Here is a 139,231-nt window from a genome sequence, read left to right as displayed (position 1 = left end):
AGATCAAAGAACTAGATCTAAAATTTCTAGTTACTTTTTGGATATCTAAACTGATTTAAATAGAAAAGTATTCAACTGCAAGGTTATATATATTATCGATAGTTACAATTTTTATATAAAGATTATCTCTATCTGAGAGCATAAACAAAGCTATTATTTTTTCTTTAAATATCATCTATAGGACACAAGTCATGTTAGCAGTTGGTGTGCCGACAAGCCTCCACGTGTGTGCCAAACGGGATGTCGGCACTCCATTTACTGATAGGTGGCTAGTCGGCAATTGAAGTGTCGATTGGCATCTATTTCTGTAAATTTCTCATTTTGAACAATATCTTTTTTAATTTTCCAATAAGATAACATTATTTCAAAAAATTCAAGTCATTTAGCGCTATTTTCACACCGAACAACACATTATAGTCTCTATGTATTTCCATGTATTATGTTCCGGAGTACAACTGTTGTCCATAGTTTTTTGCTAGAGTACAACTGTCGCTCATGATTTTTTATGGGAACACGCCTAGGTTTTTTATGGCAGAGAAGAAAAGCTGCTAAGCAATTATTATGTTCCGGAGTACAACAGTTGTCGCCCATGATTTTTGACGGAAAAATAGCTGGTTTCCGATGGTAGAGAAGGAAAGCTGCTAAGAAAGAGAGCAAAATGTACACATAGTATTGCATTGTATTGTTGGCAATCAAGCCGTATCGGCGCATTGTAAATTTGGTTGAAAGCCCACTGTCAGTGACACAATTGAAAACTATAGACATAGTATGTGAAATTTATTGGTACGCATAACAACCCCGCAAAGTGGTAACGGAAGCCACCCACCTCGCTCCAAGCTTCTTCCCACTTTAAAAACTTTCCAAAACCATAGACCAAAGCTCACAATGCTACAGCCTACCTTGCGACACACTCGGCACTCACCTGCTCCTCAAATCACATAGACGAGCACTATGGCTCCCATGGTCGCCGGAACCCTATCCCTAACCCTATCTACCGCAGTCGTCATCCTTGTGGCGGCGGTGGTGACGAACGAGGAAGAGGTGACATGCTGACAGCCCTACGGCAATGGCTTGAGGATCCCGATGGCGAGCTCAAGAGCTGGGAACCCAATCTGGTGAACCCAAGCACATGGTCCCACGTCACCTGCGACGACGGCACCAACCGCGTCGTTCGCCTGTGAGTGAGCTAGCCGCCTCTTCCTTCATGCGCTTCGCCATGTTTTTGTTTGATCGCCTGTTTGGTCTCTGTTGCTCGTGAGTTCGCACGTCGTCGACCGACAAAAGGCTGTAGCTTTCGTATGATCGGCGTGGAATGTTGCTAATTTTTTTTTAGAGAGAGAGAGAGAGAGAGTGACGGCTGCTACCTAAAATGGTTTTGCGAGGGAAAGATTGGGTTGGGCTTAATCCTTGAATGGATCGGGCCTCGCACAACACGCATGGGCTTGAGACATCGCACGGCCCATTCAGCCCAAAATCCGGGGGCGACGTGGTTGTAGAGCCAAGAGACAATGGCGCAATCGTTTTGCACCCAGTCGGAGTCGCCCTTGGGTGGGGAGCCATTGACGTGGTCCCCCAGGCCATACTGGCCAAACACGGCGGAGAACGCGCGTGCCCAGGCCATGTAGTTGTCGTCGTTGAGGTTCAAGACGATGGGGACCCTGGACTGGATGTTGATGGACTGGACCACCGTCGGAGGAGCGGGATCAGAGTGGAGTTGGGCGGTGTTGGGAAGACGCAGGCCGGAGTCGACTTCCGAGTCCGACGAGGAGGAGGAAGAAGAGCTCATGGCGGCGATGGGAAGAGCAGCGAAAGTTTAGGATCGGGAGATGTCTGATACCATGTAAGCATGAGAATGATTACAACCACGCCTTGTATTAATCAGTGTTACAGATACATGTACAAGTACATGAGCTAACTGCATAAGCTACAAACGAGGAGAACCACGGGACGTGGTCACCGCATGACTGCATGCTAACACCGAGATCTCACGGCTGGGCTGGGCTGGGCCAGTCGGCCGAATGTGACTGATTGGTCGGATACTTAGTTTGGGGATTTATCTGAGAGTAATATCTTTCTTAGAGTGGAATCTGGAATCGATATATATCTTCTTCATGTGTGCTCAGAAATTGTTTCTCCGACAGAGATCTTGCATATTTGAACTTATCCGGCCGTCTGGCGCCCGAGCTAGGGAAACTGGAGCAACTGAAATACATGTGAGCTCTTCTGACCCATCTGCTGTTATTCTTCGATTCTGAAAATCGCCTGTTCATTATTGATCTTCCGGCATCTGAGCAGGGAAATGTACGGGAACAATATCCAGGGGCCAATCCCATCAGAGTTCGGTGGCCTGACGAACCTGATCATCCTGGACCTGTACAACAACAGCATTTCAGGGGCCGTACCCCCAACGCTTGGGAACCTCAAGTCCCTGACGTTTTCCAAAAAAAATTACATAAATCCTATACTACAGTCGTCCACTACTTGTCTGAGCGCCGTCACGCCAGGAAAACGATTTTCAAAAGCTCGTCAAATTCAAACTCCATAAAACAAAAACATAAAATAGGTACCACTTCAAAAAATATATATACTATAAAATAGTCACGGAGGATAAGCACGCCATAAACACGACCGCCGCGCTTGTTGGGGACGGGACGGACACAGGCAAGAGGCGCGTGGGCGACGTCGGAGCTGGACACATGGGCGCCTTTATCGGCTTCCGCGGGCTCCTACGCCATCCTCGCACGATGCGCCGTCCCTTGCGTCGCCGCCGGCGCGGCCTGCTGCGCGGTCGCCGGCAGCGGCTTCTTGGCGCCCTTCGCGGTGCTGTGGTGAGGATGGCGGAGGAGGCCGTGGACACCACCGACGCGCCGGGAATCTTGCGTTCGGCGCGGACGCAGTGGTCGGCGAGGTGGCCGGCGTGGTGCGGCCGCGTGGTGGCGGTGCCCCTCCCTGCCGGTCCTCTTCTTCTTCCCGTCGGCTCACCCCGTCTAGACCTCCCGGTGTCGCATTGGCTCCTCTCCTTGCTGAATCTTCGTGGTGGCTCCGTGGACAGTGCGTTATACGATTTGGCTTTGTTTCACTCGATACATGCAATTTTTTCTTACATGGATCGGTAGTGCTCGTCTTTAGTTAAAAAAAAATCATCTACATGTTAACTATGTTTTATGTTTTGTCACGTTTCCAATCTTTCATCTCCAGTTGAGTTGTGCGAGCGTGGAATTGGATCGTTGGTTGCTCACACATGTGCCATCTTCAATCCTCATTAGTTGCTCACACAAGAATATCTTGACCTGACAAATACCTATAATATTAGTATATACATATTTAGTTACTCATATATATTGATCCAGTCTGATTTGACATACATAAATTCAATTCAATTCAAACTTTCCTCTGTAAACTAGCCTAATTGGTACAGGATCTGTATTCACTTATGCAGATAGATCTATTTATTAGTATAACAAAATTATTTTCATGCGAGTAACTAATTACAATCTTAACTCTTACATCTGTTCATATGGTCATAAATTTGGTCAACCAAGCAGAAACTTATCTCAATCTATCTAAACAAATACAACAAATCAAATACTATTCTTTTTAATAAATATAATTCTAAATAATCTACTTTCACTCAATCTATATATATAAAGATCCGTAAGAATAAAACCAAATGCCAACAATTCATCACACCCGAACAGATCGCTATGAAGATCGAGAAGGCTTTTTAGAATGTTATCCATCTGGCTCTTCGTGCTGCATGCGCCATGCAATCATCGATCGTTATCGATCTCGCTCAAACAGGGGCATCTTTCTTGACTGCACATCGTTACGCTAGCTGCTCAATGCATTTTCTAGTTACTTATTATTTCCTCCATTTATAAATCCTTATTGTTTTAATTAAAATCTAATCAAACTTTTAATACTTTAACCGTTAATAACTCTCAAAATATTTAATTTAGAAATATAAAAATAATACTTATAAATTTGTCTTAAAAAATGTTTTCATAATATTACATTTTTATTAGATATTATAATAATATTATATTATAATAAAAATAATGGTCAAAATCATACAAAGAATATTATAAAATTCAAAAACAATAAATATTTATGAATGAAGGAAGCAACTCTTTATTATTCAGACGATCACAGCTCGTTCGCATTAACCGTTAGGCAGCCGTATGAAACTCTAGCTTGCCAGGAAAGTCTGGCGGAAATTCTCCGCAACGTGCTAACTGACAATGCTGATCTTATCACCACAACCCAACCATTGTGAACTTCCAACACTACCTACCAGCGGCGGATCTTCGGGGAGGGGGCTCAAGCTCTTTATTTTTTGCAACAGAAGAAGAAAAGAAAATGTAATGGAAGAGCAAGAAGATCATCTCTCCGTAACTTCGCTGCATCGACCGCTGCCACCCAGTGTGACAAGCAGTTTTTTTCTTTCTTTTTTTTGGTGCAAGCCGCAGGTGAAGGATAAGAATATTCACGCACGCCGAAAACGTCGCAGAGCTTCTGACCATCTATGCGGCGACCTGCAAGCTTGCAAAGACCTGGTTCGGTACCACACGGCGACGCGTCGCAGAGGATCCGAAAAGCCGAGTGGATAAGCACGGCCCTACCTATCCGGTCTATCCGTTGCCGTCACCTGTCCCCCCTCCGGTTATTATTAGTAGCAGTGCCCTTTGTTTGCGACAGCTGATCCATTCGTTCCCTACTGAGCACTCATCTTTCTTTTGTTTTTGGTTCAGACTTTAGAGCACGAGGGGCCCCATTGCTAAATTGGATTTTTTTTTCTTTTATTTTTTTGTTGGATAGGGCCCTCTTTTCTTGATGTGGAGTTACCGTTCTGCCCTTGCTTTTCTTGATAGTGGTGCTTCCCTTCCCTTGCTCTTGAAGTTTCCATCATGGGATTTTTTTCCCGAGTGGTGTCCTAGGAGGAGCACGGTTCACAAATACGTCGATAACCGCTCAAAAATTGCGGTTATTGACTTTCTTGGTCCGTTTCAGTTTCAGAAACCGAACAGCAATTAAAATTTGAATTCAAAAATTTTGAAAAAATAAAAAAATTTAAAAAAAATCTTAAAAAGAACTAGACACAATTCTAAAACCTTCTGTGAAATTGTTTTTTCAAAAATAATGTCGTTTGCATCATATTCTATAGGAAGAAAGTTTAAAAAAAATGAAAAAAATTGAAGTGTGCGGCTCAGTTATCAACTCACGTTAAGGAAAAGTGTAACATGCAAACACATATTTTTCTTGTGTAAAACGTATTTTAAGAGAATCTTTAAAATTGATTTCACTTTATTTTAGTTTTATTAAATTCTCTATGATTTTTACAAAGTTCACAAGCATAAAGTGAATATGTTAAGAAACAGCACTGTAATCAACTTTTTCATGTCTACTATTATTTTTTCTACGTAAATCATAGTATAAATAAGCTAATGAAAGTGGTTTCACTAATTTTTGAGGTGTGATGGGTCAGTTATGAATTAATCTAGTCGCAACACATTTACACAATCATACATGTTACAATAACTAATTCATGAGTCCATGTATTTTTAAAAGACATAGGATCATGGAAGAAGACTAACAAAATTAGTTTCATGATTTTTGGATTAGCAAAGAGTAAATTATGCATTTAACTTGGTTTAACAAATACAATTTCTCACAGAAAAATTTGAACTTTTTTATGAGTATAAATACTTTTATCATGTAGATCATGTTACAAGGAAACAAAAAAATTTGTTTCATTTGATTTGAAGTTCAGATGAATTAGTTATTGATTTTACAAGGTTGAGCCATTTTTTGAGTTTTTTGTTGAACTGCGCTGAAATTCGATAAAACCGCTCGATAAATCAAGAAAATCGAGCGGTTACCGACCCAAACCGCTCGGTAACCGACCAATTCAAAAATGCGAGAAAATCGCTCGGTAACCGATCCAAACCGCTCGGTAACCGACCAAAACCGAGCGGTTACCGAACGGCTAAAATCGCGATTTTTTTTCCAAATTTCAATTTTTGCCAAATGAATTTTCTGCGATTTTTTTTGAATTTTTGACGGGTAACCGCGGTTATCGCGCATTTTCGGTTACCGCCGGAGCTCGGTAATCGAGCTCCGGTCGGTAACTTCAACCCTGAGGAGGAGACGATAATTTTAATTTCCATCTATAAGGGGAAAGAAGGGAGATGAAGATTTTCGAGTTAAGTTCAGTCGATAATTTGTGTACGCTTTTCTTTCACTTGTAATCAGATTTGCACTTAACCACTAGTTTTGCTAGTATACACTATAGCACTGACTGACAATTACTCGCATATCTTAGTCAATTAGTTGATGGACTTAGAAGGGATGGTTACAGTGCCTAACGTGCGCCTAACAAGAAATTAAAGCCTTTACAAATATTCCCAATGCCCACTATTTTTTGAAAGCTATTGTCATAGTTAATGCGAAGCTACCTTTAATACCTACCTAATAAAAATCAGCGAACATCCCAGTCTTTATAATAAATTGTAAACAGGAGGAATTGACGTAGTTTGAGCTTTGGGAACATACTATGCAGGGTACAAAGTTTAGATGATAAAAAGTCTCTTTTAAAGATAAGATAGATATGGCATGATTACAAATTTTAAACTACTAAATAGAGAGATATACTAATATATTCTAACATAAATATCAATGTAATAAGTAAGAGGTGCCCTACGTGGTAGGTTCTATACCGCTAAGTGTCCGCTAGTAGCAGGTATTGTCAAGATCACGACCGCATTGCGCGACCAGGGCGAGGCTCGTGCGATCAGTCCCCTAGTCGCAAAGTAAGACTCTACGACCAGTCAGAGCAGGTCCTCATATAACCAGTCAAGTTTTATTTAATGTAGCCTACTCGAGTGTTTTTTCCTTTCACATGCACTTGCTTTCAGCGAGGCATGATCGTGGGGGCGGTATGGAGTTGCAGTGACCCATCCCGTAGCATTTAATATCGCGGGATGATCTGACGGGTGAGCGTGATGACGCTCGGTCATGGTACAGGACGCGCAGGACAACCAGACTAGAGCAGACATGCATATCTAATGTCATGATGGGCCAAGGGTAGTTGGCTCCGTCAGGGATAAGTCTGCCATGGGGTTTGACACGATCCGTATATTTGTGAATCTTTGCCCCTGATATATAAAAGGGTGAAGACTTTGCTTGTAGGGAGAGGATATTCTGTAGTAGGCTCACTCAATTTATAAGATAATACATATGATATATGACTATTATCCCATGAAAGGCTCGAACCTAGATAAATTATTATGTTCTTAAGTCTAGTTTGATATACACATATAGGAAACACATATCAACATGTCCGTCGTCTGATATACCAAGGATTATTGTTAGGGATTATCCCCCGACAGTTGGCGCACAAGGTAGGGGTGCATTTGTTCGTGCTTCTACAAGTATTGATACTATAGTTGGGCTACTCATATTCGAATCCCCGACTGTTGCGGAGTCCCGTTTCGAGGACCGCGGTCGTCGTGAGGTCTTCGTCATGAGGTACGACCCAAATGAGCTTAGTGTGCTTCAAGCATGGGACACTGAACTGGAGTCCGAGGATTCCGAGCCCAAGCTGGGGGTTTGCATAGCAGCCCATCAGCAGGGGGCAACAGCAACACTCGTGTCGTGGGAACCGAGGTGAGTCCCGGGCAGTAGGCCAAGAGGGAAACCCCCTAATGCTAGGCATGGGGGAGGTTGTACTTTGCCCTAGTAACAACAATGATGCCCAGAGGAGCGCCCGTGTGAAGAGGAGACTATGGTGGCATCCTCTTAAAGGTTGTCACTCCGCACGAGAAGCACGAGCGTCGGAGGCTCCCCCCTCGTGATGTCTTGCCACTCCTCGGATAGCGGCTCGACTACGAGGCCATGACCCCAATGCAGAACCTACAGACTGTGTGGGTACTTCTTAGCCACCCACCGATGGTGGTACTGGAGGGTTCGCCGGTAGTGCCATGGCTACGCAATCTCGCCTTCTTGGTAGAGACCACCCGGGGCCAGACCATGGTAGCTACCACCCCGTCCACCGTAAGGAACGATCGGGATGGTGGTTGGCTGGGTTCACATTGGACTCCACGGCAGGAGGAAACAGGCGCTCCCTCAGCAATATGGAGCACGAGGAGACCGCCACCATGCCAGGGTTGTCCACCTGCTGACCTGGGTGACTCACTCTGCCACTACGACCTCCGACATGTAATCCAAGGCCAGAGGGCCACCATGAAATAGGAAGAGCATGCTCGATGAGAGGAGGAAAAGGGCAAGCGGCCCTACTACTCACCTTTCATTCGCCAGGAGGCATCGAACTCCTCCGTCCCCTCACTAGGGCCAGGAGACCATCGACTCTATCCCCGATCGCGCACTGTCTTGCGGCTAATGGCTCCCCGCTACGGGACGAAGTGCAATGCTTTCTGGGCCCAACTGCGAGAGGTGCGCTACCCGGACAAGTTCCAAATAGTCCTAGCCGGAAAATATGACAGCTCGACAACCCGGATGAGTTCCTGCATATCTACACCACCATGGTGCAGGCCACAGGAGGCGACGGGAAGGTCATGACAAACTATTTCCTAAACACACTGTCCGGTTCAGCATGGTCCTGGTTGATGAATCTCCTCCGCGGGTCAGGTCGGTCATAGGAAGACTTGTGTGACCAGTTTATCGCCATCTTTTAGGGGACCTACGCCTGACCAAGGGTCAATGATGACATGTATCAGGTCAGGTAGCAGCATGGTGAGCCATTGCGAGACTACATCTGATGTTTCACTGAAAGCCAAAATACTATTCCAAAGATCACGGGCAAGTTCGTGGTCATAGTGTTCCAGAGGGGGGGGGGTCAGAGACCAGAAGATGGTTAAAAAGCTGGCCACTAAGGAGGTTCGAAGCACCACCGAGCTCTTCAAGCTCGCAGATAAATGTGCACAAGTCGCTGAGACCCAGAAACGCTAGTCAGCGTGAAGCCACAGATAACCTCCGACCAGCCGACTTCTTCCAAAGGAGTCGATCAGAAGGAGAATAAGGAAAACAAGCACAAGGCTGGACCACCCGATGTCATGGCTGTCGAGCAAACCAGCCAACTACGCTGACGCTTCGAGAAGAAGGACGGGAAGAAGGGCAGAGGCTAGTGTCCAATCCACCGTACTGACGCCCATGACTTGATCGAATGCAAGGTTGTGCAAGGAATCATCGACTAGGAGGTGGGGGGACACAAGTGTAACATCCTGAGTTTAAGCATGCCCATTAATAACAAAATTCGCTTCAAATTAAAACTTTTTAGGATTAATTAAGCTAGCTAAGGATTAAGAAAATAGGTATGTGGATGTATATATATCAGTATACACACACACACACATTTATGTTTATGAGTGGTGCTAAGTTGCATAAGTATTTCAAGGTGCACTAGAATCAATTTCAAAGTAGTCTATGCATTAAGTAGGTTCATATGCTTTAGTTTGAGATTTCTATGGTTCTTTGTGTGGAGATTCAAAATTGAATGTCTCTCCAAATCACTTTGCACCGCGAGTAGTTCCTCTTGACAAGCTGGTCGAAAACAAGTCGCAGAGCATGTAAAAGTCAGCTGATCGGGTATTACTCGGCTAGCCTAAGACTAGATGTGGCTTAGTCTGTGGAAAGACTGGCGCACCTCGAACATCACTCTGAAGGATCTCTCGCTCATCCTCAAACCTAAGCTCACACTTGGCCATCACCTCCCGACTTGCTGGTCGTTGTTGTCATCTATGGTGGTGGCCGGGGGCTCGGAGTGAACAAGTGATTCAGCTATTTTGGGGAATTTATGACAACAATAGCGACACAAGCCCATCAAAGAAATGCAGAAGGTCGATTAGGTATCATACTGTAAGACCCCCTTACCGGGATCTCTTGTGCCTCCTATATCAGTCCCTGGATTACGTAGCTGATACGCACAGTATAACAGTTGTAGTATCACAGTCAAACCTTGTATGCAAATAGTGAGGTTCTGGGTACAAAAGGCTTACAATCCATACCGAATATTATAAGTCTGGCCTAGCGGCCATCAAAACATATAACGGAAGCAAAATCCCAAACCACAAGCAGCGAGAGTGCGAACGCGACTTCAGAGACTACTCTTCATCCCTGGCTTCACCTCCGACGAAGTCGGCATTGGCTTCTTCATCCTAATGACAATAAGAGTGAGTACAGAAGGTACTCAGCAAGCCCTATACTACTTCAAGGTGTTGATAGATGCATAAAGAGTTTATTCAAGGATAAAGCTTTACGGTTTAGATTTAAGCATAAAGCAGTTTATACAGATATCCAATTGTATCAACTATGATCGACTTCAAAATATTTTAAGTAGTTTAAAAACCAGTGACGAGCTGTATCTGGGGTTTCTCGGTCCTGGAAGGGGCTACACCTCACTCCGCAGTCCCTATTATCACATCTGGTGTACCTCTAGTACCACACAGCTTCTGGCGAATTGAGCCAGAAACCTCATCATACGGACATCTAATCCACACACTCACTCATCAAGACGCATGCACCCGAAGTCTAGTCAAAAAGGTTCTGCCTTCGCATGTCCATGATCGCGAACACGGCTATTCAAAATAGATTTATACTCTGCAGAGGTTGTACAACTTTACCCACGTGATATACTCAACCTCCAACCGTAGCTAGTAGAGGAGCAAATCATACCGAGACTCTCCCAAACACCTTTCCTGCCGGGCTTTTCCACGAGACACGCCAAGTCCCAGAGCTGCATGTTTCGAAGGCCAGCATCCCTTTTTAAGCCTAAGCCAATCCCTGAAACCTCCAAACAGCGGGACAAATGGACCCTTGGCTGCTCGTCGCTCTCAGCCTCCTGGTATGATGCCTAACTCAGTCCGGTGAAGAAAAGTCAAGTCCTACCCATACAGGACACATAGTTGCACGGGGTCGTTAAGGCATGGCTGCGAAATGACTCGGTTCTTAAATGGCCGGGCCAGGCATCTTCATGGGCAATGAATACCATCATGTAACTCAAACCCCAAGAGCATCCTCCCTGAAGGACCACTCTACCTGCCCGCACCAATACAATTTTCACCCATTTTTGTACATCACCCTCCATATCCCACATGACATCAAGGATTTCACAACCATTACATAATTCAAAACCATCAGGGATTCATGGTATATGAGTTGTTATTGATAACAGTAAATCTTGTCTCCGAGGGGAGGTGTTTTTAAAAGCGACATCTCCTAGAGACGTATTCAATCCTAAGCATGCTAGATATCATGGCGTCGTCCGACGTTAATATAGATAACGATATGTAATCATAGGGTGATATGTATTCTGAATGATAATATTCAAGACATGGCATGTGTTTGATAGGATTAACTATTACAATTAGTTTTGTAAAAGCGTAATACATAGCACATGCGATAAATAGTCCGGTTTTAATTGATCATGTATATTATTTGAAAACATAGGTTCAATATGATCAAGGAGTAGGACTTGCCTTCTCCGAAATTTTCTTCGAAGTCTTGATTGTAATTGGGATCCTCCTCACTCCTGATGCTTCCTGCGCAGCACTCGCAGAACTCTGGTTGCCCTAAAATCGCTACTATGATTAATAACAACAATGCTAAAGAAAAATCAATTAAAATCAAATAGAAAGTTAAATGAGCCCTAATGGATACCATTATGTGACAGATGAGTAGATCTCGATTTGAGATGAATTTCGGAGAAAGAATCACCGAAATCAAAGCCAGAACGGAGAAGTTATGGCTCCCAGAAGATTTAATCAGAATTTAAATCGGAAAAATAAGAAATGTCACTGTTCATAGATGGGGCCCACAAGTGGGGCCACTGAACAGTAACCTGGCCCCCACATAAATAGTGACCGGTGGGACCCACATGAACAATACGGGTTTGGACCGAGTGGGCTTGGATGGGCCAAATCTGGACCTAAATGGGCCTAGGCTGGGCTTGGTATACACAATACTGGGCCACACAGTGCTAGCCCACTCGGGTCTTGGGCTGGTGGTTACTGGGCTAAGGAAGCTGGGTCGGCCCATGGGGCGCGCCAGGCCGAGCTACGACCCGTTTGCCGGTTTGCGCGAGCGCGCGGGCGCGCCGCCGCAGCGCGAGCGGCGGAGGGGAGGGGAAGGAACGGCCAGCGGTGAGAAATTTATGGCGGCGCGCACGGGGAAGCTCGACGGTGTTGGGATTCCGACATGGTTTCGTGACAGGAAGTTGACGCTGGGCTTGTACGCGGTACGTCGGATGCGGTGGGGAGCATGTCGACGACGGCCAGCGGCGAGAGCGCTACTAGACGGCGGCCGAAGAGGGGAAACGACACGGCCAGAACTGGGCAGCACCTCCCCTACATGGGGAGGGGCCAACCTGCACAGAAGAGAGGCCTAGCGCTTCCTGGCATCACGGCACGATGGCTGGGTCACAACACAGGGTAGAAACACGCCGGCGGCGAGAGCAACTACGGCGGCGGAAATCCAAAACACGGTGGCGCACGGTAATAGGCTAAGAGGAAGCCCAGGGAATGCCTACATGCCATCTAGGTGGGCGTAAGAGGGAACTGGGAGGCTCACTGAGCGCAGGAACGACGACGGGCGGGGCGACGACTAGCGATTTGTCGAAGAGGCAGTGACGACGCTACTTGGCTATTGGCTCGGGCGAGCTCCCATCGGGCTTCCAGCGATTGGACGGCGGCACAAGGATGGCGGCAAGGTCCTGAAGCTCCTCGGCAGCACATGGTCAGCGGATTGATGACGGTGAGGTCACGACAGCGGTAATGGCGACAGCGGGAGCGCAGTGGCGAAGCAAAATAGGGAAGAAGGGCGAGAGAAGGGCTGGTTGTGCTATTTATAGACGGGTGAGGGAGCACGGGGAGGCAGTGCACGTGCTGGCGTCACGAGGACGGCGGCGGCGAGGTGGCGGCCAGCTGTTGGGCCAAAAGAGAGAAGAAGGAGAATTTGGCCTGAGAAGAGGAAAAAGAATTAATTGGGATAAGAATAAAGTTTAAATTCAAATTAAGGTATTTGAATTTGGATTTGATTTTGAATTTAGATCAACTTCATTTAGAATATATGATCTTTGGATCTCGAGACTTTTTGAAGATGATTTGAATCCAAGAATTTGAATTTGAATTGGATTTGAGCTGAGCTGAGTCTAAGAATAGGTTTTGAAATTGAGAGAGATTCCATTTCAAACCACCACAAAAAGAACCATAAGAATCTCAACCAAACCATATGAACCAACCTAATGCAGAGATTACTTGGAATTGACTCTAGTGCTATTTGGAACACTTATTCAACTTAGCACATCTAATGTACATGAAGGTATATATATACATCCACATACTTATCTTATTAACCTTAGTTAGATTAATAAACCCTATTTTTTTAATTTGGAGCTAAATTTGTAACTAAATAAACATGTTCAATTCAGGATGTTACACATACGAACTTAAAATACAAAGTGATGTTTACTCTTCCTCAGTCTCCACCCTTGGCACTCCGCCTCCAACTTTGTCTCGACTTCAGGGCCGGCAGTCACGACCCCCTCCTGGACGATATCAAGATTGAAGTCGAGGTCATGACAGTGATAGGATCAGAGAACAAACCCTGTCACAGTCTTAGCCGCCTTCGCCACATCCTCCGTTGTTCTTGCCGCCAGGATGCACGGGAGCTGGGTGAACTTCTTTGCCAGGACGTTGATAGAGTAGGCCCAGCCCTGTGTGGACTCTTCCTTTGGCTCATTCGCTTCCAGCCTGATGCTCCGCAAGGGCCTCACAACGCCATAAAGGCAGTCCAAAGAAAGCCACGAGTCGTCTGCTCATCCTCCATCAGCTTGGAATGTTGAGCGACGAGCACATCTGTCGGTGTATCAGGAACCGGGGGTCCCCGAATCCCGAGGCCAAGCCAGCCATCCGCCACATGGCGCCATCCCGCGGGGTCTCTCCTGTAGGATGAGAAAAGATCAAGTCACAGGAGAAGGCGCTCGGGGCCACAGTCGGTGGCCCCTGAGTACCCCAGTTCCCCGATGATCCACGGAATCCAAGTACCGAGAAGAAAGTGCTCGGGGAGGTGTACAGTCACCCCCGAGCACCCTAGTCCCCCGACGACCAGGAGAGCTAAGTTCCGGGAGAGAGTGCTCGGGGCTGCGTGCGGCAGCCCCCGAACACTCGGTTCCCCGAGGATCCGTACAAGAGTGTTTGTGAGAGAGTGCTCGGGGCGGTGGACAGTACCCCCGAGCACTCGGTACCCCGAGGACAAGGAAAGGCATTCCCGGGAGAGAGTGCTCGGGGAGGTGAACAGTGCCCCCGAGCACTCGGTACCCCGTGGACAAGGAAAGGCATTCCCGGGAGAGAGTGCTCGGGGGAGGTGAACAGTACCCCCGAGCACTCGGTACCCCGACGACCCAGAAAGGCCCCCGAGGGGCCCACCGATGAGGTGTCAACCAGTCAAAGGCTCGAGGCCGCATTTAATGAGCGTGCGTGGCCTGTCACCTCCAACTGCTCCCGCCGCGCTCAGCGTCAGTTCCTGCCATGTTCTGGCAAAGAGGCGTGGGGTTATTAATTGCACAGGCCCTGTCCCGTGCCATCTGGCCTATCTCAGATAACGACGTAAGGACCAAGGCGTTCCGTCTGTCGCGCTGCTGTGGCAGGGGAACAAGACAGGGCGGGCATGCTGGGCTGCTCTGCGGCTGCTCGGTGGGCCCTCTCCACGGCGTCCGTTGCCAGGGCATTTATTGTGACGGATGACCGGGCGTGCGACGCATTTTCCACCCCCGGTCACTTCGCCCAGAGGAAATGATGACGCCCTTTCCATTTATGGCGTCTCGGAAATCATGCCCCTCCTCCCGTTCAGGGCACGTTGCTGCCGGCGGGTACTTAAAGCAGCCGGCGGCACAGAAGCAAGAGACGAAGGATGAGATAGCGGAATAGGATACGAAAAACAGGAGACAAGAAAGAGAGCTAAAGAAGACGGTTAGAGGCAACGATAGACAAGAACACAGCGCAAGAGAAACACTGTAAGGAAGGCTGAGCCCAGTCCCGGCCGAAGAACAAGGAGCCCCAAGCTCTTAGATGGACCGACATTCTTGTAACCAGCAACATCCTTGAGGGACTTCCTCAGGACAGTTATAGTATCCATACAGAAGTAGGGTATTACGCCCCCGTGCGGCACGAACCTGTCTAAATTCCAGTGCATTTACTTCTTCTTGCACTAGATCAACATCCCCCACCACCGGCCGTTGCATTCATTCCCCTTTATTTCTCCGACGAACGTATTCAGGATCATCCCCCCGGCCGAATCTCTAAAAAGGGGTCTCTCGGGATCCCTGCGACTGGAGTTAATCCTCCGACAGCTGGCGCGCCAGGTAGGGGGGAAGCATCCCTGAATCTGTTTGTTTGTTTTCCTCCGCAGAAAAAATGGCCGGTGGTCATCGCCTCCAGCGTTCCGGCTCCAGTTCCAGCGGGGAAATGCAGCCCCTCGCACAGGAGGCCCCAGCCGCTGCTGCGTCCCAGCAGCAGCCGCGATCTGCACGCGCGGCGTTCCCCTCCCAAGGGGACCTGGGCGCTGGGCCTAGTAGGGCCGCCGCCGCCGTCGCCGGTGCACCATCCGACCCCCAGCCGGTGGTCGGAACTCCTGCCGCCAGGTCCGCATCTGGACAGCGCCGGGCGCCTCTCCGGCGTAGGCTCGCCTTCGGCGAGGCCAGCCCCGGGAGCGCGCTGCTTACAGCACATGCTCTCCTCAGGCATCCGCCTGTCCAGGCGACGGCGGAAACCCCGGAGGGCCGCTGGCTCCAGGAAGTCGCTGCCCTGGTCGGAACTGCTCGCCTCCAGGTGCTGGCCGAGAGTTCTCGCGCCACCACCCAGCGTGGCGTCGCCAGAACTGGCCCATCGTCTGGCAACGTTCGCACTGGCCGGGGGGCCTCCAGGCGGAGTGACGCCCCCCTGGTCGCGTCCGGAACCCAGGACCTCCGCTTGCGTCTCAACGAGCGAAGGGGCCTCGAAGACGCGCGTGTCACTCTCGAGTGCCAGCAGGAGACCCAACAGGAGGCCGAAGCTGAGGACCAGGCCTCCTCTTTGCCGGCCTATGATCGCCAGGGCTCCCCGGCTCGCCGGCGTTCACTGCCCAAGAACACCACCCGCGCCACAGGGTACGGCACCGGCTACCGTGCCTTCACTAGCAAGCTCCGCCGGGTCAAATGGCCCTCCAAGTTCCACCCCGAGCTGCCGAAGAAGTACGACGGGTCCATCGACCCCGTTGAGTTCCTCCAGATATACACCACCGCTGTCCAGGCGGCTGGTGGCAGCGAAAAGATGATGGCTAATTATTTTTATGTTGCCTTGAGGGGCTCTGCCCTTTCTTGGCTCATGAACTTACCCCCAGGGTCTATTAGCTCCTAGGATGATCTTTGCCACCAGTTCCTGGCTAATTTTCAGGGCACGTTCACGCGCCCCGGCTTGGAGTGCGACCTCCACGCTGTCAAGCAGCAGGAGGGGGAGACGCTGTGGCGCTTTATTCAGCGCTTCAGCCAGGTCCGCAACACTATCCCGCGGATAACCCCCCACGCTATCATCGTTGCTTTCCGGCAAGGCGTCCGCGACGTGCGGATGCTCGAGAAGCTAGGTACGCACGAGGTCGAGACCACTGCGGAACTCTTCGCGCTGGCCGACAAGTGCGCCAAGGTGGCGGAGGCGCGGGCTTGGCACGCTCCGCGCCCTGAGCGCCCCGCCGCCGATCAACCAAGTTCTTCCCGCTCCGACAGGTGGGAAAAGAAAAAGAGAAGGAGGCGCGAGGTTGTCCCCGTCGAGCCGGCCCAGAGCCCCGCCCATAGGCCAGCGCAAGAGCCCGACAGACGGCCTGCGCCCGTAAGAGCCCCGGCCCGGGCCCCTCCTAGGGCTCCGGCTCCCGCGAGAGCTCCGGCTCCCGCAAGGGCTCCGGCCCCCGCCCGGGCTCCCGCTCCAGCAAGGGCCCCCGCTCCTGCGGGGCCCGAGCCAGGCAAATGGTGCCCAATCCACCAGACCAGATGGCATGACCTCACGGAGAGCCATACGGTCAAGGGCCTCGTCGAGCAGCGCCAAAGGGAGCACGACGAGTCCCGCGGGGGAGGCGACGCTGAGGCCGCCCCCGACAACACAGAGCTCGGCTTTCAGGAGCCCGAGCACACCGTCGCCTTCATCGACGGAGAAGCCTATACGCCATCCTCACGGCGCGGCATCAAGACCATGCGGCGCGAGGTATGCTCGGTAACCCCGAGCGAGGAGGCCACTAGGCCCCTGAAATGGTCGGACGCCCCGATCACGTTCAGTATAGCCGATCACCCCGCTAGTACTGCAGGCGTGGGGCGACTATCCTTGGTAGTGTCCCCCACCATCTGCAATGTAAGGGTTGGCAGGGTGCTGATCGACGGGGGCGCATGCCTCAACCTCCTTTCCAAGGAGGCCTTCGAGAAGCTACAGGTGCCCTCCAGGCGACTAAAGCCGTCGCTTCTGTTCTGCGGGGTGACACCCGGGCACTCCCTGCCCCTCGGGCAGGTTGAGCTGCCCGTGACTTTCAGGAGTCAGGATAACTTCCGCACGTCGTGGAGCTCCCCCTCCCCTACAACGCCATCCTCGGGCGCCCGGCACTCGCTAGGTTCATGATGGCTGCGCACTATGCGTATCTCACGGTCAAGATGCCGGGCCCAGCAGGCCCCATCTCCGTGACCGCCGACTCCGGCGGTGCCGTCTCCTACGCCGAACAGTCATACCTGGCCTTGGTCTCAGCTCAGAACGAGGTCGAAGGATGTCCAGGGGGCCCGGGACCCTCTTCATCCAAACCCCGACTCGCCCCCGATGCCTCCGTTCCTACAAAGGAGGTCATGGTGGGCGAAGACGCCTCCCAGGTCATCTGAATCGGCGGTGACCTGGACGGCAAATAGGAAAGCGCGCTCATCACCTTCCTCCGGGCTAACGCCGACGTGTTTGCATGGCAGTCGTCCGACATGCCCGGGATCCCTAGGGAGGTGATCGAGCACCACTTGGCTGTGCGTCCGGACGCACACCCGGTGAAGCAGAAGGTCCGGCGGCAGGCGCCAGGAATTCATCCAGGAGCAGGTCAGCAAGCTCCTTGACGCCGGATTTATCCGAGAAGTCCTCCACCCCGAGTGGCTGGCGAACCCAGTTATCGTCCCGAAGGCCAACAGCAAGCTCCGCATGTGCGCGGACTACACCGATCTAAACAAGGCTTGCCCTAAAGATCCTTTTCCTTTGCCCCGCATAGATCAGATTGTAGATGCAACCGCGGGATATGATCTTTTGTGTTTTTTAATGCAAACTCTGGTTATCACCAGATTCGCATGGCCGTAGAGGATGAAGAAAAAACTGCTTTCACCACCCCGGTGGGGACTTATTGCTATATGTCAGTGCCTTTTGGTTTGCACAACGCTGGGTCTTCTTTCCAGCGCGCTATCCGCATCACCCTTGATTCGCAGGTTGGCCGCAACGTCGAAGCCTACATCGATGATCTCGTGGTCAAATCCCAAGACCGCGCCACTTTGCTCGAAGACCTTGCCGAGACTTTCAATAGTCTCCGCACCACCCGCCTGAAGCTCAACCTCGAGAAGTGTGTCTTTGGGGTACCTGCGGGCAAGCTCCTCGATTTTTTGGTTTCCAGCCGAGGGATCGAGGCCAATCCAGAGAAGATCCAGGCCATCGAGCAGATGCGACCCCCGGCTCGACTCAAGGAGGTTCAGCATCTCGCCGGCTGCATGGCGGCCCTCGGGCGCTTCATCTCCAAACTTGGGGAGCGGGGGCTCCCCCTCTTCAAGCTTCTGAAGAAGACATGTCATTTCGACTGGACGTCGGAGGCCGAGCAGGCCTTCCGCGATCTGAAGAAGTATCTCACCTCACCACCCGTGCTAGTGGCACCGTCCGAAGGAGAGCCACTGTTACTCTACGTATCGGCCACTCCTCAGGTCGTAAGCATGGTGCTGGTGGTGGAGCGCGACGAGTGCACGGGGTCAGGTGCTGGGTCCCAGCTCTCGGCCGCCCCCGGGCACTCCCCCGTCCTCGCGGCTCCCCCCGAGCAGGGGGTCGAGCCCGAGCACTCGGCTCCTCCCGAGAAGGGGGTCGAGCCCGAGCACTCGGCTCCTCCCGAGCAAGGGGTCGAGTTCGAGCACTTGGCTCCTCCCGACCAGGGAGTAGAGACCGAGCACCCGGTCGGCCCCAACCACGTCGCCGAGCCCCTGGGGGGCTGTAACAGGCCCTCGGGTGAGGCCGCAGTCCGGGCCCGTCGGGTACAGCGACCGGTGTACTTCATCAGTGAAGTCCTCCGAGAGGCAAAAACAAGGTACCCCCAAGCTTAGAAGCTGCTCTATATCGTGCTCATCGCTTCCCGGAAGCTACGCCACTACTTCCAAGCGCACAAGGTCTCGGTGGTTACCACGTACCCACTGGGACCCATCCTCCGGAACCGAGAAGGCACTGGGCGTGTAGCCAAGTGGGCGGTGGAGCTGGCGGAGTTCGACCTGCACTTTGTCAGCCACCAGGCGATCAAGAGCCAGGCACTCTCTGACTTCGTGGCAGAGTGGACGCCCGTCCCTGAGGTCGTCCCAGAAGAGATCTCTGCATATCCCGGGCATGATGCGCCCGGGTACTGGATCATGCATTTCGACGGTTCCCTCACGCTGAAAGGTGCGGGGGCCGGAGCGGTTCTCACCTCCCCAACGGGTGAAGAACTCCGGTATGTCGTGCAGCTGCAGTTCCGCGCATCCAACAACATGGCGGAATATGAAGTTCTCATCGCTGGCCTCCGAGCCGCGGTGGGCCTCGGGATTCGTCGCCTCCTGGTCAAGGGAGATTCCCAGCTGGTGGTCAACCAGGTATCCAAAGAGTACCAGTGCACGGATCCTCAAATGGCGGCGTACGTGGCGGCAGTCAGGAAGCTGGAGAAGCGCTTCGACGGCCTGGAGCTGCGGTACATCCCTCGCCGCGACAACGATCTGGCCGATGACCTCTCCCGCCTAGCCTCCTCCCGTGCGCGCGTCCCTGCCGAAGTCTTTGAAGAAAGACTCACACGGCCTTCCGTCCTGCCTGCCAACCAAGACGAAGGGGAAACCTCGAACTCAATTCAGCGGACCCCGGCGGCGCCCTTAGTGGGAAGCCCCGTCAGGGTGCCGCCGTCCGACGAGTGCGCTGCACTTGCTGAATGTTCTCAAGATGCCTCGTGGATGGACGACATCCGAGGGTACTTGAAGGAAAAGTTCCTCCCCGGGGATGAGGCTTCTGCCGAAAGAGTTTCTCGGCAGTTCAAACGCTATGCTATAGTAGATGGGGATCTCTACCGGCGTAGCGCAGGCGGTATTCTCCTGAAATGCATCTCCCGGGCAGAAGGCGGCGAGCTTCTCGCTGAGATCCACGAGGGCGAGTGCGGTGGCCATGCATCATTCCGCACGCTAGTCGGGAAGGCCTTTCGGTAAGGTTTCTACTGGCCTACAGCCCTCCAGGATGCTTCCGAGCTGGTTTGGCGCTGCAGAGCGTGCCAGTTCCACGCAAAGCAGATTCACCAGCCAACTCAGGCTCTTCACACCATCCCCCTATCATGGCCTTTCGCGGTCTGGGGGCTGGACATTCTGGGTCCATTCCCCCGAGCAATCGGGGGCTATGAGTACCTCTACGTCGCCATCGACAAGTTCACCAAGTGGCCGGAGGCGGTCCCAGTCATCAAGGTGACCAAGAACACGGCGCTCCAGTTCATCCACGGCATCACCAGTCGCTTTGGTGTCCCGAACCGGATCATCACCGACAACGGTACGCAGTTCACAAGTGCCCTGTTCGGGGATTACTGCGAAGACCTCGGCATCAAGCTCTGCTTCGCCTCCGTCGCTCATCCTCGGAGCAACGGGCAGATCGAGCGCGCCAACGCAGAGATACTGAAGGGGCTCAAAACCCGGACCTACAACGTGCTCGCAAAGCACGAAAAGGGGTGGGTCGACGAGCTACCTGCCATGCTATGAGCCAACCGGACCACACCAAGCCGCGCTACCGAGGAGACTCCTTTCTTCCTCATGTACGGCGCTGAGGCGGTCCTCCCCTCCGAGCTCACTCTAGGCTCCCCTCGGGTGCATGCCTACTCTGAAGGCGAACAGGAGCAGCAGAGGCGCGACGACATCGACTATTTGGAGGAGCGTCGGCGGCGGGCCGCCGTCCGGGCAGCCCGCTACCAGCAAAGCCCGCGGCGCTACCATCAGCGCCACGTCCGGGCCCGGTCTCTCGAGGTGGGGGATCTAGTTCTCCGACGCGTCCAGTCACGCGAAGGAAGGAATAAGATGTCCCCTATGTGGGAAGGCCCCTTCACCGTGATCGGCGTCCCGCGAGAAGGCTCTTTCCGGTTGGCAGCAGAAGATGGGCAACCGCTCCCCAACCCATGGAACATCGAGCACCTGCACAAGTTCTACCCGTAGATGGCCATGCTCGCGGCTCATGTCAACTAGGCCGGGGGCTTCCCCCCCACCCAAGTTGACCGGGGGCTACCACTAACTGGGTAAGTCACCCAACCTTGTAAAAAAAATTGTCAATACAGTATGAATATCATTGTGCAATCATATGTCAATTTCGTTTTTCTGGATTCCATATGTTTAATCTGTCTGGTGAGATGCTTGATTGTGCGAGAAAAGTTCGCTCTCTCTTTTTCCCCGCTGATAAAAGAATCCCGATTGGTATGCGTGCGGGCAGTTGCTGCTGGCTTACGTCTGCTGTGGTAGGCTGTGGTGTTCGGTGTCGTGGCAGGCTCCCGGGCACTACCGAGTCCCTGGGGTTCTTGGGTAATCTTATCGCTCGAGCCGCTCGAGTAGTCCGGAGCCTAGGCCCCAGGGGCGGGCTGTCGGTGCTCGGTCTGGTCTGTCATACCCGGGCGCCACCGAACCATAGGACCTCTGGATTATGCCTCTGTATGCTCTTGTCCGCCGGTCTGGGTATTCGAGAGGTCTCGGGTCAAAAACGAGAGCAGTCTATAATGAGTACCGCACTAACAGAGCGCACCAAGCAAAGAATTTCTCCATTTTTTTCTCAAGTCACAGATCGACAATCAAAAGCAAAAGCAGCTCGACCGTGAGGGCCTCAGTGCCTAGGTCGCTGCTCGGCCCCAAGGGTCCTCGGGTGGTCCTACCGCTCAAGCGTGAGTGGTCGAGATCGCCTGACCCCGGGCTCCTCATGCGCCCCCTGGTGCTCGGGCGCCCCAGCCGTGGGAACCAAGTTCCCGGGCACCCCGAGCTCAGAGGGCATGCCCCTCCTGGATCGGTTGGTCGAAAGGCTGACAACTGTCCGGTGAGTGGTTAAATTCAGACGAATTTACATTCAATAATATCTTGTTCCCGAGTCATCCTCGGGGGCCCTTGTACTCTAATCTGCTCGGTGAGATGGTCTCCTCGCGCACAAAACCCTACCGTGTGTCCGCTTTTTTCTAGAACGACAGAACGGTCCGTAGAAAGGTGTACCGTACGTGCGGTAATGTCCGATCGAAATCTTTCATGGTGGTCGTGGTGTTCGGTTTGCTTTTAGGGCCCCGAGCACTATCGAGTCCCTAGGCACCCTGGGTAATCCTATCGCTCGAGCCGCTCGAGTAGTCCGGAGCCTAGGCCCCAGGGACGGGCTGTCGGTGCTAGGTCCGGTCCGTCCTAAGCCCGGGCACCACCGAACCATGGGGACTCTTGGTCGCATTCCCGCCCGCGTGTGTCTCCAGTCTGCTCACTGAGTTGTCGCAAGGTGGAAAAGTGTTCACCGGTCATGGCGTGCTCCGTGCTGGATCGATCTATCTCCCGACCAAAGAAGTTCATGCCTTTGTCTTTTGACTTAGCCAATAAGGACTCGCGAGGGCTCGGGGGCTGAACGCACCGAGAAGGACGGTCGGGGCAACTTCGTTCTCGGGGAAGGAAAGGTCGGGGTCGGTCCGACTGAGTACTCCTCGGGGCATCAAGTGAAAACAGAGGAAACTACACTAAGCACTCAGAAGAATACTAGAGTTGCGACCCCAAAGAAAGGCTTCCATTATATTCAAAAAAAGGATAGTTGTTCTGAAGGATCACTCCCATATTTACATCAAGTCAAAAAGAAAAGAAGAAGAAAAAATTACTACAAAAGCCTAGTCGGAGTCGGAGTCGGAGCCTTCGTTGCCGCTCCTCGGGACTGGGGGCGGCGGTGCCTCCCACTTGAAACCGGCCGCCACCGCGGCGGCGGAGCTCCGAACTGCCTCCCGGGCGCCCTCCTCCTCGGCTTCAACCACCCCTTCCTGAGCTGGCTCCAGCGGAAAGCTCGGGTCCCGGCTCCGGTAGCAAGCTAGGACTTGTTCGGCCACTGCTTGGGCCAAGCCACGCCCCTCCCGGGCGGCGAGTTCCTGGACGGCCCAGGGCAGTGCCTCGAGGCGCTCGCAGACCTTCTGGAAGCCTAGGACGTACCGGCCAGGGCCTCCCCCCTTCTTCTCCACGAGAAGTTGCCCGAGTCCGACCACCATCACGGACCACTGCATCCGCTGGAGGGTGTCCTCTAACATCAGCTGCAGGCTGGCCCGTTCGACCGAGGCGGCCTCGAGCTCCTCCGTCGCAGTCCGCAGCCGCTCCTCGAGCCCCTGTCCCCTGGCTGCACCGGCAGAGCAAGCGCCGTGTGCCTGGCCCGCAGCCAGCTTCACCTGCCCCGCCAGGACAGACAGGGCCTGCTCGCGGGCAGCCAGCTCCGCCTCGGACTTGGCGACCCGCTCCTCCCTAGCAGCAGCGGCCGCCGCCGCCTCGGCAGCCTCTGCCTCCCGGTGGGCCAGCAAATCCTCCTAGGCGCCCAAGTCTGCCGCCGTTATCCTGGCGTCGATCTCCCGGATCGCGACGTGCTGGAGTTCCTCCGCCCAGTATTGGAGCTCGCCGCGGGTTCGGTCGACTTCGCCTTTCTGGCGAGCTAGGTCGGCTTGGAAGGCCTCTACTGCCCTCTCGCGGTTCGCCACCGCCTCCTCCCGCTCCTGCGCCTGCCTCTCCCTGGCAAGGGCCTCGGCAGCCTGCTGCCGAGATGCCTGGGCCAGGCGGGCAGCGTCTTCCCGCTCCCGCGCGACCTCCGCGCTGGTGTCCTCCAGACTCTTCCGCTCCTGCGCGACCTCCGCACGGGCCTCCTCCAAGGCCTTCCGGCCCTCCTCCATGGCGCGATGCTCGTCCTCGTTGGCGGCGCGCGCCGCGGCAAGGCGGGAGTCAAAAACGCACCAAGCCGCAGTGAGATGCGCTCTCTCCGTGGCCAGAGTGGCGCGCTCTGCCTCTCGCTGCGCCATCTCCTCCGCTACGGTCGCCTCCAGCCGCCCGGTCACCTCCCGGGCGCTCCCAAGCACGACCGGGAGAGGTTCGGCGGGTTGGCTGGGCGGCGGCTGGGCGCTGGGTCCCCTGCGAGCCTCCCCCGGGGGGCTCGGGATCCCCGAAAACTGCCACGCGATCACCTGCCCCGCGCTCAGCGCGCTCAGGGCGGGCTCGGACGGCGCCGAACGCTCGGGCGGCGGCTGCGTCTCTGTCTCGACCGCCGCATCCGCTGGCCCCGGCTCCGCCGCCGCGTCCGCCGCAGGAGAAGAATGAGACCAAAATTCAAAACTTAGTCCAGGCAAAGCACGCCCAAGAAAGAATGGAGGACGAAACTTACGTGGTTGTGGGTCTTCGGTACTGCCACCTTGCTGCCGGAATCCTGAATAACGGGCTCGATGGTGTTGGCCCGGAGTCCTCCCTCCTTCCCTTCCGCCGGGGGTTCTGCGGGGCCGCCGCGTGGTCTCTGGGCGCCGAGTCGGGCCCAAGCAGACCAAGGTGCGGTTCCAGAACCGCAGATGCCGCCCCCGCCAACGGCCCCGCGCTGGACGACTGGCCGTCCCGGCTTCCCCCCTCGCCTGGCAACGGCGACGGCGGGGACTCCGGCATAGGAATAAAGAGCCGGGGGTGCTTCCCCCGGTCCTCTGGCGCCGGCGCCGCCCCGCTGCTAGCGGTGCCTCCTCCTCCGGTGCGGCGGCTGCTCCACCCTACTGCTGGCCTGTGGCTCACCGCTCGCGGCGCCCGGGCCACCAGTCTGCGCCGGACCACTTGCGGCCTCCTCGCCGGCCGCCTCATCCACCCCGGGGATCTCGGTGGCCTCGGGACTCCGGCGCCTCGGCCGGTCGACCAACCCCTGCGCGTCGAACTCCGGCAGCTTCGCCTGAATCGCCACCCAGTCAGGATTGGCGCAGAGCGCCATCTCTTTCCACAGGAGCTCCGCCCAGCTCAGCTCGTCCACCCCGGTCACCACCCGGAGCATGCCCCTCAACTCCGGCATGCCCAGGTCCCAGTCCTCGCTGATCTAGGTCTGGGTGATGTCCTCAGGTCCGGTGTAGAGCCAGCAAGGCCGGGCCCGCTCCCGCAGGGGCACCAAGCGGCGGCGCAGGAAGTCCGCCACCACCATCACCGAGGTGAGCCCGGCGTCGCGCAGGAACCCGATGCGCTCCAAGACCGGCTCCAGCCGCGCGTCCGTCGGCGGCGATACCTCCCAGGTCGCCTTCTGGGGCTCCGCCGCCACCACCGGCAGGGTAAGACGGTCGTGGGGGTCGACGTCGACGTAGAACCAATCGCGCCGCCATTCCTCCCACTTGCTTCGCAGCACCTGGGGAATGTATCGCTCCCCCAGGCCGTCCCGCAGCCGGAAGCTGCAGCAGCCAGCGATGTCCGTGGTGGAGAAGCCCCTCTTCTTCCCGGCAGACCGCAGCGTGAAGAAATGCCGGAAGAGTGTCACCGATGGCGGCACCCCCACGAACATCTCGTAGAAGTGGGCAAAGACCGCCAGGATGACGACCGAGTTGGGGCTCAGGTGCACCAGCTGGATCCCGTAGGTGTCGAGGATTTGAAGGAAGAACGTGGAGAACGGCGGCACCAGCCCGGCAGCCACAAAGGAGGTGAAGAGGATGATGCGCCCCGGGCGGGTCGTCACCGGCGGGAAGCTCGCCGGCGTCACCACCAGGGCCCCCTGCTGGCCCTCGGGGACCAACAACTTCCGAATCTTCCCCGCCGCCTCCTCGTTCGACAGGTGGGACTCCGGCAGAACACCGTCGGGAGTCCTGTCGCGGCGGCTTCCTCCTACTCTTGGCATTTCGTCGGGGCGGGAGATGATCTGGACGGTGAAGAAGGGAAGGTGCTCTGATCGCCTAAGGAGAGTCTAAGGGCTCAAGAGCGTAAAGAAAGCAGGGGCTGGATCACGAGATGGCGTAAAGAGGAGGGCGGTTTGCTCCCCTCCTCCTTTTATACCCCAGGGAATTCAAACGTCTCCTGCCACAGCACACTCGGCGGGATGGTTTCCTCGATCGACGCAACCGCCAGGCGATCCCACAGGTCGTGCGGTGTCAGCGGTTACCGGGCTTTCCTCGATTTACATGGCTGCCGCGCGTGCCGCCTGCTCTGTCATCATGCACCGCCCGTCCCGTTGTCATACCCTTCGGGAGTTGTGTGGACGCGCGTCCATTCGGCTCCCCGTTGGGCCGTACCAAAGGCCCAGACCGAAGGGACCACCTTCTAAAAGCTCACCACGTGGCGTCCGCGCCGGCTTTGGCCTCGTTCGCGATGAAGGGCTCATCCGCAGTCTCTGGGCCATTGCCTGCCGATGGGCCCGGGGGCTACTATCGGTGTATCAGGAACCGGGGGTCCCCGAATCCCGAGGCCAGGCCAGCCATCCGCCACATGGCGTCATCCCGCGGGGTCTCTCCTGTAGGATGAGAAAAGATCAAGTCACGGGAGAAGGCGCTCGGGGCCACAGTCGGTGGCCCCCGAGTACCCCAGTTCCCTGATGATCCACGGAATCCAAGTACCGGGAAGAAAGTGCTCGAAGAGGTGTACGGTCACCCCCAAGCACCCTAGTCCCCCGACGACCAGAAGAGCTAAGTTCCGGGAGAGAGTGCTCGGGGCTGCGTGCGGCAGCCCCCGAGCACTCGGTTCCCCGAGGATCCGTACAAGAGTGCTCGGGAGAGAGTGCTCGGGGAGGTGAACAGTACCCCTGAGCACTCGGTACCCCGAGGACAAGGAAAGGCATTCTCAGGAGAGAGTGCTCAGTGAGGTGAACAGTGTCCCCGAGCACTCGGTACCCCGAGGACAAGGAAAGGCATTCTCGGGAGAGAGTGCTCGGGGAGGTGAACAGTGCCCCCCGAGCACTCGGTACCCCAAGGACAAGGAAAGGCATTCCCGGGAGAGAGTGCTCGGGGGAGGTGAACAGTACCCCCTAGCACTCGGTACCCCGACGATCCAGAAAGGCCCCCGAGGGGTCCACCGATGAGGTGTCAACCAGTCAAAGGCCCGAGGCCGCATTTAATGAGAGTGCGTGGCCTGTCACCTCCAACTGCTCCCGCCGCGCTTAGTGTCAGTTCCTGCCATGTTCTGGCAGAGAGGCGTGGGGTTATTAATTGCATGGGTCCCGTCCCGTGCCATCCGGCCTGTCTCAGATAACGACGTAAGGACCAAGACGTTTCGTCTGCCGCGCTGCTGTGGCAGGGGAACAAGACAGGGCGGGCACGCCGGGCTACTCTGCGGCTGCTCGGTGGGCCCTCTCCACGGCGCCCGTTGCCAGGGCATTTATTGTGACGGATGACCGGGCGTGCGACGCATTTTCCACCCCCGGTCACTTCGCCCAGAGGAAATGATGACGCCCTTTCCATTTATGGCGTCTCGGAACTCGTGCCCCTCCTCCCGTTCGGGGCACGTTGCTGCCTGCGGGTACTTAAAGCAGCCGGCAGCACAAAAGCAAGAGACGAAGGATGAGATAGCGGAATAGGATACGAAAAATAGGAGACAAGAAAGAGAGCTAAAGAAGACGGTTAGAGGCAACGATAGACAAGAACACAGTGCAAGAGAAACACTGTAAGGAAGGCTGAGCCCAGTCCCGGCCGAAGAACAAGGAGCCCCAAGCTCTTAGATAGACCGACATTCTTGTAACCAGCAACATCCTTGAGGGACTTCTTAAGGACAGTTATAGTATCCATAAAGGAGTAGGGTATTACGCCCCCGTGCGGCCCGAACCTGTCTAAATTCCGATGCATTTACTTCTTCTTGCACTAGGTCAACATTCCCCACCACCGGCCGTTGCATTCATTCCCATTTATTTCTCCGACGAACATATTCAGGATCATCCCCCCGGCCGAATCTCTAAAAAGGGGTCTCTCGGGATCCTTGCGACTGGAGTTAATCCTCCGACAACATCCCTCTCCCCTTGAAATGTGTTTTTCTCCTGTTGAAGTGCGGCGTTCTCCCCCTGAAGCGCGCACCTCGCCTCCTTTTCCTCAGCCACTAGCCTCTCCAACTTGGTGAATCTACGGATTGCCACCTCCTTCTCAGCGATCAGCTGGCTGATGGAGGCATAGAGGTTGGTGACCAGGGAGAGCATGTCGGAGGCTGGAGCAGGCCCCCCGATAAGCTTTGAAGGCGTGGGGGTCACAGTGAGCACTTCAAGCGGCATCAGGACCATAGTTGGCTTGAGGGATAGAATGTCTGGCTGAGGCACCGGAGGAGTTTCTACCAGAGTCGTTGATGGGGTGGAGGACCTGTAGTGACAACAAGTTGTGGAGTCAAGAAAAGAACTCGAAATGTCTATGCCTAACCGGGGGACTTACCGTGTGGTCGGAGGGGTGAGCACAACTTTCGACCTCGAGAAACCACTGAGTTGACCCGATGGGGTGGCCACATCCACCGTCATGCCGTGGGTAGACGTCATCCCACAGGCGCATTTGGACACTCCTATGAAAGTCAAATCCTCCACCAGCCTTTTTCTCCCCTTGTACAGAGACTCGATGAGTGGACTGGTTGGACCTAGCTGGCTCGGGGAGTGACTGATCACTCCCCTGGTGGTCGTCACTGCTCGCCGTACCTCCGCCCGTGATAGACTTTTGACTGCGAGCAGTTTGGTCCCCGGTTAGCTCAAGGAGAGGCTGGTCGCTCCTCGGCTGACCAATATTGCGTGCAAGATCTCAACTTGTGGTCGACGTCCAGCCTGGGGCTGTTTGGCTGCCTTCGTGACCAAAAGTGCAGAGGCGTGACTAGATCGATCAGGAGGAGACGGGGCCACACCCTTTTGGGTGCTCGGGTGGAGATCACGATGAACTCCACTCCCTGGGGCGGCCTGACCGGAGGCCTTCATAACCCCGTCGATGACCAGGCGCAAAACTTCGACCCTAGGAAAACCCTGCAAATAGCATCAACTATGAAAATCCAGATCATAAGAAGTCTCGGGGGCGGTAATTTTGGAAATGTCAATCTTACCCTCATGCGTTATGCTCTCTCTAGAGGGGTGATATCATATAGTGGAAGGGTGCCGACCGGAGGACCATCTTTCCTTGGGGAGCCCGGCATTAAGATTCAAACATGCGAGTTAACAGCATCGTTAGTAAGATCTAAATAATAAAGAGGTGTGAGAGGCCGCACACTTTTGGAAGAAAGGGTGGTACCAGGGAGTCGACGACAGGGTAATCTGTGAAGCTCAACTAGGTCTCGTCATTTAGTTCAGAGTACATAAATGTTGGGTGCACTCGCCTCCACAGGGGACACAATCGGCGCTTGATGCAGTTGCGAACGACGTCCAACCCCGTCAGCCCATTCTTTCAAAGCTTGCCAACCTGTTTGGCCAAGGTCAGTAGATCTGGGGTGGTCGCAGGCGAATTCCCCCGGTTCTCTGTGACCTATGTTGGCACGCTCAGCATGTGAAGGTTGTCCAAGGAATTATCAGCCACGAGGTAAAACCAATCCTCCCTCCAGCCCGACCACGATGACTTGAGGCCCACCTCGATGTAGGAGTCCGTGGAGCCATCATGAAGGTGGAACCCGCAGCTCCCGGTGGCCAGCCCGGTCACGAACCGAGCTGTGTAGAAGAACCAAAAGAGGTCGAGGCATGGCTCAACCCCGAGTAAGTTCTCACACAGATGAGCAAAAATGCTCAGCATGAGAATAGAGTTTGGGTTGAGATGGAGGTGGTAGATGTCATAGAAAGAGATGACGGTGGTGAAGAACTCGGAGAAGGAAGGCATGAGGGCTGCTAAGAAGAACAAGACAAACAACACAATCTCCCCTTGGAAAGGGGCGGGCATGCCCTCCCCAACGCGGTACCCTATGGAAAGGCGACGGGTGAGCAGGACAGCCTTGTGCAATGCCTTTAGCCTTGTCATGTTGTACTTGGATCTGGGGAAGGCGGAATCGCTACCGGTGCACGCCATCAGATTACAGTGGAAGATGCTACAAGCGCAAGGACAGAGAAAGACATAAAGAGCTCTGAGCGCAAAGAGGCTTGGGGGCAATGGAAGACGGCGAAAGGATTCATGGGGAGCCATGGGTACTCCAATTTAAAGGGCCAATGCAGTGTCTCAATCATCGCGGGGTCAGCTTCACGCGAAATTCAAAAGGACACGCGTGGGAAACTGAAATTCCCTCGGGCCTGGTGATAATTAATGCTTCACTCTCCCATGTCTTTTCTCTCTCTCCCATGTTTATCTCTCTCTCCGAATGTTTAACCTCCCCTCGAGATACGATTTCCTAAGTTGATCATTAATGTGGGCTGCATTGACGACCACTCTCCGAGCAAACTTACAACCACCTGGGGCCCAGGTGGTGTGACCAGACCTCCCCTGACCACAACTATGTGGCATGCAACAACCACTCCCTAGGTAAACTTATGATCACCTGAGGCCTATGGAGTACGACCATACCCGTCCACGATCATGTGACGTGCAGTGAGCACAGACCCCCGTGGTGAAACACTCAGTCCTCCTTATCCACGAGGGAGTTTAGGGGCTACTGTCGGTGTAATAGGTAACGGGTGCCCCCATGTGGTAGGTCCCATGTCGCCAAGTGTTAGCCAGCAGCAAGCATTATCAAGACCACGTTCACATCGTGCGACCAGGGCGAGGCTCGTGCGACCAGCCCTCTGCTCGCAAAGCAAGATCCTACGACCAGCCCTTGCTGGTCGCAGAGCAAATCCTTACCTAACCAATCAAGTATCATTTAATGCTTCCTACTTGAGTGTTTTTTCTTCCCCAGGCGCTTGCTTTCGGTGAGGCATGGTCATGGGGCGGTGTGGAGTTGTAGTGACATGTCCCGTAGCATTTAATGTCTCAGGATGGTCTGACGGGTGAGCGTGACGACGTTTGGTGATGGTATAGGATGCGCAAGACGACCAGAGGGCCTTTCTCGCTGGGCGTCTGGCGGATCAAGTATGCCTATCCGACGTCATAATGGGTTAGGGGTAGTTGGCTCCGTCAAGGGTAGGTCTGTCACAGGGTTTGGTACGGTCTGTTTATTTGTGCATCTTTGCCCCTGATATATAAAGGGGTGAAGATATTGCTTATAGGGAGAGGATATTATGTAATAAGTTCACCTAATTCATAAAATAATATACAGGACATAGGGCTATTATCCCAGGAGAGGTCCAAACCTAAATAAATCTCAGTGCTTTTGAATCTAGTTTGATATACACATATAGGAAACGCAGATCAACACATCTACCTTCCGATATACTAGAATTATTGTTATGGATTACCCCCGACAATAAACATTGCCTTTTCAAATATATTATTTTAGAAACCCATAGAGAAAATAAGATATACGAGTACATTAGAGCTTTAAGTAATTTTTATTCGTTAAGAATTTTCTCTCGATCAGGAGTGGATTTATGCCTAGGGGCAACCCTAGGTGTAGGCCTAAATACTCTCTCACTTTATTTATGTAAGGTGTATTTTTATTTATAAAAATCAAATTTTATAAGTTTTAATCAACAATTAGTCAAATTATATATCTGTTTAGTTTATAAAAGTTGTATCAATATACTTGTATTGATGTTTTAATATGATGTTAATTTTGTAGCAATTGGTAATATATCGTAAAAGAAATTAAATGTCAAAAATTATTTTTGATGACTTTTTAATTCTAAATATGTCTTACTTAGATAGACAGAGGGAATACCTATGAGAGCTCCAATAAAACTTGTGAAAAAGTATATAGTCTAGCCACACCATATTAATCCAACCATGAACGTAGTATAATCCTTTGACTTTCATCTTGCTCCACCCTACTCGCGGTTAATATGTAACATTTCACTCTAGATAGGTATCAAGACCTAGAAAAAAAATGTCGCTTTATAGGTCCAAAATGTTGACTTCTTGTACCCTTCTCTAAACCAACTTTAGCAAAAGCTTTCTTAGTCAAAGGTATATTTGTTTTAGTTTAAGATTTTAAAAAATTTCTTTTTAAAATTGAAGCTAAAATAAATTAGTAGATTGTACAACTTGCTTTTCAAAATCAAACCTTATTTTTTATCACAATCTACACATCGCCCCTCATCAGCTTTTTACATATTGTGATTATAAAAAAATAGAAATACCAATAAAGATTAAGATAATTACTCACTAATGTAATTACTCTTCTCAAACCGTCCCTTTTTTCCCTTCCTTCTATTCTATTTGGCCCCCTCCCCGACGCCGCATGTGTCCCCTCCAAGTAGGGATGAAAACGGAACGGGAAAATCCCGTTTCGTCCCGGTGTCGTATCCTGTTTTTTTCAGTCCGTTTTCGTTTTTTCACGTTCCCGTCTATCCTGTTTTCGTTTCCGTTCGGCTGAGAAAATGTGAAAGTGAAAACGGCAGGGGGGTTTTCCGACCGTTTTCGTCCTTTTCACCCCTACGCTCACTTATATCTTTGGTTGAGACTTATCATTTATGTTTATTATATACTCGAGTATCGAGTTAAAGTTTATGTAGTTTTTTTTTCAGAGGGGTACAAAACATGACGTACATAACTCACTTACATCACACTCACGCCTAACGCACGCACACACGTGCATGTCCTAAGCATACACGTTACAGATATATTCTCGCTAAATGGGCACGTGTGTGCATACCCCTAACTACTAAGGAAAAACCTCCGATGAGGCTCGTAGGTCGATCCTAGAGATCAAACTCACGACTGATCGTCCCTGTCAGTCTGCCACTGGAGCGAACCAACCGAGCTACTGCTCAGTCCTAAGGTTTATGTTGTTGTATCTTCATATCTTATATTGTTTGAGTCAAATATTAATAAAAAATGATATGTCATGTGAATCGAAAAATCATATGACATTTTTTACTTTAATGAGACTTGCTGATTAGATTGATTCATTAAATTTATTAATTCAGTGTTATCTGGAGATAATGTTAAACTTATACATGTTGATATGTCTTGATGGTTCTGTAGGTCGGTGTTTCCATTTTGTGTTTTCGAATCCCGACCGATACCGGTATTTTTCCGATTGGATTGGTTCGTTTTCGACCCTCCGATTATGTCCGATCGTTTTTGTTTTTTCCCGTTCTCGCCTATCCCGTTTTCGTTTCCGTCCGGCAAAAAAAATATGAAAGTAAAAATGGTTAGAGAATTTTCTCGACTATTTTTGTCCGTTTTCATCCCTATCTTCAAGAGCCGCAAGATGGTGCGCAGCGGCATCGAGCGGTCGCTCAACTTCAAGAGCTGGGAGGCACAAGCGGTGGACGAGCCGGAGACCACCAGCCGGTGCGGCGGCATCACCGACGCGCGGCTCGGGACCCTCGCGCTGCGTCAGCAGCAGCAGAGCCCCAGAAGCAGCAGGCATGGCGACGGCGTATGAAGTAGCGGTGTCCATTTTACAGAGATCGACCGACTGATCTGACTTGTTACTTCAACCCCAAAACGAGAGAACGACGTATGAAGTTGTTGCGGAGGAAAGGAGGTTACTCTATAAGCAAACTAGAACTTTTGCGAAGGCGAAGGCGTCTTCGGGGCCGACCACGCGTCGTGACGGGCTGTCCCGCGTCCACCCGTCGATGAGCGACTCGTGCCCGATCATCGGCCTGCGGCCGTTCGGCCAGAAATCCACCACCGACTGGCGCAGTATCCTCGACGCGTCGCCCAACACTGTAGGCAGCGCGGGGCTCGGCCAGCAGTACGCGAACGTGATCGCCTGTGCTAAGGAGCTGCTGCGGATGGAGGCTGAGGGATACTATTACCCATTTAAAATCCAAGATGCTATATAATTCTTAGCTTTTAGACTTTCAAATTTTTACAATCCAGTTTATTTAAGAGTTTGTTAGTTTGGTATTCTGCTTCTATCTTTTCTGCTACCAGAAGCTACAAGTCAAAAGTCCAAACTAGAAGCTAGAAGTCCGAAGTCCAAATAAACAGGATTGTTGAAAAATAGATTTTAAATAAGTCAAAAGACGGTTTTAAAAAAATTAATTAGAAGCTGAGAAGGTAACTAAGGGTAGCTTTTCTGATTTTTATATACTGTGAAGCTAAAAATTTATTAAAAAATCAACAGCTAAAATCTAAAATTAACTTTTAAAAAAATCAATAACACAATTTTTTTTAAAAAATAAATACAGAAACACAAACAAATAGACGCTAAATCCCCAATCTAAAAAGCTGTAACACGCCCTAAATCCAAGGCCAGGGGCACTCCGGTAATTACCCCCAACGATACATGCATGCATGGACGATCTGGGCGGCCGAGATGGCCCGACCCGTCGGATCCAACGGCGGAGAAAAATCCAAGAACAAATCCTTAAACACGCGTGAGACGGCGTGCGGGTCACGTGCGTCGCCATCTTCTATTTCTTCCCCCTCCGCCGGCGCGCGCCATCTCTGGGCAACTCCGAGCGCCGGTGGCTCGCCTGCGTAAATTAACCCAACCCACGTAGCATTCTCTCGCGGGCCATGGCCTCCTGCTCCTCCGCTTAGTTGCTTGTTTTTCCATAACTCTTGCTTAATTAGCGCGGTGTTCCAAGAAGTGGGAGTTCTACTACTCGAGGGCTTGATTAGCGGAGGTGGGGGCTGGGAGTAGCTTCGGCGGCGGCGATCCGGGCATGGGGAACGCGAGCGCCAAGGAGGAGGGGAACGGCCACATGGCAGCGTCGCCGGAGCCGGTGTCTGCCGACGGCGGCACGAGCTCGGTGGAGGCCGCCGCCGCGCAACCGCCGCCGTTGTCGCCGCCGGACGCCGTGATGCTGGAGCAGCCTCCGCCCGTGCCCTACCTCTTCGCGCCGCAGGTGATGATTTCTTACTCGAAAAGGCAACAAAAAAAGTACAGAGAGAGGAAACCCTCTTGTGAAGTTCGTGATGGTTTCGCGTGATAAAAATTGCTTTGCCTCGTTTGTTGGTTGTTTGTGTGAACTGTACGTGGTTCGATTATATGCAGATCAGCAATTTCGCAAAAATAAAATTCGTGCTCGATTGTTTCGTGCTCCTCCTTGGCGGTCAAAATTGGTTTTGCTCGCTGTGGAGTTGCTTCTTTTTGTTCGTGATAGAAACTGAACGCCTTTCATGTGGATCCTTTGCTGTCGCTCAGCCATCAGATAGATCCACATGATGTTTACTGTAGGAGCAATGCATGGCACACGCTGCAATTTACAGATCTAGTAAACTTCATGTTCAGGATATAGATGGAACTTACCAGTGCACTGCACCACGCAAAAGAAAAGAGAAGGAAAGGAAGGAAAGGAAGGAAAGAAAAAGAGCTTGGCAGTGCAACAAAAAGGCTTCGGTAAAGACGAGTTGATAGATTTGACTGCACCTGGTTTCTGCAAACGGGTTTGGTAGTTCCGAATCTTGGATTGGGTCGGTTGTAGTGGACAAGTTGGCCCTTGGTTCTCAAATCGCACACATAAAACGTTTTTAATCCTTCGGTCAGATATTTAGCTGTGGGGCACAAATTACTAGATGATGCAAGTATTGTCGATTCTTTCATTTTTCTTCCTCGGTGATTACACACACGTTGCTAAAAAATTGTTACTGTCTGATCTTGTTTCGAGGGCATATGGTCTCTTTGAGAACATACTGTGTGCTAAGAGTTCGCTAGTTTGGTGCACATCTTGGAGGGTTCCCCATTCTAGGAAAACAATGTTAGGTGTCATGTTCTAGAAGTGTGATTCACGATTGGAACAGTTCTTGAAAATAATCTTGTCATTGAACACTAATTAGACATGCAATGGCACATGTAGTATTTTACTGCGGTCAGTTGATTATCCCTTCACCTGCATTTTATATAGAGACAAAATGGCTGGCTCTTGGAGCATTTAGGCTAGTACTTCAAATAGCATAAAGTTTTTGAGTTAGGTATTTGCTGATATTGATATTGTAGATGTGTCATAAAGCAGAGGTTATTAAATAAACATGAACATCAGATTTGATCTGGCAACGTGTTCTTGAAAAAAAGATTTGATCTGACAACAGTAACAACAGTGCTGTCATGCATTTGCTCCTTGTGTTTTAGTAACTTTGAAGCCATGTTATTACGAGTGTATATATGCCTCCTGTTAATGTGCACTAGAGTCATCTTATTATGATGTTTCGTTTTCCCCTACCAATGGACATAGGCATAACCACTTGACTTTCTTCTCGCCAATTCTATTTTAACCTATGAAAAGTTTTGTACATTGTTAACCCTTTCCTTTTAAAAAAAATCGTTACTATTTACTGACTATTTCAGATCCTGTAATACTAGAGGATATATGCTTGGGCTCATGCTTCAGATTGCTCTGAAATCTGCATATCATGACAAGTTGGAATATATTACCTCTAACTAAGCATATTTGGTCACAGGATGCTGCTTAACTCATTTTCATTTGGGATAAGTCACATTTATTGGCACTATTGCTGGTCCTGCTTCAAGTGACAGGTAATTGCATCTTGCAGGTTCCAGTGACTCCACTGCAGAGACCTACTGAATTTTCTCCCGTTTTTAACCATTCACCGATAAATGGCTCAGACGAACCCAACAACAGTAACCCCCAGGAGAAGGGGATTCCAACTTTGATTGCATGGAATCAAGGAGGAACTGAGGTGTTTCTGGAAGGATCATGGGATAACTGGACATCAAGGTATATGCTTTCCCTAAAATCAGAATTTGCATCTTCAAAAACCTTTTTTAATCCCAGTTTGAGAATTAGATACTAAACTCGGTATATTAATCTCAGAAGGGCATTCGAGAGGTCTGGCAAAGATCACACCATCTTGTTAGTTCTGCCATCCGGAGTATATCATTACCGGATCATTGTGGACGGGGAACTGAGATATGTCCCTGAACTACCTCATGTAACTGATGAGAGAGGGCAAGTGGCCAACCTCCTCGATGTCCATGTCAGTACGGATGATATATTTCTGTTTCAGCATTCAAACTTGTGAGAACCTAAACAGCAAAAACAAGCAAATTACTGGGGTACTTTGCTCTATGCTGTCTAAAAGGTGCTCCAGAATGGTGGTCTCCATTTCATCTGAAAACATCTTTGTTTTGAACAGGATTATGTTCCAGAAAGTCTCGACAGCGTAGCAGAATTTGAGGCGCCTCCTTCACCCGAACACAGCTACGACCTGCAATTCCTGGGAGACGAGGAATTCGCCAAGGAGCCACCCACCCTCCCGCCCCAGCTTCTCACGTCTGTCCTTTGTGATACTGATAACACTAACGAACAAACTCCAAAGCCACAGCATGTCGTCCTCGACCATCTGTTCATCGAGAAAGGGTGGGGATCGCAGTCGCTGCTCGCCCTCGGTGTCACTCACCGGTTTCAATCCAAGTATGTGAGTTTTGTGCTCTACAAACCACTGAGGAGGTGACAATGCTGTGAATGGAAGAAGATGAAAGGAACGGTGGCTAGGGACTGATGGAAGTGAATAAGGGGGTGTCGCTGACATTGTAGTATTGTACAAAAGGGAAATGCAGGAGCCCCTAGCTGTTCTTTCTTTTCCCTTTCGAAGGTAATAAACTGGTTCTTGTTGCCTGAGTTCTTTGAGAAAATGGAACAAGAGAGCTGTAAACTTTCTCCATGCGTGCGTCATGTAGTGTGGAAATTTGTGTGGTGTGAAAGTAGTCAGGCATGGAATTGTGCAAATATATGGTCTTTTTCTGTGATGTGGAGATGCTGAAAGAAAGCAAATGCTGAGACCAGCGACCAGTTAGCAACTCAATTGTTTGGTATGGATAAAGTTGAATTGTCGATTTGCTGGAGACGTAGATAACCAGGACAAGGAAATTTAAGGATCGAGGTTGTGATGTTGATGCTCACAATACAAGGACGATAACATTGTGCGATCACAAGCTACCTGGATTTGTAAAAAAGCCTCAACAGCGACAGCGAGAAAGAGAAGTGAAATCCCAGCTGTTCTTCTGAAACCAAGACAGACTAAGAGCTGCTTGTCAGGAGCCGTGGATCTAAGTGTTCCATTATGGTAGCAATTTACTCAGAAAACAGTAAAATGATATTTTATTAGCAATTTTTAAAAAAAAAACAGTATTTTTGGGTTTCTTCCAGGCTTCAGGCCTAACCTTATTGGACTGTGCTGGATCTGGCCATAGCTTTCCAAGAACAAAAATTTCAGGTTTCTGGCTCGTCCAAAGCCCGTGCCGGCCCAGACCAACGTGACAAATCAGTGGGTAATACACACCATGTCGATGTGCAACCCAATCTGTTTTGTAAAAGGCGGAACAAAAGTGTCCAGGACAATTCAAGAAACGAGTTCGTCTTTTTATGTGATGCTTTCGGATGTCCTCTTGTGTCTTTGTTAGTGTTCGCGTTGTTGTTGTATGTGTCGTGCTTGTGTTGCTCTTGTAATCTGTGGTTTGCCACCCTTTATTAATGAAAAATTCAGGTGTCTTCCGATGGCCATAAAAAAAATCAAGAAATGAGTCCTATATCATTACAGCAAACTTTTCAAATTTACATATTGACCCCAACATTTTTTAGATTCAGCATCAGGCTCTCGATTTCAGAAATATTGTATTCTTGCAAGGTACAATGTCTAAACTTGAAATTTGAAAATAGAACCTACTCGTGCAGAAATTTATTTGGCGGTTCAGGACTCTGGAGTCCCATGCATTCAGTGTAGTTGTGATTAACACAAAGCGTACTTGTTCTGGACTATAACATGCATATCTATCCAATTCTATGTAGAAAAAATGGTGCTAATTTCTCGTTCTTAAGGTCAACAGGACTGTAGGCTGGTTCCAATTTCCCTTTCGTACAGGTAGAAGATACTATTGACAGAACATCAGAATACTATCAGTCGTTAATTCTTTGAAGCCAATTAATCGGAAGCAGCAGTAACGGGTAAGAGTCCAATCTTATTGCAGCAAACTTCAAATTATACATATCGCCGCCAACAGCGTCTGAGATATAGAGAACCGGGCTCTCAATTTGAGAAATGCCGGCCTCTTGCAAGCAACAATGTCTAAACTTGCAGCTTGCAAGCAGCATCTACTTGTAAAAATGAATTTTGGAGGTTCAGGAGTAACTCGAACAAAAGTACTCCTACATCATCTGGACTGGACCATGTATATCCAGTTGTTTGCGTAGACGGTTGTCTAGCGTGTCTAGACGAGGACTATACGCTAGTCGAGGGCTTGGCCGTCCAGTTTAGTCGAGGGCTTGGCGTCGCATCTAGACGACGACTAGACGTTAGTCACCGGTGATCGCCTATCTACGTCTAGAGTCTAGTGAACATTGTGTATATCTGTACAATTTGTATTTACCTGGATTAAAAAGGTGCACATTTTACGTTCTTGAGATCGACAGGACTCCATGCACGCTTCATCATTTGTTTTCGTACAGGCAAAAGAAACTAGAGACAGCGCCTGAAAGTCCTTGGACTCGTTAATCCTTCCAACGCAGATTAATCAGAAGCAGCAGTAAAGGATATATAGAAGTCCAATCTCGATCTCATTACAGGAAGTTTGAATTCTTTATCTCGCGCCATAAGCACTATAAATATTGAGAACCAACCCACGTCGCCCTCCACGCAAATCAGCCAAAGCGCGATACCATCCTAGTTCCTAGACCTCCAATTCCAACGTAGGAGATGGCGTTGTCCAAGTTCTTCGCCCTGTTCATCGCCTTCGCCGTGGCGACGTCGGCGACGCTGCCGCTCTCGGAAGCTACGAGGGTCCAAGGATTCAAGCCCACGGCAGCAAACCAAGGAGCACCAGAAGTGGCCGAGTCATTGTCGTCCAATGGCGCCCCAGCAGGCGGAGACGTGCAGCATCCATCGACATCGCCGGGCTTACCGGGCGCTCCGCCGATGCCCGGCCTCCTAGGCTTAATCCTATCGTTCTTGTTCCCACCAATCGCCGGCGTCCCCGGCTTGTTCCCACCATTGCCGCCGCTGCCGGGGTCTCCACCTCGCCATGGCGGCATGCTGGGCGGCAGCTCGTCGCCTCCGCCGCCCCAGCCGACGGAGTGCATGACGCCGCTGATGGGAATGGTGCCGTCCATGGACTACCTCACCAACCTCACCGTGTGCTGACGCCCCCGGGCGAGCGCTGCGACGGGCTCAAGTCGATCGTCAGCGACGCTCCCATCTGCCTCTGCCACGGCATGAATGGCGACATGAACAGCTTCACGCCCAAGCCCATCGACCCGATCCGCATGACGATCCTCCCGCTCGCGTGCGGCACCGTGCTGCCGATGCAAACGCTCTTCATGTGCTCCAGTAAGTTGCAGCTTTCTCATGTGTACATCTATTTCCACAGATTTCGTTCTTGCAAGGAGATTAATGAACCTGTTTATGTTGTTGACAGCGCGATCAGTTCCGCCGATCATGCCTCCCTAGCCCTGCTGAGCCGCCAACGACGCCTGCTGCACCTCCAGTGTCACCATAGTATCAAGCGGATGAATGGTTTCTTTAAGATTAGTTGTTGACAGTGGCCAGGGCCGGTCCGGAGGGGGTCGAGCGGTGCGACCGCCCCGGGCTCCAAAATCCAAAGGCCCCATATATATATGTATACTGTGTATATCGGTCCAAAAGTAAATTAAAAAAATTAGATCTGAATGATTTATATTTAATAATGAGGTCTCATTTTTAATTTCGCCCTGGGCCACCAAAATATCAGAACCGGGCCTAACAGTGGAAGGGATTACATTAGGACAAGGGTGTATATTTGTATACCTATTTTTTTTGCAAAAAGTTGATTATATATCAACAGACCTTTCATGCTCTCTCATGCCCTTTTTACACTAGTCACTATCGTACTCCAAATTTAGTTATGTCTTGAAAAATTAGCCGGTTAAAACTTTTCTATAGCGTTTTTGAGTAAATCTCAGACGGCTAAATCGTCCGTCAAAATTTTTAACTAACCAAATTTTAGTTTAGTCTTAAACCAAATGTCATTTTAACTGCCAAAATTTAGCATTATCTAATTTAACCTCTGACTAAATTTTAGCTCTACACTCCAATGCTCTATGAAGAGGAATGATAGACACAAGGGAAAAGAAGAGATAAGAGGGGGGAATGAATTCTCTAGCTGTCCATCCTATGTCCGCCATTGGACCCAACGACCTCTTGTCTTTTATCCCTGCATGCATATATACGAGGACATGTCCGGCTCATGCGTGTGTGGTGACGGGACATGGCGATGCGAGTACACGTACGTCTAAGCTTAGCTCACTTCATCGCTGGACTTCTTTTGTCGCTCCTTGCAAAGCTTAAGATGCCGCATCACGCCGTAGAAACTGAAAACCACGAACATTTTGTGCGTAAAAAACGGGTGACAATTCGGAGAAAAAGCTTGGACTTGGTAGGTTTGAGCTAAGGAGTGCTAGAGCACATGTACTACTACCATGCGTGGCTCAGCAGCTAGGAAACATTTTGTCGCGTAAGTCCAGTTTTGAAAATTGGCAAGGCGTACCCGGGGGTGGATCCATCCTAGGGTAAGCATGGGCGGTCACCCTGAGTCCCTAGGCTGAACCTAGAGTACCATGTTTATTGTCCTGGTCTAATCTGTTCCTTATAGGTTTTAGTTGTTCAGTCTAGACATCTAATCTTTTGTTTCTCAAGCGGTCCGCGCTGCAGCATGCTCCTGAGGCGAGGCCCAATTAGCTTGCCGACTCTCGAGTGGTCTGCGTGCGACTGCAGCATGCTCTCGAGACAGAGTTGGACAGCTGTTAGTAGGTGGCAACGTGACATGGCATGTTGGCATCCATCCGCCCATGCGTCCATTCTCCCGTGAGGTGGTGAGGGCGTGACTCATGTGAGGTCGTGATCCTGTCCGCTCGAGACCCGAGTAGGTGACGTTGGTGTGGCAACGAGCCACTGATTGCCCGACAGTAGTGGAGAAGAGCTCAGACACTACGCTGCCTAATGCCGCCCGATCCCCTACACTCAATGTCTCATCCTCCCCCACCAATGTCGGAATGGTAAGTTTCTCTAAATCACAATCGACGTAGTGCAATACCAATTGTCTAATCTAGAGTTCTAGACATCTAGTCATCTATGATAGTATTGATGTATGAGTATTGTATTGATGTGTTATTCTATAACTGTATATGTTTGATTTCTTATATTATCTTATTTATTGTAGGTACTATTTATGACTAACATCCGAATTCATACATTCTTGTTCTTGTAAGGTACCTGTTGTATTCTCTAAAATTTTTGGAGCATCTAATAAGTGGTTCAAGTATTGGGGTCCATGTTAGTAAAATGTATTGCCTTTATATCATGTTCTATATTTTTGGCATTTTTTTACATAGTTACTATGAAATTGAATGTGATTTGAAGAATTACTTGTATTGAAAGTCAAGTGCATCGTGCCCCTTTTATTTCTAGGTAAAAGTTTGCCCCTACTACCATACCATCCCTAGGTCCGCCACTAGGCGTACCCGTTATGATTTGTTAGTTTTCTCTTATTTTTTTGCATGGTTAGTATGTGTTAATATTCATACTACACAACATATGAAAAGTTTTACCTTGATTAGTGAATGTTATAACAATTTCTTTCTAGGCCGCATGAAAAAATAAATGAAATACTTGAACCATTGAAAATATAACATCTTTGATTTTTTTGGGTGGGCGAAGTGGTTTTCCATATTTTTTTTTCAAATGTAGAAAACACAATATCAAGATATATAAATATATGTCTAAACTAGTATTATAAAAAGATATTATAACAGCCTGCGAAGTAATCGACTTTAAAGAAAGAACAGAAGAAAATGATATAGCAAAAGGTACTGCATTTTTCTATATATTCGGTCCTCTTAGAAACACATACACATATATACTGCCACAATTTCAAATTGATAGTTACTTACTTTCAAATATGTTGGGTCTTTATTCTCATCTCACCGGCTTCCTATGCTATGCCCTTTACCATAGTAATCGTCGGTCATCATCTCGCCTTAGTCTACCATCATTTTACCTTCCCTGACACCAAAAATAGCTTATGATACATCTTTGTTATCCAAAATAGTCTATCTCAATAACTTACAATAAATCTGCTCATCTATCAAATGACTGACTTACTCTCGTCACCTATAGTGGTGCAAATTAATTAACTTAGTAGTATCCACCGATCATTTTTAGTTTAATCAATTATACTATTTTTTGAATTTTTGATCAATTTGATAAAAATAATGTTATTAATTGAACTAAAACTGACGGTGAGAACACTTAGGCTCACTAACTTGCACTCCTATCTATCAATGCCATTCTTCGTCCCATCACTTTGTTATGAACTGTCTTTCTAGCTTTTGGTTAGTCCTATATCAATATGGTTATAAAAAATCTATACGAAGAAAAAAAAAACAATACACCTCTACTCCAGCAATCTAGAAACAATGTCAAACTCAGAAGCACAAGATAGAACATGGAATCGTTGATTGCCAAAAGCCGGAGAAAGGAGAAAAGAAAGAAAGAAAGAAAAGAATAAAGAGGAAAAGCAAAGGAGAACCGGATACAAAAACCGCAGTTGGAGCAATCGTGCCCTCGCCTCACCGCTGCCTATAAAACCGGCCCACGGACCGGCCACCTCATTCCCCATCCGCGCAGGCGAACGAGCGACGAGCACGAGCTCCCCGTCCTCCTCCTCGTCGCGTCTCCTAGCCTAGCAACCCCCTCCCATGGCGGACCAGCTCACCGACGAGCAGATCGCGGAGTTCAAGGAGGCCTTCAGCCTCTTCGACAAGGATGGCGACGGTACCCCCCTCCTCCCCTCCCGTTCCCTCCCCCGTTAGGTTCCCCGATCTCTCGCTGCCGGATCGGGATCGAGCTCCGTCCCGCTCGATCCGGCCGAATTCTAGAGTTTCGGTAGGAGCAGTTGCCGGTAGGGTTTCAGATCCGGTCGGCCGCGTGCTGTGGTGCTTAGGGTTTGATGATCTGTGAGGCAATTCGGTGGTATTTTAGGCGTGGTGTTTGCGCGCAGCGACTTGAGGCATCTATCTAGTGATGGGGACGGTTGCAGCGATCAGTTGCTTGCTACTTCAGATTTTTCCTTTGAAGTCGTCGGAACTGCAGAATGATGGGTTTTGGGGTGTGATCTGTTTATGATCTTGCGGTGCTCTCTTGGGGAGAACGATTTGGGGATATGGAATTGGTGCCTTTTGGAGCTAGGGTTTGGAATTCGAATGTCTTGTGCAATATTCCAGTGGAATGGACAATGAACATAGGATGATCCCTGGATCAAATTTTGCGAGTCAGGTTGTTAGTGGGGTGTGAACATATGGTCGCATGCTTTATGCTTCAAGTACCCGGGATGTCTTAGGGAGACACTGAGGTTGTTTGATTTTGAAGAAAGGGTGTGGATTCAACTAATAGTTGGGCTATGCCTAGAAATTGAGGTGTGAATCTGGCTGTGGTATAGTAGATTAGTAGTATGATGTCAAGGAGTAGTCATTTTGGTTTAGGGGGGAAATGTGTTGTATATGTTTTTTTTACTTTCTGTGAAATTTGGGTTCTTCTTTGTATAACATCGTATTGAAAAACCTTTGTGATATTACAGTAGTATGTTTGATCTATGATAGCCTACCACTCGCATAAAATGTTTATTGTGAAGTCTTAGACCAGCACATAGTTGTAGAGCACTCTTTTCCAGTCAGTTCCCATTGCAGCTCATTTCTAAAATCCCTTTCCTCTTCTGTTGAATAGTTACTTGTATTTTGATGCTACAGATGCTTTATTTTTCAACAGGTCATACATGCAAACTGAACTGGTATACGATTTTTGTCATACCTAGTACACATGATGATTCTTGATATATTTGTTTTGGATTACATACATTGACAGCCAGCAAGAATGGTATTTTATTAAAGTGGCAGGAAGCCGACTAAGTGACTATTAAAGCCTCTGCATTCATGTCTCCATGCCACCTTTTCTGACTGTGGGTGGATTACGCTTTTTGCTATATTGTTCTTTCCACTATTCATAATATTATGTGAAACAGATCCATAAATTGACCTGATGACCTGTGCGTTGGCATTTTGCGAAAGCGACGGGCAGTCTACTACGTCCTGTCATGTTACTTGTTCTATATATAACGTTTATCCTTACTTCTATCATGGTGCAATACTACGCTTGTTCATGTGACTTTTATTCCAAGCAATGTTTGTATACCAATTCTGCCTGCTACTGTAAGTTCTTGTAGTTTGATAGGTGAATGGAAGTGCTTGGCATGCTGACGTGTTCCTTAGGCAGCTGAAAGTGGTCTTGTGTTATCATGATGTATCCTGCGCAGGACAATAATGGTTATACACACAAAAATGTGTATTTTATGAGCTGATAACTGTCTTAATAACTCTATTACTTGATTTGGCCTGTCCAAAAATACCACCTATATTGACAGGCTGTTTTAATTTATAAAAAACCCTGGATGTGAAAGCTGTATGTTATCTAATATTACTGTCATAGCTGTATGTAAAATACGACCTATACTTTCCAAAAATACCCTGGATCTAATATTATTGTATTTTTTCCTTTGTAGGTTGCATCACTACAAAGGAGCTTGGAACTGTGATGCGGTCCCTTGGCCAGAACCCTACTGAGGCAGAGCTGCAGGACATGATCAACGAGGTTGATGCTGATGGCAACGGAACCATCGACTTCCCAGAGTTCCTGAACCTGATGGCGAGGAAGATGAAGGATACTGACTCGGAGGAGGAGCTCAAGGAGGCTTTCCGTGTCTTCGACAAGGACCAGAACGGTTTCATCTCAGCTGCTGAGCTCCGCCATGTCATGACCAACCTCGGGGAGAAACTGACTGATGAGGAAGTCGACGAGATGATCCGTGAGGCTGATGTGGATGGCGACGGCCAGATAAACTACGACGAATTTGTCAAGGTCATGATGGCCAAGTGAGGAGTGGCCCCATGAAATAAGTTTCTCTGAAGCGAACTGAATTATCAGGCATACAGGTTGTACTTTGTGATGTTCATTGAGTACTTGTTATCACGCAGGCGATAATGTTCGGTAGTGATCAGGTTGGGTTAGGTGGTGTAGTCATGGGAAGCGACATCAGATACTGGTTTCTTTTGATTGTGATGTTATCTTGCATTGCGCCTGTTGGAGCTTTTAGGATTTGTTGAAGTTCCACATTTTTCTGGGTTTTGGATCCTTTGTGCAAACCGTGTCGTTCATCTCCTGCCGAATTTGCATTGCCTTGGTAGTTTCTGCTGGCATGTTACCTTTTCGTTAAGTGTTTGTTATATCGAGTGGATGCAGTTTTAGGTTGGTTTAGACTTGTCGCGTTTCCTTAACCAGGCCATGTCTGGAATCTGAGAAAATCGACTGATGAGTAATTGAGGCTGCGTACTGATTCCTGTGGGAGACTCGTGAAATTCTTGTGTTTCAAGCAAGATGCAAAGCTGCAGCTGCAATGTATGTGTGGTTTTCCCAAATACAGATGTACAGATCCTATGCACATGACTATGATGCAAATGGAAGTTCGGTAAGTTTAGCAGGCTGCTCAGCCAAGCTGGCCCTGGCTCAGGATTCAAGACGTGAGATGTGACAGTTTCCATTGCCACTTGTATTGCTGCTAGTATCACTTACATATGGGGGAAAAGAACAAGATGTGAAAATAGAAGTGCTAAGCTTCGAATTCAGATCCTCATACCATGATGCACCTTTGCCCCATCTTTCAGCTTCTCTAATTCTGGTGGATTCCTTTTAAATACTGCTTTGTCAGCCGCTGGCTGGATCGTGATGATTATCGCAAGTTGTGACGGTTAGGTGAGGATCATGGCGGCATGGCCTATCTTTACACCCAGACTATACTGGATCATACCCAAGGTGGTTGAAATGTCGCTTTATGACTACTAGGTTCCGCCACTGAATTGTTCGAGTGCGTTGTATCGATGACAGGTCATGGTTTTGTTATTTTCTGACCAAGAAAAGGTGGTTTGCCAGATAGGAAAATTATTGGACAGAGATTGTTTTTTTTTCTTCTTTTGACCTGTCAAAATAGAATCATTGTAGAAGACTGCACTTCCTCCAGAGAAGAGAATTATAGTGATCCATTTCAAGCAGAAGGGGTTGAGGTGCGGGTAGAGTAACCAGGGTAAGCATGGCGGAGAAGCTGACGCCAGAGCAGCTCGACGAGTGCAAGGAAATCTTCGACCTGTTCGACGCCGACGAGGACGGCAAGACACCGCCCAGTTCACGCTCCTCGCGCGCCAAATCTCCCAGCCTCAACCTCGACTAATCCTTATTGGCTTCCTGCTACCGCAGATCACATCGCCACCGGCGAGCTCGTGACGGCGCTGCGCTCCCTGGGCCAGAACGTCGACGAGGCCGAGGCGCGGCGCTTCCTCGAGGACGCGGGCGTCCCCGGAGGCGCCGGAACCATCGACCTCGCGGCGTTCCTGGCCGTCGCGGCGCGCAAGATGGGCGCCAAGCAGTCGGAGGAGCGCCTCGCGGAGTGCTTCGACGTGTTCGACGACGCGCGGAGCGGATCGATCCCCGCGGAGCAGCTGCGGCAGGCGATGGTGAGCCACGGCGACCGGCTGACGGAGGAGGAGGCCGACGCGATGGTCCGCGAGGCGGACCCGCGCGGCGAGGGCCGCGTCGACTACAGGGAGTACGTCAAGGTGCTGATGAAGAACAAGTGATCCGATTCGTCACCAGGATGGAGCCTTCTCCATGAATTATGTGTCGCGTCACAGGGTCAGTGTGGCTGAATTTTGACAGCATCAGTTTTCAGTGTCTACCATTTCCTCCGGATCAAAAGCCTCAAGATCAATTTAGTTCACGACATAAATTGGCACCAGTGTAGTGTCAAAGGCGCACAAGTACATCCTGGCGCCGACGAGCCGCCTTCCTGGGCGCGCCACGACGGCGAGGGTGCTTCTGGGGTACGCATGCTCTAGGAAGCGACGGCCGCGCGCGGTGGTGTCCACGGTCGTCGGCGCCAGCGCCGGCCTCCGCCACGGCGTGTTCCGTGCGAAGGCGGCTGCAGGAGGGAGAGTCAGAGTTCACGGGCTTGAATGAGGCCTGATGGCTACTCTTAATACGGACCTCTGGACTTGGCACCAAAAGCCCATCAGAGCCACGCCGGCCGGCCAGCCCGGTCACGAATAATAGCCACGATCAAATTTTCGGTTCGTTGGAAGGATCGCGATTAGTGAGCTTTTTTATTTTTATATTTCGAAAATAAAAAATTACAAAATCAGATGTCCATTTAATTTTTTTGCAAAAATAGGGGCGACAGCAAAGAGAGTATCGCCTTTTCAACGGACGATAGGTTAAAAATAAAAAAAAACACTCTGTTTCATTGCTCTTAAAATTCAAAACATTATCGAAATAGTTATGAAATTTTTTAAAAAATATATTGTAGAGAATACTATAATCTATCTCTCTAATAAATTTCAACTCAAATAATTACTTACAATAAAAACAAAAAAGATAAATTTTATTGTACACAGTCTGTCATTGTACACAGTCTGACAATGAAATTTATCTTTTTTGTTTCTCATTGTACATATCATATTTTTATATGAATTTTTTTTAGAGATAGATCACAGTATCCTCTATAACATATATTTTTTATAACTATTTCGATAGTGTTATGAATTTCGAGAGCAATAAATGCAATAGTTTTCTGATTTTTTAACCTATCGGCCATTGCAAGAGCGACATTTTATTTTTTAAAACCTTCCAACATGTGATAGTAGAATTTTTTTGCATTTTTTTTAAACGGACGCTTAGTTTTGCAATTTTTTATTTTCAAACGCTTAGTTGTCATCCAATTAGGGTTTGTTTGATTGGAGGATAAAGTTAGATGAGATATGGTCGTCTATATTTTGTTGGATGAGGTGATCTGATTTCTTGTTTGATAGTATGGATGTGGTGATCTAATTTCTTATTTGGTTGGATGGATAGAACTTGGATGGGATTAGCTAAAATTTTGTGGAACTCACTTATCATATATTTAATTTTTCATCAAAATATATTTAGTAGGTAGGCTAAAACTCGTGGTCCAACTCTTGCATGGGCCGAACAAGTCGTGGTTAATACTCGCAGTCCAATTTTTTAGTGGGCTTGAGACCCACCAACAACTAATCACACATACTGCTTAAATTTCAACATAATAATCACTCCTGGGCTCTAGGGTTCTATTCCTCTAGAAGGTGATCTTCGTCTTTGGTAGTTCGTGATCGCGACTTTGATCATGTAACCATGCCTACTCTCTTCTTCATTCGGGTGGCAATTTCTGCGCATTGTGAGTGGCCGCCCATGATCCATGGATCCTGGTGAACGGAAGGAGGATGGCGATGGCACTAGAGGCAAAGATCCATATCGGATTGATGCGCTCCTAGAACGACAGGGATGATGAGGTTGACAAGATTGTTGATATGTGGGATGATGAAGCTGACAAGATTGTTCTTGAAGAAGATGTGGATGAATTCTAAGAGGAGGCGAAGTGGATGGTAGCATGCTATGTCTTCATCACTAAGACATTCAGTCATGTTGCTTTATATAACTAGATGTGGTATGCATATAGTCATGTTGCTTTATATAACCAGATGCGGTATCCATCGTGCAAGACAGTCCTAAGCTGATACTATGATTTAATGGCTTGTAACTTCAGAGTAACTTGTTTAGATCTTTTTTTTATCTTTGTTTTTGGTTTGTAATGTTTTCTTTGTATTGTTGCCTTTTTTATTAATACATAATCAGTAGGGAATTATCCTATTGTTTCATTAAAAAGATGTCACATTCAAGGAGATGGGGGGCAATCTCTTTGTCATGCAATTTGCGTGTCAAGGAGATTGGCTTAAGGTAATGGAGGCAGGACCATGGATTTTCTGTGGTAATGTTTTTCTGATAGAGGAATATGATGATCTTTCAAAGGCATCTACAATCAACTTTAACCGGATGCCAGTGTGGGTCCCGATATATGATCTCCCACCTACATTCATGAATAAGAAGGTTGGAAACCAGCTTGCTAGGTGTATTGAAGGGTGCTGATAGTGGAAGTGGATGCAGACCAATGTGGATGGGGAAATTATCTTCATATTTAGGTGAACATGGATGTTAGGAAGCCCCTCTTCAGGGTTTTACTAGAATTTGTGAAAAGCAAGACTAGTGAGGAAATTAACTGTACTTTTAGGGTTAAGTACGAGAAGATGTTGCGTTTATGTGCTTTCTGTGGCCTCATAGGGCATATGGATGCAAAATGCGGTGATGGTGATTACAAGGTGGAGTTACATTATGGGGATTTTCTGCTTGCATCTCTTGATCGTCGTCCAAAAAGCTAAGAGTGGTTTTGCCAGAGGGAAGCATTCAGCTAGTAGCTTTGAGGGAAGGACTGGTGGTTCACCCAACAGGAACTCAGAGCACTGTCAATGCGATTTGCACCAACAGGATGAAGAACTACACGATAATCCCAATAGCCCATTGAAGCAACATGAGAGGCAAGTGTATAAATACAAGCTTAGAGCTCGGAAGAGACTGTCAGGGGTCTAAAGAGAGATGATGAAAAGGCCACTGATGCTTCAAGGACTATAACATGCTATTGATGCCTAACAAGATGGATCTTCTGTAGCTAACCTGACAACAGAGGCATTAACACATGGTAAGGAAATCAATATGCTGGAAGCAAGCAACATCCTTGGCAATGTTGAGGAAGAAGTATTTGAGGCTAACGGAAGGAGAGATGAGCATATTCAGTAGCGTGAACGAAAGGCAATAGATGGGTAGGTAACAAAAACCGATATGAGATCGGCAGGTTTCGGTGCGGAGTGCCACCGGGAGCACTGAAATCTTAAGTTAGAACTATCGTGAGATTGTCAAACTTGTAATATTGAAGGAACTTCACGGTCTTGTGAAGGAAATTGTCGCCCTGATTTTGTTCATTATTGAGACACAATTTTCAAAGACTCAAGTTGGGAATCTTAGAACGTTGATTGGCTACTAATCTGCCTTTGCAGTACGTAGTGATGGCCATAGTGGTGGTTTGTGTCTTTTTTGGAGAATGATGTGAACATATTTGTTATAAATTTATCCAAGTATCATATAGATGCGGAAGTTACAGAGAAGGGTAAACTTGATGATGATTTAATAATTAATGATTTACTAGAAATATGGTATATCTTGAAGATAGATCACTATCGTACACATGTTTTTCACCATAATAATTAATGATTTACTAGAAATGTGGAGCGACTTATGACTTATGGGATCATGCCCTTTTGAACTGCACGATGTCAAAGTGTGTACGGGCTTTGCTTGACGAGGACTAACTAGGTTTATTGCTGCTACAACCATTGTCGATCCTAAAGAATGGTTATTCTTCATGATGGAAAACATGGAACATAGAGATTTTACATTGCTTATAATCGATTGCTGAGTGATATGGCACGCTCAGAGGAAGGGGATTCATGAAGCCATATTCCAAAACCCGTTGTTAACCTTCGGCTTCATCAAGAATTATAGGTGTGTTTGGTTCGAGGGATATCTCTGAATGGGAGATGACCATCAAATTTTTTGAGACGTTTGGTTGGAGGACAGGGTAGATGGAATGACCACTTTAGACAAATATTCCTCTCAAATATTGATTGAACCCATCCGCCCAAATTAACCATATGAAGCCATCCACCCTTCTCGCCCACCTATGCACCTCATTTCTTCTCACCTCCCCGCGTCTCCACACCTACATTTCCTCATAGCATCTCCAAAGGACTCCCCATCCCGCTGGCTATCGCTACATATAGCGATTCGATCGGCTCCAACCGGTTCTCTACTCAGCTCGCTATTTTAATGCGCTTGCTATCTCCTCCCGATGGTTGGCTACTTCCATTGAACGCAAACTCGCTCGCTATCTCATGAACGGACGAAGGACGAGCCGATGACATGTGGACCCGCTATGAACAATACTTGACATCTCCACTATTCCTTACCATCTGCTCTATTCAAAATAGTGGTCTTTTATTGCTTGTATGGGTTCTATAATCCATGTGAAATCTATTTTAATTAGATTCACCAAAAAGCATATGTATAATTTAAACTAAAATTTTTCAAAAAATGCTACTTTTATAACTTTTAATAATTGTTAGAGTCTCAAATAAATTCCAAAAATCTGAGAAAAATTACTAATATTCTTCTTATGTGGTGGACTAATTTATAAAATTATTTCTAGCCCTTCGTTATATGGTGAAAAAATGTGTTCCTTTATAATGCTCCATTTATATATATATTTATCAGTTCATGTGATATTGTTCTTTTAATTCAATTTGAATTTAAACAAAATTTAAACATATATAAAATATAGTCATTGTAAATATTTTTTATTTATAGAATACTAATAAAATATATGTGAGTGAAATTTAGAGAGCGAGATTTAAAAAATCAATTGGAACGCGTAGAGAAATAGAGGAATTTTTTAAAGAGATTTTTTATATAAAAATAGAAGGAGCAAGATTTAAAGAATCGGTTGAAAATACCCGCAGCAGTACCTCTACGCCCCGCCACCGGCCTCCTCCGCCCCCTGCGACTGCACTCCGCTCCGCTCGACCTACCACGCCTCCATCCAGATCCAGATATCTCTTTTCTTCCTCCCACCAGTCTGACTCCGTCCCTTCCCTGCTGCAAGTTCACGCCGCCGCTGCCCCGTCTCCTCCAAAGAAGTACGCAGACTGCAACCGCTAGATCTAAGCATGCTAGAATATGTAACCATTCATGAAAGAGGTGCATTCGGTTTGTTGATTGCTCTCTGTGTTACCGGCTAGGCTGTAGAATGCCTGTATGCAAGGAAGTAATGTTTCTTGAGATCATACTCGCTTGTTTTTCAGCACTGGGTTTCGGCTCCATAGATCTCAAATCAAGATTATTGTATGATACATATTCTAGTTGCAGTAGATCATCAGAATTTTACTTTGCTCGAGTCATCATCATGCATACGACTGCACCCCACCACATCTATGCATGTCTCAGAAGAGTGATGCAGTCACTGTATTTACTTAGGCCATGCATTATCTACTTGCTAGATGATTTTTTTTTTTTTTGTAGCACCAGTCTGAAGAAGATAAGGAGCAAATTTATAGCTAGAAGAGGAAGTAAACTATGAGAATGTTAGGTTCTTAACAGTCATACTGTTCTGGTTCACTGTATAAAGGAGTTTAACTATCAGGGCTTTGTCTCAACGAATATTTTCAGGTGCATGGAGTGATGGAGGTAACCGATGCACCCTGGAGCCACATTTTGATTTTGTTGATCTCCTTTTTGCAAGGGCTGCACAAGGCTAGTACCTGAGAGAGATTTTTGCCGGGGCTGAAGCAAAGTCGGACATTGTTGTGAAGGTAAATTCTTCAGTTCTATTGGTGGGAAGAGATTAGGCAAATTGCAAACATCATAGCAGTACATAAGTGGCAAATTGTTAGCTTGAATTGGAGACATTTTTGCCATTGTTAAATTTGGTTGCAATCTTGCATTGTAGATGGACAAGAGGAGAAATATGTTAATTTTTGGGGTTGAGGCGTATATGACTATTGCATTGATGACCTCGGTTGTATGACCTGAAAGGAGCCCTGCGAGGTGTGGCCAAGAACCTGGAGCATGTATCAATTTCTTTTAGCGCAGAGCTGCTAGCTTCTTCAGACTGCGAGGGTCTGCAGGATCTTGGTAATCTCACGAAGTTGGAGATATGTGGGTGCGACGAATCAGAACTGTATTGGGCGAGCAATTCAGCTAGTTGGATTTGAACATGGTGAGCATATATGTAGAACGAGGCAAGTTCATCACCTTATTAATAAAGATGTCATCATAAGCACTCAGCACATTCCATCCATGTAATTAAACAGAAAACTAGATTATCATGTTCACCCATACCTTTCTAACCAAATAGAAAATTAGATCATCTCATCTAACTAACTAAAAAAACTAAGCCATCACATAAAAAAATAGAAATGACCGTATCCATTTAATGTTACCCTCTAACCAAACATACCTAAAGAGCAAGTCTGCTACACGTGGAGTGCAGGGAAGAAGACCATCCCCTTGTTGGTTCCTGCCACTGAGTGATCATTTGAAATTCAATGTCGATGTTGCAGTATCTCGGGGAAGTAACAGAGTGCAGATATGCATCAGGGAAGTTCATAGGGGCCAGTACAATGGCATGGAATGAGCTAACTATCTAACCATCCTGTAAGCATTAGCATGTGTATTGATAAAGTTAATTATACAAATACTTATTTAAAGTAGAGATATATGGTTATCGACTATGCATATTGAAGAAAAGCACATAAGATTTATATAGGTTGATGCGTCCCTTTGGATAATATTCATATGTCATATTTTGTTTTGATTAATCTCAGAAAAAGACAATTACAATAGGATATATCTCAATCTAATTCTAAGAATCTCGATGAGTTCTCTGGTGTTCTAAATTCTGAAATACTTGTCGGATAAATCTCGTTGTGGTATGACTTTTTTATAGATATTAATAGGTTGTTTCTGCTCTTATCTAACTAGGTTTGCTATGTCTTGCCTGTTCAGCTTAGAATCCCCATTCCTTATATAGTTAGGTTAAGGAAACTTATCATACTTGAATTTTCTGAGTCTAATTTTCTTGGATTGTATAACTTTCGAATATCTGAAAGATTTTTTTCTAATCTGAGGATGAATTCCATGTAGAACATAATGAACTACCTAGAATATCAACATATGACTTATTTACCCCATGACGGTTGTGGAACCTACCGTATCAGGTTAAGAATACGTGTACAATAGATACCCATTCTAAGGATATATCGTATCTCTATTAAATATATACAATTATTGATTATTTATTCCTGGTCACCATGTAATGAAACTCTTTGTTTTGCGGCTGACATAAACACGATGAAAATTTGTTTGGTCTTGGACTGCCTTGAAGTGGTGAAGAGTTTACAGGAATACACAAGATGCAAGTTCTCAGCGGTGGTTGTTGAGATTGAGGCTCGAGGGTGCCAGTTCGAAAATATGGAAGTACACCATGAAAGAATGGTGGAAAATGTCTCTACTAATATAAACGACGAGTTTAATCGTGCGTCTCTCCCTCCCCGATGTCGCCCTCCCATCCCCCACCATGCAAAACCATTGCTCCTCCCTCCTTTCCTGCTCCACCCTGCTTCCCCATGACACACAAACACAACCATTCCAATCGTCGTTCTTGATCCTTCCCTCCCTTTACTCTTCATCCTCGCTGCCCCCTCCCCTCATCTCGCGTTAACTACTCCACTCCCCTCGCCTTCTGCATCATGCCCACCTCCCAGGTCAGTCCAGGAGGTGCTCACCACCCTGCCATGCATGTGCAAGTCATGGGAGCGGGTGGTCATCGGCCCCAGTTGCAGCCAGGAGATCGATCTGAGCCCACCGTCCGTGCACCGTAACCTCTGTCTCAAGCCGCCGCAATGAATGCCATGCTACACCGGCCCAGTCTGCCACCACCCCAATCCACCACCACCACGCCGACATCACAACCCGTATGTGCCCGCATCCCGTGCGCCACCACTTCCGTCTCGAGCTGCAGTGATCGTCGTGCCGCTCTGCGTTCTCTACTCTAACCCGGTTCGTAGTCCTCTGTTTCTGTAGGAATGAGATTGGTGATTAGAGGGGGTGAATAGGTATCTTAACAATTTTTTGCGAATCGATGGTCTTCTCCTATTTGGATCACCAACGCACCTCAAAAACTCAAGCGAAAGCAAAAAATCAAGAGAAATTTTAAGATAAAATCGAGACAATACGACTCTATGGATAGTATATGAATCATAGATTTTATTTAAGATCAATCCATATGTTTTAGTACAAGAAAGATCACAAGTAGCAAAGAAACAAGAAAAGATAAACGCTGAGTAACGAGACTCTCCAAATTGATTGTCTAGAGGCAAGAGAATTCAAGACCCCATCACATAAGCGTGTGTATGTAAATTTTATGCCTCTAGCAACAAAAAGAATGATCTCACAAGGTGCTGAAATTTCAGCCTAAAAACAAAAAATGAAAATCAAAACCGGAAAAGAAAAACTTGCACACAAGGCAAGTGAACCAAGAGAGGAAAACTAGAAGGAGAGAAATTCAAACACATGAAACAAAATAAATATCATTACTCAAATAGGTCAACTCTATTTTTGGCGGATTAAAAAGATTTTTCTCTCAAAACTCTCACCTATTACATAGGTAAGCACTCATCCTCCTCTCCACTAAAACCATAGCATAATACTCTCATATGGGTGACACAAGGGGCTCAAATGGCTGATTAGTCATCTCTCATAGCCCTACTTCTCTATTTATAGGCCTAGAAAACTTGACCTCTAAATTTCCTAATTTTTTTCTTCAAAATACCTCTCTCTTGTAGTATACTTTGTACCATCGAGGATATTTTAGTCTATTTTCTTCTCCATTCATTGAACGGCCACGACGCCTTTACGACTTAGCTTCACCTCGACGCAAGCTTCACGATGGTGCCACGTACTCCTCCAGTCCTCCCACAGTTTTAAAGCCAAACTGTGAAACCCACGTTTCTTAAAGCGTGACTAGTTGTCACTTGCTTTCACCTGAAGCAAGCACTCCAATGATGATGTGTGTCCTCCATCTTGTGATCTTGATCGCCGGCAAGTCTCTCCCGCTCCCAATCCCTCGAGTCGTCTTGTCACTTGCACCGACATCCCATTCGCTTGACTTTGTCAACACGCCATCTTATTCTATGTTTCATACTTTGCTTGACCTTCATATGTACAATTAGGATCATTTTTTACTCCGCTCGACCCTCATTAATCGTACGGCACCAAGCACCCGTTTAGCCCCGATCACCAGCTATTGACCTCCAAGTTGCATCCATCACTTGCACACCATAAAATAAGCAAACACATTTTCCACACTCTAAAACATCTCCAGGTTAGCACAACATCAAAAATTACAACTCAGAGTACATTCAGCAGAAAACGTGAACACCGGATGTTCCGGTGTGTTATGCTCCTGAACACCAGACCATTCGGCGAATATAACATTATCTGTTCCAGGAAAATTTTGCTCTCTGTAGGAAAAGGTCCAGTAAAATCTTCTGGTGATCTCATATCCATCAATGAATAATCCGGTGTGTGCCAATCCACCAAACCACCCTCCTGCAACCTCTCTGCAATAAAAGGTCTGGTGCTTTCTCCGGTGTTCAAAAATACAGCACTAGACTATCCGACGTACATAATCAAAATTGGCGCCAAAAATCTACTCCATGCAGAAAATACTATGACGCTCTCAAAGTCTATCACTAGACCATCCGGTGTTTGCTTTCATTTCTGGTTCAACACTGAAAATGCTCCAGTAATACCCTTCAGTGTAACCACCACACTCACCCGACCTTTTCAGTGCATTGATCTCCAATTTCGTCCGAAATTTTGCTCTCTGCAATAAATAGTCCGATGAGTATATACTGCTCATAACAGAACATACGATGTTCACACCGGAACTTCCGTTGTGTGTAATTTTTCTACGTACAAAGAAGAATTCGTCAATTCCAAACACCGCCAACTCGAGTTAGACATGAACAAGAATAAGCATCCACAAACACATGCTAACTAAGTTCAAGACACATCAGCTATTGTCAATGCCTCATCACATGCAAACCAAAACACCTCTCCACTTGGTTTCTCAGTTTCTCCCCTCGAATTGATGCAAGGATTCGATTTTAGTTTAGTTGTCCGCATTTTAGTTTGTTTGCGCCAACCAAACCATTGGATCATCAGAGATGTGGGCGAGAGACATATACAGTTTGGACGCCACCAAGCTCCAGGACTTGCTCCCAAGCACTGGCGTGTGTCACCTATTCGACAGAATGGCTAAGTGGAGTGACAACAACAAGACATCAACGATAGGTGTGAACGCAGCGCCACAGTGGCCAACGAGTGCAAGATGATGTCGTTGCCTAATATGTCCAAGGTGTTTGATGTGATGTGCATGCTGACATCGCATGGATTGGACATCCAACAACAATGGTAGGTAGCTTGAGGGAAGATGGCACAATCTATTTTTGTCATGGGCTTATGATGGCCTGTTTTGGTTGTTCGTGGTATGTGTATGTGCTTATCCTTGTGATTACTTATCTGCATTTTAGTTTGTTACACTCACACTTGCAAGGTCAATCCTCATGTCCTGAATCGGTTTGTGTATCTTATATCTCTTCATTGTAGCTCTTTTTGGTCGACTTGTTTTCTTGTGTGGAACTTTTCCCCTGCAATTGTTTTGAGGTTGAGCATCACTTAACGGTTACATAAGGAGATTTGGGTTCAAAAACTATTCCCCACCGCAAGCAGTCTCTGGCGATTCAAAGACCATTGGTAGGCTAGGAGTGCTCATCTAGCATAATTGCACAATATTGATTCTTTATCTTCTCTTCATTAATTGTGAAATGCTGTGAAATCATGTGATTATTACTCTGAGAAGATCCTTTTCTAACACAAATCATATTATTTCAATGAATTTTTTGTTGGATAAACCGATGACCAGACTCTTCATAAGTTGTACCTTGTTAGACTATCTTTAGTTATTGTACCTTGCAAATGATCAAACAACAGTCGACGTCATATTTATTATAGTGCAAGAGATTAGCTCGGTTCACTATTTTCATTTTTTTTTGTTAATCTCACAATTTCAAATCCATCGAGCTCTAAGTAATTATCCTCGCAAGTTATAATATCCAGTATACAATATTGAGGGTGTAATTTAAAATTTTCCTTTCTGTAATCATAAAATAGCATGATCTCATATGTATTGAGCTACACTGTCAGCGTATAATACACTTAGGTATGTTTCCTTAATTGTCATAAAAATAAAAGTACATATTTAAGGTTTAGGTGATCTTAAAAAGCTATCTCGTGAGGAAGCCATATGGTTGTTGTTTCGTTAGATATTTAATATTGTTACTAGGCTTGTGTCAGACTTGATAAGATGTATTTAAAGAAGATACAAATGAGATGATATGGTTAGCATTGCAAACTTTTATTTGACATAAGTTATCGACATCATTTCTATATTCCCGCTGAAGTCTGAACATCAAGAGTATGGTTGATGATCTAACAAAAAAAAAAAAGCATTAGTGGAGATGAGTGGTATGTTGCACTTTTAAGTACTCATGTTCTCAGCCATTATCTTTTTTTAAAGACACTCATCTGATCATCTAAAAAATTTCGACTGCTAGTCATTACATTTTCTGAATAAATTGTTATTATACTCAAGAGATGCGAGAAATTGGATGGTCTCCCTGCAACAACAATGACAAGGCTTCTCGCATGGCTGCATGCAGGATGTTCGCCGAGACATCGATTTCCAGGGCCTCGGCTTATGATATCAGCGTCGTGATCATACAACTAAAGAAAATTTCAAGTTCTTAACTTAATTCTGGGAGAAACTAAATTAAGGCTATAGCTAGTAGCACTAGCAGACTGGTGATACCAAAGAAGGGCATGAAGGTAGACATGATATGTTGCTTCGCAGGTAAAAGTTTTCATAAGCTTGCACTATTTTATAGGGACTTTAACGATTATTCTTTTTATACATCAATTCTTTATGTACTTAATTGATTCAAATTCATTCTTTTCTTCTACTGTAATAAGGTAGGTGAACATACTTACTGTAAAAGGTTATTTGCCTATGTACATACTTAGATGCCTATTTACTTTATTTGATATTCATTGACTGAAAATTAGTATGTTTATGCTATTTTGGGCTATAAATTTGCATTGGTTGGAACCGTCACCTGAGTACTTTTATGTTATTTATGCTTTACAAAATATGAATATTGTGTTATGTAAGTTAGTCTTCTATTGTAGCTTATTATGTGGCACTTAATCAATTATATTATCTTATGAAAATTATTATCTCATGTTGCAATGTATGGACATTTAACTAGTAGATGCTCATATTTTAGTAAATAAGCTTCTTGTTTATAAAGAGGCCGCCATGTTTGGCTCATTATCCCTGCTTTGTCTAAAAAAACAGGCATACCGCTTCGTGGACTTCTCTATGCCAGCCTGGCAGCCAACACACGCCACGTCGGCCTTGTCCTATCCACTCATCGTGCACGCCGACCACCTCCTATCCAGTCCCCGACTGCAACGGTGCCCAACCACCGCGCCGAGCGCAAGACCTTGTCGTGCCCGTCTCCATGGCGGCCTCGGCGGTCGCCGTCTCCACCTCCCTGTGCAGTTCAAAGCACCCCTGTGGTCTGAGGCCGAGAACTCAAGCCCACCGTCTCGCCCATTCGCTCCTCGGCTGGCCATCGTCGCGCCGAAGGCTGACGGTTTTGGCCGCGGCGGGTAAGCCACCGGGCGAGGAAGAGGATCAGGCCCCCGCGTGGGCGCGGCCGGGCGCCGACGATCCGCCGCCATGGGCGCGCGAGGGTGGTGGGGACGTGCAGGAGCCCGGCGCCGGCCAGGTCCCGTTCTACGCGTACCTTCTCGCCTCCGCGGTCACCGCCATCGCCGCCGTACGTTTCTTTTTCTTTCGCCCGTCGCTCGCCGAAGCGCGGCTCGGAATCTTCACTGACCAAATCGCTCCGCGCCACAGATCGGCTCCATCTTCGAGTACACGAATCAGCGGCCGGTGTTCGGGATCATCAGCTCCGACAGCGCCCTGTACGCGCCGCTCCTGGGGTTCTTCGTCTTCACCGGCATCCCGACCTCCGTACGTATACCATGCCGTGCCGTGCACCCCTCTCTTTCTCCCGCATGCATGTGTTCTGCCGCCGCTCCCAGAACTGCATTACTCTTCCATTGCATTGCCTGGTTGCTTGACCGAGCTGCTGTGTAAAATTCCAGGGGTTTCTGTGGTTCAAGGCCGTGCAGACGGCGAACAGGGAGGCCGAGGAGCAGGACCGCAGTGACGGCTTCATGTGACTGAGAAACTTGCAGCTGCAGCTGCAGCAGCAGAGCACCTAGCGTATCGCTAGTGTGCGTATTCGATCGGGTGTGTCGCCTGATGTGTGGCATTGTAGAACTGAAGAGAGCAGACGAATCTGCAGCGGGAAAAAATACTAGCAGATTAACATCTGAGTGTCTGCACATGAATAGAAACACTTGCATTTTCGGTTGAAAATCGTACCGCGTGTTCTGCCTCTGGTTCTTTTCGCACACATCCAGCACCTCTGAATCGAACGCTTCAATTCCTGAAATACACGTGGGGTAAATTACATGACGGGGCATAGGACTTGTGACTATAGTTCAATTGGTACGCAAATTGCGATGATTTTTAGAAGCAATTTGTGATAGACCATTGCCATTGTTGGTCTTGGATGTCACTGATGCTCTATCCTTGTGCCAAGCACGTTGTCATTGACCTCCTCTTAGTTCTTACTATCCTGACGTTCCAAATTTGCTGCCATTGGACGATTTCAAGCGATGTCCACACATTGTGATATAGTTTTAAAAGTCAAACCAAACCAACATTGAGCCGGAAAAAAATATCAAAATTTACGGTTCAGTTTAAAGCCAGGCAATGCATATGGAAAGGTAGAAACCGGCTCAGCCGATGTTACGGGAAAACCGGAACCATTGGTTTAAACTTCCGATAAACCCAAGATTTTTGGACAGCAAAACTATCCGTTGCATTAGGCAATGCACAAGGCAATGCGCTGGTCAGGCGCTTGGAGAAGGGAACGGCTGTCTCGGTATTCGTTCTTGAATCAGTGACTGAGAGTAAGGGCTATGTGTATGGGTATTCACGTTTTTGCTACTATGAGATACTTATTTGTCACTATATCCTATATACATAAATTTAAAGTAGCTCGTATGTCATCTCAACAGTAATTACCATTTTTTTAAGTGACAACTTAGCAATTCTTCCTCGACATTGGGCTCTTGAGTGCGCTGCTTGGTGCCAGCCTAGTTAAAACTTTTTAACTAGCAAACTAATGGTTATGCATCTACAAAATAATTGTTTCCATTGTAAAATATGGCTCTGGTATAGATGCTTGATAATACAGTAATTATTCTCTCTTCTTAAGTATTCGTGTAAGCATCTTTGCATTGTATGATGCCCTTACTAGTCTGCGTAGATTTAGGGGTAAAATCGAAAATCCACAAAACAGAGGGACTTGAGCGTTGAGGTTTCCTCTGTCTCTCTCTCTTTTCTTCCGCCGCCGGCGACGGTACACAGCCAGTCCTCCTTCCACCGGGATATTCTCTCGTCGAGAGGCGTCGCCCTCCTCCTCTCCCGCGCCCTCACCTGGCACTGGACCAGGATCGGTTTCTTCTTTTTCTGTTAATTAACCCTAGCTCGCATGACGGATTGTTCTAGGAGCTCGATTTGCTCTGAGGACTGAGTAATTTGGTTCTTCTTCTTCGTCGAGAAAGATCAATCTACTCAATGCGCGGGTCAAGTTTATTTTTTTTAAATGGGGTTCAATTGAACCCCCATGCCCCACGTTACGCCCGCCCCTTTTCGTGTCTGTGCCTCGATTTTAGCTTGCTTCGTGTTCTTGGTGGTTTCGGTCGATCTGGTTCTGTCTCGTGTGCTAGATTCTTTAGCGCGACGCCTGCTACCAAGTACCAAATGCCCAACTCATTATCACAACAGAACCTGTTTCCTTAAATTCAGGGCACACTTTACCCAATCACATGCCAATTGCTGCCATAAAATTTGCATCTTGATGCCCTACATACTACTAGACGGCAGAAGAATTTCTGAACCTTTCTTTGATGGTAGACAAGTAGCTTCAGTTGTTGATCAATTACTGTATGCATCTTTGCCGGGGCTGTAGTGGCTTTTTTCTGGGTTTGTATGGTATCATGTTTAGTACACTTCTCATTTGCCGTGGAGGCCATGCCGTAATGCGTTGCTTAATATATCTGCGTGAAGAATACCTGTTGTTTGTTTCTGGTGTCATGGAGCTTGCACCGCATGTTCTTAAAATCATTCAAAAAATTTCTTTTCCAGGAGATCGAAGCAATTTGATTATGAGTAGCATAGGAACTGGTTATGATCTGTCCGTCACCACCTTCTCTCCAGATGGACGTGCCTTCCAGGTTGAATATACAGGCAAGGCTGTCGACAACGGCGGGTTTGTCTCCCCTCAAGCTTATTTCCCTTTTATCTTCTGCTTTGTAATTTTATTATTATGCTCTGTTGTTTCTGTTTGTAGGACTATTGTTGGGATCAAATGCAAAGATGGGATTGTCCTGGTGAGCGATTCTTGTTGGATTCTATACTTGGTTAGAGGGTTTTTAGTGTTTATTCGTGTCATAACCTGTTATGGTTTTGTTGGTCTGAAGGGTGTGGTGAAGCTGGTAACATCAAAGATGATACTGGAGGGGTCCAATCGGAGAATTCATTCGGTGCACCGGAACTCCGGCTTGGTAATTCTATTCTTCGCTTCTTTCTCTCTCTCCTTTATCTCGGTAGGAGTATACGATCCTATAGAGTGGCTTAGCTCTGATGATGTAGAAGTACTTCAGAATAAATGAAGTAAAAATTGCACTTTTAAAGTAATTGTTTGTTCTTTGGCATTGTTGTTTTTGTTAATGAGAGATATGAATGAGGCTTTCATTTGTAAAGCGATCTCTTTTGTGCCTGTCACGAGCCTCAACCAGTAGGTCCTCCGGCGATGACCGGAGGGCGTAGGTGTGGTGGACAGGGGGTCGAGGGCGGCTGGCCGCTCGGTGTCCTGGAGCTGTGGTGCTTGGGGCGAGAGAGAAAGAGAGAAAGGGAGAGCAGAGAGAGGGAGATAGGAATTGTTCTTGCTTGCCTTTCATTCATATGCACCTTTCCTTTATATAGGAGAGGGCCACTTATAATAGTTTCCATCTACCAGAAAGTATATGAAAGGAAATACATAATAAGGAAGCTAATATCCTGATTTAAGAGAAAGTAATAATCCGATATCCTGATTGAAGGGAAAGTAATAAATCTGATTCTAGGGAGATATATTTGGTAAGACTTGTTATGGAAACCTAGCCACTGTGATCCGGACTTGCCGCACCTGGCTTGGGGTGGTGGCGGCTGTAGGTTTGACCCCATTGTCATTTTTCTATTAACGGTATTTTAAAATTGTGTTTGTGTACTTAGATAATTCTTATCCTCATTTTCAGGTTTTTGCTGGTTTAGCAGCAGATGGTAGGCAGATAGTCTCAAGAGCAAAATCAGAAGAAGCCAATTATGAAAAATGGGAATTGCTGAATCTTTGATTTCGTGTAACCTTGTTTTATATAATTGTACTATAAAGCTGCAATGCATCAGGGTGTACGGACAAACCATGCCTGTAAAGGAGTTGGCTGATCGTGTAGCCAGCTATGTACATCCAGGTACACTCTATTGGTGGCTTAGAGCATCTTCAAGAGACTCTTTAAATGGTTTCTTATAGCTAAATATAGGGATTTTAATTCAAAATTCATCTCCAACAATATCTCTATCTCACTCCCTATCTTTAGGGAGTCCTAAAAACACCTCTCTCGCTCTCCATTTTTGGGGAACGCATCTGGTTCCCAAAACGCTTTCCCGCCCCTGGGCCCACCCCCACCTCATCATCCTCCTGAGAGTACGCGCCCCGCCGTCGGTGTTGGTGCTCGCGTCGGTCATCTGGTTGATCGCCTGCGCGCTGCTGTGGCTGCTCAACACGTTCGTGTTCGCGAAGGTGAGCCGCTGTGTGAACGGTGAGCGGCGGCGCAGCCGAAGATTCGACGCAATCCCAGACGGACCGGCGAATCAGATGGCAGCGCAGATGAACAGTTCAGGAGAGATGGAGCTAACAGTCGGGGTCCACCTGTTGGTGAGATAGGAAAAGGAGCTGTTGGAATATAGGGATTGGAGTATAGAGAGTCTGCTGGAGAGGGTAGCAATATAGGGAGTGAAATTTATTGGGAAGGCTCCCTATATGGGGATATAGGGAGTGGATTTTAGGTAAGACATTGAATATTTTGTTCTGTGCAATAAGCTAGTCTACTTGACATGTTTGTTTTAATGTAAACTCCTTATTTTCAGGCCTTTTGGTTGTGGAGTTATTCTTGGAGGTTACGATAGGGATGGGCCACAGCTCTACATAATCGAACCTTCAGGCCTCTCCTATGTGAGTTCTTACCCTAATACATGAGAGTGCCTTCATTTTGTCTTTATTTTCTAGGACTAAGAAAGGAGTCAAAAAGACCTAGTTGGCTAGGTTATAAATATGTTTGTGTCATGTTAGTGGCTTCTCTTATCGCCCTATGTAATGGGTTGATGTGCATTTTCACTAGGGGTTACAACTCTGTTAACATGTATTTGGAGTAGATGTTGTATGTAATGTTCAGTACACATGGGCATGCATACAGAATTCATAACTTGTGAATTGGTTTTTTGACAGAAATACTTTGGAGTTGCACTGGGGAAAGGAAAACAGGCTGCTAAAACGTAAGCCAATCAATTTTCAGTATAGCTTATTTACTGTATGATTTCTACATTAGTGCCCAACCTCTCTCTAATCACTATAACACATTTATGTGGCACATTCATAACATACTATATTAGATGATCCTATAACTACCATCTTAACAATTTAAAGTATAGGACCCTTTAGGATGTTTTTCGTGATTCCTATGCCTTCGTTTACGAATATACAACAAATGAGAAATGACCCCTCCACCGTTAGCATTGATGCATATGCTAGTTTTATTGAGCAGCACTTGTTCAATAGGAAAAGATGCGCATGTTGCTTATATTGGGATTACCACTATCAGAGGCTTAGTTTGTCATTTTGATTCAGTCCTATTTTACTGTTTTTGCCATTTGGATATATTAACTACTCAATAACCTCTTTCTTAATTTAGAACCATAACAGAAATATTTTTTCTGGCTTTTGGTGAAGATTCTATTAAGTAACTAGATTCTGCAGTGCAGCATCACAACACCAAACTAGCCTTGAGGCTATAGTTTTGTTAATGGAAAAAGTCCAAATTACTCCCCTGAACTATTCCTAGTGTCCGGATAACCCTTCGAACTTTAAAACCCTTTATTTAACCCCCCGAACTTTAAATACCGGATCACATAACTTTCTGGAGTGGTTTACAGCAGCGGTTTTAATGACGTGACTGCCACGTCACTTGTTTTTGCCACGTGGCTACCACGTCATCTCCCTCCCTCCCTCCCTCCCTCCCTCCCTCCCTCCCTCCCTCTCTCTCTCTCTCTCTCTCTCTCTCTCTCTCTCTCTCTCTCTCGCGCGCGCGCGTTTTGAAACCGAGTTAGCTTGGGCACTAGTGGAGCTCGTCGCATATGGCCTGAGTCATTCGACTCGAGAGAGAGAAAGATGACGATGGGAGGGAGGGAGAGGCCAGCGGAAGGGAGAGAAAGGCAAAGAGAGGCCAACTGGAGGGAGGAGAGGTAGAGAGAGGCCGACCGGAGGGAGAGAAAGGCTGGCAGGAGAGGAGTGAGCGAGAAAAATATGACATGTGGGTCTGCTTGCCACGTGCGTACTGCCATGTCAGCGAAAATGACATCGTGGGCTACCACGTCAATAAAACCGCCGCCACGTCAGCAAAACCACAGAGAAAAACTACTCTAGGGGTTATGTGATCCGGTATTTAAAGTTCGGAGGGTTAAATAAACGGTTTTAAAGGTTGGGGGTTATCCGGACATTAGGAATAGTTCATGGGAGTAATTTGGACTTTTTTCTTTGTTAATTGATGAGCAGCTTTTACATAGAGTGAATTCATCTAGCAAACCATTTTTTAGTTCGTATACTACTTTCTTATGGGCTTTGGGGTCAATGGAAAGAGTTGGCAATTGGCAAACACAGAATGTGCATTATTATTGAAACATTCGCGGATTACCTTTGTGATTCTACTGGTTCTGATATATTTGAATGTTGTGGATATTATCTTACAGGGAGATAGAGAACTTGAAGCTTTCTGAGCTAACCTGCATGGAAGGCATTGTTGAGGTTGCAAAGATGTATGTCCTAAATCTTCTTTTTTTACCATTATATGCGAGTTTCCTAGAGAAGTTTTCTCCCTTGAATGGCTTGAAAGTTTCAGTTCTGTAAGGACATGCGGCAAAGATGTCAGTACCTGTTACTTAATGACTACGGATTTTTATTCCTGGGGAAAAATAACATGCTAGCCGTAGAAGGCGTGCCAAGTTCACATTACATTTTACAATATTTGTGATCCATGTTATGAATATTTTGCTGCTAAGGAATAGTTTTTGTTGGAATCTACTAATCCATTACATGTAGGCGATACAATAGGCTTGTACTCTAGCGTAGAGTTCTTTCTTGGCACAGATTATTACTATGATGTAGATTTGTCGTATCAAGGGGCTAGTGTTAGTGGCACTCATGTCAAGAGATTCCAGAGAATAATTTAGTGAACTGACATTAAGGTGCAACTATTGAGATTTTTCGAATTTTCTCTATCGCTCTTGACCCTTACTCCTTCCATGCAGAATCTATGGAATACATGACGAAGTGGAAGACAAAGCTTTTGAACTGGAACTGAGCTGGGTGTGCAATGAATCAAACCGTCAGCACCAGAAGGTATCCAAGTCCTCCGCGCTTGATTTCGTTCTGGCAATTCCAGTCTCATCTTTTGTGTTCTGAACCCATTGCTCACTCGCTGTACAGGTCCCGGCAGATCTTCTGGAGCAGGCGAAAGCAGAAGCGCAGGCAGCGCTGGAGGAGATGGACGCCGACTAATTGACAATCCAGCAGACTATGGCCCGGCATTCTTTTCATTATCTGGATCGCTCGGCCTTGCGCGCGGAGAACACCGGAAACCTCTTCGTGCGCCGCGCCCTTTTTCACCAGCCCCGCTGTGCGCACGGAGCACGACGCGGTGGTCACAAAAACCTGAGGTCACGCGAGGCGAGGCGACGGGGAACTCGGCCCGGCACCATGGACGACGTTCCGTTGCCCAGTTCCTTCGTCCAGGTTAGGACAAGGAGTCATATTCCTATTTTATTTAGATAGGCTGCTTTACCTATTTTTTAGGTCTCCATGGAAAGACGGTCTTCGAGCTATGTTGAAGAGTCGGAGTCGGAGACGAAGAAGTCTTTTGTGGTTTCACTCTCCTCTAATAGGACCAGGGCGGCATGATGGATTGTTAGAGCATGTGCAATGGATATTTAGAGGAGGTGCTTAAAGAAAAAAATAAATATTTTTTTCTTAACTGTAGTGATACATGTGCTTAGCAGAAGGGTAATATGTTTATTTTAGCACTGTTACTTATATTAGTGTTAATAAGATAGTTGATTTTATTTAAGTAATTGTAGTTTTTGTTTTTACTGAAAATTATAATTTTATGTAGATGTATATTCTTTTCTTAAGTATCAGCTATAAACATATAGCATTGTTATGGCTTATTTGGTAGAGTTCTCTTTGATACAAATTTTTTTTAGTGAGTGATTCTCTGGAGTAAGTAATTATATAGTTAAAAGTGATTCTTTAAAATAAAATATATGGAGTAAATAATTCTGTGTGAGAAGTGAATCAGGAAAAGTTGCTTTTTTCAACTCCTTAGCTTCTAATTCATTTAAGAGAATTATTTTCACAGATTTTACTCAGAGAACTAAAAACTGAAAGCTGTTGTTTAGTAGAGCTCCTCATAATTCCAGTCGAGAAGCTACTTAGGAGCTCTATCAAATAGGCTCTTAATTCATTTAGGCCATCTCCTGTGGCGGATGGTGCATGGACCAAAGTGATCGTGCTTGAAGCGAATCATCACTTCTGGAGAAGCCGAACCATAAAGCTCGATCATCGGAAGCTGCTGCGGGTGGTAGCCGCCCTGTAAAAGAAAAAGAAATTCTATGAGATCCGGTCTCATAGAAAGATTTCTTATGCATGTCATGGGTCATCCTTCTTTCTCACAGTTGCATATGCTAGTCGTTGAATCAGAAAAGAACGATATGAATCAGAATCTCATAAGGATATTTCTGCGAAGAGTCTCGCATAATTTTTTTCCCTGTAAAAGGTCCTTTCGCATATTTTATTTATGTGACCATGCATGGATCTCACCAATGCGATGGTAAACCGACGCAACCAGTGTAGAGGTATTTTTTAAGGCTAAATCGGACCTATCCAACTGGTCCTGACGGTCGGTCCGGTATGAATCTAGCTAAGCACGATCCGATTAAAACACGGTCTGTTAGGTTCAGCTAAGTAAACAGGATATGATGTACCGTTTGAGTGCCTTAGCCACGGCCCACGATATGACCCAGACACAGTTACGACACGGCGGGACAAGGCGGCCGGGACGAGTCATGCTGATACGTCGTGCCGAGACGTCAGCTTTGCATTTAGCTAGAGCTAAATAAACTAATAGTAAGCATATTAGGTAGAGCTAAATGAAATAGGTCATCAAGAGTCATCATCGTCTTTTGTCATTTTAAATTTATTGTTAACTCATGTGATTCCGAACGATATCCGGAGCGGCTCTTCGCATATTGAAAAAACTAGACCGTGATTAAACTGAAAAATACCTATATAACCTGTTCTCATATTCTAAAAACTGGACCGACGGCTGGCGGGCTTAGGCAATGGGAAGAAAAAACATGTTGAAATGGGTAAGCTTTAGGAAAACCGGTGGAACCTGAGGTTTTGACTGGGACGGCTTGTTTAGGGAATCATCTATTGCGATTAATTCCTGACATTGTTCACTGAAAACTGCAATAATTAAAAGCACTCGAGGCTTTCGTCTAGTGCGTGCTCTCCTCTTCCCCTTGGAGACTTGGACTGGACTTGTGTCGAGTGGAGATCCATCTGGGCTTGGATCCATCTCTTCTTCTACTGGTGAGAAACCCAAGCTTGCTTGGTCGGATTGTTACTGAGTTTTAGTGTCCGGTGTCAATCAAATCCGAATCTTTCTCTCTCCTTCCATTCTGTTAGTTGCTGATATGTTCTGTCACCATGTCAAACAAATCGATGCATAGTCCATCCATGGTTCGATGTTTATTTTATAGAAATTTCGGGGGTTCATTTGATTCAATTCCCCGAGTAAGTACGTTACTGTTTGCCCACTCGGTTGGTGCTGATTTAGGGGAAGGTTGAATTCAGGATTATTATTTTTAATTCTATATACATATTTAAAAAATAGTTAACCATTTATTCTGTTAGTTGCTGATTTGTTCTCTGCATGTCACCATATGGAACAAATGATGCATGATCCATCCATGATTCCATTTTATTCTTTGACGCGCGAGATCAATGCACCCGAGGTGCGGGTACCGTTTATTTTACAGAAATTTCAAGGATTAATTTGACCCGAGGTGCATATCACCATATGGAACAAATTGATGCATGATCCATCCATGATTCTATTTTATTCTTTGATGCGCGAGATCAATGCACCCGAGGTGTGGGTCCCGTTTATTTTACAGAAATTTCAAGAGTTCATTTGACCTACCTATTTTGCGTGTCAAGTGTGTAACTGTCTGCGCACTCTGTTGATATAGATTTAGTGAGAGGTTATCGGTAGTGGCAATCTAAGATATATTTCTGTAAAATATATAGAGATTCTATATACATATTTAAAAAATAGTTGATAAAAAATTTATACATATGATCTCTATATTCTCAGATAAATATTTTAAAATTTTGACTAGATTTTTTCTAAAACTTTAAGTATTTATGACCGAGTGAGTACTAAATGCATATTAGTCACGATCGCGATCTTAGCCTATTTATATCCGAGCTCGGCGGCGCTCTGTCTCGGCTTGTGCCTTCTTCTACCTTCCGTACGCCGCCCATTCAACGGCCGGCGCTCTCGGTCTCGTTTTCTGCCTTCCGCACGTCAGCACGAGCCGCCCATCCCAACGGTAAGTCAGCGCTCCCGTCGCTTCGCCCGTGGTGGTAGATCTGCCAACCGGCGGGCGGGGTTGCTCCGCCGGCCACCTCTGGCGGTAGCCAGAGCTCGCGGGGTGGTAGATTCGCCCCTGGCTGTCGGGGTCGCCTCCTAGGTTTCCTGTGTAGTTCTTTGTTCTTTTCCAGTTTTCTCTCCTTTGAAGGTTTTGGTGGAAGCTTGCTGTCTTAGTTAGGTTTGTTTTTCATTAGGTTGGGGTGCTTCTCCCCCATTTTTGTGCTCTCGGAGAAGGCAAATGTTAGGGTTGGTGTCTTGGTGGCTCCAGGGTTGCTTCAAAAGATTATCTTTGAACACCATTACCGTGGCCTAAGGCTCCGAGGGTTTGCGTTGTGATGGATAATTGGATGCATGTTAGATCCAATGTGTTCGTGAGTACCACTTGTGAGGTGAACCTTCTTAGCCTTCCTGTATGAAGTGTCATTAGTATCAAATTATCAATCATAACAAGATCAATCCCCCTAGCCTCCCTTGGTGAATTCCAGTCAGAATCCCTTGGCGGGAATTTGTTCGGTACCTCCTTGAAATTGCAACCATTCGATTTCCCCCCTTGACTAAATTCCTGCCTCTCAACTAACTGCCATAGCCTCATGGGTAGCAACTTCATTGAAAATCGTTTGGCATCTGGACGTTAAGCCAAAACTTCCAGTGAAACCGTCCAAATGATCATTCCATTGAGGACAAACTTATATTCAACCAGTTAAACCGTCATTCCCCTTCCAATTGATGCCTCTTTTTGATGTTTCTCAGAAAAGGCTGTTTTGCCAATACACCGCTGCCACCATTTCATCTCCCTCTAGCTTGATACGCATTTTTCCAACTTCTTGGCTGATCACCAGCCAACTTCCTTGACATCATTGGCACCCTGGTGCTAGTGGGAGACCACAGTCCATAAACATCCAGTTCATGACTAGTTCTCTATTATGAACTTCTCCTGGTTTCTCCTCCCCCTTATTAGTTGTTTTTGCTGGCAAACGCACAGTGGCCAACTATTTGGTTTGGATGGCGGCAGTCGGAATGATTCATATTGAAGAACACAAGGTGACAAGGGCTTGAGGTTTGCTTGTATGTACCTGGTTTTGGTAGGGTTGTCGGTTGTGTCCTGATAACGGCTAATGAAGTTATAATACATGGTAGCATAGAGTGACTTATGATAAAATAACTACTATAGTAATGGGCCCTTAAAGGAAAATAATAATATTGTAATGGTAATCTATGAGACACGGATACTTCCAAGTAGGTGCGTATCTGAGTCCGACACCATATCCAGCTCGAATACGTATCCGAGAAGTACCCAACCAAAAATAATTAGAGAAAAATCGAATACCTCAGGAATACTTCGTAGATACCTCGCGGATACGGTCTGGCCCAGCAAAAATCCTCTCGGCGCACTCGAATCCCTAATTTGCTCGTCTCCCTCTTGTGTCTCGCCAGTCACTCCTCGCAGGCTCGCAGCCGCCTCCTAGTCTCGCTTGCATCTCACCCGCCGCCAGCACGTGGGCCATCTTGCCGTCACCAGTCTCGACCTCGCCAATGGCTACGTGCGCCTCCAGCTGGCAACCGCACCGCCCTCCAGCCGGTAGCCACTCTACCCGCTCGCTCGGCTGCACAGAAGCCACTTCACAGTCCGCCCGCCCTCTTGGCCGCACGGAAGCCACCTCCAGCCGACAGACCACAGCCTGCCTGCGCCTCCACTCTCCAGCCGGCAGCGCCTGTACTAATTTGGTCAGTAGCCATGCGCCCATGCCATGCCATGTTTCCCATGCCGGTCTCGATCTGCTATGTGCAGAAAGGAAATGAAAGGGCCATATATATGTGTACATCTCGATCTGCTACGTTTGTTTCTTTAGTGATTTTCTTCCCTTGATCACATACAGAGACAATAATGTTTGTTTCTTTAGTCGATTTTTGCTACTTAATCTACATGCTGAATTTGGACGACATTAGCATTGTGTTTGTGAAGCAAAATAGCAGCAGTTGTGGGCTATGTGAGAACTTGTTATTTTCTTTTTTGCTACCTGTCAGTAACCTACATACAGTTGTTATGTGTTGTTAACACGAGTGCAGAACTGGTTCTTCTCACAATATATAATGATGCTTGTCCTGTGTTCTTATTTGTTCTTTAGCTCATTCAATTCAGTGAGTAGGTAGAAAAATGATATATCTCTGAATATTTCTCTTGGTTCAGTTCTGTCAGCTGCATGATAATAGTTCTGTGCAAGTTATTTTTATGAAGCTACCTGGTTGTTAATTTGTTATGTCCTTTATTATAAACTGAGACTTTAAAGTATGTTATGTAATAGAATTTAAGTAGAATATGTGCGTAACTTATTTATGTATTTTTAAAATGTAAATGTATCCATGTAACGGTTTTTTTTGTAAAAATGGCGTACCCCGTATCCGTATCGGGCCGATACCGATACCCGTATCCGTATCGGTGCTGCATAGATGGTAATGGAAACAAAAAAGTGCAAATAAAATTTCCGACTGCAGTTCACCATTCTTCAGGTAAAGTTGTGAATTTTTTTATTAGGAAAATGTTTCTTTTAAAAGCACTTTGCCAACAAAACTTTCTAAGAAAAAAATATGCGAAGTGACTTGTAGGGTGACAAAAGTACGCCAGACTGTAAAATGGAGTTTGAGTTTCACATGCTGGTTACAGTTGCATGCTCTTTTTTTTTTTTTTCCTGGATGCAGCTCAAGGATTTATTTTGCTTACCCAATGCGCTCAAGGATCCACTGAACTTTGAGTCTTTGCTTACTCCACCAAGTATTTTCTTTTGTCTAATACTCCACTAAGCTTTTGCTTTCTTTGGCAGGAATTTTCATACATTTGAGATGTACAGGGCTTCAAATTTCTTACCTGATCCTAATCAGGAGCTCCTGGATGCCAAGCCATTGAGGTCTTTAGCTCCTATGTTCCCTGCACCCATGGGAGTCAATGTTAATCAGTTAAGCACGCCGCCATTGGTCTGTGTCACTCCGGTTGGCCAATTTCCTACAGGGTTCGGTGCTGGGAACCTTCCTGCCTTTGGATCAATCACCACTTTCAGTGCCACTGCGAATGGTGTTTCCTATGCAGGCACCAGTGCTAATGGGCCCATTGATGCCACCCCTATCTCCGCGTACAAGACGAGATCAAGCATTATATCACTTGATTGTGATGATGAACCTTACTCGGGTAACCAAACTTCGGCATCTGGACGGAAGACTAGGCGAGGCCGTCCTCCCGGTTCTGCTGCTGATGGCTCAAATGGAGTTAAGTTAAAGCGCCCAAAGCCCACATACAAGAATTTTGTTGCTGGCAAGGAACTTGCCTTTCTGCCATCTTCGTCCACTGATCCCAGGGAGATTGTGGAAGCAGTTCACATGACCTTTGAGGCACTCAGACGGAGACATCTGCAGTTGGATGAAACACAAGAGGCGAGCAGACGTGCAGACCTGAAGGCTGGTGCCATCATGATGGCCAGTAATATCAGGGCCAATTCGGGAAAGAGGGTAGGAACTGTCCCTGGAGTTGAAATAGGGGATATTTTCTATTTCAGGATGGAGCTGTGTGTCATTGGGTTGCATGCACCTAGCATGGGTGGCATTGATTACATGACTACGAAATTTGAAAATGACGACGATTCTGTAGCGATATGTATCGTCTCTGCCGGCGGTTATGAGAATGAGGATGATGACACAGATGTGCTGGTGTACAGTGGTCAAGGGGGAAATAGTAGGAATACTGAGGAGAGGCATGACCAGAAGCTTGAGAGGGGTAACCTTGCTCTTGAGAGGAGTCTGCACAGGAAGAATGAGATAAGGGTTGTACGGGGCTTCAAGGATCCATTTTGCATAACTGGGAAAGTCTACATATATGATGGCCTCTACAAGATTCATGAGTCCTGGAAGGAGAGGACAAGGTCTGGTATCAATTGCTTCAAGTACAAGCTGCTGCGTGAACCTGGACAGCCTGACGGAGCTGCAATATGGAAGATGACTCAGAGATGGATAGCTAATCCAGCTACCAGAGGCAGTGTTATACTAGCTGATCTATCATCTGGGGCTGAAATTGTGCCAGTTTGTCTTGTCAATGAGGTAAACCATGAGAAAGGACCTGGACAATTCACTTATACTAATCAGGTTAAATATTTGAGGCCCCTCAGTTCTATGAAACCGTTGCAGGGCTGTGGATGCCAGAGTGTTTGCTTACCTGGTGATGCCAGTTGTGCTTGTGGACAACATAATGGAGGCGACTTACCTTATAGCTCATCAGGATTGTTGGTATGCCGTAAATCAATAATATATGAATGTAGTGAATCTTGCCATTGTTCTTCAAATTGCCGGAACAGAGTGACCCAAAAAGGGCCCAGGTTGCATTTTGAGGTCTTCATGACCACAAATCGAGGCTGGGGTCTTCGCTGCTGGGAGCCTATTCGTGCCGGTGCATTTATATGTGAGTATACCGGTGAGGTCATTGATGAGCTCAAAGTTAATTTGGATGATAGTGAAGATGATTACATTTTTCAGACTGTATGTCCTGGTGAGAAGACTTTGAAATGGAACTATGGGCCTGAACTAATAGGTGAGGAGAGCACATATGTTTTGGCTGATGAATTTGAGCCACTGCCCATCAAGATAAGTGCAAAAAGTATGGGAAATGTCTCTCGTTTCATGAACCACAGTTGCTCACCAAATGTCTTCTGGCAACCAGTTCAATATGACCATGGAGATGACAGGCACCCACATATCATGTTCTTTGCATTGAAGCATATTCCTCCCATGACAGAACTGACTTATGACTATGGTGTGGCTGGAGCTGAGTCCAGTGGTGTAGGTTCTCATAGAACTAAAAACTGCATGTGTGGATCACGAAACTGCCGGGGTCTATTTTGATAGATTGAGGGGCTTGTTCATTGTGGTTAATCATGCAAACCACAATCTGCTAGGTAAGGTTCTTTTCCAGATTGGTTTCTTTCTTTCATTATATATGTCTATTTCTTTTGATGGTGAAAATGGGCAACATATCAAGTGCACTCCGCCTTTGTGGTGTAATCGTTTAATCTGGTTTCAGTTCGAGCACCAAGCAAACATGAAAATTCCGGGATCCAAAGATGATTATGTAGTCTATGGAGTGTTGTAGCACCTTTTCAAAATTGGACTTGACACTCAATGAGCCAACGTGTTAGAAGAAACAAAAATATGTGTTTTCTGTGGCCAGTAATATTTGTCAATACATTTTCCTTTTGACTTCATTTGTCAGATTTTTTTTTCATGTTCAGAAGTACAAGGTAGAGTAAATTGAGAAGAACATTTTTGGAAAGCCGCCTTGCACAATTACACCACAAAGGCTGTTTGTATATGATATTTTACCACCTAAATGCCCTGTTTGTTGACTCGCAATAGTTATGTGATCACTAACTCTTCATGTATGTAGGAGTATCGTAGAATCGATCATTCATCTTCTGTTTGAACCAGCTTTTCTTTTTATTTACATTTCATAATGTGATTTGGAGCTGCAAATATAGGGTGATGATAGGTCAAGCTCCGCTCTTTTCTTCTTTTTTAGTGGGAAATGTTATTGCAAATGTTTATCGCCCAACATCATTCTTCTACATTTGAGTTTAATAACTTTGTTTTTTTTTTTTTTTTTTTTTGTCTCTGTGAAACCTGCTTGACATCCTACTTGTTCTATATTGTTGTTCTTTCTGCAGATCATTCTGTTGGCACCTAAATTTGAGCTATGGCATTATATGGCCCTAGGGTGATATGACGTCTCCAGTGACGCTGTTTAATATGTGAACTGTGAAGACAGTAAATTATCGTCGAACTGTAGTATTCCTGTTGTCGTATGCCGCACTCTGGCGTGCACTGCATGGTGGCCGTTGTACCACCATTTGTTCTGTTCTTTATGGGGGCATGTACTGATGTATTGCTGCTGCCGCTGCTGATCTTGTGGCATCAGTTTGTACCCTCCTGTGTAGGCTAGCCCCTGTTTGTGCTGCCTGCCTATTAGCTGTGAGCCTGTGACTCCTTAGCTTAGACTCGACCATGTAAATTTAGGATCATTCTGCCTCAATTTCTTAGTCTCCCTTGCCCCTTTTTTTTAACGATTACAAGGATGACGCACGCCCGCACATTCCACCACATATGAGCACCTACATATTCCTGTCTCGCTTGCCCTTGGCCTGTGTTGCATGATAGTTCAGATTTTCGTCGTGAAGGGATTTTTATTTTTTTTAGTGTTTTAACGATTTTTTTTTACGGTTTCTGTCACGAAAGGATTTTTAAGATTATTCTCTTTAGAATGGGATTCTTTTCTTTTCCTTCGTGATTCCTTCGAAAGAAAACTGTTGGAGATGAGAGAAAATAAAGAGAATATAAATAGAAAAGAGAATCGAAAAAATAATGAAATGAAAGAAATATGGTTAGAGATAGTCTTACGATACGAAGCCATTTGAAGTTTCACGGTGAATGCTCATGGAGCAAGGGAGGAGTGCAAATTGGGACCCCAGTTTCATGGTGGACGCCAGAGAATGAAATTCGCTGCAAGAGGTTTCTGACGCTGTTGCGGTGACCAGTTCTGTTCCGGCTTTCCTTTCTGGGGGGTGAAGCGGCGTATCTGACGCCGGCGCCGGCGCCGGCCGCCACGCTGTTGCTTGTGTGGGCTGTAGACCTGTTGTTTCACCGAAAGTGACAGCCGAATGTACGAAGGGGGGATCCGCATCTCCGCAGCAGCGACAGCGGGGGTGTCGTCGGCGTCGGCTCAGCAGGACACGCACGTCCATCTGTCCCCCACCTGGCATCGTCGGCGTCGTCAGTTCATCGCGGTAGCTGACTAGCAGCATCCACGACGACGGAGAGATGGATGGCATTCTATTCTGACAGCAACTGGAACAGCAAACGTGGCGCCGCGTGCACGAGTCCCGCCCCGCGCCTCGGACCCGCGGCCTGGCTGGCCGGCTCGTCCGCGCCGCGCCCACGGCCCGCTTCCCCGCCACGTGCCTTCCCCGCGTAGGGATGAAAATGGACGGCAAACTCTTTTATCGTTTTTATTTTCATATTTTTTCTTAAAAACGTCATAAAAAAATAAAAATTAGTATAAGCTTAAAAATATTAAGATATTGAAAATGAATCAATCCAAATAAAAACACGCCGATATCAGACGAGAACCAATAATTAAAACCAAAAATATCAGTTTGTAGAACCATGACTTTAAACATTGACACGATACATAATTAATTCATAACAACAAAATTAATTCATATTATATACAGATAGACCACATAGTAATATAAATCTCAACTGAAAAATAGTCATCATGTCGTAACACGAGTTCTCGACATAACATACAGTCACATAAAGACTAAGGTTGAAGACGATGCAGGCGCAGGAGCTTGAACGACATCAGTAGGTCGGCAGCCGACTGAACTAGGTCACTGGGGTCTGGGTGAAGTTTGGGATATGTGTGATGTTTGGGCTGATCGGTTAAGCTTGGTCTGTGGATTACATTGTGATCTGTGAAGTTTAATTTTAATTGAAAAATTAAAAAAATCCAATTAAAAATAAAATATCGATAATATGCTCGAAAAAACAAAAATAGCAAAACTATTTTTATCCCGTTTTCACGTAACTCCTGAAAATCTAAAACCGTCAGGAAAAATGTAGCCCGTTTTCATCCCTACCCCCATGTCGCGTCACCGAGACAAATTCCCAAACCGGCATCGCATTCACATCCAACCGTTCGATTCCTTCCTCCTCCTCCTCCCTTGCTTTTCGCTTTTCCGACGGCTGTTACTAGTTGAGTTGGCGTTGGGCAAGCCTCGGTCTCGACGGCTCGTCACCGGGAGGGACGGAGCCATGGGCGCCGCCGCTCGTCGCCGTCCGCTGTGACTGTACGACCGCGATGAGCCCGGCGGTTCGGGTGGGGGAGGACCCGCCCGGTCCGGGCGCCGAGGAGGAGGCTGTGGTGGTCGCGTGGCGAGAGCTGCGTGGCCAGGCCGTGGCGCTCGCGGCTGCCGCCGAGGAGCGGGCCGCCCTGGCCCGCCGCCTTGAGGCCGCGCTCGAGGTGCGTGCGTGCCCCCGCGCGCTTTGTCGTGGCTGAGCCAATCGCCCCCTTCGGCACGGCATGGTTTGATTTTTGATGTGCTGTGGCGCCCTTGCAGGCGAGGAGGGAGACGCTGCGGCAGGGCGCGGCGCTGGACGAGCTGAGGCGGGGACTGGAGCTCCAGCGGGTGCGCGCGGAGGAGGCCGTCGTCGGTAGGAGGCGGGCGCTCGAGGGCATGGAGCGGCGGAAGGAACGTCTGCAGGAGAATATCGAGCGGGTGCTGCCGCTGTCCAGGGCACTCGCCGCCACGCACCAGCGAGTGCAGGTAATCAAAGCAATCTGTCTGCGACTCCGTGCCGGTGCGAAGTGCTGCGAGATTGGATTGGGACTAGCTGCATTTTACCCAAGGGAGTGTGTGCTAATTGCAGGAAGCGAAGGAGGTGTTATCTGGAGACAAGGCCAGGCTTGAGGAACTGCAGAGGCTGCTTCGGATGAGGCAGCAGTGCATGGTTGGCCAGGTTGCTGCCTTGTACCCTGTGAGGGTCTTCCATGATCTACCACGACACACAGAAAACCTTCATGCCGATACGAATGGTGAGAATCCATTACTCTTATGTCTCTCTTGAAGAACAATGGTTAATATGATATTTATCATTTTTAATGTGTATGCCCCTTTTTGAAGAAAATCATTGCTATGAAATATTTCCATTGTCCTCAACACATGATAAGTGAGATTTGCCTGGTTTGGTCAGTAGCTCCTGACACTAAGATAGTTTCTGATCGATATTTTCTTGTTCTGACGGTATGACAGCATTTAAATTTTTAGTCCATGACATGATGTTTAATCTGCCCCATCTCTGTGATTTATTTCTATGCTTTAACCTTCATGGTACCCATGCCTTTGTTGGGACTCTAGTTCAATCTCTACTATATAAAACACAAGTTTGTTCTCGCACCACCTCTTCTCCTACTATCCTCCGATCTAATAAAAAACCCATAAAATTTGAATAATTTATCTACTTTTGCCATCCACCCTCGTCCTCCAGTCTCCCCGTCTCGTTACCGGTTACGGATATGAGACCGGTTTTACTAATGAAAATAAATAAAAAAATTAATAGGGAAATTAGTGGATAATTTCCTCCTCTTTTTTTGAGTCCCATCTGAAATCAAACTACGGCATTGCTCCCAACGTATTAGATCGGCGGTACTCACATGGCACGTTCATATCTCCATACTTTGAGTTTATGCTTGATATTAGCGTTTGTGTTTTCGTTGCAACGTACAGACACTTAGCTAGTGTCTAATAATATGCTAGTCTAGTTGGAGAGATCGCTCTCTGCACTCTGCAGGTAGTTAGAACTGAATGGGTGCGGTAGCCACTGCTTAAAAGCACTCAGAAATTTGAAATTTCCATCTCGGTCTTGACACACGCTGTTTAATCATATGTATGATACACATTGTCTTTATTGGATAAATTAATTAAAAAATTGATCCCTGAATCACCTTGTGAAACTATTTATGATGAGATGACAGAACACTTTCAGGAGAGCAAGGAACACTTTTAGAAGAAAATACAGCATTTCCAAGAGAGAATGGAACACATTTACTTGGTGTTATCAGATCTTCACGAGTACGTGCTTTGACACTTTTTGGGTGGCAATTTGTGAAGCATAAAACAAAGTGTAAGAGTTACAGGGACAAGGACCTTCAGAGGTCCGCGGCAGTTCTGGGATATGTGGCACATGTGAGTTTGCCTACCTGTTCTTTTTACCATTAACATACATTAATGCAATTTTCTCAATGTAACATATATAGCCCAACCTAGCTAAGGTTATTGCAATGCCCAAAGGAGAAACATACGAAATACAATTTTTGACGATTAACATTGCAAATATGGCTTAGGATACATATTATGTTATAGCATGTTAGTTGTAGAAAAGATCAATTCAAGAGCATTGAGTTTTCATTTATTAGTTTGGAATGATACAACAATAAGCAATGTGGTTCTTTCAAAATTCGTGGTTATTACAAATTACATTATTAAACATATCTATAAAGCATAAATAATGATAGTAGTGCAAATTCTTCTGCATACATGCACCTACTGGTTTGGTACTTGATGCAATCACAAATATTAGAATTACTAATTGCTTATCCTGTTAATTTGTTGTAGGCAGTCTTGCTCATAGCCTCCTATCTTGATGTCCCCCTCCGATATCCTTTGCGCTTTGGAGGATCACGATCTTATGTGAGCGATTGTTTGCCTTCAGCTGAAACAGCATCAGTTGCTTCAGTAGGTCACCCAAGTATCAACAACACCGACTCAAAACTAACAGAATACCCCCTTTTCCTGGAATGTCAAGAAGATGACTCCACTAAGGCATCCTATGCTATTTATTTGTTGCACAAGGTGTGCATTTCCCACTTAATCTAGTATTCTAGCTGCTTTTTTATTCATTACAAATATGTTCATTTTTGTGATGGATATTTAGGATACGGAACAACTTTTGAACTACATTGGAGAAGAGAGCTCTGGAAGGCACATATTTGGTAATCTGAGAGAGCTTATTAGGATCACACAGTCGGATGAGTATTTGTACAGATGATCAACTCCACCTTGTGGTGTTGGCGTGCTTATGCTGTAGAGAGGTTCCATACAGATGTAAGTAGGTGTTTTTTTCCTATTCTTTTGTGTGGTTCTTGCCTTCTTTCGCTGCGCCAGGTTTTTGTATGCGCCGGAAGAAAGGTGCGCATTAGGTTTTGCTAGATGAAATGGTATTTACATGTATGGCTTTGCGCCTTTACATGATTCTCAGCCTCTACATGTACGCTTCAGGTTTCTCCTATGTATCATCCTGTGAGGCAAACAAAATCTTAACATCTTATGAGTTAATGCCAAAATTACATCCTCTGACCATGATGCTGCCCTGAGTGCCCTCTCACTGGATTATGAATTCAAAAACTGTGGTTTCAGCACGGTTATCACAAGCCCAATGTTCTAAAAACGAAACCTCATTGCAGGTCCAACTTGATCATGACGAAAATCCATTCCCAAGTGCAATGGCTTTTCCAGTCTGGCGTGCTTGAGTGAGAGAGAAACTACCACTAATCTGCTGCTGTTATGTGGCGCGAACAGCCGAGAAACACATCAGAGAGTCTTCACGGCAAACAGAATTTTTGTGGTTAGCTGGAGAAAGACACAGCTTTTATGCACCTAAAGCCGATCTGAGCTGTTGCCATCAGCGCTAGGCGCCTGGACGGTGAGCCGGTGGCCAAAGACGAGGGCCCGGGAAAGGAAGCTTTTCGGCACCGGCCACGATCCATCCGGACGAAAAGCCACATCAAACAAAGCACACCAGATGATCAGATCGGCGGATCCCAACCCCACCCACCGGCCACCGCCACGCTTCGTTCCAAGATCAAACACGCTCCAGCTCCACCCACCCCTGCTGCCGCTGCCCCACGGCCGGCGTGGACGTGGCCCGGAGGCTGGCAGGCCGGGCCCGCCGTCCCTCACCTTCTCCCGCTACCGTGCTCCGTGTTGCTACCCTCCTGATCTCGTCTCGTGCTGTGTTTTGCTGCTCCATTCCTCCTCTCGGCTCGGCCACCGACTGCCATTGCCACCCCACTGCGCTGGAGGCGAGCCGGCGGAGTGCGGCGGCCAAAGCTCGGCTGCCTGAAGGTACGATCTCTATGCTATCTGACTGCATCTGTAGTACCGTAGGCGGTGGCAGTGAACTGATGATCTGCGGTATCTTTATCTGAAAGTTGGGGTTCGCACTGGTTGTTGGGCACCGTTGGTGTTCCCATAATCAAGAGGAATCACGTTGATTGTATTCTTGGGCGTGCTCTGGCATCTATGGTCCAGTTCAATATTTTTCTTGCGGATTCCTTTATGCGATTTTACTTGGGAATGTTATGTGATTGGGTACATCTGAGCTTATTTTACTTGTGCTTTTCTTGCAAATCTGCTTCTCGTTCTGTTTTTTTAAAGGGACTGTCTAGCTGTCTGTTGATACAAAATCTGTCAAATTTTTAGTCAATAGAAAGCTGTAATGTGACAAAAGAAAAATCTAACAGATATTTAAAAAAAAATCTGTCAGATTTCTTAAACAGGCTGACTATTAGTATAACAAGTTAAAAAGCCCAAAATCCAATAGCAGCGAGATTAGAAACTTCATCATCACAAGTATAGCAGACATACTCAAACAAGAAGCTAACAAACATAGCTTACAGTCCACCCACTCTACTTCAATTTCTCATAGCAACTGTACAACCGGTTCCACCATTAGAGCCCAAAATATAACAAACACATAGTCCCAATACAAAGAAGATCCAAACATGATAATCACAAAATTATGATTGCATGGTGAGCAAGATCAAACAATCACATTGAAGGAAAAACAAATATACAAACAAATAAGGAACATGTATGCAAACTCACATTCAACGGTGTAATCGGTAGATCCAAACATGGTAGTCACAAAAGAAAGATCACCAACATCAAACAAAAAAGATTGGTACCAACAGTGAAGCAGATCGGATTTAAAAAAAAAAGAAACAAAAGTATGATTTCTGCAAGCACGGTGGTGGAACAAATCACAACATATCAACATGTTAATTAAAAAATATAGTTCTTAGTTGCACTTATGTTTGCAATGTTGTCACTGAACAACAAATCATTGACAATTTGAATTCGAATATTCTTAATGTCATCTTGAGATAACTCATCCACCAACTTAGCACCGGACATTCCACAGTTCCATGTAGTTGATTAAAAAACACCGTAAACTTAGCACCGGACATTCCACAGTTCCATGTAGTTGATTAAAAAACACCGTAAACTTAGCACCGGACATTCCACAGTTCCATGTAGTTGATTAAAAAACACCGTAAACTTAGCACCGGACATTCCACAGTCCCATGTAGTTGATTAAAAAACACCGTAATCAACACTACATAAACAAAATCATGAGAATAAAGAGATGATAGCAACATAGTTTTCTTTTATATGGATAATCAATCTTGAACTTACGAAAAATCAACACAGATAAGGCCATCCCATGCATGCCTGAAATGCGACACCTATATTTATAGTTTATAAATTTATGAGACAAACGAACAAATGTAGCTATAAAAGAGAGAAATATATAGAGAAACATAACTAAAGAGAAATAAATAAGTTAGAGACAATGAGAGGAATAGAGAGATTAATATAGAAAGAGAGAGGGATAGAAATATATAGAGACAAAGGTAGAAAAAAAATAGTCAGGGCGATATAGAGATAGAGAGATATACATAGATACAGATAGAGAAATAAATAGAGAGAGTGGGTAGAAAGAAAGAGTGAATGAGAGAGAGTGAGTGACACGAAAAGAGAGATAGAGAATAAGAGAGAAAGAGATAGAGAGAGTATAATAGAGAGAGATACGTACAAAGAAAGAGAGAAAGATATAGAGAGAGAGACATATGCACACAAAGAGAGGGAGAGAGATACACACAGAAAGAGAGAGAAGGGGAGAGGTATATGTAAAGAGGTACACATAAATAGAGAGTTAGAGACATAGGTAGAGAGAGGTAGATACAAAGAGAGAGGGACAGAAGAAGAGAGATATATAGAGAGAGAAAAAGAGAGATACAATGAGACAGATAGAGATAAAAAGAGAAACAGACAGAAAGAGAAACAAAGAAGGCACTAAGAGAGAAATATAAATAGATATGAAAATATAAACAGATATGTAAAAATACATAGAGAAACAGATAGAGAAAGGTAAATACATAGAGAAACACACAGAGAGATAGAAACAGATATAACGAAGAAATAGAGAGATAGAATGATAAACAGAAAAAGAAACATGTAGAGAAACAGAAACACATAGAGAGAAGAGAGAGAAACAGGGAGAGATAAAAATAGAAAAAAAACATATAGAGAGAAGAAATAGATAGAGAGACGGATAACAACTAGTTGGCACATGATATTGGTCAGCAAAAAACAAAATTCTACTACTGATTGCACTTGCTTGTTTATTACTTGTGAAAAGGTCCGACTAATAGCATGAACATTTGTCCATCGGTAGATATTTGCAGATCATATTGTAGCAATATATATACTCATAAATAATAGCTTAACATTATTGGCTTACTCATGATCATGCATGTATATGCTCACAAGAATACATTACCAGCAGAGTGTAAAGATAAAGAGAAGAGAGAGGGGTGCACAAATCGATGAACTCAATTTTTAAACAGCGTCGGTCTCAAGACTAGTCCAAAAGGGTTACAGGCGCATGGGCTGTGGGCGCAGATCCGTGCCCGAATAGCACAAGTATTAAAGCAGTAAACACAATCAAGCACATAACAAATAATAAAGCAGATCGGATGGTGGTAAATTCGATAGATGTTGTGTGCCAAAATCTGGCGACAGACAAATAGCAAAAGCCATATATTAAAAACTAAGAAAACCAGTACAAATAGAAAGAAGGAAACAAAATTAAAATTACACCGAGTTATCCAATAGAGGCTAGCCGGATAATCATTTGCTGTTTCTATTCTCGCTCTGTTTTTCTTCTTCGTATTCGAACTCTTTTGTAAAACTGCTACTTTACTTGTGGCTTCGCTAATGGAAGTCGGGGGCTCTCCCCATATCTTAAAAAAATCTGAGCTACTACGCTGTTCCGTTTCCGTTGCTGTCTGAACTAAGCTTCGGTATAACCTGGTGTTATCTAGGCATCATGAATGTTACAGAGTGAATATTTCATTTATTGTTTACTTCATTTCTTGGTTAGCCTGTCAAATTCACTGAGCTAATGTTGCTTGCGTGTTTTCCTCTGCTAGATTTGTGTAGGCAATCGAGAGAGAGGGCAGGCCATGGGTGTTGAGGCAAATCAAGATGCTTTATGTAGCATCAAGAAAATTCTGAGGTGTTCTGTCAGAACAAGCTGCAGATGTGCTTCTGAACACAGGGCTTTGTTCAGTCTAGTCCTGCTGCTCTACCTGCTATACAAGTCATCACAGGGCTTCTTTACTTTCCTTCTTTCCTCTTCTCCTGTGATTATATGCACCACCCTTCTCCTTGGTGTACTGCTGAGCTATGGGAGCACACACCTTCCGGAGATCGACGAAGACAGGAAGGCTCCTGCAGATATTTCAGCACCCAAGTTTGGGTGTTCTTCCAGAAATGTTCGTCTGAAAGCATATAAGGGATCTTCAGTGCCTGCAGTGAAGGAGAGTATAATCAAGGAGGCAAGTTTTGGCAGAAGAGACAGTAACGAGCGCATTGATCTGGATGAGAGTGTTCCTTTTCTGAAAGTTGGTTATCAAGGAGATGAGAGATTTGATGCTGCAGGTGGTAGACTTGAGAAAATGCTCACTTGTGTTCCTTTCTTGAAGACACTGCAGCAGGTGGTTGGTATCGAGGAATACATGAAGGCCCATGCGGAAAAAGAGTCCAAAGATGCATTTTCTAGCAAGGACAAGGGCGATGAGTACGCCAATTTGTTCGAGGAGGTTCATCAGAGTAGAGTTGATGAGAAAGAAACAACCTTTGGTCTACACTCTTCAAGTGTGAATGTTAGGGAAGATATTGGAATGGTAGCAAAGCCGAATCATCAAGGGAGAGTATTTACAGATTCACAAAGTGGTGAGGTGGCAGATGTTTCAGAACATAAGGCTGTTGATGGAGCAACAGGTAAATGCAGATGGGGCCGTGCTTTTTCTGTGCGTCAGAGGAAGAAGCTTGCTGATATAAAGATTGAGGCTAGTAATTCTGTTGTGGACAATCAATTAGATTATTCTCTATGTTCACCATTCACTAGAGTTGGCAGCCATGATTGCTCATCAGGCTTTGACCCTGATAATGCAGAGAGATGGTCTCCTGATGTTTCTATGACCGACACAGCTCCGGTGCTCGATGAGACCGCCCCTCTTTTGGGTGCTGATTTCTCTTGTCCTGATCACGTTAATAATGGTGATTCAGATAAGCATTCCAGCATCTCCTCTAAGAATTCTCAAGCTGAGAGTGATAGTAATGATGTGGCTAGCAACAGCAAGGCCAAAGATGATGCCGAGGAGAAGGATGCTGGAAACGAGCCTGCATTTCTGTGGACAGCTGATGACGAGAAGAATGCCATGGATCTTGGGTACTCCGAGATGGAAAGAAACCGTAGGTTGGAGATATTGATGGCCAAGAGAAAATCAAGGAAGCACATAAGATTTGAGCTTGACGGAAGTGACGTTGGCGGTATCGCTGATGATTTATCATCTTTCCGTCCACAAGTCATATACTCATATGCACAAAGTCCATCACATTGTTGTGTGTAATTGCATAAAAAAGATCAGTTGCTAGAAGGTTGAATACTTGCACAATATCATATACTCGTATGCACAAAGTCCAGCACTTGACTGTGTTTGTTTGTATGATTTTTTCCCCAGTTTTCTGAATCTCTCATGCGATCTGGACCTGCAATGCCCGCAGTTTTCCAGTGACCAGTTCAGCTTGGAACTTGGAAATTCTTGTCTCGTAGGAAGATTCGTTTCCCAAGTTGGAAGCATAGCATGATGCCAACGAAAAGGCTAGCATTTCAGTAGCTTCTGCAATACATATCAGCCACTGCACACACTTGCTTTCAGATGACAAAAACTTTCCCTGTTCGTGTCACGCGATTCAAGGAGAAACAGTGCTGCATAATTGCCAAAATGACCCAATCATGTCCTAGGCTCGTAGCAGACAGGTTGCTTTTGTTTCGTTAGGAAAAAAAAAGGACAGGTTGCTTGTGCAGCTCCCGAGAAATTCATGCACGGCTGCCTGATTGACTGCCCCATTTCGTGACCAGATTCCTGTGAACTTTCTTATAGACATATCTCACGTCAAAGCTTGTCACGGTGCATGAGAGTCGACTCATCATCATCATCATCCATGACATGAGCTCCCAAAGAAACCTTTGATTATTCTACAAGCAACTGCCAGTGACTAATTGGAAGATCACGGGGAAACAGAGACGCCTGCCTAAACCGGTCTCAGAGATCAGTAAGATGGTAGCGTCAGCTGTGAGATCGAGCTCACCAAATAGCGTTTAAAGTTGAGTGCATCCGTGATCCGTTCAAGTGGCATAAGGTAGGCCCTGTTTATTTTTATTGTGAAAATTAGATTATAATCACAATTTAAAAATTGAAATAAACAGTTGGATTATGATTACAATTCAAAAACTGAAACAAACAGCTGGTTGTAAAAGCTGGATTGTTACAACCTAACACCCAGATTGTAATAATTCAGTAATCTGTCTTCCATCAGATTATAACAATCTACAATCCAACTTTTACACCAGATTGTAACAATTCAACAATCCACTTTTCACCAGATCGTAACAATCTATAATCCAACTTTTATGATTTAAATTTTACAATCCAACTTATTACAATCTACAAGTTATTTTTCATAATCTTCAGTTGAAATAAATAGACCTGTAGCCGAGCCAAAAAATTACCATTGGGATGAGACCATTGGCCATTCATATTGGAACGGTCGACTAGACTCGGTTCCTGTCCAAGCGGCGGTGTTCTCGAAAAAGAATTCAATAGATTGGAAAATGGATTGGATACGGCCGGTAAAAAATCACCCTCTTTACTAATCAGGGTGTGTCTGATAGAGAGGGATTAGACCCGATCGCTCGGATTCGCAGGGAAATTAGTTCGTTTTCGCTTTCATCCGATAGGGTCGAGTCAAATCCCCACTCAATCACACGAGTCTCTCTCTCAAAAAAAGAAAAAAAAAGGTTTGCATCATGAGCAAACGAGCCTTTTGATTAAAAAAAAGAGTGATGCTATATTTTGATCAGACGACGTCCTCATTCATTCGATCTTTAACCTCCTATTTTATCTTTTGTCCAAAGTCATTTCGTCCTGCTCTATCCATTGTTGCTATCTGTCATTGCACTAACCCAGTTTTGTCAAGCATCTCCACTCACCTCCGTCCTGACACCGCCCACCGGTTATCCCCTGTCACCTTACCGCTGTCACCTTACCGCTCTGCCCATGCACCAACCTCCCCCATTAGACTGATCTCCCTCCCTAGGAGCTCTCTCTAAACCTGCAGTAGACAAATCAATCCGTTAGCAAACCACTGCAAACCCTGCAGCCCTAATCTTGACGGCCGTCGCGTTCGTACATGTTCACACGATCGTTTAAGGAGCTCGTTTTTAGACGTCTGAAATTCAGAGGCATAGAAAAATAAAGTATCTCACCAATGACCAGTTGGTAGGAATTACTGCACAGGGATTACATAAGACCTTGATCTGCAGGGCCTCGCTGCTGGATCGGTCGATCACAATCACTCATCGGTACTGAGCACTGAGGACACGTGAACCGTCGGATCTGCATTGCGCAGTTGGCTCAAGGCATTTTTTTAATGACACATGCTGTAACTAAGATATTGTGTCCAAGAAAACATACACATGGGTACAACCGTAGAAGTAGAACAGAGAAGGCATCCCGTGCCAGCAGCAGCTGTCAGGGACGTGTACTTGGATGTTTCATGTGAACCATGCTATTTTATCCTGTTGTGATATGTCAAAAGTCACTTGGAAGGAACCCATATATATAGATCCAAATGTAAAAACTAATTGTTTCACTAAAAAGGTCAAAATGTGGTAATTCTATCAAAAGGTCAAAATGCAAAAGTTAATTGTTCCAAGCTAGCTTTTTTACAATTACTTGAAGATATTTCTTGCTGACCAGCCAGTTTGATAAAATATTGTTCTAGGAGAGTAGGAGTGAGTTCTATTACTGCAAGAGCAAAGGCACAGCTACCCCGAATTTTTTTTAACAATAATAATATTATTTTATTAGAAAATTATTATAATAATAGTAAAATTCATAAAATTATAAGAATAAATATATGTTAGTATGCGAAGTTCTGACTAGGGACCTGTCAACACTCCACATCTGCACTCCATATGCCAACATCTCAAGTGGCAGTGGGTCCGAGAGCCTATCGACACTCCGTGTGCCGATAAATTCTATATCTCGCAGATGATTTTAATATATATATATATATATATATATATATATATAGGACAAGTATAATATGTAGCTAGCTATAATATAGGTTATTCTGTAGCCAGGGTACGTGAGGCGTTCCGCGCCATTGTCCATGGCGCGAACCCAGGAATGGCGCGCCCCGGGCTCGGGACCCAGGAATGGCGCGCCCCGGGCTCGGTACTGGAGGTGATGCCAGGGGTCCGCGTCATGGACAATGGCGTAGGTGTTGTCCGTGTTCGCGCTACAATATCCGCGCCATTGTCCATGGCGCGGACCCCAAAGGCTCGGTACTTGAGGTGAAGCCAGGGGTCCGCGCCATGGACAATGGCGCTGGTGTTGTCCGTGTTCGCGCTACAATATCCGCGCCATTGTCCATGGTGCGAACCCCAAAGGCTCGGTACTGGAGGTGATGCCAGGGGTCCGCGCCATGGACAATGGCGCGGGTGTTGGCCGTGTTCGTGTTACAATATCCGCGCCATTGTTCATGGCGCGGACCCATGGACAATGGCGCGGGTGTTGGCCGTGTTCGCGCTACAATATCCGCGCCATTGTCCATGGCGCGGACCCCATGGGGTCCGCGCCATGGACAATGGCGCGGGTGTTGGCCGTGTTCGCGCTACAATATCAGCGCCATTATCCATGACGCGGACTCACTGGAGATCAAAATAGGAAAAAAAACTCACAATTTGAGCAAATGGGTTGGGTCGGGTCATTCGGGTTGGGTCGGATGTGTGAGTTGAGTCCGGCCATAGAATAAGATATTCTATAGCTAGTTATATATAAATACATCTATATAGGTTATGTAGCTAGCTATAATATAGGTTATTCTGTAGCCAGGGTACGTGAGGCGTTCCGCGCCATTGTCCATGGCGCGAACCCAGGAATGGCGCGCCCCGGGCTCGGTACTGGAGGTGATGCCAGGGGTCCGCGCCATGGACAATGGCCCAGGTGTTGTCCGTGTTCGTGCTACAATATCCGCGCCATTGTCCATAGCGCGGACCCCAAAGGCTCGGTACTGGAGGTGAAGCCAGGGGTCCGCGCCATGGACAATGGCGCTGGTGTTGTCCGTGTTCGCGCTACAATATTCGCGCCATTGTCCATGGCGCGAACCCCAAAGGCTCGGTACTGTAGGTGATGCCAGGGGTCCGCGCTATGGACAATGGCGCGGGTGTTGGCCGTATTCGTGTTACAATATCCGCGCCATTGTTCATGGCGCGGACCCATGGACAATGGCGCGGGTGTTGGCCGTGTTCGCGCTACAATACCAGCGCCATTGTCCATGACGCGGACTCACTGGAGATCAAAATAGGAAAAAAACTCACAATTTGAGCAAATGGGTTGGGTCGGGTCATTCGGGTTGGGTCGGATGTGTGAGTTGAGTCCGACCATAGAATAAGATATTTTATAGCTAGTTATATATAAATACATCTATATATATATATATATATTTATATATATATATAACTTTTTCATATAAACTTAGATGAAGATGATTTTTATATAAAAATTATAGTTATTAACGAGATCATGCCGACAGGCCTTCGAACTCACTACTATGTGAGATATTGACACGTGGAGTCTGGCAGGTCCATAGTCAGTATTTTTATGTCGACAAGTTTCTATTATTGTAATTTTGCAAATTTAACTATTATTTTTGTATTTTTTAATAAAATAATATTATTTAAAAAACTCCAGCTACCCTGCCATCAACCAAGGATGTGGGGCCAGGATATCATCCACATGATGCAGAAATATCTTCTGACCCATCACCCAACAAATCCTGCCATCCTGCAGGGGTGCAGGCCCCTATGTACCAGTCCTGCTACAGGCCCTATACCAGCCCCTGGCACCATGTTCAAACTGAATCCGATCTCATCTCACTTTACCAAACAAGGCACCAAACTTCAATGCAAGTTCGCAACAGCCAAAGCTTCAGCCACCGGCAGGCTCAGCTTCAGGTTATCCCTAGCAACTATCTTAAATTTTCATCCTTTAAAATATTATTACAGCATTCCTTATTTTTTCATCTTCAGCAGCTACCCTATTTTCTACCTTCTACTTCTCTTTTTCTCTCTCCGGATCCGCTGTTAACCTCTGTAAATAGTACTGCTACAGTAACAGACATTGTTTTCTCCCCCGACAGTCTCTTTTAGCACTGTTGCTACGGTACTACTACAGTGTTACGGGTGCTACAGTAAATCCGCAGATTTGCTGCTCCATTTCTCTATCGTAGTACTGTATCGATACTGTAGCACCGGCCCCCCGCAAAAGTACTGTAGCAACCGGATCTTAAAAATACCGATTCTGCTGGAGATGGTCTCAGCCCTTCCGCTGCTGATCTCTCCATGGCCAGAAACTTGCAGGCACCAAACCAGGAACACATGCCATGGATGAGATGAGCCGAGCTGCAAAGAGAAGGCCAGGTCACACACACCCTGACACAATTGGTTTCGAAAACACACACACGCGCTGACAAAATGGTTTGCCTGCGCACAAGCGTGCCGGCATCGCCAGCCCCACGAGCTCTCTAAAATTTTGCAGCATAGATCCAGTCGATTAGGACGCGTAACAGCCGAATTGTTCATCGCTGGATGCCTGGACATGTAGCTGTTCATCTTTTGGGTAGGCAGAGACGGCGACCGGTGGTCGGCGCACAAGAGGATAAGAAAGGCTCCGCCCGGCGGCCAACTTCCATCGATCAGACCATGCGGTTCTTGGCAGATTCCGCATTGCTCTGCTAGGTCGCCGAGGGAAACCCCGTGTGCTGCCTCGTGATTTTGCAGCTTGCACCAGTTTGCTTCGCGTTAGCATCAGAGGGCAGCTCCTTAAAGAAGATCAGACATCAGAGTACAGTAGTTTAGACTTCAGCTCGGTGGATTGCATGCACAGTGGCAGTGCCTTTTGGTACTCCTCCATATATATATTCACGTTCTAGGTAGCTCTAAAGATTTGCTAGAGGACACGTGATTCCATGCGTTGAATTTTAAGCATCAGCTAGCTCACTCAAAAGCTTAGGCTCTAAGAGCATGTGAATAACGGTATCAGAGCCAAATGTCCGCTAATTTTAGGATCTAGCCCACGCGATTTGAAGAAAATCGATGAAAATAAGATTTGCCAATAAAATATTTTAAAGAAAAAAAACACACAGACACTCTCTGGACGACTTCAATACTCGGCTAGATCATTCAGTCAGTATTTTAGAAGAAAGGAGGATGACACCACTGTGCTCTGTGTCCATTTGCCAGGGTGAATCTGTCACTCCTTCACTAGATCTTTTTAGAGCGTTCTTCCGGGGTAGATCTGCTGCCCCACTCGAAAGAAAATAAAAGACTTGTTAACATGCTAATGTGGCATTGACGTGCCGGCAGCTTGTGCCACGGCTTCGTTGGTTTTTGTCTAGTCCTGGTCCATGGATACTTCAGCTGAGCACGACCTGTGACTGCGAACGTGATTTTATTTTTCTCCATGTTGCTGTTGCATGAGAAGTGTTAGATGTTGCTGTTTGACAGAGCTTCTGTGTTTAATTTCCTATTAGGTTTTAAGATTATAGATTAAAATAAAGTAATTTAAGTTTTAGTTTTTAATTTAAAATAGAAATAAGATGTTTTGCTCAAATATCATTCATAATCCATAGTTCTAGCTCTATAAATTATTGAAACTCTAAAAATTCTTACAATTGAAGTTTTGCCAACTTAAAATCTGTTTGGCAGAGGCATGAAAAAATTAATAATTTTGATTAAATCATATTATTCTTATTTTACACTAAAAATAAAATTTTAAAATCATATATTTTTATCGTATAAATTTTAAATTTTATATAAATCTTAAAGCCGAAGCTATGCTAAAAAGCTACTATAAGAACAAGCCACGGGTATAAGCTGGACTACTGTTTTTGTGCTTTCGAATAAAATATTTTTAAGATATTTTAAATACTCTTTTTAATTTTAAATGTAGATCGTTTTAGATTTGTGCATAAAGATTAAGAAAGTAGATTCAATGACCTTGCTGCCCTTCATTTATTCTGTATTGGAAAAGATAACTCATTCATCTGTGAGAGTGATAAAATTTATTAAATAAAGGTAAGACGGTAACAAAAGAGAAAAACAATGCATAAAAGTTTAAGAATGACTTATATTTAGAGAATAGTTGAGAAGACTAAAATAATTTATATTTGTAATCAGAATGAGTACTTTGGAGGAGGTTAGAAAGATAACACAGAATTTAACTCCATCACAATTCTGCCGCTGACGTGGACTGGACGGCACGGAGCCGTTACTTAACACCTCCGAGACAATATTAAAGCCGCGTCGGAGGGGGTGAGAAAGAGGGAAGGGCAGCATTAGCAAGAGCCAAGAAGTGGTCCTCTGCATCTCTCTCGCTCTCTCAGAGGGGGAAAAGTCCCCAGCTTCTCGTCCCATAAACCCTAATCTCGTTGGATTCGCACCAGAATCCTCCCGAATCGAAGCCCTCAGATGTTCCATCTGCCTGCAGGAGCTGCGCGGTGCTCGGTTTGGTGAAGTTTTGCAGGTTTTTGGGCTCAGAACCGCCAGTCTTGTAGGCTGTTTCTCGGGGGCGGTTTCCCGGCTCAAGTCCCTTCCCGTGCGTCCCGGCGTTGGATCCGGCCGTGTTCCGGCGAAAGGTCAGGTTTTGCGTGGGGTCGGTCGAGCTCCGAGCTCGATTTGTCCATCTGAGTTGGGTCGCAGCCGCGGTGGCGGTGGTTAAGGTATTCCATTCTTGGATTTGCTTGCCGCGGTTCTTGATTGAAGTCCTTGTTGTTTTCTTATGGCGCTTCTGATGCATGCGGGTTTAATCAATCACTTGCTTTTTCTGTCATTTTTTTGTTGGTCGCTCCCCCTGTGTTCTTACCGCCGCTGTTCTTGTTCTGTTCAGGACACTCGGGGGCGCAAAGGTTTACCAGCTTGTTCGCAGCGTTTCCTTGCAATCTTGCGGCGTTAGGTCTTCCTGCGTGGCAGAAAAGCTTGACGTTTGAGTCGCGCAATGCATCCCAAGGCTCGAATCCACGCAGACCCGGTGGTCGAGGTCGACCAATTCGACTGCCTGCCGGATTCGCTCGTCCTGCTGATCCTGAACAAGGTCGAGGATGTGCGGTCGCTCGGCCGGTGCTCCGGCGTGTCAAAGCGGTTCTGTGGGCTTGTTTCCCTTGTCCATGACGTGTATGTCAAGATTGACCGTGTCGTGGCGGTTGATGGCGACGCTGAGGACACGCTCAACCTGTCCTCGCCGAAGCCTCGGAACATCTTCTCGCACTTTCTGAAGCTGATGCTGTTCACAATCATCAAGCCGTTCCACAACATGCGCAACCCGAATGGTACCGGGAGGTCACTGTTCCCGCAGCTCTCGCAGCACTCGCCAGCGCAGGTGCTCCGGAACTTCACGCACATCCGGAATCTTCGGATCGAGCTCCCCTCCGGGGATGTGGGTACTGAGGAGGGAGTTCTCCTGAAATGGCGGGCAGAGTACGGGAGTACACTTCAGAATTGTGTGATTCTGGGAGGTACCCGGGTGGACCGCAAGCCTGTCGGTGCAGAGCATGAGCCATCATTGGAGGACAATGGGAGCATGCCAGAGTCTTTCTATACCAATGGTGGGCTGAAACTCCGTGTCGTCTGGACAATCAGCTCTTTGATTGCGGCTTCAACGAGGCACTATCTTCTCCGGTCAATTATCAAGGACCATCCCACACTTATGAGCTTGGTACTAACAGATGCTGATGGCCAAGGCACATTGTGCATGGGGACGGGGCAGCTGAAGGAGTTTAGAGAGAACCAGTTGTCGGCCTCAGCATGTTCCAACAGGACTCAGGTCCCAGCCTGCAACATGAAGCTTAAGTATGCTCCATATCTGGAGCTGCCTGGTGGTATGGCGTTGCAAGGTGCTACATTGGTGACTATCAAGCCCTCAACCGAGGGAAGCTATGGAGGCCATACCAGCCGCAAGGAAACCGATGCATTCGTCTCCGGAGCATTCGATGGGCCATTCAAGGTTGCTGTAAAGGCGCTGATGAAGAGACGCACTTACCTTCTGGAGATGAATGGGTTCTAACTATCTTGAGTTCTTCAGGGTATCTAGCTTGTTGGTGCTAGGCATGGCCCATTTAGCCGAACTTTTCATCTGTATAATATCTGAGAAGCGCCATCTCTATTTGGTGATGAGGGTTATGCTTGTTGTTGTCTGTAATGTTAGCTCTTTGTACAGTGGTGACACTTGGTTATATGAAAATCATATCAAGTTAGTGTATCTTTCTGTTGCTCACCGGTTTGTGCCATATGTGATACTGTGATGTATCCAACTGTGAACTCTTTTCCAGTGAAGACAGCCTTGTGCGTATCTCTTGTGCCAGCATAAGAGTTGAGATATTCAGGTGTTCCATTGCACACAAGTTATTGCATCTGTCATGTTCCACTGCATGCATAAAATCAATTTATGTACATTTTGCTCCTCTTATGCGGCTTCCTTATCCACTCTAAAAGCAGTTTCGTAGGTGGAAGTTGAAAGTAGCCTTGAAAAGGGAGAGCCCGATTATGCCTGCAGCAGGTACATGACATCCATTTCGGGACTGTGAAATGAAAAGGACTAATCTGATGCTGACCAATTCATGAAGGGGAGCAACTTACACTTCATTTTGATTCCCGTGTTTCTTCGAATGTTTTTAATATTATTGTTACATAGTGATTGCGCTTACAGTTGTGAGATGCTTTCCTGGAGCTGACTTTGCTTACGGGTTATCTCTTTGGGTTGCATGGATGCCGCTTCTGCTCTTTTTATCTATCCTACTGCCTGGTAAAAGAGCATGCAATTCCAAATTAATTTATCATTGGTCAATCATCTCTAGCCTCGATGTTAATGACAAGTTTAAAGACTTCATTCCGAGAAATTAGTTTGTTAATATCATTACCTTGTGATTTGGATCATGATCTGGTTCATTAAGACACATCGATAATTCGTTGTTGTAATCTCATATCCATTCTTATGAGATTACACAATATTTTTTTAAGAATGATTAGAAGTCCTTCAGATCTTCCAAAGGGTCACCCATAATGCCCCCAATAGAAATTCCTCTACATTGCCAATTAGCTGGCATGAGTACTTTTTTCGAGCTAAATTATTCAAGAGTTGAGATAATATTTGGATTGTGCCCATGTTCGAAGTGTGTATTCCTTCAAAACAAAATAAACCGTACATTCACGCGTTAACTTCTCATCAAGTTGCAAATATTTTGTTTGATGGGAATATTCCGTTGATAATACTGGTTGATATGTATGGACTAAGAGAGGTTTTATAAATACGAAATGGACAACTAATGTACGATCTTATGCTTACAATGTAGCTTAGTTTCGATAGTTCAACGACGAAGTTTCCTTTAGCAACAAAGAGTAGAGTTGTGTTGCTACCATCTTCTCTCTTCTGTAATATGTTCTTTCTGCAAATCTATGAGCTTCTAGAAAAACTGCGTACCAGCTGGGCTGGTTTTGTTAGCCTAATTGCATCATCTTGCAGATTTTGTAGGGTAACCCACCCCGAGAAAGGGCTCCTTCCAAAGGTTTCTTCTCAGGGCTGAAGTGGTGAATTCCAGAAGTACTGACCTAAAAGACACACCATCGTTCATTTGTTCTATCCAATTTCCTTGCTCATCCTAGAGTGTGGGATGTTACTTGGTAAGGCAGTGAGGAATTTTACAAGCACCTTTTTTGGCAGATTAAGTTGGTTTTACTCTCATAACGCTGGGAGAGATCACAGGAACCTTTTCTGGGGTTCAATTTGTTGAGTGTGTCCATCAATGCTGTTAAAAAATGGCCACTTGCAGTGAAATCTGTAGTGGATCATATCTATTGACCAACATAATTACATAATGCAGGCTCATGTACAGATCAGTCAACGAGAAAAATATTCCTGACAAGTAATGAACACCCTCTATCTCTGAAGGTTTGATTTGTTCTTATCCATTCAGCTCTTCAGATCGAAACATGATCCGATCGAAGTGCAACTGTGCAAGGCAAATCAGATCAGTAATACTTGATCAAAAGCTTAAAGTCAACCCCTTTGTTAACTAGAGAAGCAATCCCTCTTTTGTTTATACTGAATTTTTATTACATCAATTTACATTTTTTCCCTTTCAGCATAATACTCACTACTATAATAATATATATAATTCTTTCCTTTCAGCTTAATCATATATGTTTATTGAAGAGCTCATACCGAATGCAAAACAAAAAAAGCCATGTTATGTAATGAGTTGAAAGGCAATCAAATGGAATTGTTCTAGTTCTTTCTGGAAAGCAGCAGCAAACTATGAACAAAGTTCAAAGGATGAAAGACACAATGAGTGAAGCTGTTTCCTTGAACAAAATTTCATGAGAAACATCCTGTGATCTATTGATCTATCCACCGCATCACACCAGTTTACTCCATTCAACGATAGTCAACAATGATAGACACGAAGCACTCCCCCAGACCAGCCTATTCCTTGTCTTTTTACAGGTAATATTCGATCAACTAACGTGCAACATCATCCATTTGATGGCCTTGCAACCTCTCAATGTAAGTGGCGTCTCATCTTTAGCAGGCATACACCCTCCTTGCATGCCACAAAACTAGGAAAAGATTGATGTAGATCATCTGTACTTGCCTAGCTCCATTTTCTTCTTGAGTGCCTTCTGTCCATGGAATATGAACGAGTCGATAATGCCAGAGACAGTGAACACCCCTGAGGATCACAGAGACCACAGTTTAGTCAGTTGCATCCATATTATATGTACTACACATTGAAAATCAGCTAAAACTATTTTATCAAGGGTTCATACAAAATTGCAATAGATGATAAATGTGGACAGCTGATTCCACAAAATTCTTGCCATGTAACAAAAACAGTCAAAGAAATAATAGAGCATTAAGAGAGATTTTCAAGGGTTGGAAGGTTTCATTTAGTGAAAACTGAAGAGGTAACAATCTTTTGATGTCGTAAAAAAATCAGCTAGTTCTTGCATAAAGAGGTATTGCTCATACCTCCCACTATAGCACATAGGTTCGTCAGGTAGTGGAGTAGGGATCTATTTTCTTCTGTGAATATCACCTACAAAACAACAGACAGACAGCTGGAGTTAAGGTTCAATTTTACAGGGGTCACTGACCTGACGAACTGAAACGAGTAGCTTTCAATCTGAGAAGACTACGACAGGACTTAACTTGACCTAATAAAAAATTAATAATTAGTTAATACAATCACAGGTTTGCTTTTATATTATCCATATGTTTATTACATGCATATGCACATTAAATTTTGATGCCAAGAAGTATTACACTCATCCTGATGCACATGCACAGGTATGTTTGGGACTTTTTTTTGGCAAAAAGGACCTTCGGACAATATCCAACTCCTTTTCATTTTTTTATGTACAGACCAGTAATACTAACTTTGTTATCTTTTTTTTTTCCCCAGCCTAAAAGGTTACTTCAACTAGGGCCTGCAACTTCAGATGCATGCAACCATAAAATAGAAAAAAGGGTAAAAGAAAGGTATTCAGCTTTTAGCACGTTCCGAATAGAACGGAATAATCACAGACAGTGCAATTATACCTGCATGTTCAGTAAGAATGCACATAGCCGCACATAAACGAGCATATTGGAACACACAGATTAAAAAGGCGAACATAGAGAAAGCCAAGATAGAATGATAATAAGTAATAATGCTCAATTCCTATAGAAATTGGAATACACATCTTTTCTCCTCTATTATTACCTTTATAGGCGAGAAATCATAGAAGAAAAATACTCCAGGTTGGGGTTTTAGACGAACATTTCCATCTCTAAAGTGCTCCGTCACCGAGAACTGCAATCAAAAGTAACAGCTGATAATTAATGTCGACAAAATAAAAAGGTTGTATATAATCATTCAATTAACTCCACTAACCTGGTTTGAATGAATCTTGTTCCCTCTTATATCAGTGTAAATTGTAGGAACAACCTGGACAGGAAAACCCAGTAAATTTGTTATGCAAGATGGTCAGTAAATTCTTTGACCAAGAGCAGCAGCAATAAGCCATAGAACTGTAACAAACATGGATGGAAAAATAATCACCTTTACGAAATACTGGTATGTCCCATCCGATGCTGGCTGTGTCCACTGAGCACTGTGTTCATGAATTTTTAAGTGTTTGAGGATATAAAAAATAAAATTGCCAGAATAACACATTAAGGATAATAAATGCTTGAAAAAGAATTGAGGCCATTTTATGCTCAATGAGCTAGAGGTATAGACTTACCCATCAAGTGGATTAATAACACCAGGGAATTCTGTCCCAAAGGACAGTTTATTTATTTTGTGGGTAATCTGTTAAAGTTTCAAGCAAAGTTATTAGAAACACTTCAAAAGAATTAGAGTAAATTTTGTAAAACTACAAATACTTTGACAAAATTATCGCCAAACTGCATATTTAAGCAATAGTTTCATAAAACTACAGATTTAGTGCCAATTTTATCGCAAAACTACAGATACTTAATTAAAATTATCATAAAACTACAGATTTAAGCAATAATTTCACAAAATTACAGATTTAGCGCCAATTTTATCACAAAACTTCATATTCTAGAGGAGTTGTTCCCAGCCTCGCTACCATGATGATCGGGCCCCGCTTGCAGTCCCACAGTAGCTACCAGCTCATGAAACGGACCGCCCGAGAGTTCATGTGACTGCAAGCGGGGCACATTCGTCAGGTTAACAGGTATGCGATAGAATCTATAGTTTTACGATAAAATCGACGCTAAATTTGTAGTTTTGTGAAACTATTGCTTAAATCTGTAATTTTGTTATTTGCGATAATTTTGCCAAAATATCTATAGTTTCATAAGCTCCCGGATGGTATGTTTCATGAGCTGGCAGTTGCTGTGAACTGCAAGCGGAGCCCGATCGTCATGGTAATGGGATTAAAAATAGCTCCTCTAGAATTTATAGTTTTACGATAAAATTGGTGCTCAATCTATAGTTTTGTGAAATTGTCGCTTAAATCTGTAATTTTGCGATAATTTTGTCAAAGATCTGTAGTTTTGAGATTATCACTAAATCTGTAGTTTTGTGAAACTATTACTTAAATCTGTAATTTTGTGATAATTTTATCAAAGTATCTGTAGTTTTGCGAAATTTACTCAAAGAACTATAAAACCATTTACATGACCTACTTACATTGAAACCACCTTCAATTAACGACAACTCTGGCACATTTATATTCGATTCATAAAATCCTTTGCCTGGGACAAAGTGGAAATTTCCAGCAACTTTACTGACATCTAGAAAGCCATGGACATTGCAGCCTTCACCTTGTTGAGTTTTAACCCTTTCAACAAAATCCTCTCTTGTGCACTGTCGTACCAGTCACAAACACCATTGAATATCAGCAGTCGTAATAGAAAGTGTGCAGGAAAACTTGAAAAAGTTAGAACACAAAAAATATTTCCAATCCAGATTAGGAATCAATGTATCAAGTATTTAGGGTATCTTAGATTTGCAAGCTTCTAGAAGATTAGCATTGTGCAATTCATTTTATCTGATTCATATCATGTTAGCCACCAAAAGGTCCAGTAAACCTCATAGAAATGCCCATCAAACAGTACAGCGTCCTCAAGTTTAATCCTTGAGAAAAACAAGTCCTGTATATATTCCAGTTGACAGTAGGAGATACGAAATTACACCCTTCTTCCCATACACAAATGAGGCCCAAGTGCCCAACATGCCGTGTGGTATAGAAGACTCATGTACAACAGTGCAGCCATTGCAAAGTAACAACCCTGGCTTCCTGTGGAAAGTAACAACCTAAAATAGGATAGACAACACACATGGCTACTGCACGGAAAGATCAGGAGCATATGCACATGAGGCAGCATATTGCATGAAGTGCCACTAGGGCTGCAAAGGGGTCAAGTTCGGGCGAGCCAGAATCAGCTCAGCTCTGCTTCATATAAAAACTGAGCGACCTCAATTTGAATCGCATTAAAGACCAAGCTAGGTAGTGGACTCATACTGAACTTGAGCCATTGTAAGGCAAACATAAGCAATGAAAAAGGGCGTTCAAGTATAAATGATGTGCACTACAGTGAAGCCGGTAATTCCTGTTATTCAGGGCAGATGATGGATTGAGGAATAAAAAATATAAGCTAGGGACTTCCAGGAATAGTGATTTCTTAAGCGTGCATGAATTGTGCACCATACAATTGTCAAGGTAAAATTTTCCCAAAGAAAAACTCAATATCAAACAATTTAATGAATTAAGCCAAGGTAAAAACATGCTAAAATAGCTGATATACCTGGTCAATCAGGTCAGGATTCGTAAGGGCCCATCCTTTCTTCTTATATGCCTCCCTAACTTCTTCACAAGAATTACAGCATTGATCATCTGACTGTTGCAAAGTTAAAAGGTGACAGAATGAGTTGGACAAGGAAATAAAAGTTACTATAAAGTAAAATGAAACAAATAATTATAGCAAAGGGTATACATACCTCCTCAGCACCATAACATGTGCCACAATATTGCTCACCTTTGTCAAGTCTTCCTCCATGTTTTTGCAATGGTCTCTCAATCTATAAAAATATTTAGTCAAATAAATGCATAATATGGCAAACTAGAATGAAGCCACCCGATGAGAAAACATGTTCCTTGTACAGTTAGGTAAAAAAAACTTTGGTCAAAACTGGGTTGACCTTATATCTTCAACTGGTTGGGCCTCATTGTGGCTGCAGCACATATCAGAAGGAACATGATGACATATGATCTGATATTACTAGGACAACTTGAAGGTAACATGGTTGGAAAATGCTTCTATGCCAGACTCAAATGTAATCTTAGTAGTGAACTATTAACTATGATCAAATACATACATAAATGACAACCTTAAACTTCCAACTTCCCGATATCATACCACAAAATGGAGGTCTTCTCCATGAGTTTTAAATTCTAACAGCTCCTTAAGGAGCCAAAATTCAGCAGTGAACTAGATAAAAGCACAATATGCACTAGGGACGAAAGAAAATCAACAATTAACAGAAATGATCATCATGATACTATGTTTAGAAAGTCTCATCACTTTGCAAAGATGGTGAAGTTCAGTAATGTGGCAGATGTAGCGATCAACTTTTTTTTACCCAGTCTTCTAATTTTTAAATAAACCACAGATGGCTCCAAATTTCAATATTCTGTTAGTAAAATACAAAGTACAATGTGCCATAGGCCCAGAAAAGTGCATGTGTGTATCAGTTGGTTCTCTGAACTTGAGAACGAAAGGGCAGGAATTCTACTCATTCTTCATCAACCACAATTGACGATTATCATAGAAACATGGGCGTCCAGTACTCATCACCATGACTAAATTGAGACACTCAAGTCCTATAATCTTTAATGAGCTCCCTTCAAAGTGTAACTGCAAGTCTGCAAGAGACATCACTAACCTTTGCTCCACCAATGCCTTCTTTTCTTGCTTCAATAACATTACCATGTGAATCTAATCTTCTCTTCTCAATGTCATGCCTCTACCAGAGAAAAAAACAATGGAACCATAAGATGGCAATTAACAAATGGATTAACAACATATCACAAACTGAGATAACTTAAGGCGTACAATGTCATGATGCTGCTCTCCGCTAATATCCGTAGTATCAACACTGAGAAGAGTGCAAGGAATGCTTGGAAAAGTAATATCAAACTGCAAAATAGAGTCAGCATTACAAATGACATTCATAACTACCTATTGTCAAGCACTACAACACATCATTGAGTCTGCCTTTTTAAACTAGAAACAATAGAAGTGCAACAAATAACCTGCAAATAGTTTAATTGATACAAAAGAAGCACTAACATTTACTCGTAGTCTTTCTCCTCTTGATGTGTCTACCACTAACTTGGTCTCTGTAGCTGAAAAAAAATATGCCCCTGAAAAAACATTATACCCGCACAGAAAAAGTCATTAGTAGGAGCTTTGCTCTGCTTATTAAAGCATAGCATGTAACATCATCAGCATTTCAATGACAACAATGGATGCTAGTAAGAGGAACAACATAAATAGATGAGTGAATATCACAAAACTACACTTCTTTTGGTTTAACTATCACAAAACTACACTTTTCCTCTTCTATTTCACAAAACCACACTTACTTTGCATCACTTTATTACAAAACTACACTTTTCCTCTTCTCTGGAAAGTTACCGATCTGGCGTGAGTTCAATTCCTAAGCGTGAAAAATTGGTGCTGGTTGGGGAAGTAACTTGAAGGTTGTAAGTATGACGCGTAGATCTATCTTGTCAGATTTGTTCACAGTAACAGAAGTGTAGTTTTGTGATAAGTGATGCAAGGTACGTGTGGTTTTGTGAAATAGGAGGGAAAAATATAGTTTTGTGATAGTTAAACCAAAAGAAATGTAGTTTTGTGATAAAGTGATAAAAAGTAAGTGTGATATTGTGAAATATGAGGGGGGAAATGTAGTTTTGTGATAGTTAAACCAAAAGATGATCCTAGACTTTAGCAGTGCTGACAAGATGAGGTGAAGTTTATTCAAAGAGCCAGAAAAAAAAGGTAAAGAAATGCCAAATGCACCATGGATTTCATGACTGGGCACTAAAAGAAAGGACACAGAAAATTGCCCAATACAGAAAACTACAAGGTATACTTCTATCCAAATTGCATCTGTGGGAATGCTGGGCATCAACCTTATCTTGCCTGTTTTGCTTTGGGCTAACACCCGCTAAGGTAAAATGTTATATGTTTTTTTCCTATTTTAGTGCAATTGACATGTTCCCCATTTCTTTGGCCTTTTGGGCCAAATCTACTGCTTTGCTATGACAAATTCAACCTGACCACACAACGGTTACAAACAAGATAAAAAATGTTATGTGGACGTAGATGAGATTGCCTCAACCCTCAAGAACAATGAATTGTGCACCACAAGCGATGGTGACAACTTGGCTACTACCAGCAGCAGGAGCAATATGCATGCTAGTGCCATAAGGGGAATGGCAGGAACTTTAGCCAAAATGTCTAATACAGAAAAATGACATCCCAACAGTCACCTATTGATGTTGCAAACAAAAGCCAAAACAAAAAAAACCTCAGGTACTGGCACATCTGGTTCTCGAAAAAGTAATGTAAGGCCATACTAGTCCAACTATGCTAACTAAAAATAGAACCTTTTCCCCCACCAGACTTCACTAACACACAATTGGTAACTGCAAATAAGAGCTAATCGGTATTACCTAATTTGCACACATGATCTGGAACACAAAGACAAACGTTACCCCAAATTGCAAAAGCTTTCTCGACCGAACCTAGATTTCACCACATAAATCCAGGTGTATAGCAGAAATTTAGAGTCTTGTCCCCCACCAAAGGCGCAACCCCCGAAATTAAACCGAAAGAACCTGAAACCATTTCCGAAAATATTCCAACACCTCAAACCCCACCCCACCCCCCAGACACACACATCATACATTAGAATTCGCGTCAATGGCCAGCAGTAAAATTTATGCACCCAAACTCATCGGATCTTTTACCTACCCGTCCTGCCACCCAATACATAGCCCAAAGGGCACCGTACCGTGAGCGCGCCCAGAAGCTTCAAAATCAAACTTTATTTCTTCTTCTGCAAACCATCACCACGGGCACAGCAACCCTACGTCATTGAGATAAAATCTCGCCCAAAATTCCAAGCAGATAGCAACCATTAACCCCATAAGTCGCATCAAAATTCCACTAATTTTTCGCCAACGCACACCTAAATTCCAAACCAGAGCCACCGCGGGTCCACGAAGTAGCAAAAAAAAAAAAAAAAAATCGAACAGCCACGGTTCCCCGGACACTTACTGGTCTCGGAGATGAAGAGGAGCAGCATGATGACGGCGGCGACGAGCGTGACTACGCCGCCAGAGAGCGTCCGCTTGTAGAAGTCCTCGTTCACTTTGGGGTACGCGTCCAGCCGCTTCAGCCTCTGCAGGAACACATCCATCTCCTCCGCCCCCGCCGGAAGGCAGCGCGCGCGCTCGCTCGCAAACCCTAATCCCGCGCCCCCTGATCCGAGCACGGTCGGGCTTTGACCGAGGCGGCGACGCGGCGCGAGGTGGGGTTTGACCGCCGCACTGTGAGATGCCGCGGGGGATGGGCTCGGGTCGGGCTCGATGGACGAGGAGATGATTACGAGGAGGAGGAGGAGCAGACAGAGCGTGGGCGCAGCAATTTCCCGCACGCGTGCCACGCGGCGGGATACGATTGGTTGGCGGCAGCTGGAATGAGTTGGACTCCGCCGACGTGGCAGGGCGGGTTCGTTGGGAGGGTGGTGGGGGGGGGGGGGCGAATCCGGAGAAACCAAACTCCTGCTTCTCCACGGGGTTGATGAGTTTCTTTTTGGCGGAAACTCTTTTTTCTTTTTACGTGAGGCTAAATTTTGGCTGTAGAAGAAATAAACTCGTGTAACTTTTCTCTTAAATATGAATACTTGTAGTTTAATTTGAATCTATATCTATCTATAATCTTATAAAATTTACAAGTTGTGATAGATTAAAAGATTTTCATTATTTGTCTTACACGATCAAACGGTTCACAATCAAAGTTGATCCCTAACTACTCCACAATTGCCACTCTCAATCGTTTGAAAATTTTCGATTAATTTGAAAACATGTAATTAATAAATACTATCTATATTAAAAAGTATTAATATACTATTATTCCTTTCCATCTGTACGGTGCACCCACAGCCTTTCGTTTTTTAATTATTATTTTTCTCGTGATAATTTTTACCCATCACAATATTAAAGATTGCTAGTTAGGGTAAAAACATGTGCACATGTGTCAGGCCATAGAGAAGTAGAGATGGTTCCATGAAAACTAACCGTGTCTGAACGGACGACTCCACTGACACTTTGACAGGTACAGGCATCAGGAGATTTGACGATGTATGCCATGCAACAACATTTTCCTTGCATCGTTTTCCAAAGATAGTAGCATACCGTACACGTCATTCGCGGCAGATAAAGTGTAGGAAAACAAAGCATCGGCTAACAGAAAGGCATCCGTAGAGGGAGCTCCACAAGTCACGTTCTCTTCAGAATATGCAAAAACCAAACAAGGCGATGAACGAATCATACCAAGCTTAACGAGCAGCGCAAACAACATTGACCCGGCAGATCAATGCATCGCACAGATTGATCCATACCTCGTCACTCTCAGCCAAAGTAAAACGATTTCATCAAACAAAATCATAGATATGCCTTACATAAACATGTGAAGTATAATCTGTATGGCAGATCAACTAATCGTAGCAAATTACATAACTAAAGATAAACAAGAAACAGCCATCGGCCTTGCACAAAAGTCTGAGCCCTATATCTCAACTATAGGCAAAGTCCACTCTTCCTCAATGGGCGCCAGGTGCGGCAGAGATGATGTCCGAGTCGCCTGAAGCATAAAGAGGCAAATTGGTCAGCTAAGGTTAGGAGCAAAAGAACATGAATGGATGCAATTTAATGGCAACGAACCTGGGTCAATGATACTGAGACAGCACACCCGGTAGTACTTGCCGCAGGCAGTGCCAAGATCAACATTGTCTGAATAACCAAAGAACACAAAGCATTAATAGTGCCAAGATCAACATTGTCTGAATAACCAAGATCAACACTAGCAAAAGTCTAATGCCAGCCATCCTCAATTACTTGAGTGGAGGCAGTAATAATGCACAGCTTCGTATGAATACACAAAAGAAAACTTGCAAGAGATTATTCAGAAAGGATGAAGATGAACTTACTTCCATGAAAATGATGCACGCTAACTTTGGCCAGCATAGCGTAGTACTCAATCTCAGACTTCCTAAGCGGAGGGCAGTTGTTCGCGAGGATTATCAGCTTTCCTGAACACAAAAAAATTCGACTATCAAAGCTCAGACTCATATGCACTAGAAAACAAACACCACAGACATTTTCAAAACCGACCAGATGTCAAAGCAGTACCCAAAATTATGGCATAGTTGACACAAGCACATTAAAATACAAAATGGGGTAGGGAAGCAAGCAAATCAGAAGGATTTCAAGTGTCACTTTTCCATGTTATATAGCCTTACCAACAAGATATCATCTTAACCAACTATAGTTAACTACAAGAGCATTTCAAAAACATAATTTTAAATTATGCAGAGATATAGGGACAGTGGTTATACCACTTACCACATGAACCACAGTAGACTACATAAAATATATACAATGGTCACACCTCACTAGACCTATCTTACATATCATTGGTGTTTTACAAACAGAGCTAACCCCAGCATTCAAATAACATCAAACCACTTAAAGGTCTATTAGCATCACAAAATAACCGCAGTAAAAAATAAGTAAACAAATATTTCAACCTCCATCTGCCCTCCAGATACAGAAGAAATCAAGGAGAACTCATGATCAAGAAGCTGGAATTAATCTAGGGCGCTGCATTCATCTCGGAGGCACAGTAAAAGGAAGCCAAAGAGCCAAACTCCAGTCCCGTTTTAAACATGCAGCAATACAAGGACAGTGGTTATGCCACAAAAACAGCAGGAGACTACAGAAAAGTGTAAAATGGTTATACCTGACTAGATCTATCCTACATATCATTGATATTTTGCTAAACGAGCTAACTCCATCACTCAAATAACAAATTGAATCTCTTGAAAGAGCCTATTAATATTAACATTAGAAAATAACCACAACAAAACAGTAAACAAATATTCCAACCTCCATTTGACCTCCAGATGTGGAAGAAAGTAAGGAGAACTCTTAATCAAGAGGTTGGCATTGTTCTAGGGCACTGCATTCATCTCTAAGGCCGTAAGAAGAAGCCAAAGAGCCAAACTTCAGTCCCATAAAACAATCCCAATATTAAACCTCTACATTGAATGTCTAACACCGTTATAAAGCTAAGAACTACCTTCATCCAATCGAAAGCTAATAGGAGTACATGTTAGTTTCAACGAGGCTCACAGAACATAGTCACTGACATATACTGCAGGAACGAAATTAGCAATTGCAAGTTCCCAATCGATCACCTTCACAAGTTGTCAAGATATAACAATCACAGCATCCCAAACGAAAACTAGCACAGATCTATAAGTGAGACTACCAGAAGACAATCACGCATCCACGAGCCCACACTGACATGTGCCATTCGGATCTAAAAAAAAGGGGAGGCAACGTTCAGGGAAGAAATGGGATCGATACCCTTGGAGTTGCGCAGCGTCTTGAGGACGGTCTTGTAGCCGAGCGTGTACTTGCCGCTCTTCATCACCAGCTGCAGCTTGTTGTTGATGCTCTCCGTGCTCTTCTTCTGCAACGATCCGAAACCATCAGGTAACAACAACCTCGGAAGCGCGAGAAACTCAGCTCGAAATGAGAGGAACGTAGTAGCAGGGGATCGATCAGGGTTCGTACCGACTTCTTCGTTGGAGCCATGGGATCGAGCAGCGCGGCGGAGCTTCCTCGGGGCAGCGGCGGCGGCGCGGCGCAAATGAGCGGCTCGTTAGGGTTTAGCGCGAGCGCCCATATATAATGGGCGGCCCCGTAGGACGAAATTACCGGGTTGCCCCTGGCCCTTACCGGGCTTCGTGTAGCCCAAAACTACCAAATGGGCCTCTATGGATGCAATGTGGGTCCAGCCTGTCAGTAGTGGGGGCATATATGCAGTAGCTTGGCCTGGGGAGCTTCCTTTCGCAAAACCCTAACCCGAGCTACTCCGCCGCCGCCGCCGCCGGCCGCGAAGAAGTCGTCGCTGGAGAAGATGGGGAAGGGGAAGGAGAAGGAGAAGAAGGCGCTGGACATCCTCGGGGGGTCCGATGACGACTCCGACGGCGGCGGGGAGGACCTCTCGAAGATTCAGATCAACGAGGCGTACGCGCGCCGCTTCGAGCATAACAAGCGGCGGGAGGCGCTGCAGCGCCACGAGGAGCGCAAGAAGCGGGGCCTGGTCGCCGACTCCGACGACGAGGAGTCTTCCGAAGAGGATGACGACGAGGAGGGCGATGACGCCATCGCCTCGCGCCGGGTCGACCGCCGCGTGTTCGAGGTGATCCGCCGCATCCGCAGCGGCGACCCCCGCATCCTCGACAAGGACGCCATGGTGTACTCGTCTTCGTCGGAGGACGAGGCCGGCGAGGAGGAGGAGTCCAAGCAGGGGAAGGCCAAGAAGGAGAAGCCTTTGTACCTGAAGGACGTGAACGCCCGCCACCTGCTCGAGGAGGGCCCCGAGTTCGGGGCGCAGAACAACCGGAGCAGCAAGTACGACAGGATTGCGTACGACGAGCACCAGAAGAAGGGGCTTGAGGCATTCCTTGAGGCGGAGAAGAAGGTTTTCGGCGATGGTAATGACGACGACGACGAATTGTTCCATCAGAAGCCAAAGGGCGGAGCCGGTGACAACGACGAAGAGGATGACGAGGAGGAGAAGCAGGCGAAGGAGCTGGCGGGTGAGGTTTTCGGCAAGGATGAGGAGCTTGACGAGAACGAGAAGTTCTTGAAGGATTTCTTCCTCAAGAGGCCGTACCTTGAGTCAGGGAAGGAGAATAAGTCTTTTCTGGATGATATCCAGGAGTTGTCGGAGGAAGAGGAGCTCGAAAAGCAGGAACAATACGAAGCTGCTTATAACTTCCGGCACGAGGAGGCTGCAGCATCTGGGGAAGTGGTGCCAGACCGGGTAATGGGACATTCGAGGGTTGTTGAGGGGTCAGTGAGGAAGAAGGAGAGCAGTAGGAAGCAGCAGCGGAAGAGCAAGGAGGAGCGGATAGCTCGTGCCAAGCAGGAGCAAGCGGAGGAGCTGAAGCATCTCAAAAATTTGAAGAAGAAAGAGATTGCAGAGAAGCTTGAGAGGATCCGGATGATTGCGGGGATTGATGGGGATGCTGTTTGTAAGCTCGGGGCTGATGACTTGGAGGAGGATTTTGATCCGGAGGATTATGACAGGAAAATGCAGGAGATGTTTGATGACAGTTACTATGAGGCTGACGATGTTGATCCTGGGTTTGGAAGTGCTGAGGAGGTGGACTTGGACAAACCGGATTTTGACAAGGAAGATGAATTGCTTGGGCTGCCAAAGGGCTGGGCTCTTGACCAATCTAAAGAAGGGTCTAGCGCCACTGATGAGAAAGCTACAAAAGGGAAGATCTCTCTCAAGGACAAGGTGGAGCTTGAGAAGGAGATGGAAGAGTACTACAAATTAGACTATGAGGACACTATTGGAGATCTGAAGACTCGGTTCAAGTATAAGCAGGTTCAGCCCAACGGTTTTGGTCTGAGTACCCAAGAGATATTGGCATCAGATGACAGGGATCTCAACCAGTATGTTTCCATGAAGAAGCTAGCACCTTATAGGGAGAGTGAATGGAAGGTGACACATCATAAGAAGTTGAGCAAGGATTTGATCCTCGGAGGGCAGAAGAAAGAAGGGAAGAAGGTCAAAACTGGCAAGAAATCCAAGTCTGAGGAAGGCCCTAGTTCTTCAGAACCAGAAAAAGAGAAGCTGACTAATGAACAACAGGAAACAGATGTCAAAACAAAGTCCACCAGAAGTGAACGAAGGAAGCGTCGGAAGGAGGATCTGAAGATGTCCACTGAAAGACAAGCGGCGTACGGGAAGATAAATCCAAAGCGTCACAAGAGCCATTGAACTTCGGAGATTCAACATAGTTATATCTAGGGAATTTGCTTTTCTTTCTATGCATTTATATCTTAATGCATTGGGGAAAATCTTTGTTTGGGAGGGTAAAGATCTTAGTTAAGTGGAGTCATTTCTTCTGTTTTGGGAGTTGCAAGCTGGTGTTGTCCTAGTAGAAATATCTGTTTCTCTGAGTTTTACAGACATTATTGTTCACTTCCTTTCGTGAAACATATAATTTGATCGTCCTGAAGTTCGCTGATATTATATTTGTTTCTGGTTTCTTTCGTGAGTTATGAAATTATCCGGGATTCCTGGTGGGGAATTGACCGATGAACTCCTTTATTAATATGCCTTGGTGCTACAAAGTAATTGCCTCATAGCAATATAATAATGCCTCATAGCAAGCAGAGATGCCGTGATGATTTGTGGCGTAAACAAAGATTGAATCTGAAATAATGATATACATGATAAGTTAGAAGTAGTGTCTTCAATATTGGTTAGTATATACAACGGAGGTTTTTAGAATAAATTGTGGATAACGGGATATTAAGACATGTTGAAAATGTGAAAAGAAATAGTGATCTACTAAAACTTAACATAGGAGAGAGATTTGAAGGAATAGAATATTCTCAAAAAATTATCTACATACAGAAGCATGTAGAAGATAGTAATTTACGTGCTAGAATCGTAATTTATGCATCAGTCTACTTATATTATTATTACTTTTACTCTTTTACTAATACTAATATATTTATACTAATATATTTATTATTATTGTTTTCTTATCATCTTTTTAGTTACATCTTATGAATTTTATCTCTAACTTACCTCAATTATTTGGGACAAAAGTTTTGTTGTTGTTGTTGGTAAAATGCTAATGGCATTTTCCTTTAGCAATTCAAGTTCATCTGATGCTTGCAAACTTGGTATGCTTGACATGTACATCTCACTCTGAATCTGCCGTGTCAAATGCAATATCCTCCTGATAGAAGCCACCAGCATTTGTTGCAACATACCGCGGTAGTATATCACTGCACTGATCATCGGTCGATGCAGTCTAGAAATTTAGATCCCTTGCTTGCTGGTGCTCTCCTCTGCAACTGAAAGAGAAGCTTATGCACAACATATAATATGTGAATAACTTCCCATATCAGGTCTTCTGTCACTTTCAGCCTTACAGCTCTAGCATTCCCGGGCCGAAGGAAGCTCCATGAACGGCGAGAAGACCAAGGTGAGCGACAGCAGCGATGAGCCGCCTCCGCCACCAGTTCTGGAGTTCGGCACACCTCACCCGCCGGTGAGCATCTCGAACAAAGCCTTCAACCCGGCATGAGTTATGTTATTGCTTGCAATTGCAAGGGACAGAGTCATATAGGTCTCACGCGGGTCAAAATGACTCATTTGTGCAACAACTTTTGCAACTGTTCTTGGTTCCCAGTAAGAACAAAAAATTACCATTTTTTTTCCAAAAAAAAAACTCATTTATACATGGACTGGCTTACAGCTTTGCTCTGGGCTCTTATGCACGGTTAGAACCCTTCATATTCTTCATGATGTCAGGTACATTGGAATTTGGCTAACCTTTGTACAATGATGTAAGACAAACCACTAAACCAGTAAAACTAAAACTAATTTAATCATCACCGAGTGAAGACCAATTCAAAGCAGCCCTTAAGCAGTAGCAACCGGGTCAACAAGAACCATTTTGGCCTGGCGTCCACTCCCAATCACCCATTTCTCTATTCTTGTCATCTTGTCATCTGCACAAGAACAAGTCCTTGATGGGTTTATTCCCTTGTGTTGGTTGTTGCACATGTCCCTTTCTTCTATCGTCACAATCTTCAACACCCCACATTACTCTATTTATATGCTCCCTCCTCTCAGTTTGCTCCTATGATGCTCAGAGAGAAGCTGCTTGTATGGTACGTCCCTTTCCATTACCAACTGCTGCTCTCATTTGCCCCCTGCTACTTCCCTTCCTTTTCTTCCCATTTGCTCTTCCTCTAGCATTTGCCGTTCTGGTTTCTTCGTGTACTGAGCACGCCGATTTGTTACCATCTTTTTTCTAGTTTCCAGTACTTGTGGCCTCCAATCAGCCTCTGATACTAGTATATAGTACCTACAATAAACTTGTTGGGCAATGTCCAAGACTGAGAGCAGAAAGCTGTCTGATGATTATGAGGTTGTGGATGTCCTTGGCAGAGGTGGGTTCTCAATTGTGAGGAGGGGAGTGAGCAAGTCCGAAGGGAAGACCCAGGTTGCCATAAAGACCCTGCAAAGGCTTGGCCCGGCGATGATGGGCACACAGCAAGCGTCAAAGGGTGGCCTCCCAATGTGGAAGCAGGTATCCATCTCCGACGCACTGCTCACCAACGAGATTCTCGTCATGAGGAGGATAGTTGAGAACGTCGCGCCACATCCCAACGTCATCGGCCTGCATGATGTGTATGAGGATGCACATGGTGTGCACCTGATCCTTGAGCTGTGCTCCGGTGGTGAATTGTTCGACAGGATAGTGGGGCGTGACAGGTACTCAGAGTTCGATGCGGCTGCTGTCGTTCGTCAGATTGCTAGGGGGTTGGAGGCACTTCATAAGGCAAACATCATACACAGAGACTTGAAGCCAGAGAATTGCCTGTTCTCTGACAAAAATGAGGATTCCACATTGAAGATCATGGATTTTGGTTTGAGTTCTGTTGAAGATTTCAGTGACCCGATTGTGGCGCTGTTCGGGTCGATAGATTATGTTTCGCCAGAAGCTCTCTCGAGGCAAGAGGTTTCAGCTGCAAGTGATATGTGGTCTGTTGGGGTAATTCTGTTTATTCTTTTATCTGGGTATGTTTGATCAACCTTCCTTGTGGTTCTCTTGGTTTGATTTCTTGTTCATAGTTTGAAGGATTTTACTTCGTGTATTTTTCAGATGCCCACCATTTCACGCTGCAACTAATCGAGAAAAGCAGCAAAGGATCCTGCAAGTAAGTCTTCATCTAGCCAACCTCTGGACATTTTGTTATTCCATTTGAGTTCAAAGTTGTTTGGAATTATCTTGTGATTCATATTTCTATGAGTTCACCTTTTGAGCATTTCTACAACCTGTTCTGACAATACAGAACACGTTGGCTCTACTATAGTGGATATGGGAGTTACAATTTCTTTAAAAGTCTCTTTGTATTTGCTAACAAAACCAGAATCATCATTCACTGCTGGTCTCAATATGCTCTTCCTGTCTTCCGATCTAAATTATATTTAACAAAATGAGATTACCTATGAGGAACTTGGTAATTTGGGCAGGACTGTCAACCTTTTGTCAGCTGATTTTGCGTAGCATGGAAACAGGCATGTCAATCGATGTTGAACTGTCTTCTTCTGGTGGTTGTTAGCGCTTGAATTTTGATTTTTTTATCGAAAAAACTTGAATTTTGATTTGTCCTATCCTTTGTCCCGTTTCAATGGCCCAAGTTCCCTTGAGATGTCAAAGAAGTACCTAAATATACCTTCCTTTTGGAATGGGTGTAAAAATGTTCTCCCCAATACAAGCCTCACAACGCTCCAATCCAATTGCTCAGAAAAATACCGAAAGGTAAGTATGGACGTGGGGTCAGATGAAGACTGAGTCAAAAGCCTCTCAAAAGGACCCTTTATTTTTGAAGAACTGAGGGTTTGGAAACCAATAGAATGTCTTTAAATAACATGGTGGTGTACTTTTGATTGCTTACTTGCCTCAACAAAGAAGGCGTCACTTGTTTGAAATTGCTTGCATTTAATCGGGAAGTCTAGCTCTAATGTTGTGTGCTTATCATTGTCCTTTCAGGGGGAATTCAGTTTTCAGGACCATACATGGAAAAGAATATCTTCACCAGCCAAAGAATTGATTTCCAGTCTTCTTTCTGTCGAACCTTACAAGAGGCCAAGAGCGAGTGATGTCTGTCTCATGCTCCTTTATTTTTCCATCTTGGCCATTTTAACTAGATATAACTGTACTTAACTTGGGGACCATATATTATTATTAACCAGCTTCTGAGGCATCCTTGGGTAATAGGAGACTGCGCAAAGCAAGATCTCATGGATGCAGAGGTCGTATCAAAATTGCAAAGGTTCAATGCTAGACGGAAATTGCGGGCAGCAGCAATAGCCAGTGTCCTTAGCAGCAAGGTGGCATTGAGGACAAAAAGGCTGAGGAACCTTTTAGGAACCCATGACCTTACCTCAGAGGAGCTAGATAATCTGCGGGTTCATTTTGCACGAATGTGAGTATAAGGAATCTGACCAATTCTTTTGTTTATTACTTGAATTTTGATTCTAGCATTTCTCATTTAGCAACAAGGTTAAGTTGAAGACAGATATGCCTCATATCCATGTATCCTCCTGAATCAATTTTTAAGCATCAAACGAGTCTCTACTTTGCAAGACAAGTGCATGCCAATTATTCACAAATGCAGAATGAGAGAATCATGGTGCTTACATCGTCATGTCATACAAGCAAGATATGCTCATTTCATAAGGCAGACATAAGCTGAACTATGATTAACTTGATAGTGTATTCCTACTGAAAGGATGTTTAAGCATTTTGGAGTAGCATTTTTCTTTTTTTCAATAGTTCCAATCCTTGGTAAAAGCTGCATAGTCCGGAATCTTTACATAGGCACCTGGTATAATATACTAAAGAACTGCTCCTGGTGCAGATGTGCAGATGGGGAGAATGCTACACTGGCAGAGTTTGAGCAGGTGCTAAAAGCGATGAAAATGGACTCGCTGATTCCTCTAGCCCCGCGTGTATTTGATTTGTTTGACAACAACCGTGACGGCACTGTTGACATGAGGGAGATACTTTGTGGGCTCTCCAGCCTCAGGAACTCACGAGGGGATGATGCTCTTCGACTCTGCTTCCAGGTACATTTGAATCGCAGTCTTAAAGGAAATCTTGTGATGCTGTAGAATGTAGTAGATTGCTGAACCGAACAGATGGCATATCAATTTAAGTATTTTCTATTTCATAATAAGTGGCCTTTCAATGTCTGATCATGAACACACGAAACGATATTTCAGATGTACGACGCCGATCGGTCGGGTTGCATCAGCAAGGAAGAGCTGGCGTCAATGCTACGAGTAAGGACTCAGAAAAAAACCCAGCCCAATCTTTCCCATCATATGACTGACATCCTCTGCTTGAAAGTTGCAAGACGTTTCTTCGACTTTCAGTTAGGAACGCTGACGAACGAAGTTGAGCTGTAACTGTTGTTGTTTTGCTGTTGTGATCCCAGGCGTTGCCCGAGGAATGCCTCCCCGGCGACATCACGGAGCCGGGGAAGCTGGACGAGATATTCGACCAGATGGACGCCAACAGCGACGGCAAGGTCACCTTCGACGAGTTCAAGGTCGCCATGCAGAAGGACAGCTCCCTCCAGGACGTCGTCCTCTCTTCCCTGCGTCCGGTGCAGTAGACCAAGATTCGTTTTTTCCCCCCTTCCTATCAGAGCACTCATGCAGCAACGCAACGATAGCCTCCTGTCTGATTTTTTTTCTCTCCCGGCCGGCTGCTTAAAAGCGCAGCGCAGACAGCCGTAGATGCCGCGCTTTTGACTGTACTTTTGTTTCTCAAGTTTGCGTCATTCCTGCCATGTATAACAGTCCAAATAATATGGTGGTGAATCCTGAATCGGTCTACGAATTGGTTGGTGAATCCTGAATCGGTTCTGGAATCTGGAGTGCATCATTCAGAATCGCTGAGCTTTTCCCGCCCCTGCCGTCCTTGCCGTGCCGCGGATGGTCACATGGCGCCGGGCCGCTCTTCCACGCGACGATCCCACCGGCCCGCGCGGTGAAACCACCCGCCTCCGCGGTGGTCTGAACCTTGAAGCGAACGGGAGGGAATCGTTGTCGCCATTAGCGCGGCCAAGCAGGCTTTCAGCCTTAGCGCTCACAGCATCCTGCACAAAGGCGAGTCCCCCAGCTCCCGCCATCGCCGTCGATCCCTCCTAATCCCTGGCAATGAAGCCCCAGGCCCTAGACTTTCTCTCCTCGACGAAGGCACCATCAATGTCAACCTTGAGCACTTCTGTATTTTCCTCGGCTCTTTCTCAGTCGGTTTGGCCGACAGATTAGCAGTCTCAGAGGTCAAAGAGTTCACTCTATAGGTAACCTTGTCACAGGATTTCAATTGCTCTCCTGCATTCACTTTGCTGCGAGTATCCCACCATGTCCACAGAAGAATGATCTGATTTTGAGCCTGATACCCTCTTCCAAGGAAAGCACGTGTTGCACCACCCCCTTAGCTGAGTTCAATTCAAGTAAATTTAGTCGGGCTTGTTCCAAATTCAAATCCCAGGGCTTGCCAGCACTTCCTCGCAAACTTGCACTTGATGAAACAATGGCTACCATCTTCATCTAACCTCAAGCAAACTGGGCATCTTGTGTCAAGCTCCATCCCTCTTCTCTGAATGTTCGGGAGTAACGGTAAATCATCCACAAACAGTAATGGGTTTTTGGCAGGGATTTTTGGGGGCATTTCTATCCAGAAATAGAAGAATACCTATCAAACGAGTAGTTTGGTTTCTGATTCTTACAAAAAAATCCAGAGAATCACTCAAAAATACTCACTAGAATCACATCTCCCTCTCACGTACAATCTTCAAAAATCTGAATCTACTGAACTAGACAAACGATTACACAGATCGATTTGATTCACCCTAGAAATATTTATAGGGAGAAACTAAATCGGAAACGCCTCCAGAACCATGCCTAATCGGGCCTAAATGGTCGACACTAGATGGATCTAGATAAATCTCAACACCCTTGGACTCTCCTATGGCAGTGTCAGAGATGGGGCCTGATGAGTGAGCTGGAATCTTGTTGTGAGGAGAGTCTAGCATGTAGAGCCCTGAGGGCGCGTGCATGGCCTAGGGGTTATAACTATTCACGATATCAAAAGGTAATAGAAAGTTTTCCCCTCCCATTTTCTTCTTCCTCAAGTCTTCCCTCTGCTTTCCGTGGCGAAGCTTTCCAGTGTTGTGTGCGCACTCACGTCATGTGACCTTCACTGTTGGCCACAGGCTTTGACAGTTGGTATCGGATTCGGTGATTCTCGGCGTACGCGTCGTCCCATTTGATCGTCTGTCGGTGAATCAGGAACCAGGGGTCCCCGAATCCCGAGGCCAGGCCAACATTCTGCCATATGGCGCCTTCCCGCGGGGTTCATCTCCGCGAGGTACGAAAAAACTAAGTCCTGAGAGAGGGCGCTCTGGACCATGAACAGTGGTCCCCGATTACCCGTGTTCCCCGATGATCTACGAAGACCAAGTGACCGGGAAGAGAGTGCTCGGGGTCATGAACAGTGACCCCCGAGCACCCAAGTCCCCCGACGACCAGAGAAGACGAGTACTGGGAAGGGTGTGCTCAGGGCTGCGAACAGTGGCCCCCGAGCACCCGAGTACCCCGAGGACCCAAGGAAGGTAGTTCCAGGAGAGAGTGCTCGGGGCTGTGAACAGCGGCCCCCGAGCACCCGGTTCCCTGAGGATCCGAACAGTCAATTCCGGGAGAGATTGCTCGGGGCCGTGAACAGTGGCCCCCGAGCACTCGGTTCCCCGAGGACCAAGAGAGGGCGTTTCCGAGAGAGAGCGCTCGAGCAGGTAGTGTTTGTGCTGCAAGCAATAGAGGCGGCATAGAAGAAAGCAGATGATCGTTGGGAGCTTGTGTTGGAGAGTTTGGATTTGCTGGTGATGCGGCTTGGCCATTTGGATGTGGCGCAACAGCAGATCCAAAACCAATTGGATATGGCAACCAAGGCGGTGGAGCAGTCTACACATGAGCACTAGTTGCTGGCCAAACAAGTTGAAGCTAATGGACATGAGGTGGCCAAATTGTTGTTGTCGTAGCCGCTCTCATCGATGGAGGACATTGGGGCCAGTTCTCCTTGTCTTGATGGATGGCTGCGGGAACCTCTTCTTCCTTTCCTGGGTCCTTGTCCACCATTTACCATGTGCCCAGTGTTGCATCTGGAGTCACCCTTCACCTGTTTGATAGGAGGATCAACTCGAGGTATCAGTGACCCTGTTGTTTTTCCTGTAATGCTCTTTCCAAGTTGTCATTTCCCCAGTTTTATGGTGCCAATCCGAAGATTGGGAGGGATAAATGTGCGAATTATTTCAACATCTTTAATGTTCATGAGTCCTTGTGGACACAAATTGCATCGTTGCATATGGAGGGCAACACAGCTCGTTGGTTGCAAGTATATAAGATGACTCATGGCTTAGGATCCTGGAATCAATTCATTCAAGCAGTAGAAGAGAAATTTGTGACTCATGACTATTGGAAAGCTACGGGGGATCTGTTGGAACTAAAGCAGGGTAATTCAGTGGATGATTACATCAAGGACTTCGAGGATATTCATTATCAGGTGTCTATTTTCAACACAGGTTATGATGAGTTGTTTTTTTAATCTCAATTTGTCAAAGGGCTGAAAGATGAACTGCGGGGCATGGTTCAAGCACAAATTTCAGAGACTATTGATAGAGGTGCTTTGCTTGACAGGGCTCGCACAAAGCATACTCATACTGGGCAAATCTCTAAGCAACCTGTCTCTACTAGAAAATCTGAGCTGAAGCAGTCTCTACAAGGAGGTTCACTTTGTAAAGAGCGACAACGAAGGGATTATAGGAGAGATAATGGTTTGCGCTACTAGTGTGGTGAGAAATATGATGCCTCACATGCTGAAAAGTGTCCCAAAAGAATGAAATCTCAAGTAAATGATCTAGCTCCCAATGATTTGGATATGGAATTGTCGAAGGTAGTTCTTAATCAGTTCGCAGTGGAGGATTCCTTAGCTGAGGACAGTTGTCAGTTATCTCTGAATGCATTATCAGGCACAACTGATGTGGACTAAATCAAGACAAGAGCACTTGTGCAGAATCAAGTCATGCTGAAATTAGTAGATAGTGGCAGGTCTCATAGTTTTGTCAATTTTGTTCTTGTATCCAAACTGGGCATCCCTACTAGAGTTGTCAAACCTGCACAATTCAGAGTAGCTAATGGGGAAATTCTTCTATCTGATCAAATGGTTCCTCAATTACAATAGTGGGCTCAGGGGCATACTTTTCAAATAGATATGAAGGTTTTGGATCTTGGTACCTATGATGCTATTTTGGGTTATGACTACTTGAAGCAACATAGTCCTATGGTTTGTCATTGAGAGGACAAAATCATAGAGTTCACCCACAAAGGCCTGTCAGTCAAGCTTCAGGGAGTTTTGCAACCTGCATTGGGTATTTCAGAAATCTCAGCTGAACAAGTGGTCAAACGGTGTAAAGGCAATGATGTGTGGGCTTTGGCGGTCTTGTAATTTTTTGTGCCAACATCAGGTACTGAAAGTGCATCTAGCCCCTATGTGTTGTTTTGGTAATTAATGACAATACATATGGACTAACAATGTTGTTGAGATTGTTAGTAGGTTGTTCAATAGGTGAAGCCTAGGTGAAGAGACATGCATGAACTCTAGGTGAATGGGAAGATTGAAAGTACATCGAGATGAACGAGCTCTAGGTGATGCTCGGATGTGATGCATGGAGGAGAAATATGCATCTAAATAAAGGAGCTCTTGGTGATGCTCATAAGAAGAAGAAGCTCAATAAGATTAGCAATAAGCTTGAAGGCTAAGTTACTTGTGGAGATCAAGTAACTAAAGATATGACTTGTCAATAGAATTTTATGGACTAACCCGTGTGCTATGTGTTTAAGAATGAGTGGGGTTAGGTTCTATATGAAGATTGACAATATGCATGAAGGCTAATAAGTTACTTATGGAGATCAAGTAACTTAAGGTATAAAAGTTTCATTTAGATTTTATGAACTAACTCATGTGCTTTGTGCTTAAGAGTGAGTTGGGGTTAGGATCCATAAGAAGGCATGAGTTGAATTGAAATCATATATGCCAAGAGTGAAGAACAAGAGTGGACTCCATATATGAAAAAGTGAATTCCTTGAAGATGTCGAATACAAAGTAGTTTTCTATGGTAAGACGGTGAAGGACAAGCAAGACTCAGCTGCGATGGACCATCCGTGGTGAAGGGCAAGCAAATGGCTTGGCGCCGAAGGACCAAGGCGGTGGTGAAGAGCGAGTGAAGGCTTTGCGTCGATGGACCGTGCGAGGCTATGGGAAGGTATGGATGATTCACATCAATCATATGAAGAATCAAGAAGAGATGGAGTGAAGAATATATGGAAGTTGGCAACCCTCAAGGTTTGAAAGAAAAAGAAGCGGTACTTGAAAGTTTTCAAATGCTCAAAGTGGTTCAAACGAGTTTTATCTTTGAATTTGAGTATAGGTATGCCGCACTATTGAGAGGGATGCAACGTGAGCTAATTGTCACGTCTCAGTGCTCAAGAGTTCCCAACCAAACCCAAAGTGAGAGTTTGTCGTTATGAGTCCGGAGCGGGAAGTGCGGAAGTGTCTAAAATGGGTTTTGGAGTGTTCCTAATTTGATCCTATATGTTTTAGGTCATGAATTCAGTTGGTATGTGTAGCCCTCTGAATAAGCTTTCCATAGAGTCCAAAATCGTCGAAATCGGACTCCGGAATCAAAAGTTATCGCCGTTTTTCGGAGGTCAGCTGTGCTGTACTCGGAGACTCCGGTGAAGACCGGATTCTCCGGTACCTGGAGTGGCCGGAGACTCCGGTGTAGGCCGGATATTCTGGTAAGTTCCAGAAAAGAGCCCAACGGCTAGTTTTTTGAAGTGGGCTATTTATACCCCACTCACCCCATCCTTTGGGGCTGCTGCAAGGGCACGAAAGAAACACTTTTTAGAGCCAAAAGAACTCCATCCCACTTCATTCTAGTGTGTGATTTGAGAAGAAAAGTGAGTTGGGTTGAGAGATTGGAAGATTGAGTGCAAGTGAGCTAAAATCCAATCTTGAGCACTTGAGTTCTTGACAAGAAGTTCTCGAAGCGTTTGTTACTCTTGGAGGTGAAGCCTCCTAGCCGGCTAGGTGTTGCCCGGTGAGCTCCCGCGCATGTGGTGAGCCGCGGGAAAGTTTGTGAAGGTCGATCTCGCCTCCGAAAGGGAATAGATAAAGCTAGTGGATCGAGGAAAGCGGTTGAAAGAGACCCGGCTCGTTGGAGCTTCCTCAACGGAGACGTAGGATTCACGGTGGTGAATCCGAACTTCGGGAAACAAATCTTTGTGTCTCCTCTCTTGTTTCCTTACTTTTATGTTCTTGCTCAAATCTTTGTGCATATTGCTCGATCTACTTGTTTGTGTGTATTTGAGTGTAGGTTCTTCGTGGATCTACTTGGAATCATCTCCGGGAACACACGACATCACTTGGTTTGAGCTAAAACTCTCTACACATCCATTTCATTCAGTTTCGGGCTCTGTTCTGTACAGAACCCGGAGAATCCGGCCTTTACCGGAGTTTCCGGACCTGTACACACCGGAGTATCCGGACTACACCGGAGTCTCCGGTGAACAGTAATTTCAGGCATATGAACAGTATTTTCAGCCTTTTTCAATTTAAGTTTTATTGCATATCTCTTACTAGAATTGAGTAATTTTTGTCACCTTAGGATTGTAATTTCCACACTTATTTAGGGTGATTGTGCACTAGTTGAGCCTAGCATATTTAGATTTTTCTCTTGTGAAAAACTCGTTAGTTTATATTCCGCTGCAAGCTTAGGCCAACGGTAGAAAGGGTTGAATTTTTGTAAAAACGCCTATTCACCCCCCCTCTAGGCGACATCATTGTCCTTTCAATTGGTATCAGAGCCATGTCTCTCTTTTCGGGCTTTACCGCCTAGAGAGTAAAGATGCCGACTAGTGGATTAGTGCACTTAGAGCCACTCCTTTTAGATGGTTCTAATTATTGTGATTGGAGTACTCGCATGCGTAATATCTTTAGGGCCATGGGTCCTCAAATAGAGCGAGTTGTAGATGTGAGCATTTCTCCTCCTAATGATAAACTCATATCACCCGAAGAGGAAGAGAAATGCATACATCTTAATGCTCAAGCTACTAATGTCTTATTTGATGATTTGAGCATAGATGTTATTGAATCAATCTTGCCGCTTGAAGACGCTCATCTCATTTGGACCACTCTTAAAGAAAGATATGACAAGCCCAAATGTGATGAAGAAGAACTTCTTCCGAAGACGTCATTTGTGGAATGCTCTACTTCATCATCACACCATGAAGAGCACCAAATGACTTTCTCTTTTGTCCAAGAGGATGTCACTCCGTCATCCACTTCACCAACATTTAACAACGAGCAAGGTAATGAAATGGTGAGTGTTGTAAGTGAGTGTTCAATCCCTCCTTTGGACTTTAACAACACTTGCAATGAAATTTCCATATCTAGTAATGTTGTTAAGCCTTGTATATCATCTAGTGCTAAAATATCTATTCATCATGATGATATGGTTCCTTGTTCTCATAACGATGCATCTATTTTCATTAGTACTTGTGAGACTAACATTTTGAAGGAAATAGAAGTCTATAAAAGACAAAGCCTAGGTGGAGAAGCCACAACAAAAATCAACAAGAAAGCTTCATCTAGGAGAAGATCAAAGACAAGTCAAGCTTGCTATATTTGTCACCGACACGGACATTATAGCATGGATTGTCCTCAACTTGGAAGTGAAGCATCCACTTCTCCAAGGTGCTCATCCCCTCACATCGATTCTTCATTGTGCCTTATGGCAAAAGGTAAAAGGAAATCGGTAAGTGAGATTAATAATGCTAAAGCTAGTTCTAGTGCTAGTGATAGTGATGAGCTTGGGTTTGATCTTTTGAGCAAAAAGAATATGTCTAAAATGATCAAGCTCTTGCGTATAATACAAGATCATGAGGAAAGCCTAGAGAGGCAAGAGGAATTTCTCATTGAGAAAATTGAGGAATTTAATGCTTTAAATATGAAATATGAAGAACTTGAAGAATCTCATAGTTCTTTATCTAATCTTTATGGGGATCTTAAAGTTAAGCATATTTCTTTGATTGATAAATTTGATGCTATGCCTCTAGTGGATTTAGAAAAATCATGTCCTAATTGCAATTCTTTATCTATGGACAAATCCACTATTTCTCCCGTTGATGATGCTTGTGCTACTAACTCTAATTCTTATGTAGCATCTTTGAAGAAAGAAAATATTGAGTTAAGGGCTCAAGTTGAAAAGCTTACTAGCAAGCATGCGGCCTTGCAAGAAAATCATGATGAGCTTGTGTGCTCTCATGAAAATCTTGTGGACTCACATGCCATGCTAGAAATAGCTCATGAGGTAATCATCACAACGGTAAAATCCTATAAACCTCATGTGGATATTAGCACACATTCTTTGTCTAATGTAGATTTAACATGTGCTAATTCTAGCAATTCATTTAATGTCAATTCTATGTCCAATGATGAATTGCCTATTAATTTTTGTTGCTCTAAAGCTAATATTTTCTCTAGTGTTACTTGTAATATTGATAGCAAAGGGAAAAGTGAGAAGCACAAATATTATGGACTTGAAGCAAAACCCAATAAGAAGATACTCATATCAAGTGCTTCAAGTGCTCAAGCATGGGACACTATGCCTCTATGTGTTCCAACAAGGTTGATGACAAGACCACACTTCCAAAGAAGAAAACAAGAAGAAGCAAGAGGAAGTGTTATGGATGCAATAAGAAGAGACATGAAATTGCATCATGCCCCTACATGAAGAATGAAGGTCTTATGTCATCAAGGAAGAGGCTCACCGGCAAGGAAGCAAGCAAGAAGCAAGATGAGAAGGCATCTTGCAAGGACAAGCACCGCATTTGCTACATTTGCCGGGCTAAGGGACATATTGGTAAGAATTGTCCCATTGGTAACATTCCTAAGCCTAACTCATTAAATAATGATCAATATTTGCCTAGGAATGTTAAGAGTGGTACTTGTGCTACTAAAGTGATTAGTTCATCATTTGCTAGTAGAAATGCCATTTGGGTGCCTAAGTCTCTTGTGACTAACCTTAAAGGACCCAACATAGTTTGGGTACCACAAAGTGCTTAATTTGCTAAATAGGTACTTGGAGATGTATTGAAGACTTGGCTTACTTGAGAAGAACTATATTGAATATCTCATCTCAAGAATCTTTCAAATTGGGGTTTTTCATGATATTTGGAAAGAAGTGCCAAGAGTGTAGATTATTGCTTTATTTCTATCTTCAATGACATCTCGGTAACAAGTATCTAACTTGAGCTATCTAGCCACTTAGCTTAGCATAAGTGCAAATATTCAATTTTTCATGGTTGTGAGCACTTGAATGTGGCTAGGTAAATTTTGAGCAAAAAATTATACTTTGTGTAATATGATGCTTTTAACGGCTCTTTAGTAGAGCAAGATCTTGTTAATATTGTAGGTAATGGATACTTTGTGATGGCTATGGAAGATGAACTTAATTTACATGATCTCATGGTTGTAAGTTCATTCTTAGCACAAGTATTTCCATTGTAAATTCCTTTTGTGCCTTAACTCAAAATATAGGGTAAACTCCTCTAGATTCTTGAATGAACTAAGTGCATATTACAAGTAATTCAAGTACTTGGATGCACATATATATGGGGAGCTCATCCTATGTTTTGTGCTTTGAGACTAATATTTCTTCAAGTAAAATTTGTGTTTAGTCTCTTGGTAAAATAGAGGGTATTGGAGACTTGGCTAATTATTTGAAGATTTATCTAATTGATTAAAGAGTCAAGTTTTATGGAATTATATTTGTTATTACCCAATGTCACTCTATGAAGGTAATTCTCTATCACAATGTCTTAAATTCATATTCTTGTTCATTGTGTTAGATTTATTGTTCTACACTTTTTGTGGACGTTTCTAGCTCTTTGCATGTGTAGGTTATGTATCTATGCTTGTTTAGAGCTTATGCTTATGCTAGCATGTGTAGACTTTAGTGCAATCTTGCCATGCTTACTCGTTTCATATTTATACATATCTTGATTGCTTGCTAAGTATGCTATGAATTTGTTTCTAGTGCATCTAGCTTTTCCTGCCAACTAGTATGTGTGAGTCATATAACTAGTATGTGTAGGATGCATTGCACTTTCATGTGTTGATTGTGGTATTGAAGCCTTATTTGATCTTATTCGTCTTATTGAATTCTATTTGGCTCTCTTTTGGAGATATTAATGGATTATCACATTATGGGGGAGTATTACGCTTTATGCATCTTAAATACCCATAGTTTGTGAACATTTGAGCAATACCATTTAGAATTGATATTATTGTTTATCTAGCATCTATGTGGTATGTCAAGCTCATATAAAACTCATTCTTGCAAGAATCCATTAATTGATCCGCTTTTGGTTTAAATTGAAACTTGAGATTCCTGGTATTTATCTAGTGACCTTTTCAATCTCAAGATTTTAATTTGAATTATTTCTCATTCGGATCAAATCAACAATTGTTTTCATTGTCCGGAGTCTCCGGTGTTCACCGGACACTCCGGTAGTTGGTGTTTTTTAGTCCGGAGTCTCCGAGGTAGACTCCGGCAGAGAGTCTCGGTTAAGTATTTATTTTTGTTGAAAAAGACCGGAGTCTCCGGTGTTCACCGGATACTCCGGTAGGAGAAAATATTTTTACCGGAGTCTCCGAGGGAGACTCCGCCAGAGAGTCTCGGTTAATATTTATTCTTTTTGATAAAAAGGACCGGAGTCTCCGGTGTTCACCGGATACTCCGGTATCTGGAGAACTCGGAGAGTCTGGCAAAGATTCCGAGTCTTTTCTGTGTGGCGACTGAGTGCCACCCGGAGTCTCCGGTGTTCACCGGATACTCCGGATCAGTTCAACAGAACTGTATCAACTATTATTTTTATTTGTGTTTTCTTGTAATAGTTGACTTTGTAAAGAATGTGTTTGAAGCATGTGTTTAATTTCTAAAATCCTTCTTTCATGCTTCTTGAAAGAAAGTTGATCCATACCTTGTTGCAATTACCGACTTTGATATCTCCATATACCATTGTCTTTTTACAATTGGTAATAATACAAGTGGTAATCCTTGTTGATCATCTTTGTTTCAATTCTTGCTTTCAAGTGACTTCCTTCTATGTGAAAGATTTCATTTAACTCATATGCTAGGAATATTGATTTCTTCAAGGAAACTTTCCTTTTTGGAGTCTTTGGAAGCTTATTATCTCAATGCTTGAATTATTTTCAATATACTTGCTTGAGATAAGTTTTTGAGTATGAATACAATTCTATTCTTTATATGTTCAAATCTTGCTTAGTTCACTTGTTGAACTTTGAGAGCGATCATTTGTTGATCTTTGTCTTAGATGTAATTTGAACAATCTTTTTATTTTTGTGCCTTTCATTTGGTATCTTCAAGTCTTATATGCTATTTTTGTCCAAATTACGTCTTATCAGATCTTGAAAGTGATGAGCATGTTTTTTTTACTTAAATGTTAATATCTATAGCATGTTTGCTTTTCTTGATCCTACATTTAGAGTAAGTCTCTCTCAAATGCTTTTATTGTCTAAAATGTGCATAAAGCTTTCATTTGACTTCAATTGGTATATACCTTCATGTGGTATATATTTTCAATTGGTTTCTATCGATTGGTATGAATTTCAATTGTCATCACTTCTATGTCATATCAATATGCACATATCTATGAGAGAGCGTGCTTTATGTGATGAGTTCACTAACCTCTTCGGACCCAATGAGTTTGGGGACCAAATTATACTTGAATAAGTTTTAGGTACAATGAAGATGCATTGGATGCTTGGATTAATCATAATGAAGGTCCTTTCAAGTAGAAGCTCATTTCAATTGAAATTCATGAAAATGATTTTGTCCTTTCAATTGGATTTTTCATGAAGAAGGTCTTTATCTTTCAATTGGTATCTACAAAGAAGACCATCTCCTTCAATTTCAATTGGAATCAAGAGAAGGACCATATCAAAGTGAGCAATTCAATATCATTCCAAGTAATTTGTTCTTGATTTATGCATTTAATTTTAAAGATTCAATCTTCTGTAGATTGCATCATATCATGAAAATGTCTTGCAAAAATGTGTTTTTCTTGCAAGTGCTTAAAACCTCTTTATTGCAAATATGAGCAATTTGAAGTAGCATATTTTTGTGGGAACTCTATAATCATGTTTATGATTCATCCAATCCCAAATATGCAAAAGGTTTCATATCAAATGTTTGAGTTGCTCATATATGCAATATTGATGAAAATTGCAAAATCTTTTACTTGAGATTCTTAGTCCGCTTTAAATTGCTCTTTTGGACATATACGCTCATGTGATGTTGACACTTTGTGATAAACGAAAAATTCGTTATATTGTCAACAATCTTGCTATGTTCAACTTACAGCATAATCCATTGAACTTGTGCTTTGGATATTCATTTCGGACTCATGCTTGTTTTGCCTTCAATTGAATTAGTTTCAATTGGAATTGGTATCTCTTTAAATTGTTTCAATTGGTATGCTTTGAATTTTCAATTGATATCTCTTATAGGTATTCAATTGATATCCTTTGGAATTTTAATTGGCATCTTTTTCAATTGGTATCTCTTGTAGGTATCTAATTGATATCTTTTGAAGTATTAATTGATATTTCCTTTTGAAATCTCTTTTGGCATCTCTTTGAACCCCCTTTGACCTATTGTATAGCTTATTCTCCTCACATAGCTCGTAATTAGATAAGTGTATTTGGTTTAACTCAAACTATGAAAAATACACATATCATGAGCAGTTTACACTATACATGGTCTTGCACTAGCTTTCAATGATTCTCTCTTGTGGGATAGGGCTAATGGTGTTTTGGAGAAAGATTTCTGTTTTAGCAAGTCCTACTTAATTCTTACCAATTTGATGTAAATTGGGGGAGAATTTGTTTCGATGATTCCATTTTGGCATTGATGTCAATTGGGGGAGAATTTGGACTAGATGTTATATTTTGTAAGAGGACTTTGTTTATGGAGGATAATTTGCTTATATGGGGAAGATGTCAATTAGGGGAGAATTTGAATGATTGCCTTTGAAAGGTTTGCTTTGCATGAGCATATTCATCTTCATACATACTTTGTCATGCTTGCTTGATATGTGTAAAGAAAACTCCGTCCAAAATTTGAGATAGACAATATATGCAATGATATTCAAAATTCATTCACGCATGCATAGATTGTGGGGGAGTTTACTATATACATATGTTGGTTTTTTTACTAACATCAAAACCTTTGTGGTGTTTGATGCTAGTAAAACTAGTTTTGGCAATCTCAAATATCTTTGTGATATTTGGTATTTTCAAAACTTGTTCTTTGTATACATTCATCTTCGGACTATATGTATACTTATAACTTTAATTTTTATCAAATATAATCATCTAGTGAGATTGTCATCAATTACCAAAATGGGGGAGATTGAAAGTGCATCTAGCCCTATGTGTTGTTTTGGTAATTAATGACAATACATATGGACTAACAATGTTGTTGAGATTGTTAGTAGGTTGTTCAATAGGTGAAGCCTAGGTGAAGAGACATGCATGAACTCTAGGTGAATGGGAAGATTGAAAGTACATCGAGATGAACGAGCTCTAGGTGATGCTCGGATGTGATGCATGGAGGAGAAATATGCATCTAAATAAAGGAGCTCTTGGTGATGCTCATAAGAAGAAGAAGCTCAATAAGATTAGCAATAAGCTTGAAGGCTAAGTTACTTGTGGAGATCAAGTAACTAAAGATATGACTTGTCAATAGAATTTTATGGACTAACCCGTGTGCTATGTGTTTAAGAATGAGTGGGGTTAGGTTCTATATGAAGATTGACAATATGCATGAAGGCTAATAAGTTACTTATGGAGATCAAGTAACTTAAGGTATAAAAGTTTCATTTAGATTTTATGAACTAACTCATGTGCTTTGTGCTTAAGAGTGAGTTGGGGTTAGGATCCATAAGAAGGCATGAGTTGAATTGAAATCATATATGCCAAGAGTGAAGAACAAGAGTGGACTCCATATATGAAAAAGTGAATTCCTTGAAGATGTCGAATACAAAGTAGTTTTCTATGGTAAGACGGTGAAGGACAAGCAAGACTCAGCTGCGATGGACCATCCGTGGTGAAGGGCAAGCAAATGGCTTGGCGCCGAAGGACCAAGGCGGTGGTGAAGAGCGAGTGAAGGCTTTGCGTCGATGGACCGTGCGAGGCTATGGGAAGGTATGGATGATTCACATCAATCATATGAAGAATCAAGAAGAGATGGAGTGAAGAATATATGGAAGTTGGCAACCCTCAAGGTTTGAAAGAAAAAGAAGCGGTACTTGAAAGTTTTCAAATGCTCAAAGTGGTTCAAACGAGTTTTATCTTTGAATTTGAGTATAGGTATGCCGCACTATTGAGAGGGATGCAACGTGAGCTAATTGTCACGTCTCAGTGCTCAAGAGTTCCCAACCAAACCCAAAGTGAGAGTTTGTCGTTATGAGTCCGGAGCGGGAAGTGCGGAAGTGTCTAAAATGGGTTTTGGAGTGTTCCTAATTTGATCCTATATGTTTTAGGTCATGAATTCAGTTGGTATGTGTAGCCCTCTGAATAAGCTTTCCATAGAGTCCAAAATCGTCGAAATCGGACTCCGGAATCAAAAGTTATCGCCGTTTTTCGGAGGTCAGCTGTGCTGTACTCGGAGACTCCGGTGAAGACCGGATTCTCCGGTACCTGGAGTGGCCGGAGACTCCGGTGTAGGCCGGATATTCTGGTAAGTTCCAGAAAAGAGCCCAACGGCTAGTTTTTTGAAGTGGGCTATTTATACCCCACTCACCCCATCCTTTGGGGCTGCTGCAAGGGCACGAAAGAAACACTTTTTAGAGCCAAAAGAACTCCATCCCACTTCATTCTAGTGTGTGATTTGAGAAGAAAAGTGAGTTGGGTTGAGAGATTGGAAGATTGAGTGCAAGTGAGCTAAAATCCAATCTTGAGCACTTGAGTTCTTGACAAGAAGTTCTCGAAGCGTTTGTTACTCTTGGAGGTGAAGCCTCCTAGCCGGCTAGGTGTTGCCCGGTGAGCTCCCGCGCATGTGGTGAGCCGCGGGAAAGTTTGTGAAGGTCGATCTCGCCTCCGAAAGGGAATAGATAAAGCTAGTGGATCGAGGAAAGCGGTTGAAAGAGACCCGGCTCGTTGGAGCTTCCTCAACGGAGACGTAGGATTCACGGTGGTGAATCCGAACTTCGGGAAACAAATCTTTGTGTCTCCTCTCTTGTTTCCTTACTTTTATGTTCTTGCTCAAATCTTTGTGCATATTGCTCGATCTACTTGTTTGTGTGTATTTGAGTGTAGGTTCTTCGTGGATCTACTTGGAATCATCTCCGGGAACACACGACATCACTTGGTTTGAGCTAAAACTCTCTACACATCCATTTCATTCAGTTTCGGGCTCTGTTCTGTACAGAACCCGGAGAATCCGGCCTTTACCGGAGTTTCCGGACCTGTACACACCGGAGTATCCGGACTACACCGGAGTCTCCGGTGAACAGTAATTTCAGGCATATGAACAGTATTTTCAGCCTTTTTCAATTTAAGTTTTATTGCATATCTCTTACTAGAATTGAGTAATTTTTGTCACCTTAGGATTGTAATTTCCACACTTATTTAGGGTGATTGTGCACTAGTTGAGCCTAGCATATTTAGATTTTTCTCTTGTGAAAAACTCGTTAGTTTATATTCCGCTGCAAGCTTAGGCCAACGGTAGAAAGGGTTGAATTTTTGTAAAAACGCCTATTCACCCCCCCTCTAGGCGACATCATTGTCCTTTCAGGTACTGCTATACCCCTAGGTGTCCAAGAAAATTTGGATCAACTTCATAATGTGTTTGGGGAACCAACTCAACTGCCACCTTCCAGAAGCTACGATCACGCTATCCCTCTTATGCTAGGTGTAATCCCTATTAACTCCAGACCCTATAGGTATTCCCCTTTACACAAAAATGAGATTGAGAGGCAAGTTAGAGAGCTACTTGATGTAGGTATTATTCCTCCAAGTAATAGTCCATTTGCTTTCCCAGTCCTTTTAGTTCAAAAAAAAAAGATAGCTCTTGACGTTTTTGCATTTACTATAGGAAGTTGAATGCTATTACTATTAAGAATAGATTTCCTATGCTGATTATAGATGAGATCTTGGATGAACTATCAGGAGCTAAATACTTTACTAGCTTAGATATGAAGGTTGTGTATCACCAAGTGAGAATGGCTAGTGAGGATGAACACAAAACAACACTCAAAACTCATTATGGTCATTATCAGTTCAGGGTTATGTCTTTTGGACTAGCTAATGCCCTAGCTACTTTTCAATATGTGATGAATGAAATACTTGAACCATTTTTGAGGAAATTTTTCATGGTATTCATATATGACATATTGATCTATAGTCCTAACATGAATTCACATCTGGATCACTTGAGACAAGTGTTAGAAATCCTGAGGAAGCATCAGTTTTATATCAAGAGATCTAAATGTTATTTTTCTCAGCATCAACTGATTTACTTGGGCCATATTATTTCTGATCAAGGAGTTGCTACATACCCTACAAAAACTGCTACCATGGTCCAATGGCCACCTCCTACTAATATTACATAATTGATAGGGTTTCTAGGTCTCACTGGCTATTATAGGAAGTTTGTGAAACATTATGGAATTCTAGCCAAATTTCTTACAAATCTATTGAAGAAGAAGCAGTTTCAATGGTCTTCCACTGCACAACCTGCTTTTGATGCCCTTAAACAAGCTATGGTGAGTACTCCAGTTCTCTCTCTACCAGATTTCAGTGAGCCTTTTGTGGTAGAAACAAATACATGTGATTCAGGAGTAGGGGTTGTTCTCATGCAAAAGGGTAGACCAATGGCTTTTCTCAACAAAGCTTTGGGAAATATTAACAATCACTTGCCTATATATGAGAAGTAATTTCTAGCTCTCAGTATGACTATGGAGAAGTGGAGACCATATCTACAGAGGAAAGAATTTGTCATTCAGATAGATCATAAGAGTCTTTGTTTTTTAGAAGAGCAACACTTGCAGTTTGAAATGCAAAGGAATGCTATGACAAGATGAATGGGGTTACAATTTAAGATTGTGTATCGGAAGGGTAAATAAAATCATGTTGTTGATGCTCTATCCAGAGTAGGACACTTGATGGTCATACAATCCCATTCTTCTGTCACACCATAGTGGGTATAGGAGGTTTGCAATTCATATGTCACTGATCCTAGGGCCTAGAAATTATTGACTCAGTTAGTTGTATGCAGTCCTAATGAACATGGCTACTCCTTGCATCAAGGTATCATTAGTGTAGACAATATATGAATTGGTGACAACTCGGCATTAAATACCAAACTCATTGTTGCACTGCACTCTAGTGCTTTTGGGGTTCATTGTGGTATACAGGTTACCTGTTAGTGTGTCAAAAGAGTTTTTAGCTGGAAAAGATTGAAGCAAGATGTTACAAATTATGTCCAGTATTGTTTGATCTACCAAAAGGTCAAACATGAACACATGCCTTCTATTGAGCTGTTGCAGCCATTACCTCTTCTTGTTGGCAGTTGGCAAGACATATCCTTGGACTTCATTGAGGGTTTACTAAAGTCTGAAAGTTTTGAGGTCATTCTGGTTGTGGAGGATCATGTTTGTAAATATGCACATTTTATTCCCTTGAAGCATCCATTTACTTCTCAGTTAGTAGCTAGGACATTTGTAGACCATGTGGTGAAATTGCACATAGTTCCTAAGTCCATTGTTTCTGATAGAGACAATGTCTTTTTAAGTGCATTCCAGAAATAACTTTTCAAATTATGGGACACCGAGTTGTTGATGAGTACCTCCTATCATCCTCAAACCGATGGACAGACAGAATGTGTGAATCAATGTCTTGAGATATATCTTCGATGTGATGTCCATGATTCACCAAAACAGTGGAAAGCTGGCTCCCTTTGGCTAAGGTTTGGTATAATTCTTGTTACCATATTGCTATGGGATGCTCACCTTTCAAGGCTTTATATGGTACTAACCTAATTTTGGAGCTTTACCAATCATGACACCTAATACACCTTTGCATGTGGCTGACATGCTCACTGAAACAGAGGAACACTTGAAGTTATTGAAGGAACACTTGGCCGTAGCACAAAACCACATGAAACTCTAAGTTGATCAAGTCGGGACTAAGTGTGAGTTTCATGTGAATGACCAGGTATTATTGAAGTTGCAATCATATGCTCAATCATCAGTGCTGAATCGTCCATTCCCTAAATTGACATTCAAATATTACGGACTATATTGGGCGTTGCAGCGGATTGGTGTTGTTGCCTACATATTAGAATTGCATAAAGGGAGTTTAATCCACCTGGTGTTCCACGGCTCCCAGCTTAAGCCTTTTACTCCTGATTTCACTCTAGTCTTCACTGAATTACCAAAAGTGGTTGATTTGAATGGAGACGGCATTGAGCCAAAAGCCATTTTGGAACGCAGACTAGTGAAGAAAGGGAACATGGTGACCCCATAGGTATTGATCAAATGGACAACTATACCAGCTGAAGCCACGATGTGGAAAGACTTCTACATGGTTCAGTGCAGGTTTCCTCATACGATTGCTTGGGGACAAGCAATGTCTCAAGAGGAGTGAGATACCAAGAGATGGGACCTGACGAGTGAGCTAAAGTTTTGCTATGAGGAGAATCTGGCGTGTGGAGCCCTGAGGGTGCGTGGGTGACCTGAAGATTATAACCGGACGTTATAACTATTCATGGCACGAAAAAGTAATAAAAAGTTTTCCTGTCCCATCTTCTTGTTCCTCGAGTCTTCCCTCTCCCATCGCACGCCGAACGAAGAGAAAAACATAAAAAGTAAAGGGCTAATCAGAGAAAACGTACTCCCCATCATCTCCCACTGCCAGCCGGGCCCACGCCCCAACGTGCGGCACGCCCAAGCTACCGTTGCTCGCACAGGTCACACGCCGGTTACGGCGCGATGACATAATTGTGAATACGTAAGACCACAGGGGCCTACCCGCAAAACAGCCAAAGCCCTTCCGTTTCGTCGTCCTCCAGCCCTGAAGAATCCCACCACCCGCCGCGCCCGGGAGTTCGAATCAAACCACCGCGAGGGGCCGCCGCCGCCGCCGTGATGGCTCGCACGAAGCACCCGGCCGTGAGGACGGCAAATGAGCATCCCAAGAAGAAGCTCCAGTTCGAGCGCTCCCCGCGCCCGAGGGCGCCGCCGACAGGTAAGCCCCCGCCCTGCGCTCCCCCCCCCCCCCACCGGCCCAGCGAGCAGACGCCGCCGCCGCCGCCGCTCTCCGCCTGTGGTGCTAAGCACGTTTCGTATTCCTTCTTTTGCAGGTGGAGAGAGTACATGGGGGACACCGGTGAGTGCGTGCGGGCGCGGATTGCTTTTAGTCTTCCTTACTTGCTTGTAACCTGTTTGATGGAATGCAGGGGAGGAGGGGTGCGCGGACCGGGGAAGCGGCGGCGGCTGTAGGTGGGAGTCTCTCTGTCTTTGTTGGGCTTGGGAATTTCCGGCGCGTGGTTAGCGGATTTCTAGGGGGGTTTTTTTGGAGGTTGGGTTGGGGGTGTTCCTGCGAGATAGCTGAGAAGTTGAGCACGCATGGTGCATCATTTTAGCTGTGCCTTTTAGTTCGGTGTAGTTTCTCCAATCTTTTCTGCTGCCGTTGCCTTAGAAACTAGAAATGTTGTCCAGGGAGTGACTTTTATGCTTCTCCCAGTGTTCTTCTTTGCAACATGGGGTTTGATTGGAAGATTTTTTTAGTTTTTGGTGCAATATGTGTCTTTGGTAGCAAGATGATGGCTAATGTGCCAGTGTGCCATATGGGTGTCTCAGTTTTGTAGTTTCTATCTTGTTTGTTGTTCGAACAGTATGTTATTCACTTCACATGTTTTCTTGGAGAAGCAGGGACGCTAGGGCGGCAGCCGAGGAAGCCACATCGGTGGCAGCCAGGCACGGTAGCCCTTCGGGAGATCAGGAGGTATCAGAAATCCACCGAGCTGCTGATCCCCTTTGCGCCCTTCGTCCGTCTGGTGATGCAGCATGTACCTATGGCTTTTCCTCTCCATTAAAAAGGTCTGGAATGCGGATTGTCTGATGGAAGCTTTTGCTTCTGATAAATTTGCAGGTGAAGGAGATCACTGACTTCTACTCAAAGGGGCATGTGACACGCTGGACTCCTGAAGCCCTCCTTGCGTTGCAAGAGGTAAATGCAAAAACCAGTGTTACCGGGACACGAGTGCAACTGTTGGTGTCCGACTTGGGTGCAGGTGTCCAATTCGGCAAACACTAGAAAATTGGGTTCGGTGATCCATCTAATATATTAATTTTTAAAATTTATAAAAGTCAAAAATACGTATTAAATTATAAATTTTCTGGGAAACCATTTGCTATAGTGTCACATTCCTCGTTAGTTCATATGTGACCAATCCACAAGAAGATGCATCACACGTTTAAAAAGAAAAGAAAAAAGAAAAGAAAAGGGAAGAAAGGAAGAGATGGGCTATTGCCTATTGGGCTGGCCCATCTAGCCCACCTACTACCACCTCCCAAGCCCCGATTCCACTCCTCATGTACGCAAACCGCTGTCGCCGCTCTTTCCCCTTTGCTGCTTCTCTTCTTCCACAATGCAAAGCCACCACCACTGCTGGTGATGAGTCCATGTCTGGTGTGTGTTGGTGCGGAAAAAAAAAATTTCGGCCTCGCGAGTCCCGGTAATACTGGCAAAAACATGTCATGTGTATTAAACCTAATGGCTTGATCTGAGAACTTGAATGTGCATTAATTCCAGACCTGGAAACTTTCAAATCTTCTATTGATAAATTTGTTATCATAAAGTCATTTCTCCTTATTGGTCTGTTATTACTTTGAATTTCAGATAGCAACATTTGTGAGCGATGTTGCAAAAAGGGAAATAATTGTTTTCAGTGTAGATTCCATTTTTTTTGCCTGAGCTAGCCTGCTTGCTATTGGTGTTTTGTCAGATTGATGACTAAAATGTGATTATTTAAATGCTGAAACTTGTCGTATGTATTATAGCTTGATCAGAGAACTTGACTGTTCATTTATTCAATACCTTGAAAACTCTGAAATCTTGTATACATAAATTCTTCGTCGTTAAGTTTTTTTCCTAATTGGTCTGGTTAATTCAGAGTTCTAGATCACCGTATTTATGAGCGATGATGTAAGAAAGGGATGAATTTTCTTCATTATAGATTCCATTTTTTTTGTCTGAGATTGCCAGCTTAGTGTGCCTCATGCCCTTGCTTGTTTTGGTCTAGGGTAGACTTAGTGTATTGCAACAAGATCACGTCACACTTAACTAACTATTTAAACATGATTGTTATTGTAACGTAGGAAGAGGAAATCTGTTGTGAGCAAAAAAAAATTAATACCTTCCTATGATGGTTTATGAGTCGAAATAGCAAATGATTATATTATTGAGTAAAGCACAAATGCACTGCAACCATTCTAGTTCGCTTTGTTTTTATTCATGATTACTTGCTTTAGCCGCCTCATGCCAGAAGTACCCATCTTATGCATAACAGGCAAAAGGAGTTAATGTCTTCGTTATAGGTTATACTTTTAAATCATGGATTCATGGTCATGTGTATGTGCATTTTTTGAATTCTCAGATTGTTTTTCTCCCCGCATACAGGCAGCAGAGTACCACTTGGTAGAACTTTTCGAAGTGGCAACTCTGTGTTCCATCCGTGCCAAACGTGGTACTCTCAGTAAGTTTTCATTGAATGAACATGTTTCCCTTTGCATTTAACACCAAACGGAGATGTGTGTAAAAACATCTCAATTACATTTTTTTAGTGATTCTACTTATATTTAGATTTATTTGAAGTGGCAAAATTGCTAATGATTAGATATAATAGTATTTAGCTGATTTGTGCAAAGTGTTCTCAATTTCCAATAGGCTATTTTGGCTTGATTCTCAACAAACAGCTATTAATAATTATGGCTTAGAGTGGACCAGAATCTGCTAATACTGAATATTTAGTTCACCTTTGTATAAGTACTGATGTTGGCTAAGATGTCCATAAAATCAAGGATCTAGGTTTAATTTATGTGTTTATTTCTGACCTCAATAATAGGAAATGTTGTATCGAATATTTGAATTGGGTTATTTTGAGATGAAAGTGTGCTGTTTTTAATCTCCTTTAAAGCTTTGCCGCATCTAGAAGTCGTTATGTTTTTTTGTGTGATTTTTACCACAACACATAGATGGTTGAGTACAGAAAAATACTTTATCTATCTCCTAAATAACATAAACAGGCTTAACTACTTGAAATGAAGTAAAAAAAAGTATACTTGCTGTTAAGCCTGCTCTCGTTCTCATAACATTAAAAAAATCTCTTCTCTCTCTCTCTCTCTCTCTCTCTCTCTCTCTCTCTCTGTTGGTGCAGTGAAAAAGGACATAGAACTTGCAAGGCGAATCGGGGGAAGGCGTTGGTAAATCATAGATGTATTTGTGAA

The 139,231-nt window shown here is 45.0% G+C and overlaps 13 protein-coding genes and 1 pseudogene across 23 annotated transcripts in view; 12 read left to right on the top strand and 2 right to left on the bottom strand.

The window, feature by feature from the left end:
• The first annotated feature begins 34,590 nt into the window (after positions 1-34,590).
• Positions 34,591-37,947, top strand: LOC133929122 (SNF1-related protein kinase regulatory subunit beta-1-like). 3 transcript variants are annotated; one of them, XM_062375743.1, is made up of 5 exons: positions 34,591-35,030; positions 35,417-35,524; positions 36,676-36,860; positions 36,960-37,119; positions 37,279-37,947. In XM_062375743.1, exons 1-5 carry the CDS (start codon positions 34,848-34,850, stop codon positions 37,594-37,596), a joined length of 954 nt encoding a protein of 317 aa, XP_062231727.1. In that variant the 5' UTR covers positions 34,591-34,847; the 3' UTR covers positions 37,597-37,947. The 3 variants fall into 3 exon arrangements, with proteins under 3 accessions (XP_062231727.1, XP_062231726.1, XP_062231728.1); XM_062375742.1 differs by having other exon boundaries at positions 36,957-37,119; XM_062375744.1 differs by lacking the exon at positions 35,417-35,524 and having other exon boundaries at positions 34,593-35,030; positions 36,957-37,119.
• Positions 37,948-39,834: 1,887 nt separating this feature from the next.
• Positions 39,835-40,633, top strand: LOC133928143 (uncharacterized; annotated as a pseudogene).
• Positions 40,634-43,745: 3,112 nt separating this feature from the next.
• LOC133929121 (calmodulin-3-like) lies at positions 43,746-46,364 on the top strand. The gene is made up of 2 exons (XM_062375741.1): positions 43,746-43,944; positions 45,725-46,364. Exons 1-2 carry the CDS (start codon positions 43,869-43,871, stop codon positions 46,096-46,098), a joined length of 450 nt encoding a protein of 149 aa, XP_062231725.1. The 5' UTR covers positions 43,746-43,868; the 3' UTR covers positions 46,099-46,364.
• Positions 46,365-46,504: 140 nt separating this feature from the next.
• Positions 46,505-47,967, top strand: LOC133929120 (probable calcium-binding protein CML9). The gene is made up of 2 exons (XM_062375740.1): positions 46,505-47,381; positions 47,470-47,967. Exons 1-2 carry the CDS (start codon positions 47,306-47,308, stop codon positions 47,847-47,849), a joined length of 456 nt encoding a protein of 151 aa, XP_062231724.1. The 5' UTR covers positions 46,505-47,305; the 3' UTR covers positions 47,850-47,967.
• A 12,320-nt stretch (positions 47,968-60,287) lies between these two features.
• LOC133929844 (uncharacterized) lies at positions 60,288-61,319 on the top strand. Its single transcript, XM_062376602.1, has 3 exons — positions 60,288-60,692; positions 60,773-60,889; positions 61,024-61,319. The coding sequence occupies exons 1-3, from the start codon at positions 60,372-60,374 to the stop codon at positions 61,099-61,101; spliced, it is 516 nt and encodes a 171-aa protein (XP_062232586.1). The 5' UTR covers positions 60,288-60,371; the 3' UTR covers positions 61,102-61,319.
• A 682-nt stretch (positions 61,320-62,001) lies between these two features.
• Positions 62,002-68,510, top strand: LOC133929119 (proteasome subunit alpha type-3-like). Its single transcript, XM_062375739.1, has 10 exons — positions 62,002-63,263; positions 63,345-63,384; positions 63,475-63,558; positions 64,291-64,373; positions 64,439-64,521; positions 65,176-65,264; positions 65,538-65,584; positions 67,055-67,120; positions 67,613-67,703; positions 67,791-68,510. The coding sequence occupies exons 1-10, from the start codon at positions 62,941-62,943 to the stop codon at positions 67,860-67,862; spliced, it is 978 nt and encodes a 325-aa protein (XP_062231723.1). The 5' UTR covers positions 62,002-62,940; the 3' UTR covers positions 67,863-68,510.
• Positions 68,511-70,835: 2,325 nt separating this feature from the next.
• Positions 70,836-76,860, top strand: LOC133929118 (histone-lysine N-methyltransferase, H3 lysine-9 specific SUVH1-like). Of its 3 annotated transcripts, XM_062375737.1 has the most exons (4): positions 70,844-70,978; positions 73,468-73,527; positions 73,839-75,953; positions 76,719-76,860. In XM_062375737.1, the coding sequence occupies exon 3, from the start codon at positions 73,858-73,860 to the stop codon at positions 75,898-75,900; it is 2,043 nt and encodes a 680-aa protein (XP_062231721.1). In that variant the 5' UTR covers positions 70,844-70,978; positions 73,468-73,527; positions 73,839-73,857; the 3' UTR covers positions 75,901-75,953; positions 76,719-76,860. The 3 variants fall into 3 exon arrangements, with proteins under 3 accessions (XP_062231719.1, XP_062231722.1, XP_062231721.1); XM_062375735.1 differs by lacking the exon at positions 73,468-73,527 and having other exon boundaries at positions 70,836-70,978; XM_062375738.1 differs by lacking the exons at positions 73,468-73,527; positions 76,719-76,860 and adding an exon at positions 76,079-76,642 and having other exon boundaries at positions 70,836-70,978.
• Positions 76,861-78,726: 1,866 nt separating this feature from the next.
• LOC133929117 (vacuolar protein sorting 38-like) lies at positions 78,727-82,209 on the top strand. Of its 2 annotated transcripts, XR_009911558.1 has the most exons (7): positions 78,727-79,072; positions 79,170-79,376; positions 79,480-79,645; positions 80,596-80,795; positions 81,225-81,461; positions 81,544-81,713; positions 82,073-82,209. XR_009911558.1 is itself a non-coding variant. In XM_062375734.1 (6 exons), the coding sequence occupies exons 1-6, from the start codon at positions 78,911-78,913 to the stop codon at positions 81,655-81,657; spliced, it is 1,086 nt and encodes a 361-aa protein (XP_062231718.1). In that variant the 5' UTR covers positions 78,727-78,910; the 3' UTR covers positions 81,658-81,968. The 2 variants fall into 2 exon arrangements, 1 of the variants encoding a protein (XP_062231718.1); XM_062375734.1 differs by lacking the exon at positions 82,073-82,209 and having other exon boundaries at positions 81,544-81,968.
• A 391-nt stretch (positions 82,210-82,600) lies between these two features.
• On the top strand, positions 82,601-87,567 carry LOC133929115 (uncharacterized). Of its 2 annotated transcripts, none has more exons than XM_062375732.1 (2): positions 82,601-82,733; positions 85,886-87,567. In XM_062375732.1, exon 2 carries the CDS (start codon positions 85,919-85,921, stop codon positions 87,368-87,370), a length of 1,452 nt encoding a protein of 483 aa, XP_062231716.1. In that variant the 5' UTR covers positions 82,601-82,733; positions 85,886-85,918; the 3' UTR covers positions 87,371-87,567. The 2 variants fall into 2 exon arrangements, with proteins under 2 accessions (XP_062231716.1, XP_062231717.1); XM_062375733.1 differs by having other exon boundaries at positions 82,628-82,733; positions 85,896-87,567.
• A 6,836-nt stretch (positions 87,568-94,403) lies between these two features.
• Positions 94,404-96,345, top strand: LOC133929114 (F-box protein At4g18380-like). The gene is made up of 2 exons (XM_062375731.1): positions 94,404-94,808; positions 94,976-96,345. Exon 2 carries the CDS (start codon positions 95,084-95,086, stop codon positions 96,146-96,148), a length of 1,065 nt encoding a protein of 354 aa, XP_062231715.1. The 5' UTR covers positions 94,404-94,808; positions 94,976-95,083; the 3' UTR covers positions 96,149-96,345.
• A 1,961-nt stretch (positions 96,346-98,306) lies between these two features.
• Positions 98,307-106,276, bottom strand: LOC133929113 (uncharacterized). Of its 2 annotated transcripts, XM_062375729.1 has the most exons (13): positions 105,944-106,275; positions 103,946-104,019; positions 103,709-103,792; positions 103,539-103,619; positions 102,594-102,674; positions 102,401-102,493; positions 101,283-101,459; positions 100,366-100,433; positions 100,182-100,233; positions 100,014-100,067; positions 99,843-99,932; positions 99,110-99,176; positions 98,307-98,810 (listed from the first exon to the last, which is right to left on the bottom strand). In XM_062375729.1, the coding sequence occupies exons 1-13, from the start codon at positions 106,083-106,085 to the stop codon at positions 98,719-98,721; spliced, it is 1,155 nt and encodes a 384-aa protein (XP_062231713.1). In that variant the 5' UTR covers positions 106,086-106,275; the 3' UTR covers positions 98,307-98,718. The 2 variants fall into 2 exon arrangements, with proteins under 2 accessions (XP_062231713.1, XP_062231714.1); XM_062375730.1 differs by lacking the exon at positions 101,283-101,459 and having other exon boundaries at positions 105,944-106,276.
• Positions 106,277-107,298: 1,022 nt separating this feature from the next.
• Positions 107,299-109,674, bottom strand: LOC133929111 (large ribosomal subunit protein eL30-like). The gene is made up of 5 exons (XM_062375727.1): positions 109,528-109,674; positions 109,318-109,423; positions 107,877-107,978; positions 107,611-107,679; positions 107,299-107,530 (listed from the first exon to the last, which is right to left on the bottom strand). The coding sequence occupies exons 1-5, from the start codon at positions 109,546-109,548 to the stop codon at positions 107,490-107,492; spliced, it is 339 nt and encodes a 112-aa protein (XP_062231711.1). The 5' UTR covers positions 109,549-109,674; the 3' UTR covers positions 107,299-107,489.
• A 112-nt stretch (positions 109,675-109,786) lies between these two features.
• On the top strand, positions 109,787-117,406 carry LOC133929112 (calcium-dependent protein kinase 1). Its single transcript, XM_062375728.1, has 9 exons — positions 109,787-111,475; positions 113,972-113,983; positions 114,054-114,580; positions 114,666-114,720; positions 115,557-115,667; positions 115,760-115,992; positions 116,428-116,635; positions 116,792-116,851; positions 117,007-117,406. The coding sequence occupies exons 1-9, from the start codon at positions 109,874-109,876 to the stop codon at positions 117,184-117,186; spliced, it is 2,988 nt and encodes a 995-aa protein (XP_062231712.1). The 5' UTR covers positions 109,787-109,873; the 3' UTR covers positions 117,187-117,406.
• An 18,342-nt stretch (positions 117,407-135,748) lies between these two features.
• Positions 135,749-139,231, top strand: part of LOC133929110 (histone H3-like centromeric protein CENH3) — a 3,705-nt gene continuing 222 nt past the window's right edge. Inside the window, exons 1-7 of one of the 4 annotated variants that reach the window (XM_062375726.1) lie at positions 135,749-135,968; positions 136,084-136,109; positions 136,180-136,222; positions 136,655-136,779; positions 136,875-136,952; positions 138,405-138,480; positions 139,162-139,231. The exon at positions 139,162-139,231 is cut by the window's right edge and continues 222 nt beyond it. In XM_062375726.1, coding sequence (XP_062231710.1) covers positions 135,869-135,968; positions 136,084-136,109; positions 136,180-136,222; positions 136,655-136,779; positions 136,875-136,952; positions 138,405-138,480; positions 139,162-139,211 — 498 coding nt within the window. In that variant the 5' untranslated portion in view covers positions 135,749-135,868 and the 3' untranslated portion in view covers positions 139,212-139,231. Of the gene's footprint in view, positions 135,969-136,083; positions 136,110-136,179; positions 136,223-136,651; positions 136,792-136,874; positions 136,953-138,404; positions 138,481-139,161 lie in introns of all 4 variants that reach the window. The other 3 variants (XM_062375723.1, XM_062375725.1, XM_062375722.1) reach the window with 3 other exon arrangements.

The sequence above is a fragment of the Phragmites australis genome, chromosome 9 (assembly GCF_958298935.1).
Source record: "Phragmites australis chromosome 9, lpPhrAust1.1, whole genome shotgun sequence".
NCBI classification, from domain to species: Eukaryota; Viridiplantae; Streptophyta; class Magnoliopsida; order Poales; family Poaceae; genus Phragmites; species Phragmites australis.
The sequence above is the reverse complement of the archived record's forward strand: the minus strand, read 5'-3'. Positions and strand labels throughout refer to the sequence as shown.

Excerpts from the sequence above, each read along its gene's own strand:
- LOC133929122 (XM_062375742.1), top strand. The coding sequence starts at position 34,848 with ATGGGGAACGCGAGCGCCAAGGAGGAGGGGAACGGCCACATGGCAGCG. Across the intron at positions 35,031-35,416 it reads CCTACCTCTTCGCGCCGCAG|GATATAGATGGAACTTACCA; the intron begins GTGATGATTTCT and ends CTTCATGTTCAG. Across the intron at positions 37,120-37,278 it reads CCAACCTCCTCGATGTCCAT|GATTATGTTCCAGAAAGTCT; the intron begins GTCAGTACGGAT and ends TGTTTTGAACAG.
- LOC133929121 (XM_062375741.1), top strand. The coding sequence starts at position 43,869 with ATGGCGGACCAGCTCACCGACGAGCAGATCGCGGAGTTCAAGGAGGCC. Across the intron at positions 43,945-45,724 it reads CTTCGACAAGGATGGCGACG|GTTGCATCACTACAAAGGAG; the intron begins GTACCCCCCTCC and ends TTTCCTTTGTAG.
- LOC133929120 (XM_062375740.1), top strand. The coding sequence starts at position 47,306 with ATGGCGGAGAAGCTGACGCCAGAGCAGCTCGACGAGTGCAAGGAAATC. Across the intron at positions 47,382-47,469 it reads GTTCGACGCCGACGAGGACG|ATCACATCGCCACCGGCGAG; the intron begins GCAAGACACCGC and ends CTGCTACCGCAG.
- LOC133929844 (XM_062376602.1), top strand. The coding sequence starts at position 60,372 with ATGGCGGCCTCGGCGGTCGCCGTCTCCACCTCCCTGTGCAGTTCAAAG. Across the intron at positions 60,693-60,772 it reads CGGTCACCGCCATCGCCGCC|ATCGGCTCCATCTTCGAGTA; the intron begins GTACGTTTCTTT and ends TCCGCGCCACAG. Across the intron at positions 60,890-61,023 it reads TCACCGGCATCCCGACCTCC|GGGTTTCTGTGGTTCAAGGC; the intron begins GTACGTATACCA and ends GTAAAATTCCAG.
- LOC133929119 (XM_062375739.1), top strand. The coding sequence starts at position 62,941 with ATGCATCTTTGCCGGGGCTGTAGTGGCTTTTTTCTGGGTTTGTATGGT. Across the intron at positions 67,121-67,612 it reads ATTGTTGAGGTTGCAAAGAT|AATCTATGGAATACATGACG; the intron begins GTATGTCCTAAA and ends CCTTCCATGCAG. Across the intron at positions 67,704-67,790 it reads CAAACCGTCAGCACCAGAAG|GTCCCGGCAGATCTTCTGGA; the intron begins GTATCCAAGTCC and ends CTCGCTGTACAG.
- LOC133929118 (XM_062375735.1), top strand. The coding sequence starts at position 73,858 with ATGTACAGGGCTTCAAATTTCTTACCTGATCCTAATCAGGAGCTCCTG.
- LOC133929117 (XM_062375734.1), top strand. The coding sequence starts at position 78,911 with ATGAGCCCGGCGGTTCGGGTGGGGGAGGACCCGCCCGGTCCGGGCGCC. Across the intron at positions 79,377-79,479 it reads CCACGCACCAGCGAGTGCAG|GAAGCGAAGGAGGTGTTATC; the intron begins GTAATCAAAGCA and ends TGCTAATTGCAG. Across the intron at positions 80,796-81,224 it reads TTCTGGGATATGTGGCACAT|GCAGTCTTGCTCATAGCCTC; the intron begins GTGAGTTTGCCT and ends AATTTGTTGTAG.
- LOC133929115 (XM_062375732.1), top strand. The coding sequence starts at position 85,919 with ATGGGTGTTGAGGCAAATCAAGATGCTTTATGTAGCATCAAGAAAATT.
- LOC133929114 (XM_062375731.1), top strand. The coding sequence starts at position 95,084 with ATGCATCCCAAGGCTCGAATCCACGCAGACCCGGTGGTCGAGGTCGAC.
- LOC133929113 (XM_062375729.1), bottom strand. The coding sequence starts at position 106,085 with ATGGATGTGTTCCTGCAGAGGCTGAAGCGGCTGGACGCGTACCCCAAA. Across the intron at positions 102,675-103,538 it reads AAGGCATTGGTGGAGCAAAG|ATTGAGAGACCATTGCAAAA; the intron begins GTTAGTGATGTC and ends ATATTTTTATAG. Across the intron at positions 100,068-100,181 it reads CATACCAGTATTTCGTAAAG|GTTGTTCCTACAATTTACAC; the intron begins GTGATTATTTTT and ends TTTCCTGTCCAG.
- LOC133929111 (XM_062375727.1), bottom strand. The coding sequence starts at position 109,548 with ATGGCTCCAACGAAGAAGTCG. Across the intron at positions 109,424-109,527 it reads TGGCTCCAACGAAGAAGTCG|AAGAAGAGCACGGAGAGCAT; the intron begins GTACGAACCCTG and ends GGATCGTTGCAG. Across the intron at positions 107,531-107,610 it reads TCTCAGTATCATTGACCCAG|GCGACTCGGACATCATCTCT; the intron begins GTTCGTTGCCAT and ends TTTATGCTTCAG.
- LOC133929112 (XM_062375728.1), top strand. The coding sequence starts at position 109,874 with ATGGGGAAGGGGAAGGAGAAGGAGAAGAAGGCGCTGGACATCCTCGGG. Across the intron at positions 114,581-114,665 it reads CTGTTTATTCTTTTATCTGG|ATGCCCACCATTTCACGCTG; the intron begins GTATGTTTGATC and ends TGTATTTTTCAG. Across the intron at positions 116,852-117,006 it reads AGCTGGCGTCAATGCTACGA|GCGTTGCCCGAGGAATGCCT; the intron begins GTAAGGACTCAG and ends TTGTGATCCCAG.